This window comes from Gopherus evgoodei, chromosome 14, assembly GCF_007399415.2.
Source record: "Gopherus evgoodei ecotype Sinaloan lineage chromosome 14, rGopEvg1_v1.p, whole genome shotgun sequence".
Classification (NCBI taxonomy): domain Eukaryota; kingdom Metazoa; phylum Chordata; order Testudines; family Testudinidae; genus Gopherus; species Gopherus evgoodei.
The window spans coordinates 21,106,662-21,248,527 of NC_044335.1; the positions used below are offsets into that span (position 1 = coordinate 21,106,662).

At 47.0% G+C, this 141,866-nt stretch overlaps 5 protein-coding genes across 16 annotated transcripts; 4 read left to right on the forward strand and 1 right to left on the reverse strand.

Moving 5' to 3' along the window:
- Positions 1–1,333: 1,333 nt before the first annotated feature.
- Positions 1,334–28,116, reverse strand: SDC4 (syndecan 4). Its single transcript, XM_030533669.1, has 5 exons — positions 27,962–28,116; positions 6,510–6,654; positions 5,232–5,275; positions 4,756–4,945; positions 1,334–4,295 (listed from the first exon to the last, which is right to left on the reverse strand). Exons 1-5 carry the CDS (start codon positions 28,046–28,048, stop codon positions 4,144–4,146), a joined length of 618 nt encoding a protein of 205 aa, XP_030389529.1. The 5' UTR covers positions 28,049–28,116; the 3' UTR covers positions 1,334–4,143.
- Positions 28,117–28,197: 81 nt separating this feature from the next.
- SYS1 (SYS1 golgi trafficking protein) lies at positions 28,198–96,879 on the forward strand. Of its 7 annotated transcripts, XM_030533675.1 has the most exons (6): positions 28,198–28,941; positions 29,052–29,109; positions 33,238–33,330; positions 38,437–38,675; positions 39,549–39,616; positions 41,464–43,195. In XM_030533675.1, exons 4-6 carry the CDS (start codon positions 38,514–38,516, stop codon positions 41,702–41,704), a joined length of 471 nt encoding a protein of 156 aa, XP_030389535.1. In that variant the 5' UTR covers positions 28,198–28,941; positions 29,052–29,109; positions 33,238–33,330; positions 38,437–38,513; the 3' UTR covers positions 41,705–43,195. The 7 variants fall into 7 exon arrangements, 5 of the variants coding, with proteins under 5 accessions (XP_030389535.1, XP_030389537.1, XP_030389538.1 ...); XR_003996555.1 differs by lacking the exons at positions 28,198–28,941; positions 29,052–29,109; positions 33,238–33,330 and adding exons at positions 37,698–37,797; positions 53,776–53,798 and having other exon boundaries at positions 41,464–41,907; XR_003996554.1 differs by lacking the exons at positions 28,198–28,941; positions 29,052–29,109; positions 33,238–33,330 and adding an exon at positions 37,698–37,797 and having other exon boundaries at positions 41,464–41,907; positions 42,664–43,195.
- On the forward strand, positions 39,577–102,107 carry DBNDD2 (dysbindin domain containing 2). 3 transcript variants are annotated; one of them, XM_030533671.1, is made up of 4 exons: positions 39,577–39,616; positions 96,798–96,950; positions 97,228–97,371; positions 98,694–102,107. In XM_030533671.1, the coding sequence occupies exons 1-4, from the start codon at positions 39,604–39,606 to the stop codon at positions 98,894–98,896; spliced, it is 513 nt and encodes a 170-aa protein (XP_030389531.1). In that variant the 5' UTR covers positions 39,577–39,603; the 3' UTR covers positions 98,897–102,107. The 3 variants fall into 3 exon arrangements, with proteins under 3 accessions (XP_030389531.1, XP_030389530.1, XP_030389532.1); XM_030533670.1 differs by lacking the exon at positions 39,577–39,616 and adding an exon at positions 87,059–87,370; XM_030533672.1 differs by lacking the exon at positions 39,577–39,616 and adding an exon at positions 95,248–95,328.
- Positions 102,108–103,864: 1,757 nt separating this feature from the next.
- Positions 103,865–111,210, forward strand: PIGT (phosphatidylinositol glycan anchor biosynthesis class T). The gene is made up of 12 exons (XM_030533357.1): positions 103,865–104,074; positions 104,316–104,493; positions 105,440–105,567; positions 106,434–106,534; positions 106,803–106,889; positions 107,279–107,366; positions 107,465–107,562; positions 107,983–108,148; positions 108,555–108,755; positions 109,530–109,695; positions 109,905–109,988; positions 110,629–111,210. The coding sequence occupies exons 1-12, from the start codon at positions 103,891–103,893 to the stop codon at positions 110,879–110,881; spliced, it is 1,734 nt and encodes a 577-aa protein (XP_030389217.1). The 5' UTR covers positions 103,865–103,890; the 3' UTR covers positions 110,882–111,210.
- A 9,383-nt stretch (positions 111,211–120,593) lies between these two features.
- On the forward strand, positions 120,594–136,823 carry BLCAP (BLCAP apoptosis inducing factor). Of its 4 annotated transcripts, none has more exons than XM_030533473.1 (2): positions 120,594–120,697; positions 135,010–136,823. In XM_030533473.1, exon 2 carries the CDS (start codon positions 135,128–135,130, stop codon positions 135,389–135,391), a length of 264 nt encoding a protein of 87 aa, XP_030389333.1. In that variant the 5' UTR covers positions 120,594–120,697; positions 135,010–135,127; the 3' UTR covers positions 135,392–136,823. The 4 variants fall into 4 exon arrangements, 3 of the variants coding, with proteins under 3 accessions (XP_030389333.1, XP_030389335.1, XP_030389334.1); XM_030533475.1 differs by having other exon boundaries at positions 120,614–120,697; positions 135,016–136,823; XM_030533474.1 differs by lacking the exon at positions 120,594–120,697 and adding an exon at positions 120,929–121,063.
- The last annotated feature ends 5,043 nt before the right edge of the window (positions 136,824–141,866 follow it).

A 141,866-nucleotide genomic window follows, 5' to 3' on the forward strand; every position in this document is an offset into this window, starting at 1 on the left:
GTGCAGCAGATTTATACCACTCATGTGCCAGCAGGTGAAATGATGAAGTTACATCTCATGGGTCAGAGCTGTAGTATAATCAGCCTTTTTTCTAAAGTCTGTTATGCACAGAGTCCCTGTGCTGTAAACTCTGGAGGGCAGCGAATGCTGGAACTGAACAGCTGAGCGATGCTACTTTGCTCAACAAGATGATGTAAATTCAACCCTATGTCTGAGAAAGCCCTTTCCCCAGGAGACTGGGGAAATGGAGCAGGGCCCAGCTTCCTGATGTGGGCAAAAGCCACCAAGCTCCCTTTACAAAACAAGCTTTTGCATTATTATTTGTTTCATTTGTGGGATTACTGTGGTGGGAGTTTTGGAAAGTTCAGGCAATTTCCTCAGCTCAAGAAGAGGAAGTCTGGGCAGAAGAGCTTATTCAGAAAAGTAAATCCACCCACCCCTCATGACTGTAGCAAGAGGCACATGAACATTGAGAACCTAGGAATAAATCAGCCTGTTCCCTCTGCAAACAGCAAGTCCCAGAGGAGTAAAGGTCACACATGATTCAGAGGAGTTGGCTGATATGTTGGCCTTACAGAAGTAGCAGATTGCTCAAGAGCCTAGTAGACAGGACATAACATTAGCAAACAATGAGGAATGAAACAAACATTTCTGCTACAACCACGTAGGAGTCTGAATGTGTGAGCCCCATCCCATTTCCTTAGTGGGCAGAATTGGCAGATGTCTAAGCGCCTGGAGCAGACATTTTGCTTCTAACACCAGCTAGAAGGGAATAAGGGCTTGTCTACACTTATATTTTATAGAGCTCTAACTTGCTGGCTTTGCAGGGGCGGGGGGGGGGGGGAGTGGGGAAATCACCCCTGAGCACAGCAAGTCTGAGCGCTTTAAAGCACCCATGTAGACAGGCTCTGAGAGCTGGGGCTCAGAGCAAATCCCCTCCTGAAGGTGGATGACCAAGAGCATTTATTTATGTGTAGATAACCCTTAGTTGATCTGTAATAAGGTAGAGTGTGAATTTAAAGTGAACTCATTTGGATTAAGCTAATTTGGATTTAAGTGCTCATTCTGGAATGAGAGCATCCACACATGGAGTTAATCAGGAGCAGCTATTTTGGAATATCTCCTCATGTAGACAAGCTATAGATGTGTGGTTTTAAATCTATTCAATTAGCTTGTCAGTAGACTTGCAGGCCTTAAACCCAAATAACCAGTTTTAAACTAATGTGCATCTCCACACATGGATTTAACTAGATTACACACAAATTTGAATCAGGTAAGGCCTAAGTACCAGATATCATTTATGTAAAAACAAAAAAAACAAAAACCACCAAACAAGTTTTAGAAAGTACCAGTTTATTTGATCAAGTATCAGTGGGGAAAAAACCCAAACAAAACAAAAGCAATTACATGAGAGAATCTCTTTCACACATTAAAAAAAAGACAATTCATACTTCATAGGTGGTGCTGTCTGTAGACAAGAGCTGCAAATGGGTCATTTCCATAAACAGAAGAATAAAAAAAAAAAGTAAGTTTCCACATATTAATTCATTCCAGAGCTAGGCCCTGAGACTTGCTTGTCTTTGAATTGAAAGGACGCCGCCCCCCCGCCCCTTTTTTTTTTTTTTTAAAAAAGGGACAACTCCTGCTGGAGACTGTTGCAGGGGTTCTCAAGCTACAGGATCAAGCCTTAGCATGGAGTCCACAGAGGAGACCTCTTCTTTGCTCGATAGCTATGGGGCAAGAGATCCACTTGTCTCCTTTACACCAGTCTAGAATCAGGTGTAACTGCACTGATTTCAGTTAAGTTATACAGGTGCATAACTACAAATGGAAAGAGAATCAGGTCTAAGGTCTACAAAAAGACAGATTTTCCAGGGCCTTCAGAACCAGCATGATTTCAAATAGTCTTATGCAAGATGACATCAAACCATGCTATGGGTTATGTTGTATGCAGTTGCCCCCACTCTCCCCACACTCACAAAAAGCCACCCTACAGTCAGCTATGTTGTAATCTTCATTGTACCTGGAAAGGCAGCGACTCAGCTCTAGCAAATAAGACTGATGCAACAGGACCAAGATAAGTGGGTGTGTTTTATACACACCAATTCTGGAACTAGCAAAACCCTGTAGGACAGGCATGCATCTTCTACTCATTAAAAATGAGTTGTGGAACTGGACCAACTCTGACAGAGGTAGGATCTGCCTAAAATGACACGCTAGAACACCTTTTAAAAAAAATGCAAATAGCTTGAGGAAGTCAGTGTTTCCATAGAGCCACCTTAGCAGGAGACATGATCAAACAATAAGTCTAGATACTGGAAGCCATCCTTCTGAAGGGAAAAGGGAATAAAGGAGACTAGTTCCAAAAAAAACAAACACACCTCTTTAAAAGAATAGCTTAGCTATAAACTGAACAGCAATTTTGCAAGAGAAAAGATAAAAGGTTACTTTTTTTGCACAGTGAGCTTCCAACTTCTGTTTGCATCCCATACCATAAATGGAAGTGTCACTTTGAAATGAGGGGCAAGGGATCTCAGCTCCACCACCTGGCTAGACAGGAGCAAGGCTGGCATTTTCACAACACAGCAACAGTTTCTAATTCATGGAAGTTAATCTGATGGCCACTGCATTCAGGGCACACACAGAGCATTAGTGACCTGGCTAGTTCAGCAACCACTAGCCTGACCCCCAGCTATTATGAACAAAAAACACAAGGAAAATATTACTGCATTCAATATAAAAAAAGACATTGCACAAAGAGTAGCATATAAACTAGACCAATACACCCTCCCTTACACATAGTAAGGCTGCACAAGCCCAAAAACCTCTAGCCTTTTTATTCTTAACATTTGTACACTTTGCTGGAAAAATATATATATATATATATAATATATAGCTCTATAGGACCGATTACAATATATTACAGGCTAAAAAATTCCCCATCTTTCCCTACAACATACTTTAATCATGTATTAAGAATCCAATTTTGCATAGAGAGTAATTCTTGCAGAAGTTATTGCCTTCAGTTTATAATTTAAAAAATTCACAGAATAAAGCTTAAATAGTTTTGACAATCATAAGAGAGATTCATTATATTAGTGTTTTATATATAAAAATGAAAAAACCAAAACATGAGAAGGAACCATAAATAATCCTATAAAAATCAAATCCAAAAAAAGTTATGGAAAATCCCCATAAATATCAATTCCATACAGTAGCTGCTATATAGAAAGAGAAACCTGTAACATACTGTAGTCAATGCTGCTTCAGTTCAGGATATGAATTGTATAAAACACAATATACATCTAGAGAAATGCCCAGCCAAAGGAAACTAAAAGGATTAAAAAAAAAAAAACTTGAATTTTTTTTTTTAAAACTAGATTTAATTTCAGAACCATTTCTACAAACATAAAACATTAGGCTATTTTTCCTACTAAAAAATTATAAAATCCTACATTAAAAGGTAATATTTCTCCACCTGTAAGAGACTTGATACAGGGAAAGGTTAGACTCAGAGCCAAGAGACTTTCCTGATTTTTGTGGATTGTGACCCTACTAAGGGCCAAAAAAGGAAGAGGAAACTTCTCCCTAAGGGCCATTTAGGCCACAATGTTATTTCTCTCATGGGCATCCAGAGCCAGGGGCCCAGCTGCTCCCAGATAAGGCAATGGCACAAATGTAGTGTAAGAGATTTATAGAGAATTATCTATAAAATGCTTTATATGATGTGGCTGTCCTGCAGCAGGCCAAATACTATAGGGGGAAATAGAATAAAAACTTCTACAAAACAAGGCATTTTGGAGAGATGCACACCGGATGCAAACACACACAATTGGCTTCCATACAAGCTACATTATATACACCCTTCACTCAACCAAAACTAAGGAATTTGGCAATCTTTTGCACTCCTCCCCTTTGCACCCCCCTCCCCAATATAGCCATGACAAGGTTCCCCCGAGATGCTTTGCATTTTGTTGTGCCCTTGTTAGTTTTAGCAGGATGGAAGGGTTGCACAGAATTTTTTTTTTTTAAATCACTTTGAAATTAGATCCAAGACAGCATTTATTTGGAGCATCTCAGCTGAGGTCCAAATGCTTTAGCAGTCAGTTTCTCTCCCCAGAGGGGCATAAGGTGCTGGTAGCTTTAAGCATAGAATTCATTTGTTGGGGCTTTCTTGTAGATTGGTTTTTTGCCCAGATCATAACTCCCCTCATCCTTTTTCTTCATGCGATAAACCAACAGGAGGATCAGGAAGACAGCGAACAGCAGCCCCACTGCCCCACCTGCAATAAGAGCTGGAAGAGAGTATGGAATGAATATAGCATTTAGGAGGAAACAGCTACCCTATGAGAAGCTGCCTCACTAGTCATAAACCCATGAAATCTATCCCAGAGTTGCAGCATTTTGGAGCTTTCTACTGGAAGCTTCCATCTTGCTGAGAGTGACATTCAGTCCAAATGGCATCCAGAGATCAGAAGTCACTTTCCACCTAATTTATCCATAATTAAAAACCAGAGTGATAAAAAAAAAGAAGAGTTTCTTCTTATTAAAGCAGGATAGACACTTCCCTAATACTAAGTGCCTCCTAGCTTACTAGAACAAAGCCAGCTGGGTTGTGTGCTTTTGGTCACCATTCTTGCCCTCTAAAGTAGTGGAACAATCATACAACCCCATTTTTGGCATCCTCATTACCCTCTCCTCCCACATCTACAGTGTGGCTAATGAGTCATTAGACTTCGGGGACAGTGATGTTACCTGCAAGAACTTCTGTTCTCTCAAAGAGGCTGCTGTTGGCTGTGCTGGCCATGGAAATCTTGTTGGATGGGTTCATTTCCTCAGGGGGCAAGACTTTATGTGGAGTTAGTTCATTGTCTACCACCTGGTTTTCATCCACATCCTTTGTTCCCTTACCAGTATCTTCAGGGATATAGTTGTCACTCCAGAGCTGAATAAAGCAGAGACAAACCACACCCAGTCACGAACAGCTACAAAACACTTCAAAAACAGGAGAGATAGGGCAGACACCATTTAATGGCAGGCCAGTTGAGGTCATTTAAGAGTTCAGTGCATTGTGAGCACCTTATTGTTCCAGTGGCCTGGATGTGGAAGCCAGCTGCTGCTGGGGGCATGGGAGGAAGAGGAGGAATGGGTTAAGGCGACAAGAGCCTTTCACAGGCAGGCAGGCCAGATACCACACAGAGGGGCTGTTGGGCTCAAACACCACCACCTACCATAGGACTCTCTTCAGTGGTTGAAGTCATGTCATCTTCAGCATCTAGATAACATGCAAACAATACAGAATTAGTTTCCCTTTGCTTCCAGAGTGTTTTCCCAAAGCCCAGGCACACTATAGCAGCACTAGCTGCTATTGTCTAACTAGGGCTCTGCTTTGATTAAAGTTCCCTCTTATCTGTAAGTATTTTTACCAGTTAAACATAATTTTGATTACACAAAGCCGCATGATGCAAGCTCAAGATTGCCTCATTCAGAGGAGAAATCTTCAGCTCCATTAAGTGGCTCTTGCTGCAGGGTACCAAGATTTGCTCAGAAAGCGAATATGCTCTTGTGTGCTATGCTGGCTTCAGGAGGGCACTCTTTTGAACTCCCATCCCTAAGGTACTAACCACCAGATCTGCCTGAACATGACAGGTACTAATTTCAGAGCTTCTTCTTTACCTTTGAGAACACAATGTGCACATAAAAAGGGCAACAAGGAGCTGTTTAAACTAGTTTATGCTAGCAGTTTTGAAAGCCATTAAGAGTTCTCTGAAAACACTGACTTAACAAGCTTTCACTACTACACTGGTTTTAGGGGCAAAGTAGGAAGATTCAGAAATCTTAGGGCTGGAGGAAGAGGAGATTTAACAAACTATTTAAACTTTACAGCCCCTTGGTATTAAGAGGGGGGAAACGATTTAAGTAATGCATTGTCTACCCATTGAAGACAGCATGTAATCTCATTACGGGGGTGAGTTACTTGGATGCCCCTATAGAGAGGGAAGACAGAATGAGTCCCACATCATGGCATGGTGTCCTTTTGCGGTTCCTATCTGTGTACTGCATCTAAGCAAGCCACCATATGGAGGTATTTGATTAGGCTGCTCTGTTGATCCCTCAATTACTTGCTATGCTTAGCTTTACAGACCATGTAGCCCATTACAAGTTCCATTAGAGCAGGGGTTCTCAAACAAGGATCAGGATCCCTCAGGGGGTTGTGAAATTATTACATGGGGGGTGGGGATCACAAACGGTCATCCTCCACCCCAAACCCTGCTTTACTGACAGCATTTATAATGGTGTTAAATATTTTTTTAAGTGTTTAATTATAAGGGGGGTTGCACTCAGACGCTTGCTGAGTGAAAGGGGTCACCAGTAAAAAAAGTCTGAGAGCCACTGCATTAGAGAGCCTATGAGACTCAGGGGACTATGTAGCTTTGCCAGGTCAGAGCTATGAAGATGTAATAGTCAGAGGAAGACTCCAATATAAAGGCTATTTCTTGCCTACATACCATCATCTCCAGAACCAGAAAACCAGTCACTCTCTTCGGTCAAGTCAGGCCTGAGGTCACTGATATCTTCATCATCTGGCAAGGCTCCAGAAGAGAAATAGTCCTCTTCATACCTCTCTGGGTCCATGGTCTCAGTTTCTCTCACCTAAGAATGGAAAACCAGCATTAGACATTATGCAGAAACCCAGACAGTTCTCAGGCTGCCAGCAGCCATCGACAACCAGATCAGTTGAGCCAGCACAGTAATATTTCACCATCTAACTGGTGAAGTTCAATTCAGCCCAGCTAAAAGCATCATCTTTACTAGCTTGAAAAGAGCTGAATTCCCCTAGTTTTCTGAGAGCAGGAACAAAGATCAGCCTGGGTGGGGATTTCCAGAAAGACTGTTCAGAAGGTTCCCATGAAGTGACCAGGGTCTGAATTTACTGAAAACAGCTTTCTGGGCAAGAGCTCATGGCAGAATCCCTTGAGGTAGAAGGGAGGTATAAGTTCAGTGTGATAGGCAGCAGAGTAGTACTGGGACATATACTTAGAGAATCTTACCCAATCTAGCTCTTGACAGAGGCTTGGAATCTCACTGTAGCATTAAAATCTCAAACCCAGTATGTTTAATAACATCATTATTTCATTTCATTTACAATTCAGATAGTTTTAACCTTCATACGATAAAGTGAGATTTGTCAGCTCCCCCTCCCCATCTGTATATTCTGGGGAACATCACAAGATCAAAAGCATTACAAACAGGAACTCATTTGTATAAAGTGTCCCCTCAACAACGTGCACAATTCAAAAAGCAAATTGCTCAACAGTTCCCACTTGAAAATAAAACCATGATACTGGGATCTGACTAACAGTCAGAGATATGTGCATTAGTGTGGCAGTAGCAGCACATTTAAGCCAGTCTGCAGGGCATACAAAGGAGCCCAGCCAAAAAATTGGATTTTAACTGCCTGACAATGGTTTAAAAATCAGAAGCCATTTTTGCTTGTGCCTCTGAAGATTAGGGGGTGAAGGTAGAAAATTTCAGACTATGATTATACAAATTCCCATAACTATTCTGTATAACTCTAGTGACCCTTTAGGGGTCAGTCCAGGCAAGGATTCCATAACTCTGAGATCATGGACTGTCCACACTTCCAAACTGGCAGAAGCCAGTGTTTGCTGTGAAATTCCAGCAGCAATTCACAATTCCACAGCCATTAAGTCATTTGCTTGTTAAGGAATTTAACCCTTTCCTTACAGTTGGAAGTACAATGCAAACTGAATGGACAGCCGCTGCCACTACCACGTTTCACTAGCCTTATTTTGCTAATGATTCCCATTGCAATCACCAGTTCTGCTTCACTACTGATAGAAATGCTGGGAGCACTAATGGGGCTGGTGGCACCTGGCCACTTGTTACAAGCATGGAGATGCAGGATTAAATGGGGGTGGGGACACAATATTGGTTCTCCACCAAAGCAGCTCACCCTCCCTTCCTCCAGATGGTTCCAGTAGCTACCAGATAAGGCAGCATTCCATTTCATCATCAGTGTTAAGTACTCTCAGTGCTTCAAGGCGGGGTGGGGTTGGGGTCAGAAAGCAGCCTGTCTGCTGCCTTGCTCCAGGCATGGTCCCACTGCAATAAGAGGCCTGTGGCATGGCTGTAGCTAGCCCTGTTCAACTTCTGGGCACAGGTTGCAGAGCTAAAAACTAGTATAAATATAGCTATAAAAAAATTTATTACAGGGCCAGATACAAGTGGTCTCTCCACCCACCCCCGCACCAACAATCCACTTCCACATCTGTAGATATTGGGGTTGCCCCAGCCACCAGGCTCTGCTGTCAGGTATGAGAAGCTTCTCCTTATATCCTGAATTTGAGAGGCTAGAACAGTGATGCAATAGCTTTTCAGGCAGCTCTGGTTCATTCCACCTCTTCAGCGTCAAAAGGGACCAGAAAACATTCAACTGAGCATCCTGAAAAACCAAGAAGAGCCTGTTGCTGCCAGACTCCTCATCTCCCATTATGCCCCAACTGAGACAGCTAGAAATACAGCCTGGAACAAACATTCCCAGCATCACTGGTCATTTATAGGACAACTTTTATGCCAACCTTAGTTAGAAAGGAGGCATCTGAAGCTAGCCAAGACACCAGGGATCCCTAAAATGGTACTGCAGCACAGGCCACAGCTGGAATGATGAAGCTGCTGCTCCCATCCCAGACTGTGGATGTTTTATGAAGATACAGAAAGGGTTTGATTCCCATTTGCCACCAGGCCACTATTCAATAACTCAGGGTGTGTCCCCCAGATAGTAGCTTTCATGTAGTACAATGGCAATAGGTGGAGGACGTTTTCCCTTGCAGAGCAGACAAATACTGGCAGGTGTGAGTACTAGGTTACATCTTTGTGTCAGCTTATCCAGACTGTACTCACAACTGGTGAATCACAGCCATCAGGCAGACAGAAAGCAAATGCCTAACAAGGGAGGCTCAAGAGATAACTAGGCTGGATCAGAGCGTCTGAAGGGACTGAGTAACCTGCCTTATGAAATCAAACCAACAATGAATAAGAATGACAGACATTTGCTATTAGTGGGTACTTTGGAATATACCAGGTTCAGATATCACAGGGGCTTATTCATCAAAATACACACTGTGTGTATGAGTGAGTGAGGTCCAATACTAATGAAGTTAATGACTCACAGCAATCAATGAGATTCTATGGAGTGTTTCATTCCGTTGCTCATTTGGCTCTGGGCCCAGGAGAATGTAAGTGGGAAGCTCATGCTCCATCTACAGTAACTTCCTGGAAAACATCCAGACAGCTACATTGGGGGAGGTGAGCAGCAGCAGAGGGACCTACACCTCTACACATTTACCCATAGAAGATCAATTGAAAATTCTTAAGGGTGTGGAGTTGAGATTATTTGAGGTCCTGGGGTGCTGTTGGGCAGCTCATTTACTTCCTGTGTGGGTAAATGTGGTGAAGTTCATTCCATGTTTCTCCCTACACAAACTCAAAACATGCCTGCTTGTTACGTGGGTACCTCCCTGGGGCTAGGTGCAAATCCCACCTTGCAGAGCACTCTTGAATGGAAAGAGTTAACAGGGAAGTGTCTGTGCTCTTTGCAGGGTAGATCTGGAACAGCGACATTCCTCACATACACACCTGCACAGGGCACACAGGAGCAGTTCAGAGAGAGAGAGAGAGAGACCGACCCCAATGGGGTTTGTGGGCTCAGGGAGAGGCACAGTGCAGTGTTATAGTTTCTTTAACGTTGTCTAATAGGGACGTTGCATTTCTAAAGCTGGAGGAAAGTCTCCCTGCTTCTCCATATACATACATACGTACATTCTACAGGCTTCCCGAGGAGGCAGTTTCCAGGTATGCAGACTCCCTCCCAAATGGGAATTTGCAGCCCATGGGGTACAGAGTCAATAACCCAGTGGTCCCCCACAGGTTGAGTAGTACAGGATGCAGCACACAAAACACATTGGTAAAATAGGTTGAGAACCACTTCCCTATTCAAAAGCATCTGGCACTTGCCAAATGTCCTCCACAGCCACATGTGGCATAACACTTTTGGGGCAGTCACCAACTGGAGGCTGGCATCCAATCGAAATGCCTTGTGACCAGTTCTGCCACCTGCTATTACTGTGCTGGAACTGAGTTCAGCCACCCTTATGATGGGAGAATGACTAAATGACTGCACAGCCTCACCTACTTCTGGCAACTGAAGTCAAGCAAATAGAATCCTTTAACTACAGAAGGATGTTGCTTCTGCCGAAGTCCAGCTCCAGGATTTCTTCTGGATGTTAAGCAGCTTTTACCCACAGTGACGTGAGTGCCAAGTAAGATTAACAAACATCATTGGGGGAGGGGAATAGAAGGGACGAGAAAGGGCAGGAGCTTTCCCTGCCTAGCAGTAGCAAAAAGAGGTTTACTTCTTAGCTGCCAGCCAGAGTGCGTGCAGCTATGCACGCACTCTGCCTTTACCTTCACATGCTGCTTCAGTAGGATCCATGCAGCTACTACAAGAATTAGCACATTAGACATGCCAAGATGCACAGGAGGCCCCTACCTCTGTATGGATCATTCATGTAGAAGAAGCCTAAGGCTTCAGGCTGAGAAGCTGGCAGGGCTGGGATACCTGATCCCCTCTCCGGCGGAGGAGTCCAATTTCAGAGTGGCTTTGGCTTGATTTCAGAAACCCAGATCAGCACTAGCTGCTGAAGTCTGCTCACACTGTAGCCCACAAAATTCCCCATCTAACATGTAACTTTCCTCCGCCACTGACTAGTTCTGAGAAGGAAAAACGGTAAACTCTAACCAAGCCCACCTCCTCCAGCCCACACACCACTACCATAGTTTACGTGCCCTTTCACAGGAGCAGAAAACAAGTAACATTCTCTAGGGCAAGGGCATGAAATGCACATGATCAACTTTTAGTGCCGGCCATTGTCTCTGATCAAACACACCAATGTTTGAATTCACTCCATGCTTCTTTGAAGGCTGGTAGAAAGTGAGTTGGACAGTGGTTGCACATGCTGGGTCCCAGGCATCTGAAGTGCAGGGAGCTCTTTATAGCATTTCCAACAACCCAGATAATGGAGCCCTATAATTTGCTTCAGGGTCTCTGTTTCCCAGCACTGTGTACACAAGCCCAGGAGTAAACAGGAGTGAGTTGAAAGTCAAAAGAACATGGACAAAAGAACATGGACTTGGGCCAAATTTGAGAGGGCGGGAAGTGATGAGAGGCAAGTCAGCACTCAGTTAACTATTTGCACCCTGCAAAGACAGAGGTATGGGGAGTGGGTCTGATGGCTCCTTTGCAGATAATCTCATTTACTAATAGTAAAAGAATTCTATTCTTAATTTTAACATCTAGTATCAGAGGGGTAGCTGTGTTAGTCTGGATCTGTAAAAGCAGCAAAGAATCCTGTGGCACCTTATAAACTAACAGACGTTTTGGAGCATGAGCTTTTGTGGGTGAATACCCACTTCGTCAGATGCATGTAGTGGAAATTTCCAGGGGCAGGTATATGTATGCAGGCAAGCTAGAGATAATGAGGTAGTTCAATCAGGGAGGATGAGGCCCTGTTCTAGCAGTTGAGGTGTGAAAACCAAGGGAGGAGAAACTGGTTCTGTAATTGGCAAGCCATTCACAGTCTTTGTTTAATCCTGAACTGATGGTGTCAAATTTGCAGATGAACTGAAGCTCAGCAGTTTCTCTTTGAAGTCTGGTCCTAAAGTTTTTTTGCTGCAGGATGGCCACCTTAAGGTCTGCTATAGTGTGGCCAGGGAGGTTGAAGAGTTCTCCTACAGGTTTTTGTATATTGCCATTTCTAATATCTGATGTGTCCATTTATCCTTTTCCGTAGCGACTGTCCAGTTTGGCCGATGTACATAGCAGAGGGGCATTGCTGGCATATGATGGCGTATATTGCATTGGTGGATGTGCAGGTGAATGAACCCATGATGGTGTGGCTGATCTGGTTAGGTCCTGTGATGGTGTCGCTGGTGTAGATATGTGGGCAGAGTTGGCATCGAGGTTTGTTGCATGGATTGGTTCCTTAGCTAGAGTTACTTTGGTGTGGTGTGCAGTTACTGGTGAGAATATGTTTCAGGTTGACAGGTTGCCTGTGGGCGAGGACTGGCCTGCCACCCAAGGCCTGTGAAAGGAAATCAATAACTCATTTTCATCAGAGCTTCAACAGAATGTGTGTCTCACACATACACATCCATTCATATGACCACTGGAAAGTGACTCCAATCCAACAAGTCCTGCTGCAAGTTTCCCCCTGCTCAGTGAATTTGAGAACAAGTCATACAGGATCAGACTAAGGATCCATCTGGTCCAGTATCCTGTCTGACAAGAGGAAGATGCGCGACGTTCCATACTGGAACAATCATGGACCAGCCTGCCCAGATGGGAAATTTCTTCCCAATCTTGTCAGTAGTTGATTTGTGCTCTGAAGCAGTCACCCTGCTCAGTACAGCCAATTCACAATAGATATCTAATCCTTTTGAATTCTGCTTTGATCTTTGTCTCAATATCTTCTAGCAATAAGTTCCACACTAATGTGCACTGTGAAAATATTTCCTAGTTTTGAATTTGCCACCTTTCAGTTTCATTGAACGCCCCTTTGTTCTTGTGTTACGAGACATGGGGGAAGTTAGAAGTTCCTGATCTACCTGCTCTATACACCATTTTATATGGAGAACCATCTTGTCCCCTCACTAAAGTCCGCAGTCCTGATCTTTTCTGTCTCTTAATGCAACACTGTGTTCCTCTAGTCATTTCCATTGCCATCTCTGAACACTCTGTGCTCTGAGGTTTGAACACTGTACTCCAAGTGAGGGTATATTATGGATTCATATAATGGTATTGAACCTTTTCAGTATTCTTCTCCAGCCAGTTCCTTTCTTCTTGTAGTTCTGCTGCACACGGAGCAGACATTTTCCATTGGAGCTGTCCACAGAGAGGCCTAGGGCTTTTGAACTGTAACCACTCACGGAAAACTACTCACACACAAAACTTAGTTGTAGGGAGGATTGTTGAATCCCCAGTTACCCAGAGAGGCTGGAATGGTTCCGAGAATTTGCTACAGCTTGTCAGGCCAGTGAACATATGGGACTTCCTCCAAGACAGCTCATAGCCTGGAGACCTTCAGCAATTTGTGTACTTGTGGATCTAGGGACTAGCACAGAGTCATTATAGGCCAAAGTATTAGTTGGGAATTCATGATAGAGACAAGAGCCCTTACAACATAGCCGACCTAAAACTCAATCATTTAGTGTGTTTGTTCTTGGCTTCACTTCAGAGGCTTCAATCAGAGTATTTGGAAAGGAGTGGCATGCATTGTTTATCTTATGACACCAGAGCATACTCCCATCCTCCCCAGACACATAATGTCACATGCAGCAGAAGTCATATTACTAAAATGCACATTAGATTTCAAATTAAAGGATTCTCAAAATGGGGCTTACATAATACTGAAGCCAGCCCTAGAGCCTGTACTCTAAGAATGTGTTTAATAGAAGCATGCCTACACAAAAGCCATCACAACTGACACTAATTAGCCCTCTTGCTGGATGTGTCAGCAGAGAGGCCAAGGACCTAGACCATGGGAAGTGAACTGTCAACACCAGATGTAACCCCTCAAGGGCAGGGATGTGTGGCACACTGGTAGAGTACATACATGTCACTTCACTGCTGATGCTTGTGACGTGACTGACTGAAATCTCCATGGCTGTCCTGACATTAGTACTGAATTCACTTAAATACTTCATTTCTGCCCCTTCGCCCTTTGTTCCAGGCCACCAAAGAGTTGCTATTCTTTTATCAGGAAATCCCAGAAATTAAGCCATTGTTGAAGTAATCTTGGCCAAAATGGATCTGTCCTACCATGACACATGGCTGGGATCCAGCTTGTCAAACTAAGTGTAAACCACTGGAAATCTGATGCTGTAATGGAAGTGCTGAGGCCAGCAAGCTGCCTCACATGTGCTAAAAGAGCTGTGAAGACAAGGTAGGCAAAAAAAACCCCAAAACCATGTTCCTAAAAACAAAGGAGCTAAGCCTGGGATAGGCGGGAATTTCCAACCACAGCCCTTTGTTCTATCTGATTTACTTACATGGGACTCCTCTCTACTCCTATCTGTTGGAAGAGATTTTAACTGTGTATTATACTTGTCTTGTTATTTTTAATGTATTTTAATGCTAGAATGCCTTGCTCCCCCCCACTCCACCTTTCCCCTTTATTCCCTTCACTCCAGGTTTTTTTTGACTCTGCTGCTGTATGTGCTGTCTGATTTGCATCATCTGCATGATTTTCCTCCAGTTTCCTTCTCTTTTCCTTAATCTCTTCCTGATAGCCTTGTCTACACTTTCTTACCATAGGTAACAATGGTGGGAGTGTTAGTGTAGACCACTAGAGCTGGTCAGTTTGAATGGATGTAGATAACACCATAGTTAAACTTTAAAATGCAATTGTCTACACGGATGATCTGGGGGCAATGAGGGTAAGTTGTAAGGGGTGGGAGCGACAAAGCAGTGCAGACAGAGCTTAACTCACATGCTTACAAACTGGCACTCGCCTCTGCCCCCCTCCCGCTGTGCCCAGGTTGCCTAGTCTCTCTTGTTGGAAGGGAGGGTAGTAGACAGTTACTTTAACAAGCCCTCAGGAAGAGCCTTCTAGAGAATTCAGGATCTTCAGATACTGAACCACAGACCATTTTAGCATATTTTACAATATCCACCAGACTGCTCTCTCCTAAAGAGATGCTTTGAGTAACATCAGGCTCAAAACACCTCCAAAACAAGAGCTACTTGTTGTTCCCTTCCAGCTTCTCTAACACGGATGCACTGTAGCACCATGGGGTATGCCACCAGCCATCTGCCTCTTTAAAGCACAGACAGACAAGATCCTCCTCTCCCATTAAGAGCTCTGTTAGACACTTCAGAAGCAAGAGTTTCTAGAGACTTCCGTCTTGTGACTGCTTACTACTGTGGAAAAAGTCACATATGACTGAACTCCAACTTTGAGGGCTCCTGCATGCTGCGGTAGTAGAGTTATCCCCATGTTAATGAGCATTTCTGTATGTGGTGAACACAAAGGCCTGGTCTACACTTTAAATTTAGACTGACAGTTACTTTGCTCAGGGGTTCGCAAACTTCACACCTGAGTGCTGTAGCTATGCCAGTCTAGTACCTGCTGTAGATGTAGCCAGGTTGATGAGGGAATGCTTCTGTTGACCTTGCCACTGTTGCTCAGGGGAGTGGGTTACCTATTACGATGGAAAAACCACTTATCACTGTAGAAAACATCTACACTTCAGCATTGTTGCTGTGCCACTGTAGCGCCCAGAGAGTAGACAAGCCCCAAATCTCACCAGCAGAAAGTAGGTTGCTTCTTTTCCTCACTCCAAAACTACTCCTCTTTAGATACATAAACTCCTTAGCAGAGACACTAAAGAAACCTTGTCTATGCCTAGGAGCAGAGCAAACATTTCAATCCAGGTCACATCTTGCATCAGCGTTCATCTGCACTGCAAGTACTGTAACAAATCCACATTAGCTGGCTCACTGTGCCCTCTGATCATCTTTGGTGACTGTTTGCTAGTCAGCTTGCTCCACATTATTCACAGGATAGATGGCCCCTTCTGGCTTTAGTGCCAAGGAAGAGTAATCAAGGTTTCCCTGCACGCGCATGCACTTAAATAGGCTGGAGCCTGCAGAGCCAATTGTGCTAGGCGCTTTCGGAGACAGAAAGTGCCAGTGTGCATTTCCTTCAATATACTTAAAGCAGCAGCAGCTCTCACTAGGCAAAACTACCTTTACACCCAAACTATCACATAACTTCTCAGCTAGGGTGTCCTCGGGTCAACAAACTGCCAAAATAAACCCAGAACTTTAGGTTAGATCCTGAAGCATGTGCTGAATAGGAAGTGGCAAGAGACAGAATGGCAGGCCAGGACTTCTGCAGACAGTTACCGTTTCGGTGGCAATGAGACTGGGGCAAGAACAAGTTTGTAGGCAGGCGTATTCTAGTTATGAGACTGGGAGACTCACTTTCAATTACAGTGCAGTCTTCCTGCATTTCCGCCTCAGGCTCCCTACCAAGAACCTTAGCAGGTGGACAGTGGTAAGAGAATAGAATCACTTGTTATTCCTCCTATACATTCCTATTGTGATGTTTTAAATACCGTGGCAATGAGGGGCTTACCTCCACCCCCACCATCAGCCAACCCTGCAGTGAAAGGATAATCCCACAGCAATATATTATAATTACTAAGCAGAGAAGCAATATATTATAATTACTAAGCAGAGAAGTCAATTTGCCTTCAGCAAGAGGGCTTTACTGTAGCCAGAACCCAAGGAGAGCAAGTTCCAATAGGTAACCAAGAGCTTGCTCTGGATTACATTGTATTCTGAGTTTCATGCTCTCTGGGCTCCGTTAGCTTTTGACCCATGTGCATTTGCCTAACAGAGCCCACATTTAGGGTATGGCTACACTTAGGGTATGTCTACATCTAAAATTTTGCAGCGCTGGTTGTTACAGCTGTATTAGTACAGCTGTATAGGGCCAGCACTGCAGAGTGGCCACACTTACAGCAACCAGCGCTGCAAGTGGTGTTAGATGTGGCCATACTGCAGCGCTGCTGGGCGGCTTCAAGGGGGGTTCGGGGAACGCGAGAGCAAACCGGGGAAGGAGACCAGCTTCGCCGCGGTTTGCTCTCGCGTTCCCCGAACCCCCCTGCAAACCGCAGGGAAGGAGACCTGCTTGCTCGGGGGTTCGGGGAACGCGAGAGCAAACCGCAGGGAAGGAGACCAGCTTCGCCGCGGTTTGCTCTCGCGTTCCCCAAACCCCCCTGCAAACCGCAGGGAAGGAGACCTGCTTGCTCGGGGGTTCGGGGAACGCGAGAGCAAACCGCAGGGAAGGAGACCTGCTTGCACGGAGGTTCGGGGAACGCGAGAGCAAACCGGGGAAGGAGACCAGCTTCGCCGCGGTTTGCTCTCGCGTTCCCCGAACAAGCAGGTCTCCTTCCCTGTGGTTTGCAGGGTGGTTCGGGGAACGCGAGAGCAAACCGCGGCGAAGCTGGTCTCCTTCCCTGAACAAGCAGGTCTCCTTCCCTGCGGTTTGCAGGGTGGTTCGGGGAACGCGAGAGCAAACCGGGGAAGGAGACCAGCTTGATTACCAGAGGCTTCCTCAGGTATGCTGGGATACCTGCTTATTCCACGGAGGTCAAGAAAGGCGCTGGTAAGTGTCTACATTTGATTACCAGCGCTGGATCACCAGCGCTGGATCCTCTACACCCGAGACAAAACGGGAGTACGGCCAGCGCTGCAAACAGGGAGTTGCAGCGCTGGTGATGCCCTGCAGATGTGTACACCTCCTAAGTTGCAGCGCTGTAACCCCCTCACCAGCGCTGCAACTTTGTGATGTAGACAAGCCCTTAGAGCTGCGGAGCGCTGCCGCGGCAGCGCTTTGAAGTGTGAGTGTGGTTGCAGCACCAGCGCTGGGAGAGAGCTCTCCCAGCGCTGCACGTACTCCACCTCCCCGTGGGGATTAGCTTACAGCGCTGGGAGCCGCACTGCTAGCGCTGGGACACTGTTTACACTGGCGCTTTGCAGCACTGTAACTTGCTGTGCTGGGGGGGGGGGGTGTTTTTTCACACCCCTGAGCGAGAAAGTTGCAGCGCTGTAAAGCGCCAGTGTAGCCAAGCCCTTATTTAAGACTAGGTGTGCAAGTCACTTTAAAAAAACCTCCAGAAGATGCAAAGAGGAGGAGAAACAATTGACTGGGAGGGATTTCTTGTTTTAAAATAAATAGTCTGATAATTAGCAAACAGAGCCATAAAAGAGGTTGTACAATTCCCATGACAGATGGGCACATGCAGGGATCTATTTAAAAAGTAAAGGGACTTATTAACTAGCATCATAACCTTTTCTGATGAACCAGCTATAGGTGTTTGGAATCTTAAGTATCTATTGGTTACAAAGTCTAATTTCAGCATCTTCACCACAGGGATCTACTCATGTTTTAAAGAGAGATTCAGTTAAGCAGCTCAAGGAAGGATAAATAAAGCTAGCCACTGACAGCCAGTGTCCAAATTCAGGGTGCGGGTGGGAAGAGTCCATTATGCCTGTTCTCCCAGGGAGGTGAAGGCACAATGGATACTCAACAGGAGAGTATCCTCTTATCAGGGGATTTTCATTCAAACATCAAAGTTTGGTATACAAAAGACCAGAGTCAAAGAATGCAATGTAATTTACCTGTTTTCCAAAGTTTAGTCTTCTTCCCTCACGTGAGGGAAACATATGGAGAACCTTCCTAGAGCATAACTCAATCCCACAAGTTATTTTGCAGGGCTGTTTTTTTTTTTTTAAAAACTTTTACATGTGTATTACATTATTAGCTCATGTGTCTTGCACCTTTATATTCCTTTGTAATAGTGTTAGCGAGATCAGACTTCAAAGAGAATAATGCACACAGCAGAAGTTTGGTGCCTTTCCTAGCTGGCCCAATACAGAACTAAAATGGCCAGACATGCAACTAATCTAGGCTTGTTTGTACAGTTGAGATCCTGATACTGCACCTCAAAAATGTTTCAATTCCCCACAATCTATGCAAGTTTAATCATATCAAGAGACTAGAGATTTAGGTTTGATTTACACTTAGCTATGTTAGTTTAGGAAGGTTTTGCTGGCATAGATGTGATTTTTTTTTTAAATTAACAGTGTAGTTAAACCAAAAAAGCCGTTAAGTGTAGCTAAGAAAGGCGCCACTAAGGTCTTGTCCAGGCCCAGAAAGCTAATGCCCACATCTTAACTATTTCCAGGTACTCTCACTTTCCCAGAATCATGCAAGTCACCTATTAAAGTTAAACATGTTTACAGCACCCCTGCATTCTAGGGCTTGGTTCCCCTGCCCCTCTCCTCCAGAGGAATATTTCAGCTTTACACACACACACCCTCCTTCCTTGACCTCCCATCATCTGCATGGAGGGGAGGGGCAGTGTCTTTCTAAATGCATGGTAGTAATCTAGAAGACCAGAACATTTTATTGTTCACCACTTCTTTGGCTTCTGGAATCCATGGACCTCACAGCACTAACAAGGCATTTAGTTACCAGCATGCAATGACAAGGCATATTAACAGTAGTAATGTTTATACAACAGTTTCTCAGGCTTGGCCTTTAGTTTAGTTAGAATTAGTGCCAAGACAGAGTGTATAAACAGCCTCCTATAAAAGGGGCTTCAGAGCATGAGAGAGAATATTCTGTATCCAGTATGCATTTCAATTTGCAATAAATTTTTCTTATCTTGGAAAAAATCCTCATATAAATGAAGTCTCCCCCACCTACCGCCACAAGTAGAAACACTCTTTTTAAATGGACTCAAATAAAATTGGAATCCTTACCATCTTAAGGAAAAAAGATGCCTATTCTAATGAGACTGGGGACTCCAATCACAGGGCCAAGAGGGCTTGCTGTGCTAACCAAATTCCTAATTCCATAAGGTCAGACAGGGAGAAGAAATCCCATTTAGGAGTTGCAATTTAGCCTTATCAAATTTGAACAATGGTCCATCATTCTAGGTACATCTTCCTCCCACCACACTACATCAAGCCATTGGTCCAATAATTCAGTCTCTAGTCATCAGAAGTAGCCAGAACCTGATGTTATAGACTGAAAACATACTCATAATACAATACATCTGTCCAGCTGGGATAGCCTCAGACACAGGGTGTCTTCACAGCAAAGAAAGAAAGAGGGTGGGGGTTGTTTTGTTAATTAAAGAATTGCTACCTCTCCAGAAAATTCAACTCCTCCTCACACTCCAGAACTGCATCAAGGAAAGTTTGAGTCACTGATTCTCAGAAGAGAAACAAAACTATTACTCAAGTGCTGACAAGAGGTTTACAGAATCACAGCAAACTTCTGCCTTAGCAAAAGCAATTTTCAGACTCCAACAAGCTTCTGTTTTAGAAGTGTGACTTCCACAAGTCCAAGTTAGAAGGCAATCTCTACATTATTAGTAATAAGAAGTTCTGAACACAGGCAGCTGTGGCTTTAATGCTTCAGCAACTCATCTGTATGACAAAGAGACATTAGATTCTACATATGTAACTTAAGCTATGTATTTAACACTAAGACCTTGGCTACACTGGTACTTGACAACACTGCAACTTTCTTGCTCAGGGGTGTGAAAACACACACACCCAAGCGCAGTAAGTTACAGCACTGCAAAGCGCCAGTGTAAACAGTGCCCCAGCAAGCTAATCCCCACGGTTGTACTAGCTCCCATTTCCAGGGGAGGTGGAGTACCTGCAGCGCTGGGAGAGCTCTCTCCCAGTGCCGGCGCTGCGACCACACTTGCACTTCAAAGTGCTGCCGCGGGAGCGCTCCCACGGCAGTGCTGTACGGCTGCAAGTGTAGCCATACCCTACGTGAAAATTCTCACCTACTCTGTCCTAACTGGAAATGGGAGCCTGAAATATTTAATCCAATAAAAAGCCAGGGCGGCTGCATTCAAGTAAGATCTTTTATGGCCCAGCAATGCAGTAACTTACCACATCTAAAGTGTGACATATTTAACACACTGCCCCCATCCCATTCACTATTAATGAACTCAGCCCTGCCTTACCACAACAGCTCCATTCTAGTGCTAATCATTTCATGCATTAATCTAAAGGACCTGCATTCTACCAGGTTTCAGCAAGCAGCCACTCGCTCACTGATAGAAACAGTTTAGAGGGCAGATATACTCACAGCTGGTCTACACAATTTTTGGCTGCTTTCACTATATTGTAGTTAGGGAAGTGTACAACCCTCTATTGTTTGACACAGTTATAGCAGTAGAAGGGTGATGACAGAAAAAAGGTGTACCATCATGTAGCTTATTTCTGTCAGCACCTGTATACAGGTATAACTGTGTCAACATAGGGGATTCTACTTCCCTAACTACAATCCATTGCTAAACCCACATGGTTAAAGTGGTACTCAAAAGGAACAAAAACCTTTTTCAGATCAGCTAGGAGAGCAAGTCTCCTGTAGGGACAGGATAAAGCTAACCAAGTCACACACCTCTACACTGCTGTGAAAATATTTTCCAGTTTGGGGGAGTCCATTATATGCAAGGTTACGCACCAGAGAATTGCCCAGGTGTCAATCACTACACAAAAATGTAATTCATCTCAGTGCGAAACAGGGGCTACTTTGACAGAAGTCACTTATTTTATGGATACTAGCACCCACTATACCACACTATTCCCAGAGATGCAGTTCCAGCCCAAATCACACCAGGCATTTAGTGAGCACCATGTACAGGGCAAAACAAAGATTCTCCCATTTGAGTACTTTACTTATTTTATTTTAAAAAGCAAGAGAGAATCAAACCAACTGAGGATTCAGAGTCAGCCAAGTGGATTCTAGCAGCAAGCGAGATTTCAATAGAGTATTCAGCAGCAATAGAGTTTGCAGTGTGGTAAAAACAGGCTGTGGGAATTCTGCTGAAGTTTGCACTGTGAAGGTAGACACTCACTCTCCTCCCCATTGTTAGGCTTGAAGTCAAGTTAACAAATCTCAGCCTTACAGTTGGGAAGTAGGACAGAAATAGGGCAACACTAGACCCTATGCTGGAACAGCAGGGTGAGACAGCAGTCATATCCTGAAATGGATTCAAATCACGCACATTGGAAGGGCTATTGTCCCCTCTCCCCACCCAAAAAACAGAAGAGTCCATGGTATCCTAGCCATAAACAGTTTTCACAGCTGCTAGACTGGAGGTGGATTTCAGCAGACAAACAGCCCACGTATCTTTGCCAAGCCATTGCCAGCCACCTCAAGAACCTGGTGCACTAGCAGTAATGTGGGAGAAGAACAAGGTAGAGTATTAGGATAATAATAGACTTTAAGGTCAGAAGGGACCTTATGATCATCTAGTCTGACCTCCTGCACAACGCAGGCCACAGAATTTCACCCACCCACTCTTATAATAAACCCCTAACCCAGTGCTTCTCAAGCTATCTGATGTGGGGGACCACCAATTTTTTTTTTCCTGTTGTGCCAGGGACCAGTCCCATATTGTTATCCTATTCAATGCTCTTATGAGGAAACTCGCCATAGACTGGCAGCCGATGGCTCACGGACCGGCACTGGTCTGTGGACCACCACTTTGAGAAGCACCGCCATAGCCTATGTTTGAGCTATTGAAGTCCTCAAATCATGGTTTAAAGACTTCAAGGCACAGAGAATCCTTCAGCAAGTGACCAGTGCCGCATGCTGCAGAGGAAAACACAAAAAAAAAACCAACCCCAGGGCCTCTGCCAATCTGCCCTGGAGGAAAACTCCTTCCCAACCTCAAATATAGCAATCAGCTAAATCCTGAGCATGTGGGCACTACTCACCAGCCAGACACCCAGGAAGGAATTCTCTTTATTAACTCAGATCTCACCCCATCTAACATCCTGCTAATTATTACCCCGCCTGTTACTGAGAATAGTCAAAGATCAATTAATTGCCAAAATTAGGCTATCCCATCATACCATCCCCTCCATAAACCTATTAAGCTTAATCTTGAAGCCAGATGTGTCTTTTGCCCCCACTTCTCCCCTTGGAAGGCTGTTCCAGAACTTCACTCCTCTGATGGTTAGAAACCTTCGTCTAATTTCAAGTCTAAACTTCCTGATGGCCAGTTTATATCCATTTGTTCTTTTCTCCACATTGATACTGAACTCCCTCCCTGGCATTTATCCCTTTGATATATTTACAGAAGGCAATCATATCTCCCCTCAGCCTTCTTTTGGTTAGGCTAAACAAGCCACACTCTTTGAGGGCTTGGCTACACTCACACTTTACAGCACTACAACTGGGGTGTGAAAAAACACCCCCCTGAGCACTGCAAGATACAGCGCTGTGAAGCGTCAGTGTAATCAGGGCAGCAGCGCTGCTGCACGCTACACCCGTAAGGGATATGGTTTACATGCAGCGCTGGGATAGCTCTCTCCCAGCGCTGCTGCTCTGACTACACTCACACTTCAAAGCGCTGCAGCGGCAGCGCTCCCGCAGCAGCGCTTTGAAATTCCAAATGTAGCCATAGTCTTTTCATAAAAGAGGTTTTCCATTCCTCCGATCATCCTAGTAGCCCTTCTCTGTACCTGTTCCATGTTTAACAAGGATGAACTCAAACTGAGAGACCAGAACTACATAATGGGTTTGGAAGACTAATATTAGAATTCTCTAAAAAAGTGAAGAGTTCAGCCCTGGACTGCCTCCCTCTGTTCAGAATGCAAGAGCCCTCTTGACCTCTTTTCAAATAGGGGACTCAGCAAAGTGCTTTATGAAGGGAATTTGTTCCGCTGCTTCCATCATGGAGACTAGTTCATGAGAGAAGTTCCTCTCAGGGACCCATCTTGCCAGTTTCCAAAGGATTTCATTCTCTGGGCCACAAGGAAGGGCTTTGGGGACTCCTGCTTAAAAGCTACTGATGAAGATCTTGTTCTTCGTATTCAGAGTACCGAACTGAGGGACTATACAGATATCACTCCCACGCTATGGGTTGTAACTGATTTGCATATTAGAAACATTTCTGTGAAGTGCTAAAAACTAAAAGCAACTAACTGCCTGTTCTAGTGGTTTTCAACCTTTTCATTTGCAGACCCCTAACAAATTTCAAGTGGTGGTGCAGACCTCTTCGGAAATTCAACCTGTAGTCCAAGGACTCCTACCACAGAAGTCTTAGACTAAACACTAACTGAACAGAATTCAACTGTAAATGCCATGCTGAGCACATGCTGCATTTGATGCACCGTGAAAAGGGCACTAAACTGTGGGCATCTATGGTAATGACACCACTTTTGATGGACCACAGCTTGAAAACCACTAGTCTATTCCCTCCAGTACAGCTGCTAGTTTGAGAAGACACTAAAACGCATTTGATTTAGTGACAAGAGCCCATTTCCTCTTTTTCCTTCAAAACTCTGTTCCAGGTGCATTAGTCTTTGTAATACAGTCTGCTGCTCTATGTCAGACAGGTACTGTTCTGGACAAGTTAAATCACACCCATTCCAGAGCCTGCCCAAGTCAGAAGGTGAAGCACATGGAAAATAAAGTTATATATGCAGATAGCTATATCTTGATTTGATTGGGAGGGACAGATGAGAAACTGGGCAAAGAGCAGAAAGACCAGGCCTCAGGAACTGAAGGTAGAAGGACAAGCCAAACCAGTTTAAACATTAATAATGCTGCATTACTTTTCAAATACCACCATCAACAAAACATCAGCTCAGCCAGTCAGTTGCCCAGTGAGTTCTGCGAAGTGTTAACACTTTTTTGAAGCGTTAGTAATAAAGCAGGCAGGTGTTGCAGTAGAAAAGCAGCACCTACCTACCTGCTTCACTCACACACTCCCCCCCCCCACACACCTCCCATTTAATAAGAGCTTGATTAAAGAGATCGTCTGGATGTTATAAGTGCAGAACTAGTACATGAAATGGTGCCATGATCCAACCTAAAAGGCAGAAGCACAGCACCTCAAAGATTGATCCTACGTATCTAAAACCAATGGAGCTCATAGGACTGTTCTCACATTTAACTATAAGATAATGTTAACATGATCCAGTCCGTTACTTAACATAAACATAGCATAGGAATTATGCCATGGAGTTTCCAGGAATATTTTCAGCCCTTTTACATGTGGTAAGGCTGCCTCAGTCAGAGAAAACCTGGCTGCCGTGAGAGCCACATGGGGCATCACATGCCACTTGAAAGAAGTTAGAGCTTGCTCCAAAGCATTTCTGGTTCTTGCACTGTACAGGCTTTGAGGGACCATCACCATACAGGATCACACAGCCCTCAAGGCCCTGCCCTTACACAAACACAATAGACTCCATGTCCTGTGGAGTCTCAGCAATATGTCTGCACCTTTTCCATATATTGGGTGTACAAAAGTTACAGGCCACATGCTGTGTAATCCAGCATGTTGTATCAACACTACAAAAAGGGACCAACTCCTCCCACATTAACCTAGATGGTGCATCACCAGATACCGCTCCTCTGTGGGGGTTGGCACATTCTACTAAAGCAAACTTGGTGGTGTAAATAAATTCAATATTGCAACACTAGAATACAGCCAAACTAATTAAGCATAGGGCATAATGCTGTATTGCATGTTCTGTAAACTCAGCATAAGAAGTTATAGATACAGCTATGCAGAAGTGTTTTCTTTGGAGGCATCTGAACTCTTTAGGACACAGCCTACCAAATCCACAGCCCATTATATTCCCCAAGCACACTAGGTTGCAATGTTAATTTCATACCAAATGTGGTCAAAGAGCATCCACAAGCTGTACTACTCAAGGAGTTTTTGCCCTGTGCTAGGCTTTGGCTTTAGTTGCCCGGAAGCCCGATGGCAGCCATGACAAGGATTGTGTATCTGATGAATTCACTCAGGCTTGCTGGTCATAAAGTGGGCTGCCAAATGTTAAAGGAGTAGACACTTCATGCATTCTGGCCTGAGAGCTTTCTTGCTAAACCACCAGCAACTTGGATTAGATCTTCAGGGCAGAAACTGAACAAAAAGTAATAAGTAGTGACTTGCCTACAGAGCCTCAGGCTGCAAGTGAAACAATGTGGACAATTAAACCTAGTTTGAGGATATTCTAATCTCTTGCAATTGCCCTAGTCCCAATGCAGTCCCTACTAACCAGAATCAAAGCAGGATGCCTTCTGATCTGAGCACTGACACTTGTTAAAATTAAAAGTTAAAAGCCAGAAACCCCTCTGAGTTACATACAGGCCTGGTGTTTGTACAGGGTCCTGCTTCATTCTGCAAGTTAGAGAGGGTCTAATGCCCATAAAAAGGAGGAGTCCCAGTAGAACTCTTGTACAACTTCTAATTACATTTTACAGCACTCTGTATCTGAGCACCTTACAAGTTCAAAATAGGATAATGTTGAGGTATTTTTTAAAAAAATTCCTTTTCATCCTCCCTCAGACTTTTATCTCCATACATCTTTGCTCTCCAATCCTAATCTATATCCTTGATATAGAAGTTCTCCTCTTCCTCTCCACTTTTTCCCCAGACTCTACCATTGCACCTCAAGCCTAACCTGCAGCATCCCTGTTGCTCACTCCTGAGCCTCAGAGAACTACTGGGGTACAGACAGGCAAGAGGAGCAGGGTCCATCCAAGGGCACAGTAGTCACAGAGGCAGAATCAGAAGGGAAAGGCACAGAGGTAAAGGAGCACAAAAGAAAGAGCATGTATTGTGGTAGATTAGTTATCGAGTGAGCAGAAGGTGAAAGGTTGTAAGGCATGGGACTAATGCTGATAAAACTAAGCCTGCAGGGCAGGAGCATGGGTAAGTTAGTTGGTAAGAAAGTAGGGTCAGCATCAGATGAGGTATCATCTGATGGGAGGAGAAGAGAGGAAGATTTGTGAATAATCAGAAGGAGCTGGATGACCCCATGTTGGCACATAGAGAAGGGAGAGGAAAGGAGTCTCTGACCCAGCAGAGGAAAATAACATGGTAAGGACGGAGAAGAAAACAAGTAACTTGGTTTAGAGAGGCAGTGGGGAGCAGGACAGGAGTTGAGCCTGGGGAGTAAAAGTCAGGTAGACAGGAAAATGGTATCTGGAAGCATAGCAGTGCAAAAGCAAGCAGCAGATCCATTTGAATGGCAAGCCAAGTCGACAGAAATCGGTCCTCAATACATAAACAGTGAGTAGTTCAATATCCATCAAGCCATGCAGCCCTATCAGGGTATTTTCAGATGGAAATCAGCTACTTTCCCTCATCCCACTCCATTCAGCACACAATGCCAGCAAAACTAGGGATAGTTTAAAACCACAAGACAGGGACTGCCTTAGATAGTTCTGCCCCTTCCACCTATCCAGACTTTATGGAAGTGGGGAAAATCATGGCCATATTTATTTCAAAGCCTCCTGCCAAGTAGCATGTTCCCTCCCTGGATAATGGCTACAAATTGGTTCAGGAGCAGGCACAAAATCATGTGGAAAGAAAGGCCTTTCTGTTCTCCCTTGGAAAAACCTAATTTCCTCCTGATGGGAAAAGCCAGGTTTCTGCCACCAGCACATCTGATATTAAGTTAGGTAAGGACAAAGTCTCACAGCATATTTGGGGGAGCTAAACCTGGAGTCCTGGCTCCACAGTTTAAACATTCAGAAAGATGGGGTGGGAGGGAGGGGAAGGAGAATAGGGCGTCTGAGCGCTCGGAAAGCCTGCATAACACTTCTCTTAACAAGGCGGGCTATAATCCATTACTCCCCCCAGAAGAGGCGTTAGATCTAGTTCGAGATCATGAGGCGAGGGTGGAATTGGAGCAATGCTGCTCTTACCCCAGCTAGAGTATGGGTGCGGGAGCCCTTTGGTGAAGGAAACTCAGCCGCTTATCTGGGCTTCCCCTCAGCAGCCGGGTAGTCTCAGCAGGGGAAATCGGGGATTGGCACACGGTAAAGGAAAACCCCAGCTGCGGGGCGCGCCGTAGGAGGGGGAGTTCAGCAGGTCCCGGCGACGGGAGGCGATTGCCGCAGAGCCGGGGTTTGGGGCAGCCTTACTCAGACCCAGCTAGGAGGGCTGGGCACTATTTGCGCCATGGGCTGATACTGGCGCCCGGGGGCATGAAACAACGTCCGGGCAAGGGCTGTCGCTGTCCGCCCCCGGACGGGGAGGCCTCCTGCCCCACCCACGCACCCCGCCAGCAAGGGACGGAGACGGGAAGAGACTCCTAGCAGGGCTGTCCCGCTTGGGGCCGTGGCGCGGCCGCTCCCCAGCCCCTCCCTGGCGCCGGGCCGTGGGGGCCCATCCGAGTCACGGCGAGCCCGGCCCGACCCCGGTAGCCTGCAAAGTGGGAGTCCGGCCCGAGCCCGCCCCCAAGCGCTGCCCCCCCAGCTCAGAGCCCCGCAGCCCGGACACCCCGCGGTGCGGGCGGACGGGCACTTACCGACTCGGCGGAGACAGCGCTGGCGGCTACCAGGAGGAGCAGAGCGGCGCAGAGCGCCCCAGGGTGCCTGGCTGCCAGCAGCTGCATGGTGCTCGGGTCGCGATAGTGAACCAGGCGGCTGTGGCAACACGATCAAACGGCTTGAACGAACCCCACGGCCACGCTTCTTATAGGCGGCCCGGCCCCGCCCCGGGGGGAGGCGGAGCCGCTGGCTCAAATCGGGAGGGGAATGCCCGGAGCTGCTGGGAGTGTGGGACGTGCTGCTCTCCTAGTCCCGTAAGCGAGGAAGAGGCACGTCTAGGCTGTGCGTAACCACCCACCCGGCAGCCCCCTCTTGCTCCTATACAACCTCCCTCCCCAAGCTCCTGGGGCTCAACACCACCCTGTTCCCCTCCCCAAGCTCCTGGGGCCTGACACCACTCTGCCCCCCTCCTTCATCTAACAGCGCCCTCCCCAATCTCCTGTGCCCAACACCATCCTGCCCCCCCCCAACAGCACCCTCCCTAACCTCCTGGGACCCCACATCACCCTGTTCCCCTCCCAGCAACCTGCTCCCCAAGCTCCTGGAGCCCAACACTACTCTACCCCCCCTTCACCTAACATTCCCCTCCCACAACCTTCTGGGGCCCTGTTTTCCCCTCCATCTAACAGCTCCCTTCCCAGGTCCACTGTATTCCACTCCCTCACCATGCCCTACATTTCACCACCACTTTACATCCCCTTTCTAAATGCCACCATGTGCAACTTTAATACTTCACCTTCACCCTTGAAGGCTCTGGCCATCCCCTTAGGCCCTGCTTCCTGAACTCCTCTGACATTCCCACCATCCCCCTTTCACCCCCAACCCAGCCCTGTACCACCTTCCCATACACCCCCACCCTCTTACACCAGTAAAAACTTTATGAATATGTAGGAAGAGAGGGAAACAGTAAGTCAGATTTTGGGCCATGCTACCTCGGCTGTCTCTCTTAAAAATCAAGGTATGAGAGAGAAACCAGCATATGAAAATACTATTCTAATTATGATTTTTCTATATATTTATAACTATAGGATTTTTTTAAAACAATCTTCCTGTTGTCCTCCCCTCCAGATTTGCCTTTTCTGCCCAACTTCTCTGGGTCTCTCCTGTGGATTCTAAATCCTTCTAGGTAAGGCCTGGCTGTATTTCTGGGTGTTATATGATGCTTATCATACTGTTGGCTGTTAATAAATAATAGATTATTGCAAAAGAGGCTAATGGGAATTAATGTTAACAAGAGTAAAAAAGAAAGATATTTTAAATTAAAATAAAGATGGTTGTATTTTAAGGGTACCAAAAATGTTCTGTTGGTTATTCTACTAAAACAAGCAGGGCACATGTTTTATGACAGTAATGAGGCCCTGATGCTGTAATTTGATTAATGCACTTGGACCCCTATGCCTGTGAGGAGCCCTGTTGATTTCAATAAGACACCACTCCAACATAAGGGTCTGCCACAAGGATTTAATTACAGGATTCAGGCCAGTATCTGAATCCAGAACAACATTAAAATCAATACAAACCATGATGACAATGTTTTTCCAGCATTTAAAACTAAGCTGTGAAGGCAGGTGATGTTTCCATGGCAAGTTTTCATCATCAGGCAATCTTTATGCAAAATAACTTCCAGGAAAATCTATTTTGCCCCTGAATACTGACTGCAACTACAAGACTTTTTAACACTGCACTTAGATACTACGGTGCCTAGATACAATATCTTTGATAAACATGGAAATAATCTGTTACTCATGTATGATAGGAGCAAACATTTTAATTTTTTTTCTGGAAGCTTCACATTAAGGCACTTAAAATCTATATCTGTTTTTGATTAATGCAATAGAATTTTAAGGACTATTTCCAGATTTTGTCAGATAGTTAAAAGCAACAAAAGTGTTTCAAAAAGAGAAGGAGTACTTGTGGCACCTAAGAGACTAACAAATTTATTTGAGCATAAGCTTTCGTGGGCTACAGCCCACTTCATTGGACCCACAGAATGGAACACATAATGAGGAGAGATATATACATACAGAGAACATGAAAAGGTGAGAGTTGCCCAACCAACTCTAAGAGGCTAATTAATTAAGACGAACTATTGTCAGCAGGCGAAAAAAAACTTTTGTAGTGATAATCAAGATAAAAGCAGCAATGAGTCCTGTGGCACCTTATAGACGAAGTGGGTATTCACTCGTGAAAGCTCATGCTCCAATATGTCTGTTTGTCTATAAGGTGCCACAGGGCTCTTTGCTGCTTTTACAGATCCAGACTAACACAGCTACCCCTCTGATACTTGATAATCCAGATAGTACATTTAAGACAGTTTGACAAGAAGCTGTGAGGATACTTAACATGGGGGGAAATAGATTCAATGTGTGTAATGGCTCAGCCATTCCCAGTCTCTATTTAAGCCTAAATTGATAGTATCTAGTTTGCAAACTAGATACTATTTCAGCAGTTTCTCGTTGGAGTCTGTTTCTGAAACTTTTCTGTTGCAAAATTGCCACCTTTAAATCTTACTGAATAGCCAGAGAGGTTGAAGTATTATCCTACTGGTTTTTGACTGTTATGATTCCTGATGTCAGATTTGTGTCTGTCTATTCTTTTGCGTAGAGACTGTCGGGCTTGGACGATGTACATGGCAGAGGGGCATTGCTGGCAAATGATGGCATGTATCACATTGATAGATGTGCAGGTGAATGAGCCCCCGATGGTGTGGCTGATGTGATTAGGTCCTATGATGGAGTCACTTGGATATGTGGACAGAGTTGGCATCAGGCTTTGTGGCAAGGATAAGTTTCTGTGTTAGTGTTTTTGTTCTGTGGTGTTAATATCTGGGACAGGCAGCAATTTGATCCTGATCCTGCTATGACTCTCATGCAAGTGTAGGGCTCTGCTTTCATGGAGCTCATTGCAGGATTGGGGTTTTAAGTAGCTTTTGTTTTTAATATTTTAAGCTGCAACAAATATTGCCATAAATAAGTGGAATCCATAAAAGAACATGAGTAAGTAATGTAGGTCCAAAATGTAGGTTTTGTAACTTTTACACAACCTGACAGGAATACAAATGTATGTTACATTTGATGAAAAAATGAAAATAATTTTCTGTTTACATTTAAAATTGCCACTGCTGTTTTTGGAAACTGGGAGATTACATCACTGTGTTCCTGAATGAGAACCTGAAAGCAAAACTGCGTGGTCCATTTTCTGTGTCTAATCAGAGGCAAATTGCCATTACACCTGGTAAAAAGAAAGACTTTTTTAAACATTTCAATTTTAATTAACTCAAGGTATTAGCAACACAAGTAAGGGAATTTGTTTATGCTTTTTAAACTGACAAAGTCCCTTTAAATAAGAACCTCATCTCTTTGTAACCAAAATGATAAAATCTTGGCTCAGGCTCAGTCAGAAATATAGTGGGAAATGAGACTTGCCTCTAATGTGTTTTCCAACCTTTAGAGTAAATTTGCATAAATCCAGTAATGACAGACTTCCTGATCACATTTTGTAGATTCTCTCTAGTCTTTTGGAGATGTAAGTTTTCTCTCTACTGTCACAAAAAGAAATTACATGGTAGGAAATACAGCCCTAAAAATCTTAATATTGTGCTGTGAATTCATGACACAGAATTGCTTGGTTCATTTTGCACTTCTAATGTCCCCTTTCAAAATGTTTATATTTTACTCTCACTAAAACAGTGCAGGAGAAATCTTATGTACATGACAATGAGAGCAACAGGATAAAATGGGCAGAGAGAATGAGTAATTGACATTTTTACTGCAGAAATCTACTACCATCAAATGGCATAAAAAGTCACATCTCAGTGTTGTGACTTGATCAAACTTGTGAATTATGACATTTTTAATTTATACGTCAGCACTTGTACAATGTAACATTACAGCTTTCAAAGAAACTGCACAAAAGTCAACGTGGCTCAGTCTCTGCTGTTCCAGTCCCATTGCTTAATAATAATTCACTGTTCATTAAATCTTAAAATCAAACCATAACTGAGTTTAAAAAAAAAACAAAAAACCTCAAAGTTAATTCACTTATAACTGAATCTGTGACAAAAACATCCAGGAGGAGGAACTATGATTCCAGATCAATTTTAGTTCTAAATCCACATTTTTCTTTTGTCATATATAAAGCACAGACTTTATCATCTTCAGGAGGCCATGCAGAAAGCCAACAAAGACTAACTTCTAGTCAAATCCATCATAGTTCCTACTGGACTGGCCAGGAAAAGACAACTTCCAGCCAAGACTTGCTAAGCACAGTTTCTATGGTCAGATTTTTAAAACAGCACAGGCCTGGATTTTGAAGTAGTCAGAACCTATTACTGAGTATTTTCAAAAAACCTCACACCTAACATGCATTCAGCATGCTGAGCTCTTTTGAAAATCTGACCATTTGCTTTGGTGCCTAAATGGGAGCTGAGCATTTCACAAAATCTGGCCTCTGTTGTGGATACTGAGCTTTTTAAGTCTACCCTTTACTTTCTCCCTGCCAAGACCACCTTAGTGGTCTATTACTAGCTGCTTGTCCAGGGGGTGGTGAGTCTCAGCAGTGACCAGTTCAGCTAGTGAGGCTTCCATCACCTGGTAAAACATGGCTAGTGTATGTGTAGGCTAATAGGTCAGAGTATTAGACAGTGAGCCATTACTAGGGAAACAATATTATCTCATGTAGCCATTTCTTATAAAAAGAATCACTAGCTAACTAGGAAATTCTTAGTCCACGCTAGTGATAGAGAAATGACTCTGAGGAGTGCCGGTGACCCTGGATAATCTCCACTGAAACCCATTCTCAGGGCATCTTATGTGTCCTGGGCACATTGCCACTTCTTCTCACATTTGCTGCTCTTTATGACCCAGGGTATAACCATAAAACTCGCTGCTGTTTAGGAAAATAAAGGATTTTGATTCAGGAGAAAATAGCTTTTCTATTAAAAGGGTGAAAATAATTGTCTCCCATCGGAAAGTGATAGTGTTTCTATGTGGCCTCATCCCCCAACCCACATTCCCTGAAAGCTGCCTCCTCCTCTAGCTGGGGCTAAGAGAAAGAAAGACTATTTAAAATGTATTGTTAATTACCCCCCAATTTCTGCTTTTGAAGCTCACATTAGTCTTCTCTGTGGGCTTGTCCACCTCATCCTTCCTTAAAATCCTGGGGGCAGACTAGGTGCACATTTCCCCATCTGTTCCTTGACATTTTCTCCAAGTATGTGAGGAGGATAACTCACTGTTATCTTCTCTCAACACAGAATGAGAATGAGCAACCGTCTGAAGTCTGTGCTCTTCTGCTTCTGAGGTGACTGCTGCTTGGTTGGCTCCTTCAACCACTGTCCAGTAGCCGTGTAAGTGGAAATCTTGTGATTTATCAGGTATTCAAATTCTGTAATTCTCAGAAATGTCAGAATCACATGGTTTTGATGATCACAAGCTGAGTCAGAGTGCTGGTTGCTAAGAGTTCTAGATGGGTTTCTATAGTGGATTGATGGGAGATTATTATTGTACAAGCATTTCTAAAGTCACCACTACCATAGTATTTGAGTGCTTCATTTTGTACGTAAAAACTGCATAAACAAAGGGAAAGTCAGTCTGTAAAAACTGAAAACAAAACTAAGAAGTGGAAGTTAAAGTCTAGCCGATGGCTTTCGGTTCCCACTCGCAGCAGAGCTAAAAACTGGAAACTAATGTGTACAAAGTACTAGAAGAGGCAGTGCTTTGGCTTGCAATTCTCTGTGATATGCAAGCAGCAGAGAAACTATGTGTGCCTCCCTGCCAGGATCTGGGACTTTCCCACACTCATTTTGTAAGGTCTAGAAATTACATCAGAATCAAGCTATACGGAGGGCACTTAGCCAAGTTTTTGAAAATGGTGCAGCCATAAAGAGCTTCCTCTTTCTTGCACAAGCCCTTTTGAGGGAGGAAGGAAGCAGCTGGCTTCAGAGGGCAGCAACTTGTCAAGAGCTGAGCTTGCATCATTGCAGTGACGTCACCCAGAATGGGGAAGGAAAGGCAAGCATCAAAACTACACAAGGAACTTCCCAGCTGGGTCACTGGGAAAAACCAAGTGTCATGGGAGAATCTGCCAGAGAGAATGAAACTTAACTTCTTATTGCCAGGAACATTCCCCCTGCTCTCTAGTACCTTCTCACACCACAAAGACCTGGCTATTCTTCATCCTCCTCCATCTCACATGGACCTACAATTCCTGTGTTACCTCCTACATCCCGCAAAAACGGGGGATTCTTCCCCTCCCCTGTCCCACAGAGAACCTGAAGTGTCTCCATCATCTCAGTGTTGGGCATTAGCTAATGAACTAACTACTCATGGTCCACAGGAAATGAACAAATAGTGACAGAGAGGATAATTGAACTATTGAATTATTTGTACGTAAAGCATCCAGGTTTCCTATTGGCCTGACAGCTCAATACATTATTTAAATAAATATCACACTATTCAGGAAGAGGACAAATCAAAAACCATGGAAAAAACTAGGTCACTCACCTGACTAGAGAAAAACAAATTCTAACTTAACTGGAGAATTTCCCATCTAGAGTAAATCAACATGTGCAGTAACCTTCCCTAGGAAAATCCAGTATTCCATACTGCTTGGTACACTCTCTCTCATGAGGCTCCTGGTTTTAAGTCCTTGTTGAAGACCCATTTCTGCTGCAATGCCCATGGGGAATCTAATGGACAAATACTATCTAGTCCAAGGTGCAGTCAAGCAGTAACTAGACCTATGTATATGTTGCACCCCTGTCTGTTCTTTTGTCATACTTTAGAGTGAAAGGTACTTGAGCAGGAATTGTGACTTATTTCTGTGTAGAAAGTTCCTATTTGTAGTACCTACTGGTACTGCCCACTTCTTGGGCACTACCAGCAATAAATAATAATAATGAAAAGCCAGGAAGCTTCAAGTAACTGCTATATATCTCCATTTAACATTTCACAGTAAATCCAATATAAATTCTTAAAGATCATATTTACCCAAACATTGAGGATAGCGAGGGTATGGGAGGAAGCTGCCAGGTCCCCTCAATCATCATATCGAGGGCAGCGACTACCCACGTCTGATCACAGTGTCCAAATGAATTTTTGGAATGTGGAAGATGATCAAAAAAAGTTTCAAGAATCAAACCCCAGAATGGAGAGGGTTAGACTAGGATCTTAACGATAATGGGAACAATATTCTAAACCAGAATATAGCATTTACCTTCTCACATGGATTGGCTCAACACGATTAACTGGTGGAGGGGATGGCATCAGTACAGAGCATGATGGAATACTATGTCATCCAAGACAGCTCTGAGTATTGTAGATCACAAATCCAGCACAAAATCAAGATTTGACATTAAAATGTGTGCAGTACCCCTCCTCAGTTTGGTTATATTGGGCCATTCAGATCAGCATGGAATTCTACATCTATAGTCCCTCAAGATATCTAAATCATTACATGATATAGGTATATATGTACACATGCACAGTATTTGCCAGTCACCTTTAAGGAAAACCTGCTTTACTAAAACCAAACTAGCAAATACATAACAAAAGATAACTACCACCTAGTGACTACACGGCAGTAGTGCACCAAGACAAATGGCTCCATAGCTCTCTGGTCAGAAATTCAGCCCCAAGTTATAAGCAAACATTTCTGGAAAACAGAATTGTTTAAAATGTCTAAAGTGAGGAAAATTCCCGCATTTCCTTGGGAAACTGTTCCACGGTCTGATACATCTCATTGACAGAAGATTTCCCTGAAATTCAGCCTCAATTTTCCCTTTCTTAATTCCATGTTATTAATCTTAGTTATAATCCAGAGTAACACATGGAACAGTTTCTCTCCCTTATTGTTTTTCCCCTCAGATCTTGCAGACAGTTATTTTGTCACCATGTCCCATCTGCCTCTCGTTAGCCCTCCAACTCTCTGATCATTTTGGTTGCGGTTCTTCAAATGACCTCCAGTTTGTCTATATCTCTGGTAACAAGGTGACCAGAACTGAATCAACTGTCCAGGTGTAGTATTCCATCAGTGAGGAGAGGAGCTGCCTTGTCCACATTGACTTGTCACAGAATGCCTCTGTGAATGCATACAAAAACTGCACACAAAAACTGGACTGCCCTTTTTAACTTGTATTTATATCTAACTTGCTGTCCATTATCATCCTGACTTGGTACCGTACCATCTTTTGATTAAAAAATATGATACAAAATTAATGGATTCACACATTAAATGCACACATTAAATGGATTCAAAACTGGCTAAATTATAGGTTTCAAAATGTAATTGTAAATGGGGAATCATCAAGTAGCTGTGTTTCTAGTATGGTCCCGCAGGGATCAGTTTGTGGCTATGTGCTATTTAACATTTTTATCACTGACCTAGAACAAAACATAAAACCATCTCTGAAAAAGTTGGCATATGACACAAAAATTGGGGGAGTGGTAAATAACGAAGAGGACAGGTTGCTGATACAGAGCAATCTGGAGCACTTGCCACAAACAGAAAATATGTGTCTTAATATGGATAAATGTAAATATATACATCTAGGAACAAAGAATGTAGGCCATACTTAGAGGATGGAAGATTCTATCTTGGGAAGCAGTGATTCTGAAAAAAGATTTGGGAATTGTGATAGATAATCAACTGAACATGAGCTCCCTATAGTCAAAAGGATTAATGCGATCCTTGATTGCATAAAAAGGGGACTCTTAAGTAGGCATAGAGAGGTTATTTTACCTCTGCATTTGGCACTGGTACTACCACTGCTAGAATACTGGGTCCAGTTCTGGTGCCCACAGTTCAAGAAGGATGTTGATAAACTGGAGAGGGTTCAGAAAAAAGCCTCAAGAATAATTAAAGGATTAGAAAATGTGCCCAATAGTGATAGACTCAAGGAGCTCAATCTAGTTAGTTTAACAGAGATGGTCAAGGGGTGATTTGATCACAGTCTGTAAGTACCTACATGGGAAACAAATATTTAATAATGGGTTCTTCAGTCTGGCAGGAAAAGGTACAACAAGTTGTAATGGCTAGAAGTTGAAGCTAGACAAAATAAGACTGAGCATAAAGATAATTTTTTATCAATGAGAGTAATTAACCAGTGGGACAATTTACCAAGCATTGTGGTGGATTCTCCATCACTGACAATCACTCCATCACAGTGGGCCCATCTATGAACCCGTTGGTTTACCAAGGCTGCTAACTTGTAGATCATCATTGATTTGACCCTAATCATGTTAGCAGTGAGGTCTTTCCCCATTGATTCTACCCCTCAGTACCACATTCTGATCCTGTGGCACCTTCACAGGGTCAAAGGTCAGGGCATCACTATGACACCCTTGTTAGCAGCACCTGGGCTAGGCAGGTGAGGTCAGAAGAGCATCATTCTCCTGCAGAGTGTCAAAGTGAGCCCAGACCTGACAGGCAGCCGGGGTCAGAGGTCACACCACCGTGTCCAGCGAAGCCGCACTGGAGTCAGAGTTCACAAGGACACGCCTCATTTTGTGCACAGCCCTGACGAGGTCAGAGGTCACCGGTCTCCCGACCCCTTGAAAGGGCGCCGAGCGCTGTACGTTGCTGCCCATGCGCAGAGGGTGCCTGGTCGGAGAGGCTTCTCTAGGCCCGAGTGTCGTCTCCGTGGTATTTCCGGAAATCCGGTCCCGGTGATGCTGCTCTAGGCATCCGGCGCCATTTCTATGGTAACTGGCTGAGATGTTGGTGCCGCTCTAGGCGAGCGTTGCGGACTCTGTGGTCCGCGCTGTTAAGTCGCGGCGGGCCTGGCTGTGAGGTGGCCGTTACTGTCTCGTCCCGGGTGAGCCAGAGCGCCGCGCGGGGCGGAGGCGGGCGACTTTGTCCGGGTGGGGTTGGGTCGGGAATCGGAAGCTGACGGCTGCGGCTCGTGAGTGCGGTGGGAGATTAGGGTGGGGGGGTCGTGAGCTGAGTGAGACGCTGGGGGGGCGGGGTTCGGGAGATGCAGGGGGGAGGGGAAGAGACGCTCTGGGGGGGCGGGGTTCGGGAGATGCTGGGGGGAGGGGAAGAGACGCTCTGGGGGGGGAGGGGTTCGGGAGATGCTGGGGGGAGGGGAAGAGACGCTCTGGGGGGGCGGGGTTCGGGAGATGCTGGGGGGAGGGGAAGAGATGCTGGGGGGAGGAGGGCGAGAGCGAGGGTTCAGGAGCTGAGGGAGATGTAGGGGGGAGGGGAGCGGAGGAGATGCTCGTGTGGGGGGGGGTGCAGGAGGAAGATTTAGTGAGCTGAGGGAGGGGAGGAGATGCTCCAGGTGGGTTGTGGAGGTTGGAGGAGGAGGGGATTGTGAACAGCTGGTGGGAGATGGGCTGACTCCATGTAATAGTGGAGACCCCTTGGGGCTGGGCTCAGATGGATGACCATTTGACAGGGCCCAGGAGGTGAGCTGGATGCTGTTGTTGGCATTACCCCTGCCCTTCTTTTCCAGGTGCTGAGGAAATCGCCCAGTGTCTCCTTTCAGGGCAGACACATCTTTCCCCTGGTTGTGTGAGAGCTGCCTTGGGAATGGCAGGACAGTTCCGTAGCTATGTCTGGGACCCTGTCCTCATTCTGACGCAGATTGTCCTCATGCAGGCAGTCTATTACAGCTCCTTGGGGCTCTGGCTAGCTCTGGTTGACAGCCTGGTGCAGAATAGCCCTTCTCTTGACCAGATTTTCAATTATGAGGTAAGATGCTTTTCCTTCGCTAGAGCATAGAGAAGGTCTCTCAAATTCAGAGAATAAAACACTGCAGTCTAACATGGTCACTGGCACACTCAGAAATGCGGAGACTTCAGACCACATTGGATCTTGAGTCTCCAGCACCACTGAGCACAGAATTAGGGTGATTCCACAAGGGAGATCTGGGTTCAGTCTAATAAATTCATACATGAAAATATTTAGTTATTGATTGTGGCTTCAGACCTAATCTTCTGGCAGTACCATTGCTAGAAAGAGAACCACTGCAATCCATGCAGCTTTTTTGTTTGCAGTGCGCACACTGACAGTTCTGCCACAACTCAAACCTCCCGTGCTCTGAGTGCTCCAGAAGAGTCAGTATCTCAGAGTGCAACTGAGATTCTACGTTTAGTTACCACATACAACAATCATGGGAATTCTCATGAGAGATCCCTGCTCTGAAACCTGAAGAGAGCTGTGTTGCAGAAGATCTAATCTTATCGTTTTTGTTCTCCAGACTCTCTCTAGATACAGGGCCAAACTCAGCCCTGGAGTAAGTTTACTGAAGTCAGTGCAGTTCCATCCAGGGTGAATTTCTCCCTTGTGTGCTCTGACACACAAGCCCTAAAATTCCCAGATGCCCAAGTAGGGTTGACTTGTAAATACAAACCCACAATTTAGGAAAAGCAAACATTTTTGTTGCTGCTATTTTTGGCTTTTTTGTTGTTGTTTTTTCTAAAATCTAGTAATATTAGTTTGTCAGCTTTGTAGGAGCAAATAGAATGGAACTGGGCCACTGGGAAGAGCCTGAGTTGAGTAGAGTCCTAGCTGAACCAATTTCTAACTTATTTCAGTGTCTTTCTTCTTTATAACCCTATATAGATCTTGGGATTCTCTACCCCACCTGGAAGACTTTCCATGATTGCTTTCATCCTCAATGCACTCACCTGGTAAGTCAGCTCTCCAGTGATCAGATGTGAGATTTTTGAGCTTCTGTTTATCCATACTGGGATTGGATATCTTCTCTCTGGGATTAGCCATCGTTGCCTTTAAATTAGAATTTAAACCTGTGATCTTAGCATGTGCTAGCTAACACCTTGTAAAAGGCTACTGACTGTATACAAGACATACTACCTTTAACACAGTGGGGAACCTAGGCTGTAACTTAACCAGTTTAGCACATGTTAAAGTCTACCCTGCTGCACTGTCTATGCTAGACTTTTCAAATATATTAGTACACATTAGCTAACATGCTAACAATACAGCTTTTTACCCTACTCTTGATGAGGCTCGTGCTGTGCTGATGATAGGAATGTGGACTGGGTTCAGAAATAGCCGAAGCCTTTTACTGTGCCCAGAATGTTATGTCTGAGTCTGGTGAACCTTGCAGACTCTGTGGGAAATTGTGTTTATTGCAGTGTGAAGGGAAATGATGTGAGTGCCTCTGTTGCATGTCCACAGTGTGAGCCTGAGGTTTTGTAAGTTAAATTTGTCCCAGTGAGAGAGCCTATTTTTATTATTTATTTGTTCATAGCACTTGCAGCATGCTAGGTATCCCACACTTACAAAGATTACAGAGCCACAAGTTCCTGGCTTGAAGAGCTTTCAGGCTAATGGTAGACATGATGCAACAAGTGAAAGCTACAAACAATAGGTTGTGAAATAGAAGGATGGGCTATAGACGAAAACTGTAAAAAACAGATCACACATTTATGCACGTATTGTATCCCAAATTCCCTACATCCCAATTTACTAAAATGCTCTTCTAGGGCAAAGTGTCCCCTTAGGACAGTCATCTTCTCCATAGCCTTCCTTGCCATCCAACCTCTCTCTGTTCTTTCTTCATATGTCAGTCCCAGGCACGTCATTCTGTGAAGAGTTTTCCATCTCCCTGGAACAATTGCCGTCTTTCTTCAGCACAACTTTCCTATCCCTCTGCATTGGTCCTGCTCTTGAAAGCTATTCCTGTTCCCTGCCCCTTTGCCAAGCTGTCCAAGCAGACAGCTGGTCTGTGTCTGATTATGTCTTGTGTGCTAGAACTAGCCCATAGTAGCAAGGATCTTGCCCCAGGAGGCGCCAGCCAGGCAGTCATTTGGGCCTGGTGATTCGAGTGTCTCCTTGATCCTTCTTCTGTTTTAGGTGCGGATGTGTGCACTAAGGTCACTTGAACTATGTTGTTGCAGAACAAACGTATCTTGTTCTTGTTGGCTGAAATCTGAGAATTCCCTCCATTTATCAGTAATGACTCCTGAATGGGACAGTTGGCAATTAGGAGGTCTAAGCACAGGACTGGGAATGAGGAACTCCTGAGTTCTAGTCTTAACTGTGATGCTGATTCTTCTGAACCCTTAAGAAATCATTTAACCTCACTTCCTCAGTTTCCCCATCTTTTAGCTGGGGATAAAATCTGCACCTGAGGGATTTTTGTGGAAATTAATTAATATTTGTAAATGATTGTTTGTTTATTTATAAAATGCTAAAAAGGTGCAAAGTATTTAGTCTCAGCCAATGGCCAAAGATTGCAGAGACAAGGCAGAAAGCCAGCCAGGAATTTTTAAACTAAAAGCTTATTCCTCTGCCATCACATAATTAAAATGCTACAAGCTGCTTAAGTTTTACTGCAGGAACATTGGGCAAGGTCAGAATAGTCCTGGATACAGAACAGTTAAGGTTTATTTTTAATGGGTAAATAATCAGTACAGATAATTCCTGATGGCTGCTGCTAGATCCCTCCCTCTCAGGCCACTGCAGTTTACATATAGTTCCAGTTACATCTGTCTCTCCTTTCTTCTTGCAGTGCTTTGGGCTTGTTGTACTTTATCCGGCGAGGAAAGCAGTGTTTGGATTTCACAGTCACAGTTCATTTTTTCCATCTGCTGGGTTGCTGGATTTATAATGCACACTTTCCCACAGCTCTAACGTGGTGGCTAGTGCATGTTGTGTGCACGGCACTCATGGCTGTGATTGGGGAGTATCTCTGTATGAGAACAGAACTCAAAGAAATCCCATTGAATTCAGTCCCCAAGTCCAGCGTATAAACTTGTTCTGGGGATGCACTGCATCAGGCCAACGTTTCCAACACCTCGGCAGTGACACAAGACAGTGCCAGAAAACTTCAGTAAAGAAGCACAGCGGGTCTGTTTGGACTTTTTTAGATCTTGGTGGCTGCATGAATGTGAAGATCTCTGCTGTTGCCATTAAGACAGTGAACAAAGCAGAAGTTTTATTCTAATAACACAAGGTATTTAATATGACTATTCTATGTGAGTGCTTTCACTATTAATTCGAGTGATACGGACCAGGGAAAAATCAGGCAACAAAACCTAGAACATGAGAAGCAACTGGAATTTAACCCATGTGCGAGGTCTTTGGAGCACATGTTGGAGCTGGGATGATCAAACCTTCGGGGAGAAACGCACAATGATGGACTAGGAGCTGCTTGTTACACCTTTTTCCTTTGGTTGGTTTTTGTTTTAAAATCAAGGAGCTAAACTGATCTAGGATTTAAAAGAATTGTGTTTGTCTCAGTCACCAGTTGTGAACCTATAAGGCCTGTAGGCTCATATGGGCTTCGTTATTGTTCCTGTGTTTAGTTCCTAGAGCAGATGTAAGGCAACAGATGTTGCTGGATTGAAGACACTTTTTTTTTTAAACAAAATAGGAAAAATGGTATTAAGTTGCCTTCAATGTGTTACAATTCTCCTGGTGAGCTGAGCACTTTGAGCTATGTAATGAATATCCACATCATGGCAATGGAGTAAGGTCTGGCCAGAAAGGAACACCAGTGGTCACTTCCTAGGGTTTGTAAAACTTTCCACTATGAATGTTAAACACCACAAGCCAGAAATCCAAGAGCCAGTGAAAATCAACCAGCTTATTCTCAGCTTGCATGGAGGGTTGGCCATAACGTTCACCAAACATTAAACTGTAGGTTGAGTTGGTTGAGGGGAGCTTTCGGCTGTCTGTTACAAGTACCATTTCATCATTCCCACTCTAGTAACCTGCGTCTTCCTACCAATCATCAAATTCCAATACTTACTCCTGCCTGAAGGCTGCCACCAAAGACTGTTTTCCAAAATTGGTAGGTGTTTCTTGCTGCAGGACTGTTGTTTGTCTCTTACGCTGTTAACGAGATGGTGCCTTTGACTGATAGGCAATTTAAATAGAACGTCCTTTCTCATAAGCCACTGACTCCAGTATTCCCAATGAAAGGAGTAGGCCAAATGGTTTTCTAGGGTCCTATATCCCAAATGGTCAGACTTACCTCTAGTTGTGTAGTTTCCTCTAAGGGATGTTAAGTCTGTGCTGTCTGTGTGCCATTCTAAATTGGGGGCAAACTAGGATTTTAACATTGAAATTCCTTTTTTCTTGTATGGCTTGCTGCTGCCAATCTCTTTCCTTTGTACATTAATATTAGTGAACGTTATTAGTTTGAATAAATTATATTTGCTAAATTAATGTACAGTTTGTAAAGAATTGGAATTGGTGGCATGATTTGACACAGAATTTGATAAACTCCCTCTAAAGTGGGTCTGATTATTTTGTTGTGTTAATTTCAAAGCTAAATTGCAACTGTTCATCTCATATGTTCATATATACTGTTTTAATCCCGGGTAAAATATTTATTTGAAACTCACCTGAGGTATTACGGAGGAGAGAGAATTTCTTTGTACTATCAGTGAACAGAATGCTGCTTCTTTCATGAGCAGATAACAATGGCATTCTGAGGGCTGCTGTCTCTTGATTTTCATCTGTCCTTTGTGAGTGGGGACACTGTGAGACTTGAGCCTATCCTATTGGACCTTTGATTGAGTGCTGTCTGGAGAAGACCAACTGTTTCAGTTTAAGCACAATTCTGCAAAACTGTATTTTTCTCCTCACTACTTTGGGGGTATAAGGAGGGGAAGCATTTGTACAATGACAGGGTCCTAGTTCCCTCAGAGTTCAGTTGCTCCCTCCTGCTCCAATAAAGTCAGAATCTTCTTCTGTTGGCATCACAAGCCTTTCCAAATAACTTCATTCTGATTTAGGAAACCAAGAATCTGTTTCCATTAAATGACCCTAGGAAAGAAAGGAGGAAGGGAATATGCAAAACAGTTGTGGCACTGCAGTATTTCCCTAGGGCGTAGTTTAGGCAGTTTTTTCCTAAATAGAGCAAAGAGCTCTTTAGAAGGCCTTTTCCTGCTGTTTACAGTGCAACACTGCGGTAGCCAACCAGCCTTAATCCCCCTTGTTCTGTTTTGCCTAGGCCAAAATTCTACTCCTTCCAGGTCTGTTTAGGGATGCGTCTCTTCCTTTACGCATGTTCAGTCTAGCCAAAAACTCAAAAGGTAATAACAAAATGTTTAAGTACATCAGAAGCAGGAAGCCTGCTGAACAACCAGTGGGGCTCTCGGACGATTGAGATACAAAAGGAGCACTTAAAGATGATAAAGTCATTGCGGAGAAACTAAATGGATTCTTTGCTTCAGTCTTCACAGCTAAGGATGTGAGGGAGATTCCCAAACCTGAGTTTGCTTTTGTAGGTGACAAATCTGCGGAATTGTCACAGACTGAGGTGTCACTAGAGGAGATTTTGGAATTAATTGATAAACTTAACAGTAACAAGCCAGATGGCATTCACCCAAGAGTTCTGAAAGAACTCAGATGTGAAGTTGCGGAACTATAAACTATGGTTTGTAACCTGTCCTTTAAATCAGCTTCTGTACCCAGTGACTGGAAGATGATTAATGTAACGCTAATATTTTTAAAGGGTTCTAGAGGTGATCCCGGCAATTACAAACCAGTAAGTCTAACGTCAGTACCGGGCAAATTAGTTGAAACAATAGTAAAGAATAAAATTCAGACATATAGAAGAATGTAAATTGTTGGGCAAAAGTCAACATGGTTTCTGTAAAGGGAAATAGTGTCTTATTAATCTAATAGAGTTCTTTGAAGGGGTCAACAAACATGTGGAAAAAGGGGATCCAGTGGACATAGTATACTTAGATTTCCAGAAAGCCTTTGACAGTGTCCTTCACTAAAGGCTCTTACGTAAATTAAGTTGTCATGGGATAAGAGGGAAGGTCCTTTCAGGGTTGAGAACTGGTTAAAAGGCAGGGAACAAAGGGTAGGAATAAATAGTAAATTCTCAGAATGGAGAGAGGTAACAAGTGGTGTCCCCTAAGGGTCAGTCCTAGAACCAATCCTATTCAACTTATTCATAAATGATCTGGAGAAAGGGGTAAAAAGTGAGATGGCAAAGTTTGCAGATAATACTAAACTGCTCAAGATAGTTAAGACCAAAGCAGACTGTGAAGAACTTCAAAAAGATATCACAAAACTAAGTGATTGGGCAACAAAATGGCAAATGAAATTTAATGTGGATAAATGTAAAGTAATGCACATCGGAAGAAATAATCCCAACTATACACACAATATGATGGGGGCTAATTTAGCTACAATGAATCAGGGAAAAGATCTTTAGTCATCGTGGATATTTCTGTGAAGATGTCCACACAGTGTGCAGTGGTGGTCAAAAAAGCAAACAGGATGTTAGGAATCATTAAAAAGGGGATAGAAAATAAGATGGAGAGTATCTTATTACCCTTATATAAATCCATGGTATGCCCACATCTTGAATACTGCATACAGCTGTTGTCTCCTCATCTCGAAAAAGATATACTGGTATTAGAAAAGGTTCAGAGAAGGGCAACTAAAATGATTAGGGGTTTGGAACAGGTCCCATATGAGGAGAGATTAAAGAGGCTTGGACTTTTCAGCTTGGAAAAGAGGAGACTAAGGGGGGATATGATAGAGGTATATAAAATCATGAGTGATGAAGAGAAAGTAAATAAGGAAAAGTTATTTACTTGTTCCCATAATACAAGAACTAGGGGCCACCACATGAAATTAATGGGCAGCAGGCTTAAAACAAATAAAAGGAAGTTCTTCACACAGCACACAGTCAACTTGTGGACCTCTGTGCCTGAGAAGGTTATGAAGGCTAGGACTATAACAGCGTTTAAAAGAGAACTGGATTAATTCATGGAGGTTAAGTCCATTAATAGATATTAGCCAGGAGGGGTAAGGAAGGGTGTCCCTAGCCTCTGTTTGTCAGAGGGTGAAGATGGATGGCAGGAGGGAGATCACTTGATCATTGCCTGTTGTGTTCACTCCCTCTGAGGCACCTGGCATTGGCCACTGTTGGCAGACAGGATACTGGGCTAGATGGACCTTTGATCTGACCCAGTGTGGCCATTCTTATGTAATCCTTAGTGTGAATTACCATTTCTTCCAGGAGGTGGCACTGTTTCCTCTCCTAGAAAGAAAGGTAAGTGCCCAGATGCAGATTGGAACAGACAATGCTGTAGCCTTGGGTTGTCAAACTTTTTAGTGTAGATAACATATGTAGAGAGATTATCTTCCAGCCACCTGCCTTCTCATTCACAGTAGGATGAATTTCCCTGCTATACCTTCCAGATGTGATGACATCATAACACTGTGCTTGCTTACAGGGAAAACTAATATCAGAACAATATGTAATAGCTAAAAATATATCTCCTATTGCAGTTTAGCAGCAGAAAATAAGAAATGCTAGCACTGTGACCATTTGGTCTGAAGACCACCAGCAACTGCTGAAGGGACCACACTTTGGGAAGCTTTGCTGTAGCCTTATTAAACACCATCACTGTGGGCTCAACTGACCTGGCATATCTTCAGAACAATTCTAATCCCTTTTGCAGGGGTTTCAGGGCTGAAGCATGTAACCAGAATGATCTGTTACAATTTCTTCCAGTGTACATTATCCCATACAGTTTATAAAGAGCCTGCTGCATATATGTAATCCCAACTTCAGCAGTAATCTCATGAAACCATAGCTATTAGTTCAGATCTAGGACGAATAAACTATCCTTCCACTTTTGCAATATTGGTAATTTGGGATATTCCACATCCAAGTGAACCTCTAGATGAAAGGCTGTTTGTGATATTCAACCTTTAATGTCTCCTTTCTGTCAGTACTAGTGTGAGGGAAGGCTGAGTCCCATATGCAGAAAGAACTGCAGGGTCTTGTAGGTCTGATCAGTGGGTCAGTAACACGCTGCCAGGAGTGACTTCACAGTGGCTCTCAATCACGTTTTTAAGGGTGGATCTTCTTGAGGAAAATATCAGAGCCTCCTTGATTAGTTAGATACAAGGGAGAAGCAATGGAGGGTTGTAGTAGTCCCACTCATTAAAGAGGACAGAGCTGCTGGCTACAGATACATATTTGTGAGACCACCTGATCTAAGTGTTACTGTTACGTTTCCCATTCTTGTTCTTATTTGGAAACAGAACCACTTATCTCTCAATGGACTAGACCAGCGATTCTCAAATTGTGGGTTGGGACTCCAAAATGGGTCAGGACCCCATTTTAATAGGATTACCAGGGCCAGAGTTAGACTTGCTGGGGCCCAGAACTAAAGCTGAAGCCTGGGCCCCAGAAGCCAAAACTCGAGGGCTTCAGCCTGGGGCAGTGAGGCTTGGGCTCTGCCTTCCTCTCCCCGGGGGTGTATGTGCATCATGTAGTAATTTTTGTTGTCAGAAGGGGATTGCAGTGCAATGAAGTTTGAGAACCGCTGGACTCTAGACCATGCTGCATTGGCATGAAATGATGTAATGTGGGATTTGAAATACGTTTGTTGACAGGTCTGGATTCTTTGCCTCTGAGGGCTTGAATTTATACCATATGTCGATGCCTTTTTGTAGGAAAATTCAGTGCCTACCTGTCCTTGGTTGAAGGGGGGCAGAGTCTTTTTAAACCAAAAATTGAGTTGGAAACGCTGAGACCCTCCACTCCCATGTCATAAAGCCTAATTTTCACTTGCACATAGTTGATGAATTCTCAGCAGTTATTTGGCTTTGGAACTTTTACAGTTCTACACCAGAGCAATGGCAGATGGTCTATTTCTTAATGAACCTTTTCTTTAGTACATTGGAGCTGAGGGGTTTTGCTCCCAGGGAGATTTTCTCCAACACCTGCTCCCTTTCTGGGAGTTGCGGTAGTGTCAGCAAACTGGATATTTTCACCCAGGGTCTGTAAGGTTTGGCAGGAAGTAGGCTTGGCAGAGAGTCCTAATCATTAAGACATATTTCCGTCTTCTAGAACTGTTTAAAAGCTTGAAAGTTTAAACAAAGGGGAAGATACCAATCTGTTAAAGCAGCTAAGAAGAGAGAGCCTGTTAAGGCATTAGATAATTGTCTACTCTAAACCATACTATTGCTTCCTTTAAAGCAGAATTAAATAGGTGTGGCCACAAAGCAGCCTCTGCCTTGGCCATTAGCAGTGTCCAGCTACTCCAGCTTTCCCCCGCAGGAGAATGTGTAGGGAATGGGCAGGGACACTGATAGTGGGGAGAGGAGAGAATGGAATGAAGCCACAGCATGTACTGCATTTTATATCAGAGCAGAAAGTAGAACCAAGCTGAGTATGGAGTTGAGACTAGTTAAATCTAAATCCTATAATGCTCTTTGTTAACCGCTTCACCTACCAGCTACCATTGTGCCCAATGCCAGAGATGTTTGTCTCTCTGAAATACATATGCCACCCTTAAGAGAGTGCTATTAATGTCTTCCTCATCAGCAAAATCTCTGAATGCCCCATCTGAAAGTGGAGTTTAAATACCTGCTGCCCCTCCCCTGAGCTGTTTCAGATTTCTTGGGAGCTGCCACTTCATTAATGTTGTAGAGGACTCCCTCCTTGCTGACAATGAGAGCAGGGTTGCTTAGCAGTGCTGTGGAGAGCAGGGTGGTAAATAGTAACTAGGGTAGCAAGCAGAGTGCAAGATGTTACACAGGAAGGAACTTGACTTGTTAAGGGTGGCATTAATGGACCTCGTGTTTGCAGTGTCAGCAGAAAGACCAAAAGATGTTCCCTGCTGAAGGAGAAGCTTGCGTATGTGCCTGTAATATACTTGGCTAAATCCCAAGGGCTAGCAGTGTCTCACTTACTGGCCCACTCAAATCATTGTTCACACTTTAAAGCATGTTCCCAGATTTGCAAATGTTGTTAGAACCTTTATACCTATTGTTTCTAATTCATACATGCTGGTTTGAACCAATCTGTGGATGTGAGAGAGATTAACAGTAAACACAGGCTCTTCGTTTAGGATAACTAATAGTTTCTTCCCTATTGTGGTAATGGGAATCCTCAGAGCTGTGCAACTCATCCATACTGTGTGATGCTAGATGCTGCTTCCCTCTATTCAAAATGGCCATTGAACAGGGCACTCACTCCATGAGTGTCATAATAAAAGTATATACAATTTATGCTACAGAGAAAGTAGAGCAGGAACTTCTGTTCTCCCTGTCTCATAACACAAAAACAAGGGGACCTTTAATACCATTAAATGATGGAAAATTAAAAACTGATCAAAGGAAAGATATTTTCACTCAGCGCATAATTAAACTGTGGAACTCATTGCCACAGGAAGTTGATGAGACCAAGTAAATCACAAGATTCAAAAAAAGATTGGAGTAATATTAATGACAAGAGCATCCCAAGTTGCTATACTTAAAGCTAACAAACACTTTGGGAAGGATATAAAGTTATATATTTAGGTCTTAAACCAGTCTCCAACTATTAGGGATCAGGATGAGACCTTCAATGGGCACAGATTATCCCACATCTGCCTACTTCAGATTTCTTGTACCTTCCTCTGGAGCCTGTCAAGGGATAGGTTACCGCACTAGATAGACCATGGGTCTGATCCATTCTGGAAATTCCTGTTCTCTTTGAAGTGCTGTAATAGGTGTGAAAGAGCATACCTGCATTGATGCAGATTATTGTCTTAGACCTCCTTGCATGCCCAGGTAGGGCCTCTAGGGCCCAGGAGATAGTTCTTAGTGCCGTGGAATTGAAAGGGCACAGTTAAGTCACTGCTTTCAACTGCCAAATAGTACAATTGAGTTTTGCAACATATCTTGAAATCACTTGCAAGAGTCTCTTGGTATTGCAAATATATTAAATGGCAGTGCTGAAGCCGTGACATGAACAACTGTCTGGGCTGCACAGGAAGAGACAGAGTGACTGTGCTATAGACCAAGAAAGCAGGACAAATGATTTCCAATTTGACAGGTGTAGGTTATACACCAGACATTTGGTTTTTTTGAATTACACAGTCAGTCACAGTGCTGCTCACAGGTGTTTCCTGGGATACTTTTGCTTTAAAAGAGTTATTAGAAATCTTTAATTTGCCACTAGCCCAACTCTCTCCCTTTTCCCCATTATGTTTTTCCCTCTTGTTTCCTTATGAAAGGGATTTACAAACAACACAAGAATCACTCAGGTAGCCAAGTACATCTCACAAGAAACAGACATCCGAGATTGTTCTGCAAGGGGAGTCTTCACCATCCCCAAAGGGGAGGATTCTACTAGCAACATGACAAGGAATCCTTCCTGCCTTTAACAGGTTCAGTATATTCTCCCTGCACTTCAAAAACACCACCAGTAATTGCTTCCTCCCACCCATCACCACTGAAAAAAGGTGGAGCATTTGTCTGGCAGAAACAGGCAGCTGAATAAACAGATTCACTTCCAGTGACTATAGATAGAGTGCAAAAGAACCTAGTGTTTAGCACTAATCCTGAATTTCTCCTCAGTCCTTTGATCCTCAGGCTACAGCCTCCAGCACTCTGCACCATCAGTCAGAGCTGTGAGTGCACTTGCAGCTGGACAATGTCACGTTAAAGCAAGTGCTGAGTTTATGATTAATCATGTAAGTTACTTAGAGACAGTGCAAGCAAGGAGATGCTGCTGAGCTCTTCTGAGGCTCGCAGACCTGGAATAATAAAATCAAATGTTCATCCAGCACCATACACAGGATTTCTCAAAGGTTTGGAAATACTACACTTCTGATCATAACTATACTGATAATACGTCTTCATTCCAATACTTTCAGAGCTGCTCCATTTACAAATTAAGCCAAGTAACCATCAGAGAGATGCTTAAAACAACAAAATTTGAAACATTTGTCAAGCTGAAGCTCTGGGAGCTGTTGGGACTGCAGAGATCAAACAAGCTGCCTTGGAATTTGATTTTTCTAGATTCCTTTTTCAAAGTCTCCCAGATACTTGCTGCCTCCTTCTGGCATTCCCAAAGAGCAGTCGTGGCGCACATGTGAAATTCATCCCAATACCTGTAGCCGAGGGAAGAATGGAGGCTGTTAGTTCATTTAAAATGCTACGGAGCAGAAAGATCCAAGAAAAAACCTTTCTCCTCACTGGAAACTCTCAATTCAATTGGCCCCACATTTACATTTGGGGCACTTATTTGGCACATGATGGCTATGTGGTCAGCATTGTATAATGCCTCAAGATAGAGAGTCTTAGTCCTGCATTGCTTACACTTTAAGGCCCCAATCCTGCAATGAGCTCCTCTCGTGAGAACTCCTATACCTCCTTGAGTTCAGTTGGGTTTTGCACAGGCTTATGGCTCTAGAGGATGCACTGAGAGGAGGGCAAGACCAGAGCCTTAAAGAGAGGCAGAAGCCAGATGCACTGGGAAATCTAAGGGAGACTGACTCAGTGGTGGGTTTTGTTAGTAGAATCATAGGGTTAGAAGGGACCACAAGGGTCGTCTAGTCCAACCCCTTGCCAAAATGCAGGATTTGTTGGGTTTGAATCATCCAAGACAGATGGTTACCCAGTCTCCTTTTGAAAACCTCCAGTGAAGGAGCTTTCACAACCTCCTTAGGCAGTCTGCTCCATTGTCCTACTGTTCTTACGGAAGTTTAGTTTTCTACTTCCATGCTCTGGCATCATTAATCCCCCTTTGTGGGTCTCACAGAGTTCATTTGCTAAAAACTAAACCCCCAAACCTCTTGAAGTGTTTCTACAATTTTTTTGAAAGCCAATTAAATCCATTGTTTTTCATAAACTGATATCCCCCTTCAGTGCTTGGAATTCCAACTCTGAGTCCCTGACCGTGAAACAGGTTAAGAGCAAATGTTTAACTGACTTCCTTGCTCTTCTTTGACCAAGCTGAATGATGGGCTTGGGCACAACGTAATCACAGACTGGGGGTAAGGACACTGGCTCTTGAAAACAATGTCAGTTTTCTAATCCAGTGTCTATACAGAATGAAGGAAGAGTCTATATTATTTTTTTATGTGCTTCGGTTTATTTGCTTGCTATCATGCCTGAGTGGAAGGAGTTAAATCAAAGGAGGCTGTTAATGAGGTGTGTGTGGGGGGGAAGAAACAGGAAATGAAACAATGACAAAAATAAGATATGCCAGAGAGAATACCAAGGGTCCTGGATAAAACTATGGAGAATTTGGAGAATGCCTCTGCCAGGCTCCAACTAGACAAACAAAATTTATTCTTCTTAGCCTGAACCTAGAATCAAAGGGGATTCTAAAGCCTTAAAACCGTGGCCTAGGGAAGAAGGAGGGGTGAGCAGGCAGTAGTGGCTGGAGAGGAATCTCTGACAGGGAGAGACAGAGGATGTTCAGGGACTGTCGCTTCCAACGCTGGAGCAGGGAGGTCTGGGCTGAGTGAAACTTACCCAATACTGGCAAGGAAAGAAGGAAGGTTAGTTAAGACCCATATGGGCCTTTTGTTATTTTACCCCTTCTCTCTGCATACTGTGTGCCTTTGGTGAATGCATAATGCTGTTTTTGAGTCACTTTAATTGGCTGCTGTTATGGGCCTCTGGAGGAAAAGGGTTTACAGGGCCCTGATACAGCCGACATGTCAACACAGTTGGGAAACGGGGGCTCCCACCCAGAGATCCAGCCCAAGAGTGGTTGGACTGTGGGGTTTCACCTTTGGAGAGAGGTGCAGGAAGCCAAGTCTGTCATCTGAAGGATGCCCTCAAGAGGAACTGAAAGGGGTCCGAAGTGCATTTTGCCCTGTAACCGTGACAGTGTCATTTGTAGATAGGGTTGCCAAGTGTCTAATCGCACAAACCCAAACACTCTTGCCCCACCCCCTGCCCTGCCCGAAGGCCCCACCCCTGTCACACCCTTCTGTGAGACCCCACCCCCTCTCACTTCAGCTCCCCTCCCTCTGTCACTCACTGTCCCCCACCCTCACTCACTTTCACCAGGCTGGGGCAAGGGGTTGGGGTGCGGGCTCTGGACTAGGGAGTGGGGCCGAGAGGTTTGGATGCAGGAGGGGGCTCCGGGCTGAGCCTGGGGGGCAGGGGGTTGGGGTGTGGGAGGGGGTGAGGGATGCAGGCTGTGGGAGGGATTTTCAATGCAGGAGGCGGCTCAGGGCTGGGCCAGGACATTGAGGTTCTGGAGGGGGTGAGGGGTGCGGCTGTGGGAGGAAATTTGGGTGCATGAGGAGGCTCAGGGCTGGGACAGGGGCTTGGGGTGTGGGAGAAGGTGCGGGATGTGGGCTGTAGGAGGGAGTTTGGGTGCAAGAGGGGGCTGGAGCAGGAGGTTGGGGTTCAGGAGGAGGTTCGGGGGGCAGGCTCTAGCCAGCTGGCACTTACCTCAGGTGGCTCCTGGAAGTGGCGGCATGTCTGAGAGCGGCTCCTAGATTCAGGGGCAGCTCTGCACAGCATGCGCTGCCCCTGCCTGCAGGCACCGTCCCCGCAGTTCCCATTGCCCGCAGTTCCCCATTCATGGCCAGTGGGAGCAGTGGAGCTGGTGCTTGGGGTAGGGGCAGCATGCAGAGATCCCCTGGCCACACCTCCATCTAAGAGTCGCTGCTGGACATGCTGGTCGCTTCTGGGAGTGGCACGGAGCCAGGGCAGGTAGGGAGCCTGCCTTAGCCCTGCTCTGCTGCTGGACTTTTAGCGGTCTGAAATCTCCCGGATTGGTTTCAGTAGCCTCTGGGAGATCAAGCCCGATTCTGGGATACTCCCGGCCCAACCTGGAGGGTTGGCAACCCTATTTGTAGAAGAGGTGAAGAGAATTTTTCATAACACATGGGGCCCAATTCTCAGTTATTCTTTATGCCTCTTGGACCACATAAAGGAGTAGGGGAATGCCCCCCTGAGAAAACCCTCTGTGCAAAGAGCCTCCCTGGCCAGCACGCTGGATCTATACGGCCCTGCACCAGGTCACTGAAGGTAAATAGGTACATCTACAGTCTCTTGAGCTATTAGACTGACAGTGAATTCTCCTCTGTCATCTTACTAGGTTTGCTGGCCATATTCTTCATGGAGGGACACATCTAGATGTCCCATCTCAATCTGGGAGATTGAGCAGACCATCTGGCTGGGGTCAGCACCCCAAGCATGAGAAGACATCTTTTTACTTTTGTCCAAATCTTCCTTTCCTGGAGATGACACTATTTCTTCTTGAAGTATGGACATTAGTGCTTTTCTTTTTTAATAGGATTTATGTCAGAACACCAGCTGCATAGAGTTCATTAAATAGAGCCAGTGTGGCAGAATAAATGTCCTGAGATCATAATGAGAAACATTGGTGCCAACCATGATAAGGTCTTGTGTTCGTTAGGGAGCTACAGTCAGGACCCTACAGCAGCTGAACTGGGAAACACAGCTTGGTCAGGTAGGGGTTAAAAATGATCTCCCTCTTCAGGCAAAAGATTAAGGGGGGCAGAGGAGAGAGAATGTCAACTTTTAGTGGTGGTTCTACTTTCAGCTGGGTGATCACAATTCCCATAATCCTTCACTCTTCACAGCCTCCATCTGTTCAGCCAGACAGGCTATGATCAAATGACTTGTCAGTGTTGAACTCTAGAGAAATACTGCACAAGCAGAACTGAACAACAAATGCTGCTGATTTCATACTAGACTGCCTTCCAAGGCATCAATTATTCTGATCTCCATATCTGTCACTGACCTGTGTATCTCACTCCTGGAGAGAACATGCCACAAGAGGGGCTTGAGAAAACCACCCTACATTAGCTGAATTGTAGATGGCATAGGGAGAGTTAAGGGTTAAAGGCCAATAACTGCCCAAGATATTCCTTGGCAGGAAAGGGGATCGTTACTTTTCTCCTTCAATCACAATAGCCCTGGTTGTCTTGCAGGGTTGGCAATTCACCAGGACCTACACAAGGACCTCTGCTAGCATGGTCAAGATTCCGGTGCTACGTAGCACCGTCTGCAGTTCCAGTGTTTTACTAATTTTCTGTATTTGTTTTCAGCCACTCTAGTGCCCTGTAGCTTCCTGGAAAATCAGGCTTTATTGCAATTGGAGCAGAAATCAGTTGTTTCTTTAGAAATTAAACAAACTTTGTTTTTTAAAAACACTGAAAAGCTGTTTAGTAAAGCAGACAAATACATTGTTCCCATCCACAAAAAGGGCAGTGGTATGATATGCTGTTGTGTGCTGCCAGGAAGAGATACATGCTACGATTCACAGTATGATAGACGGACTCTTCTGAAAGCCCCTTTAAAGGAACCTGGCCATTTTCTACCGCTAGCAAAGATGCCATTTGTCTTCCGTTCCCAATTCAAATCAGAATCTCTGCCCAGCATTATCAGTCCAGGAAGCTTTTCATTCTAATCCCTTTCTAATCTTGCTGAAATTTCTAATTTGTACATGGGATTTGCCATTAATTTTTTTTAAAATGGAAAATGTACATTTTCTATTATCAAAATTAAATAGTTTATTTAATGCCAGGTGGACCCAACACAAAACATTTTGGTTTGTTGAAATAAATTGAAACATTTCATTGTGGGTCAGTTTGATGTTAATCTGTGTCTGTTTGAGTTGCCGTGGTACCTCATGGGAGTTGCAGTTCAGGTGCTTCATGTCCCTTGTCTTCTCTATGGGCTGGGCTCCCTGGCTGGACAAGATCTCCTATGATTAAGGCTACGTGTCTGTCACAAAGGTCATGGAAGTCATGGATTCAGTGACTTTCTGTGACTTCTGCAGCAGCTGATGCTGGCTCACGGGCTGCCTGGCTGGTCAGCCCCTGGGCCAGCTGCAGCAGTTTGGGTGTGTGGGAGGGGGGTCCGAGCTGGGGCAGGGGATTGAGGTGTGGGGCGTTGCTTACCTGGTGGGGGTCCTGGCTCCCACCAGCATGTCACTAATTCCTAGGCCGAGGGGCCGAGGGCTCCGCATGCTGCCCCCGCCCACAGGCGCTGCCCCCGAAGCTCTCATTGGTTGCAATTCCCAGCCAATGGGAGCTGCACAGCTGGCACTTGTGGCGGAAACAGCACATGGAACCCCCTAGCAGCTGCAAGGACATGCGCAGCCAGGTAGGGAGCCTGCAAGCCCCGCCAACCCTCACCCACCCCCCTGCACCAGCTGGGGTCCTGGACACCCCCCTGACCCAGCATGCGCAGCACCCCTGGGATGCCCTCCCAAAGCACCATGGCCTCCCAGCCCAAGTTTTAGTTCGGGGTATATAGTAAAAGTCGTGGACAGGTCACGGGCTGTGAATTTTTGTTTATTGTCAATGACCTGTCCATGACTTTTACTAAAAATACCTGTGACTAAAATGTAGCCTCACCTATGAAGCATCAGTTCAGGACAAAAGCAAGTATAAAATATTGGAATTTTCCATGGCATTGAAATTCTGATTTGTGACCAGCTTTACTAGCTTGGGCCTGATGTTTCTCCTCTTTACAGCTGGTCTACATTAGAAAAGATGCGCTGGTTCAACTAGATTAACTAGACTAATTGTAAATCAAAGTGTACAAACCTCCAATGGTGAGTGTGTGTCTACATTAAAGCTCTGCACCAGTTTAAGTAGACCAATCTAAAATTGGTCTAGCTAAACCGGTGCAGCGCTACTAACATGGGAAATGTATGAATTTCAGATTTGGTTCACACTACAGACCTGGGAAAGTTCATGTGTGCAATGGTGATGGGGAAGATCCACCAGAAAACAAGAGCACCTAGGTCAGGTTTACATTACAGCATACACCTGGGAGTAAGCGCAGGGTCACATCACACCTGGTAGCTGTGTCAGGTTATATTATTGAGTACAGCTGGAGATTGTGGAGGGAGGGTTACTCCAAAGATCCCCTAGGAAAACAGAAAGGCAGCTTTTCCTCCAGGGCACCTATTCTCTGGAACTCCAATCTGTCCTCTGAACCAACCTAGTAAGGTAACAGTTTAACAAAGGTCTTTCCTCCTTTCTAATCCATTGGGAGGCCCAATGTTAGATTTCAGGACATTCCTATGAAGTGGTTAACGCCAACAGAAACAGGCATGCACAGCTCTCACTGATCAGCTGAAGAGGATGGGTTTTGTGGAGGAGCACTACTCACTCAATCCAGGGAGAACTCCCCTCTACTTTTAGCCTAGAGGAAGCTCTGTTCACCCTACTCCACTCCCTGCACAGCCTCTCCACTTACTTCCACCTCCTGTTCCCCATTTCTATGTCCTTTGTTACCTTGGTTATAAGGCAGCAGCCCTATCCCAGAAAAAGACCTTGCTGACAACTGAATTCACTAAACAGAGACCCCACCTGCTATGAAGCTGCAGATACACACACAAATAATCAGCTCCGGGATTGCATTACTTCCTTTAGAGCTAGCTTAAATGATCCATAACCCCATGCTGAGTTGCCTTGGCAATATCATCTCCCTCCTCTGTGCTTCAGGTACACCTTCTGTAAATGAGATAGTGACTCTTCTCTGCATGGGGGAATGGAGTGGGGTGTAAAGCTAGAGGGTCAGGGTTTGGGAAGCACTCAGATCCCGGGGTAGATGGTGATAGAAAGAAGCAATCTGTACCCCTTTCTAAGCAATGCTCCCCTTTGCTCCACACAACAACAGTGAGGTTGACTTCTGTCCACCTGGGACAAATGGATCCTGCACTCACTGTCAGGGATCCTGCAGAGTGCTGGCAGGAATCTCCACTGGTGCTGGAATTCTGTTGTGTTCTCCTTTCCAACCGCTTGGGCTGGTGGGCTCAGCTTGGTCCCGGTATCTTTCTTCCCTGGCAAATGGTTGCCTGTTGCATCTCATTCCTGTTCCCATGCAGGGCTAGGAATTCATTTCCATTTTCAGCAGCCCCATCAATCCCACCACTTGTCTCTTTCACTAACCCCTAACTCTGAGGTGTAAGAGCAATGCCTTTATTTGGATCCTGCCTGTCATTTCCACCCCTCCCCCTTCTCTCTGATTCCTCATTAGTTCAGATGCTTTTACTCTTTAGGCTTGAAGGTTTACACCTCCCCAGTGCATCTGTCTTTCCCTTGATTGCTTTCTGCATCTCCTTGTTCCCTCCCTTGGCCTTTTCACTCCTGTGGATTCATTGCTGGGGATGCTCAGAACCCTCAGCCATCTTCATTTATCTCTGCCAGCTTTTCATTTCTTCCCCTTGTCTCCCTTCCCTCACTTGCTTTAGCTCATTCCCTTTTAATCAGACCTTTCCCTCAACACGCTCTGTGGTGAACTCTAGCAGCTTTACTATTTTACCCCCTTCCTTGCTTTCCCGTTGGTCCTGATTGGGTCATCACCCCAGTAGCTGAATGGATCCTCCACCTTTTGAACTCAGCTGTGAAGCTCACCTGCTCACTTGGGGGCCTGAAATTAATGGACTTTCACCAGGGATGAACTGGGCCCTGACCCTGCAGCAAGGACCCTTGAGTTCAGCTTGCTTTTAGGCTGCTGACACCTGATTAAATGCAGTTTGCAGTCTGGCTCCAACTACTATTGTGTGCTTAGTCCTTGGCAGGGTCTAGCCTGGGAGGGTTTTCTTGACACCTTTCTTGCTATGGGTAAGAGATTGTGTCTTCTGCAGGCCTAAAGGCTAGAGCCATGCTTAGTGGGGGGGAGTTATCTCCATCTCCACCTACACTAGCTGAGTGCAAGAGTCATCTTCTCCACCGATCTCCTGAGGACAGGAAAGAGTCATTATCAGGGATTGGCAAACAGTAGCCTCTGTCCCAGCTCCTGCCTGAGGTGGGAAGCAGGAAGGTGAGAAGAGCCTGGCTTATATTTGAAAGAAATCTATTTTTGTCAGAGAAAGCAGCCAAAGGCAGGTGGGGGCCTGGGAGGCTGAGTGGAAGAGGAGGTTAGAGCATGGTATCCCAGAGGGGTGGATTACCTAAATCCTCAGGAACCCTACGCTGTTGATAAAAATACACAATAATAATAATAATAATAATAATACCCCAAACTAGTCTGAATGGGTTGCATCCTTAGCTTTGATTGTGGCTCCTTGGAGGGTTTGCTGACTCCCTGCTCTGCAGGCTTTGTGGTGCCCTACTGTCTCGGCCTGCATGAGACTGTGTGTGAGAAGGTATGTCTGCCTGGGTATGTGTGTTCTGCATCTCAGGAGGTTGGGGTGAGCATGGCAGTGTGCGCATTTGCCATGTGTTCGTAGGGAAGAAGGGCCAGAGCTGGGGGGTTGCTACTCACCCGCAAACAGTGTGAAGCCCCTGCACCTCATCCCTGTCGTCCTCCTCGTAGCTGGCCATGTTTTCCCCCAGTTTTAAGATGCAGTCAGAGAAGCCTTGGTAAATGTTTTCACATTTAGTTTCTGAAGCCAGTGACCTGACCAAATACCCTATAAACCAAAAAGGGGGGTTATGTAACAGTGTAGCAACCTAGCTCTGAGTCATCCCAGTAGGGTCACCTCCCATAGGCTTCCCCAAAACTTCTCGCATGGGCTATGGGAAAAAAGCCCATGTTCTCTGAAGGGCTGCATACATGTAAACACCTGCATAAACCGGAGGGCAAACTGGGTGAGCTCATGGCAGCTATTTCATGGGTGCTGTCAGCTTGTGCTTCAGTCTCCGCTTAAAACAAGCACTCTTGAGCCCTCATCACTGGAAAGAAACTTGTATCAACACGTGAATCAAATGTAACCAATGCAGTGGCACGTGTCTGGGTTTGCAAGCAGCCTGCAATAATAGCTCTGAAAAGGGGAACTGCTCATATTCATTGTGATGGGACTTTAGCAGTGAATCCTAACGATGATTTAAATAGCAATGTTGTTAACTCCTTCTCCCTCTTTTTTCTTCAGCAGTGAATCATATTAGGAAGTTTGGCATAAGCTACACAGCAACATGTCATTTTAGTGCTTTAGGTGGTCAGGGCTTGGTTTGTAGGAAGAGCTAGGGAGATTACCCTCTCCTACACAGACACCGTTCCATTCCTGGAATAAATATGAAAAAAAGGAATCATTAACATTCTCTATTCTGCTGGGAAGAGGAGAAATGCACTTTAGCCCTTAGTAAACAGGGTTTCTTCTTAAAAATCAGTGGACTCAATGATGACACAAAGTGGGGACCTGTTCCTATTCCAGCCCTCAATGAATCCCATTCTGCCCAAAGGGGAATAGCAAGAAGAATGGCCAAGAATTCAAATCTGCACTGCCCCTTTTATTGATCCCTTTGGGATGGTTCCCAAGCCCTCTGTGCCCAGGATTTCAGGAGGAAGATTTCTCGTGGATGACTGCTGAGATAAAGTTTGCAGATGACACAGAAACTGCAGCTGTGGTAAATAATAAAGAGGACAGGTCACTAATGCAAAACAATCTAGATCGCTTGGTAAAATGAGCACAAGCAAACACTATGCATGTGAATATCGCTAAAGGTAAACGTGTTCATCTAGGAACAAAGAATGTAGGTCATACTTACAGGATAAAGGACTCTATCATGGGAAGTTGGGACTGAAAAATATTTGGGGGGTTGTGGTGGATAACCAGCTGTACATGAGCTCCCAGGGTGATGCTGTGGTCAAAAGGACTAATGCAATCCTTGGATGCATAAGAGTACAGAGTTATTTTACTGTTGTTTCAGACACTGGTGTGACTGCTGCTGGAACACTAAGTCTAGGTCTGGGGTCTGCGATTCAAGATGAATGTTGATAAATTGGAGAGGGGTCAGAGAAGAGCCAGGAGAATGATTAAAGGATTAGAAAACCTGCCTTATAGCGACAGACTCTCAAGGAGCCCAATCTGTTAGCTTAACAAAGAGAAGACTAAAGCGTGACTCGCTTAGTCTATAAGCACTGATATGAAGACCAAATATTTAATAATGGGCTCTTCAGTCTACCAGAAAAAGGTCTAACAGGATCCAATGTTGTAGCTAGACCAATTCAGACAGGAAATAAGGCACACTTTCAACAGTGAGAGTAACTAACCATTGGAACCATTTACCAAGGTATGCCTGTGCTGTATTCTCCATCCCTGACCATTTTTAATTGATTGGATGTTTTCCTAAAAGCTCTGCCCTGGGACCTACTTAGGGGAAGTTCTCCAGTCTGTGCTCTACAAGAGGTCAGATGATGGAATCAATTCTGAAGCACTTGGAGGAGAGGAAAGTGATCAGGAACAGTCAGCATGGATTCACCAAGGGCAAGTCATGCCTGACTAACCTAATTGCTTTCTATGAGGAGATAACTGGCTCTGTGGATGAGAGGAAAGCAGTGGATGTGTTATTCCTTGACTTTAGCAAAGCTTTCGATATGGTCTCCCACAGCATTCTGCCAGCAAGTTAAAAAGTATGGGCTGAATGATTGGACTATAAGGTGGATAGAAAGCAGGCTAGATCGTTGGGCTCAACGGGTAGTGATCAAAGGCTCCATGTCTAGTTGGCAGCCGGTTTCAAGCGGAGTGCCCCAAGGGTCTGACCTGGGGCCGGTTTTGTTCAATATCTTCATTAATGATCTGGAGGATGGCTGGACTGCACCCTCATCGAGTTTGCAGATGACACTAAGCTGTCAGCCACTGCCACCCACTAACTCCCCCAGCGGGAAGGCCCCAGGGAGCTTCCTGCCCACTCTGCTCCCCTGCCCAGCATGGGCTCGGGGTTGAGCTGGGAAGGGCCATCGGCTGCCTCCGGAGGTTGGGTGCGTCACACCAAAGGATCAGCCCCGGAAAGCTGCAGCCCGGCCTGGCGGATGTAACTCGCGGTGCCCGCTGCGGGCCACACGCCCCCCCCCCTTCCCTTCCCAGGAGCAAGCCGAGAGAAAAGCCGCCCCCGGGGGCCGCCTAAAGGCTCCGGGCTCGTAGCGCGCCGCGGCAGCCCCGCAGCTCAGCGCCAGGGGGCGCCACCACCGACTGCGCTGGGGTGACCCCGCCGGGGCGGTGCTGCCTCCCAGCGGGACTCTGCCCTATTGCTGAGGGGCCGGTCCCTGCCTGGCTCCCCCGTGTCTCCTGCGGGACCGGACCGCCCGGGCTGCCCGTTCCTTACCCAGCGTGAGGAGCAGCAGCGCCGTACCCAGCCTCCGGCCCATCGCCTCCTCCGGCGGCTCCGCTCCTCAGGGGCTCCCGCGCGGCTCCGTGCCCGGGATCTGCAGCAGCCCCCCGCTGCAAGGGGAGTTCATGGTCCTGGCAACTCCTCGATCGCTCTTCCCGCTTGCCCGAGCAGCGCCCGGCTCCAGCTGCCTCAAGCCCTTTGCATTTCCCGGGGGTTCCCCCCCTGGCCGCTCAGTCCCTGCTGTGTGATGCCCCGTCCCCCAGGGCAGCTTCCAGGGGGCTGGGGAACCCCGCGGGGAGTCCCCTTCCTTGATCCTGCAGAGCTGGGCGGCTCAGGCAGCTGGAGAATTCAGCTCCTTCTCCTCCCCCAGCTCCCTGCCCCTCCTAGCCCCGTCATCCCCACACCTGTCTCCCGATGGAGAGAAATAGCCAGAGCCCGTGTGAGCTCTGAGCTCAAGGGATGGGGGTGGGGGGAGGAAATACTGGGGGTATTAACAGTCCCATGCACATTCACCCCCCCAGAATCGATCCCGGGTGCAGCGCAGGTGGAACTGGCTTGTTGCAGGTTCTGTAAGAGTGGGACTTTGTATCAGAAGACCCTGGGAAGTGCATTAGCAGGTGGATTAGTTCCCAGCCTTGGGCGTTCTTAATAGCCCTCCGCAGATTGATGTGGCCCCTCCTGGCGTCTCCAGCAGGCGGCACGTTGGGCTCTGGCTTCCAGAGGAAGGGCAGCAGGAAACTTTTCTAAAGCAGCACCGGGAGCCAGTTAAGAATGGTCCAGAGGAGAGACTCAGGAGAAAGGTATTGAATATAGGGGTCTTCTGTGGTCATGCTGCTTGGTACTCAGGTACATGCCCTTACAACCTAGTGTAAGGTGTAACCTGGTGTACAAACGCCTGGTGGCACACAGAAACACCCCCCATGTACACACACACTCACACTCCCTTACAAACATAGGGATCCCATCACACACACACACCCCTCCCAAACACACAAACACCTCAGTCACCCACACCCACACCCACCCTGCTTCTCCCTCCCATGCACCCTCCCCCTCATGTCCACAGGTGGGCACATGGGGGCTTCATGCAGACTGTGGAAGGAATTTTTCTAGCCACCAGCTATTCTAGGACAGGAGAAGAGGAGCTCCCTGTAAACGTGTAAAACCACTTCTTTCCTCCTTCAAATCCTTCCTTAAAACTCTCATTTGCCCTGACGCTTACAACATATTTGACGACAGTTAGGCTGCTGGTGTGCTGAGACCACTGCCTGCCATGCTGACCAATTTTGTAGATCTCATTGTTGGTACTGCCCTGTCTGTCCGTATCCATCTGATGGCTCTCATTTTAGTCTTGTGTTGTAAGCTCTTTGGGGCAGGGACTTTTTGTACTGTGCTTGTACAGCTCCAAGCACAATGGGATTCTGGCCCACATTTGTGGCTCCAAGGTGTACTGCAATACAAATAAATAGTAACAGTAATAATTGTGAACTGAAGAAATCAGAACACTCAGCAGCAGCAGGGAACTGCCATGTGACATTCTCACTTAAGTATACTGGGCAGCAAAGCAGAGGTAGGGAAGGGAGCTAAAGGGAGCAGCAGTGACTGAAACATGGAGATGGCAAGGGGTATAGGAGACTAAGGACATGATCCAAAGGAAATCGACTGACTTCAACACACTTCAGGTCAGGCCCTCATAGTAAAACCATCCTAGCTGATAACCTGATCTGGAATGACAGATGGATGCAAGGGATCAAACTCCAAACACACTGTGTGACCCAGCCTGTGCAGGCAATGCCCACTCCAGCCTCACACACCTGAGGTGTCTTCTCTTTTTTCCTTAGGCTTGGCCACTCTTAGGTAACTTACCACACCAACTGAATTGAATTGCAATGTAAAATCCTAGTGCCACCTGCTGGCCTCTTCTCATAGGTTTAATGGGGAAAGGGATTAGAAAGTTGAGGAAATTCAAGTGCCCCTTTTCTGTGGAGATTGTCGCTGTTTTAAAAGCCTCTGCAAATGTTTATGTAAAACAAAACAAATGGCAGTGGGTCTGCACTCATAAGCAACCTGCGGTAACAAACCTCTGCCTTGATGCCAGTAGCATAGGCTAGGCAGCTGTGACCACTGTTTAACATGCTGACTAGTATTGTTGCATTGTTTCCTTGGGCTCACTCTGTTTATCACATCCACCTGTTGTCTCTTGTTTTAAAGTTAGGTTCTAAACTCTTTGGGCAGGGACCACCTCTTTGTTCTTTGTTTGTACTATGCCTACCACAGTGAGGCCCTGATCTATGGCTGGGTCCCCCAGGAGTTACCTCAATACAAACAAACACATCGATAATAATTAATAATAAACAAGTGTATGCAGGTCAGCCCTTATAAGCAACCCTACAATAACAAATTGTTTATGTATTTATTTGTTAAGGATGATTCTTTAGCCCCACATCCTTTATACACACATAATCATTCATAATGAATTCATAATTCTCAATGATCTTTCAGGGTCCAGGTGATTTTTTTCCTGGAGGTCCCAATCCTGCAAACACTTATGCACATGCTCAACCTTATGCACTGTAAGTAGTTCCATTAATTGAATTAATTAATTGAAGTAAGTAAGGTTAAGCACTTGTGTAAGTCTTTGCAGGATCAAGGCTGTAGATGTTATCACAGAAATAAATCTGCCCATAGTTGTTTCCATCACTCTAATCTGTGTGTGTTGGGGGATTATACACCATTTTGTATAGCTTGGGCCTGATTCTGCATCTGCTCTTGCTTACATTAGGCTCCATTGATGTGAGTGAGGGTCACTTTTCATTTACACTGGTGGTAATGAGGGCAGAATCTAACCTTTGCCTAGACAAGCTCTTTCTTGCCCACTTTGACATCACTTCATGGTCTGGGAGTGTCACAGTTCAGCCTGTGTGACATCACATTGCTGTGACCAGTGTCAAGGCCTTCTGGAAGTGGGAGGTGAGCACAATATTGTAGTGTTTTCTATTCCCTCCTGGATCTGTGGATTAGGGAAAATGAAAGCTCTTCGACCAAGGATGTCCCAGGAAATGCCCTTCCTCCTGACCCAGATATATGAACCCTTCGTGGAAGGAGATCAAAAAAATGACCTTTTGCTAGGACTGTTGGTTTAGGAGACGGAACTCATTTGCTGGTAAACTATTGAGCTCCTCTTTGGGTTTCATTTAAAGGTAGCATACTGACCTAAATCCATCCCTGAAATAATGCCATTGACTTTAGTGGAGTTACAAAGTTACAAGGGGGATTAAAGTTACCTGTTATAGCGAGTAGAAGTTCAAGTGACTGCTTTGACACCCCGCACACACACTTGGTAAGGCAACTCCCATCTTTTCATATGCTATGTATTTATACCTTCCTACTGTATTTTCCACTCCATGCATCTGATGAAGTGGGTTTTAGCCCACAAAAGCTTATGTCCACATAGATTTGTTAGTCTCTAAGGTGCCACAAGGACTCCTCGTTGTTTTTGCTGATACAGACTAACAAGGCTACCGCTCTGAAACCTGTCCACAAGCAGAGTGTCCATTCCAGCCCACTCTTCAGAGATCGGCATTGCTGCCAATGCAAGGGAGGTGGAAACTACACCTTTGGCCACCTTTGCCAAACTCAATCCAATCGGCTCCCACTTTGACAAATGATAGAAACACATTTTGTGTCTGAAGGATGCAGATTATTCCCTTTATTTGTAGAATTATGGATCAGTGCATCACTCATCTTATCTTTCTCTTGAAACCTCGTCTCAGTCTCTGCCCAGCTCAGAACATCTGCAAGCTCTGAAAGGAAAACAAACATCGGTGCTGTTTCTCTAGAGAGAAGTATCATCGAGTGCAGTGACTGGGGCTTTTCTAGGCTTAAACACCAACCCACAGCGAGAGGGTAGCTGCTTATCCACCTTGGAATCTGCATGTTTCATGCTGGGACAGAGCTAATGTGGATGAGAATTATAGCTGGCATAATCCTATTAGTGTCGATGGGAATTATGAGACTTCATCAAAGGGGGGAAGGTCCTGTTAATGTGGGGTGACCTCCTCCCTGGGGAGGGAATGTGTTCTGTTAGGGGCAATGTGTTACTCACAATCAAGGAGAGCAGGCTTCGAATATGAGCTCTACATGGCAGGGATTGTCTACTAGACTGGCAAAGTGCCCTGCGTACGAATGGTTCTGTATAATGAATACTCAGTGAAGAATAGGCCCAACTGGTGACCTGGATCAGGCACTGCCATTATTGGGAATAACCTCAGCAAAGAATTCAAGGAGACACCTACAAGCTTTGCGCTGGATTAACCCAATTTGCCCTGCCCCGTCTGTGCTGAGTGGCGGAGACAAGAGTGTCTAGCTATGGAAGGAAAACAGGAAAGTATTAAAAGTGGCCTTGGGGCACAGCTCTTGCTTGTATTGCTAGCATGGCTGGGTTCAAACCCCCTCACACCATGGCTAGGGGGTGTATGAAAATTCTAGGTGCTTCGATACAGTGGAGAGGAGTGGGGTATAAGAACCTAGGACCCCATGCTAGTCCAGCTGCCCCTTATCATGCTGCTACATAGATAATTCCAGGTTAGGTGTCTCATTCAATCTCCAGCTTCCCACGGCCAGCAAGGACTAGGAATCATGGTAGTGCATAGGCAGCAAGATGGGGGGAAGCACCTCAACTGTCTCTGCAGTGACTCCCTCTGGCCATTGACAGGATTAAGAAGGATCCAGCCTGGCTAGGGGAGAGAAAGTCGCAGTGACTCAATGCCTAGGAGAGAACGTTACAGGGGAATGCCAGAGATGTTCTCTTCAGTCAAAAGCCAGTGTCCGAAAGCTTACAGGGAGCAGACACTGTCACTCCTGGTATTGGATGGTGAGAATGTGCTCCAGAGTCTCGCCACATGACCGAGTGCAGCAGGGTTTGATCCATCGCTGGGTTGCTGGTCTACAGAGCACTTTGGGAGCTGGGACGTGGAGCCGCTTGGGCAGGCCTTCGAACCGGCAGTTCTGATGAAGATCAGGAGGCTGGGTTTCCAAGGGCAGCTCAAGGTTACTCTGCACAGCTGCAACATTTGTATCCATGTCCTCAGCATCGGTGACAGGACTAGCAACAGCATCTGCTTGAGGCTTGTCTGGGTCCTTGGAGGAGACATTTGTCCTAAAACAAAATCCAAAATGAAACATGCTTGTTTTCCATTCCAGCCATCTGCAGATTTCAAAACAGCTTGTAAAACAGTCCTCCTAACCCAGCTCTCCTGGAACTGGCCACAGAGACGACCCTTTTGACTGAGCCTGCAACCCACAGGGAATGGTAATGATCATTCTGGCAATTAGGCACAAGAGTGAGAGAAGCCAAAAGGAAACACGCAGGGGCCATTCACACAAGAGACACCCTCCTCCTCAATACAAAAAGGAAGAGGAGGAACTGTCTGAGTAGCTCAGAGACAGAGGTCTGGGTGCAAGCATTGAAAAGGAGCTACTGCGAAGAAAGAAGGATGTGGTCCTGCTAGATGACTTGTAGTGAGGGACCTGGCTACTTTGGTGTGTTGCCTCTCAAGTGCCTGGACAAAGGGCTGAGGTGAGAACAATGACATGAGTGAAAGGAAAACAATGTTTTAGAGATGATCACAGTGATCCGGGCTGTGACTGCCCTCACATACCTCCATTATTTCAAATGCGTGGCATTTTCATCATGCTTTCTATGTTCAGAGCACTGGACAGAAATTAACTAATTAATCTGGCTCACAGCACCCCATGAGGCCGGGAGGGAACTCATATTATCCTCCTTTCTCAGACAGGGATACTGAGACAGAGAGGTGAAGTGACTAGAAAATTGAATGGTAGGACTGGAAGGAACCTCGAAAGATCATCTAGTCCAGTTCCCTGCACTCATGGCAGGACTAAGTATTATCTAGACCAGGGGTTCTCCACCTTTTTCTTTCTGAGGCCCTCCCATCATGCTATAAAACCTCCATGGCCCACCTACTGATGAGTAGCCACTGATTTTCTGCATATAAAAGCCAGAGCCGGTGTTAGGAAGCAGCAAACAGCAATTGCTTGGGGCCCCATACCACAGGAAGCCCCATGAAGCTAAGCTGCTCAGGCTTCAGTTTCAGCCCCGGTTAGTGGGTCTCAGGGCCTCAGGCTTTAGCCGCATGCAGTGGGGCTTCTGCTTTCTGTCCTGGGCCCCAGTGAGTCTGATGCTGGCCCTGCTTGAAACCTGCTCGCAGCCCCGTAGGGGACCCAGATCACTGGTTGAGAACCACTGATTTAGACCATCCCTGAAAGGTGTGTTTGTCTAACCTGCTCTTATAAATCTCCAATGATAAAGATTCCACAGCCTCCTTAGGCAAGTTATTCCAGTGTTTAACCACCCTGACAGTTAGGAAGTTTTTCCTAATGTCGAGCCTAAACCACCCTTGCTGCAATTTAAGCCTGTTGCTTCTTGTCCTATCCTCAGAGGTTAAGGAGAACAATTTTTCTCCCTCCTCTTTGTAACAACCGTTTATGTACTTGAAAACTGTTATCTTTGTTCCCTCTCAGTCTTCTCTTCTCCAGACTAAACAAACCCAATTTTTTCAGTCTTGTCTCACAGGTCATGTTTTCTAGACCTTTACTCATTTTTGTTGCTCTTGTCTGGACTTTCTCTAATTTGTCCACATCTTTTCTGACATGTGGCGCACAGAACTGGACACAATACTCCAGTTGAGGCCTAATCAGTGTGAAGTAGAGCAGAAGAATTAGTTTTGGGGTCTTGCTTACAACACGCCTGCTAATACATCCCAGAATGAAATTTGCTTTTTTTGAAACACTGTTGACTCATATTTAGCTTGTGATCCACTATGACCCCCAGATCCCTTTACACAGTACTCCTTCCTAGGCAGTCACTTCCCATTTTGTATACTGATTGTTCCTTCCTACGTGGAGTACTTTGCATTTGTCTCTATTGAATTTCATCCTATTTACTTCAGACCATTTCTCCAGTTTGTCCAGCTCATTGTGTTTCTGAATGCCTGATTAAGAAGGGGAAATAGCCCAAGGCCACCCTCTGAGTCAGTGGCAGAGCCAGGATTAGAACTCGGGACAGTCTGACTCCCAGCCTCTTCCCGACTGTCATTTCATTCTGCTTCAACAATTGTACCTCCCTTCTCCACTGCCCAGCTCTCCGGACTCCAGCCAGCCTGTGCAGAATGGGCTGCTGCTGCTGCCCTTGCCAAGCATACAAAGCACAAGTGCATCTCTCTCATCTCCAGACAGCTCTCTTGCCCCGGGGTCATTACAGGATACAGCTCAAAATTGCCGCCTTTGATTAGAAATCTCTCTATTCCACTTACTGTAGGTCACATCTCCTCTAGTACCTTCCCTGATCGCTCCAGCCCTCCGGCACTAGCCTCTTGGAGAAATCTGGGCATGACACCATTTCCCCCTTTCTAAATCAGGCATTCGGAAGCAGAAATCAGATTGTTTGCGGCCTCATGGAATCATGGCTGAGAGGTGGCCTAAAATATTCCGAATGAGCTAATTTTACCATCTGCCACCTTTCACTTCCCCTTCTTTCCCCCGTGTCCCCAGTCACACTTCCTGGCCCAGCCTGCAAAGACTCCCCATCCTACAATGTACTCACACAAAGCTCACCATCATGTAACTATCCTCAGGTTCATATATTGTGCCCATTAGACAGAGTTACAGGGAAGCAAAAAGCCAGGGATTCCGTTATACAGGGACTCACCCCGAGGGCACAGCAGCGACGTTGGGAGGCCCCTGGAATGCCAGTGACTTCCAGTAGCTGACAGCTAATGCACGTAGCCTGAGGATCCTGTGATCAGCGTTCTTCAGCAGCTTCAGCAGCGACAGCTTCTTGAGTATCTATCAGATCGGGTACAGTGGGAATGAAAGGCTGAAATACTTTATTGTCTTCCCTGATCTCATGAGGTTATCACAGCCAGAGAAGGAAGCAGAAGCTACAGGCCAGTCACATCCTTTCCAGCCCCTTGAGCCAGCGTGTCAGACAGATCCCCAGTTGTGCATCTCTTCTGGGCCCTTGGCCCATAGAAGAAAGAGACACTCAGATGTTGACATGCACACCATTGTCCTCCCTTTAAATTCCGGCCAAGAACCAGGGAGAGTTCGAGATGAACAGACACACAACTACTGGAAGAGTCCATGCGCTGCAGCTCAGCCTGCAGAGGGGTAGGGAACAAGGCTCCTGACATGCACAGATCCCACACTACCATGCAGTTTTACAGTGTCTATTGCCTCGTAAGGAGGGTAACACCTATCTCTCAGGGGCTGGTACATGTAAAAAAACAGGGTGGCCTCTTACTGTCTTTAGATGGTTCTTCTCTTGTTCCATGTCGCTCAGCTGACATGTTCCAGTCTCCACATCTTCAGTCTGTGAAAGGGAAAGACCAGGCACAGTTGAGGCAATAGATTTAAAACTAGAGTGGACAAAGCACTAGCAAATGCATTGTAGGGGACAATTCTGCCCTGTCCTCTGGGGATGCCAGTGTCTAGATGGTGCCTGATCAGTCTTTTTCTTATCTCTAATGTCTCTGGGCCTATGAGTCAGTGCAACATTTAAAAGGCCACTGCTGGATAACCCTAGTATGTGTGCAGCATCGCTTTAGACTTCTTTAAATCCATGGCCTTGCTGGGACTTTCCCTACTGCACGTGTTTGTTATTGCTTTCATGGTTGAGCCCCACCAAGGTGCTCAGCATTATACAGAACATGTAGGAAAACCAGGTCTCAGCCCCAAAGGTCTTACAGTCTACATCATTCCAGTCTAAGGGCAAATTCTCTCTTCCCCCACCCCACCTATTCAATCCCTTTGCCAGTTTCAAAGAGGTTGAGAGAGAAGGATCACTACAACTCATCACAGGGTCCGAAGAAGGACTGACTGTACCTGGTGAACGAGGGCTTTCTTCTTCCCTGGGGCCTTCATTGTCATTCAGGGATAGTTCTGTAAGGGCTTTGATGAGAGGTTCTGTGGCAGACAGGCAAGATATCTGAGAGGTACCTGGGAGCTCCCTCTCTCTGAAATGCCACTGGTCCTCCTTAGGGTCTGAGGGCTTGGGGTGATGTCAATTCAGACAGAGGCTGTGACCTCATTTATCTGTGACACCAGAAACCACATGTCAATATTGAGGGTGATAGGGTGTACTGGGGAGTTGCAGATGGGGTGGGAGAGAGGAATAAAGGGAAGGGTGTAACATCAGTAGTGAGGGGTTCTATCTCCCCCAGATAGGACAGTTTCCAATTTAACATAGGAAACCCAGAAGTGAAGCAGCACAGCAAACGTTCAGGGCAGGGGACTGGCAGCCAGAACTCCTGGAGTCCACTCCCAATCTGCCATCAGCTCAGTGGGTGACCTTGAGAAAGTCAGTCTGTGCCTTAGTTTCCTCATCCATAAAATGAGAACAGTCCTGAGGCTGTGGAGCTTTGTTAATTAATGTTTATAAAGCAGCTGAGATTCTGAGATGAAAGGGACTGTAGCAGTGCAAATTTAATTATTATTAAGAATAAATAAATAACTACCAGGAGCTCTCATGATTCCTGGCACAATACCTGGGGCTCTGGGTATTGCTGTAGGGGCGGAGGGGTGGCCTCATGGTGAGAAAAGGTGGGGAAATATGAAAGGAACCGGCTTTGGATTTATTACATACAGAATGTTTCTGGTGGCCTCTGTCCTGAGCCCGCATTTCTGATACTAATAATTCATAGTAAAAATGAATAGATATGAGGGAAGGGAAGTAAAAGTGGGTATAACAGGGCAATCTGCCCCTTTAATAATCCAGGAGGGAGTGGGACAAAGAGTACCGACCCTGTCCCAGAGAGAAGCCCAGGAGGCAGGTGCTGGGACTCAGCTGACCAGCATTTCATAATAGGCCCACACTCTTAGCCAGACAATATAAAGGAGAACTCAAGCCATAGAGAAGGGGGCAGTCAGGACTGAGATATTTTCTTTAGTAACCAGAGCTGGCTGGTTGGCCTCAAGGAGCCCCCAGGGGTTGGAAAGGATCATCCCTCGTAGCTACTGAAGCTCAGAGGACTCCAATCAATGGTGACCAGGCTGATGTTTGTGTTAATTTTTTGCACACCTTCTTTCTTTCTGAAGGTGATATGAACAGGGCTCTGAAGAAAGGAGCAGAAACTAACCCAGGTGTGTCTGATTGTGTCTCGTCAGCTGATGACTAGGGCCACCAGCGTAGAGTGGGTCTAAAGTGAGAGGCAAGTTCACAGACCTGAGTATTGTGACTTGTAAGCCTACTGCCACCAGAGTGGGGCATTCTGAGCTTACAGAGCTCCTGGCCTGATTTCTTTGTGTATATAGAGCAGTGATACTCACATCTCGGTCGTTCAGGAGCTAAATTACCCAAAAGAGCCACAATAGTGTGAATTCATTGTTTCATTTACTATAGTACTATTCATATTTAAACAGTATGATGGGAAATTGTGTGTGTGTGTGTGTACACACACACACACACAAATAAGTTAATAACTTAGTCCAAGTTGATAACTTAATTGGTTAATAACATAGTAGAAGCATTCTGACTGGTTAATAACTGTGTGTTTTAATGTCATGTGTTGCAAAGAGCCTCAGGAGACACATTAAAGAGCTACTTGTTCTCATGAGCTGCAGTCTGAGTATTACTGATATAGAGTGTAGATGACTTTAGCTGTAATGTTGTGGCTTGACCTTAACCAGCACCAGCTACCTGGAGTGAGTATGTATCTGACACAGGGAGCTCAAAGTCCAGTAGAGACTGGTGAGGAACTGCCCTATAGACCTCTTCCCACAGCTCCGGTGTGAGCACACATGGAATATAATGTCCAGTTCTATCAGTACTTGATAGAAGGGCATTCAGGGGCTGGAGGGGCTGATTTCTGGGAGAAGTAAAAAGAGCTAAACAAACAGCAGGAGTGGGATGATTTGGTGTCATACACAGGGGGTGCACCTGAGATGAGTGGGATGAAATTCAGAAAAGGAGAGTGCAGTGTGAATATCAGAGGCAAACTTCCTGACAAGGGGAATGATTAGAGCAGCGGTTCTCAGCCCCTGTGAAGCTACATTCATAGAATATCAGGGTTGGAAGGGACCTCAGGAGGTCATCTAGTCCAATCCCTTGCTCAAAGCAGGACCAATCGCCAACTAAATCATCCCAGCCAGGGCTTTGTCAAGCCTGACCTTAAAAACCTCTAAGGAAGGAGATTCCATCACCTCACTAGGTAACCCAGTCCAGTGCTTCACCACCCTCCTAGTGAAAAAGCTTTTTTCGAATATCCAACCTAAACTTCCCCCACTGCAACTTGAGACCATTACTCCATGTTCTGTCATCTGGTACCTCTGAGAACAATCTAGATCCATCCTCTACCCCTTTCATGTAGTTGAAAGCAGCTATCAAATCTCCCCTCATTCTTCTCTTCTGCATACTAAATAATCCTAGTCCCCTCAGCCTCTCCTCATAAGTCATGTGCTCCAGCCCCCTAATCATTTTTTATGCCCTCTGCTGGACTCTCCAATTTTTCCACATTCTTCTTGTAGTGTGGGGCCCAAAACTGGACACAATACTCCAGATGAGGCCTCATCAATGCCGAATAGTGGGGAATGATCATGTCCCCCGATCTGCTGGCAATGCCCCTACTTATACAGCCCAAAATGTCGTTAGCCTTCTTGGCAACAAGAGCGCACTGTTGACTCGTATGCAGCTTCTCGTCCACTGTAACCCCTGGATCCTTTTCTGCAGAACTACTGCCTAGCCACTCAGTCCCTAGTCTGCAGGGACGGCTCCAGGTACCAGCACGCCAAGCATGTGCCTGGGGCAGGAAGCCACAGGGAGCGCTCTGCCAGTCGCCACGAGGGCGGCAAGCAGGTTGCCTTTGGCGGCATGCCTGCGGAGGGTCCGCTGGTCCCGTGGCTTCAGTGGACCTTCCGCAGGCTGCCACCGAATCCGCAGGACTGGGGACCTCCCACAGGCAAGCCGCCGAAGGCAGCCTGCGTGCCGTGCTTGGGGCGGCAAAATACCCAGAGCCGCCCCTTCTAGTCTGTACAGGTCTGTCGCATCTTACGCACATTTAGCATGCACTATTTCAGCTTTATGCAGTTGGCAAAAACAAAAACAAAAAAAAGAGAAAAATAACAGTTTTAATACTGTACCTGTAATGCGGGCGATTCCACCTGCCATTCAACTCAATGTAATTTTGACTATACGCGGTTTCCGCTTTACACGCTAACCACGGAACGGAACCCGTGCGTAAGATGAGACTTGCCTGTACATTGCTCAGGCTTTGGCTGCAGACCCATGTGGCTGGGCTCAGGGCCCTGGACTTCAGCCCCATGCAGTGGGACTTCATCTTTCTGCCATGGGCCCCAGCGAGTCTAATGTTGGCCCTGCTTGGTGACCCTCCTGAAACCTGCTCGTGGGCCCCCAGGGGGCCCTGGACTCCTGGTTGAGAACCACTGCATTAGAGCAGCTACCAGAGCAAAGGCTGTGAGTCGCATCATTTGGGGCATTTAACAATGGACTATCAAATCTACTGGCAGAGAACAATCTTGCAGCTTCCCCCACCCCAGGAAAGACGAGAGAAAATAGGCCTTCTCCATCTCCAGTTTGTACAAATATCAAATCAGTGCCCAGAAAGCAGGCAGGTGAAATCAAGCCTGGGATGCAAAGAACATGAGGGGAAGGAGGGAAACCTGCCAAAGACAGAGAGCACACAGGGCTGGAAAGCTGAAACTGCGCATGCCTTTCAGTAGATTGATCTCTGAGAGGCCTGGTCCACACTACAGCGTTAAATCGATTTAACACTGTACCCGTCCACACTACAAGGCACTTAAAATCGATTTTAAGGGGTCTTAAAATCGATTTCTGTACTCCTGCTCAACGAGAGGAGTAACCCTAAAATCAATATTACTATATCGATTTAGGGTTAGTGTGGACGGAAATTGAAGTTATTGGTCCCATTCTTTTACTGAGCTACCCAGAGTGCACCGCTCCGGAAATCGATGGTAGCCTGGGACCATGGACGCACACCACCAAAGTAATGTGCCCTAGTGTGGACGCATAAAATCGATTTTATAAAACCTGTTTTATAAAATCGATTTTATTAATTTCGATTTTACTCTGTAGTGTGGCTGTGGCCAGAGAGTGGAGCTGCCCCAGCGGGGCTGGAAACGCAGCCAGTGGTCAAATATACAGTACAAGGAGAGTGCTAGTGTCTCTTTTTAATACCAGGATGCCTAGGTGAACAAAGATTGGTACTATTGCTATTGTCCCTGTTACTTTTGGGGATGGTGGACCTGTGTCTGTGTGCCTGCAATGCTCCTGGGGTGAAGGCACTGTTGTAGGTGTACATGGGTGTGAGCGTGTATTGACCTATTTGTGTATATGCATGTGTTTTAAACTGGGTATATATATCCAGCAATGCATCTGCATCCATATCAGCATATTAGTAGCATGTCTCTGTGTGTAAAACACTGCTGTATTCAGAAGTGCTTTACCAGTGTGTATGTGTATGTTTGTGTGTGTGCATGCCCCGGGGGGCCGCGTGCTGGTTGCTGTGAGGGTGGCAGGCAGATGACTTTTGGCAGCACAGCTGCCGCAGCTTGTTCAGAACAAAACAAAAAAAAATTAGAAATCTCAAAATCCTCCATGAAATGGAATTTCTGTTCTCTGTAGAGCTCTACCCGCAAGCCAAAGTGTCTTTTGCTCTGGTGGCCATATTCCTCACTGTCAGGGCCGGCTCCAGGCCCCAGCACACCAAGCGCGTGCTTGGGACCGCATGCCGCGGGGGGCGCTCTGCCAGTTGCTGGGAGGGCAGCAGACGGCTCCGGTGGACCTCCTGCAGGTGTGCCTGCAGAGGGTCCGCTGGTCACGCGGCTCCGGTGGAGCATCTGCAGGCACGCCTGTGGGAGATCCATCAGAGCCACGGGACCAGCAGACCCTCTGGAGGGATGCCTGCGGGAGGTCCACCGCAGCCGCTGGACCGGCAAGCAGCAGAGCGCCCCCTGCGGCATGCCGCCGTGCTCGGGGCGGTGAAATGGCTAGAGCCAGCCCTGCTCATTGTTTGGACCCCAAATAAAGCAGCTGGTCAGACTAATAGAAAACAAAGTTCTCACAAGGGTAAAAACATTTCCCTTTCTCCACTTCACACCCACCGGGGGCAGATGTTAACTGTGGAGTGTGAGATGGTTCCTTGGAGGAGATGCATGAGACAGCATTTCAGGGGCAGTTGAGATGCCTAGTTCAATGACTTTCTGTTAGCTGAGTCTCCAGGTCTCAAAACATCTATGCTCTAGGCACATTGTGCTGACAGCAGAAGAGAGGAGGGAGACAGTAAAGATGCTACTTCCTGCTATGAACCTCTTCCTCAGTTCTGGTAAACACTAACTAGGCCAGTGATGTATTTGTGCAGTGATCATCACCTGCCCCAAGACAGGAGCTACCTGTTCTGAAACTTCAGCAGGTGACTTGCATTGGGGTTTGAACAGGGCAGGGTGGTGCATCCATCTAATGAAGCAACATAAATGGTAGACAGCCTAATTTACCCATTGTATAACCTCCCATCACATCACTGACAGTGCCTCAGAAGCTGCGTTAATGGACCTGGAATCATCCACCATCTCCAGCCCTGCCATTATCTCTGTGCTTCTCCTCCAAGCTTCCCAGCTCCATGTGAGACATGTTCACTTCACAGCAGCCACATTGCTTCAATCCTGGACCAAAATCTCCCTTTTAAGGTGTCAAAGTTAGAATCAGGACTCACAATTTGTCAGACCACTCTGTTTATTAGCACAGCGCTTCGCCAATAACATTCAAAATATGTGAGTGGCCATGCAAGGCCCAAACAGTTTTATTTATACAGATAAAAGAGCGGGAAGTAGACAAAGGGACAAAGAAAGCAAAACAGTAAAATTTACCTGGGGGACAGCATGCATATCCTAATTCCTTACTAACTGTTATTGATCTAAGGCTAATACTTCACCAATTGCCCTTAAATGGTGCAATTGTTCTATGTTAATGTCTGTATTCCTGACACCTGGATTGCAACATTCCAACAATTTTGCCTTAAGGTACAGACAACATTTCTTTAATCCTTTTTATTTTTACAATATAATTCATTCTACTTTCACAATCCCTCCTTTTGGTCAGGCGTATGCCATGACCAACCATTACTGGGTTTCACAAATTAACTGTTCCTTATCTCTTTGTTCATCAGTGATATTTAAAATTATTATATTAGCACTCTGTTTTGGGGCAGTCATCTGGGTGACACAATTCTGGATACAACAGGAGATTAACTGAAAGCATACAAAAATCACTAAGATTCCAAATAGGATAGTTAGGGCTCCCTGAAACAACCAGTTTCCTATGCCAGAGAAATTGAACAGGTTACTTAGCCACTTCCATAAAGAACTTGGCTCTTCAGGAGGAAGATATGCGATTTGTTCTAAGTGGCTAGCGCAATCTATTACCTCATTGGTATTGTCAGATATAAACACACAACATTCTTTCCCAATGAGAGCACAGGTCCCTCCTTTGGCCGCCAGCACTATGTCTAATGCTTCATGGTTTTGGAGGGCCACCTGTCGGATTACCCCTGTTTCATTGGCCAGGGTTTTTAAACTTTTTCCGGTTTTATTTGCCATTATTTCAACCACTGCTTGTAACCTTAAGAGTATTTTTGCGTGGTGTATTACTCTCTCAAGTGGGATAAAGGAAGTGCCAATGGCCTCTTTCCAAGTTAAGGGGCTTATGTTATGTATATACCATTGAGCATCTGGTAAGTCCCTTCTTTTTCACCTGAAATTACGGAGGCGTTCTCGTGGGAGGGACTCTAGTACTCGGAATTGTGGGAAGAGTTGGGCGGGATAACAGATACCTGACCAGTTAACTGGTAATACAGTATAAGATTTGGTTCCACAAACCCAATGATGGCCTATTAAGGCTGGGAAGGGTTGATTGCATCCATTTGTTACATAGGTATCTGCAAATGAATAATATCCTCCAAAGGGCACAGGGTAATCCTCCTTATGAGGAGTGGTAGTGTTTGTATGGCATTGGAAGATTGTATTATTTTTACTAAGATTACTGTAGGGGGAACATGAGATTGATTTTTCTGTTTGATTCTAGGTTGAGAAAAAAATTATATCCCCCATACCCAGCTCGCCACTCTTTAGTTTTGTTTGAATAATCCCATACACCATTTGCCACAATATGCTGAAGGCAACGGCTTTTTCCCAGATCCAGCCCTGTCCCATTACACACCCAACACCAATGACCTTTTCCCCCCAACACACTTATCCATTTAGATTCATTTATTCCCACTGCTTCCCAAGTGTCATTGCTGTTCCATGTTTTGTTAAATGGACGAGGTCCTCCAGTAAGGTCTGGGGAATTCAGTGGGATAGCCAGGACAGGAACACCAGCTTGAGAGTGGGCTGGGATGTGGCTGCAGAACCAGCATTTAGAAATATTAAGGGTCTGAGCTATCCACACTTGTTGCTGGATAAAAGAATTGTCATTGTGGGCTTCCCAGATCTTAAGATACTAGCAGCCCAGGAACAGGCGCCACCAGAGGTGCATGTTGGAGGCAAGGCCCTTCTGGTTCTGACAACCTCAACTGAGGGAACCGCAGTCGCGGTTTTATGTCCACTAGGCAGCAGGCGCTAGGCTCACTACTGCTGCTTCTTGGGCCTTGCTTTAGGTTGTCGTCTGCTTCTGGCAACCCTTACGAGAGAGTAGATTGTAAGGTATTGCAGGCTGTTTCTCTACGTCTTCTTCTGGAGTTAAAACTGACTCTACGCAGTCCTGAGGTGTTGAATGGTTTGCCGGGGAGGGTGTCTTCTTACACTGTGAAGCATGTATCCACGCTGCGATGCCAGATAGCTTAACAGTTGTCTGGGTAGTAAGCAGTACCTGATGAGGACCCTTCCTCCGAGGTTCCAAGGCGTGTTTTCGATGGTGATGCTGTACGTAGACCCAGTCACCTGGTTCAAGGTTGTGGCAGGCGTCAGAGGTGGGTTCTGTCGGCCAGGCGGCTTGAACCTGTGAATGGAAGTGACTTACAGCTTGCATTAATCCCTTGCAATATTGAAGGAGAGTACTGTGAGTCAAGTTCAAGTCTGGGACTGGAGTAATGGTAGCCACAGTTCGCATAGGGCGTCCCATAACGATTTCAAAAGGACTCAGTTTATGCCTTTGGGATGGAGTGGATCGCATTTCCATACGGGCTAGTGGTAAAGCTGCTGACCAGCTTAACCCTGTGGAGTCACAAATTTTAGCAAGTTTATTCTTAAGTACACCATTTCGCCTTTCCACAGCACCTGCACTTTGTGGATGGTAGGGACAGTGCAGCAGGTGTGTGACATGTAAGATACGATCCAGGTGTTGAACAATTTGTCCGGTAAAGTGTGTACCCCGGTCACTGGAAAGAGTGGCAGGAATTCCCTTGGCAGGCATAATATGGTTTAACAAACATTTAGCAACGGACAGTGAGTCAGCCTTGCAACAAGGAAAGGCTTCAATCCAACCAGAAAATAAACATACCATAACCAAAATAAATTCAAATCGTTGACACTTAGGCATTTGTACAAAATCAAGTTGCCAATGCAAGAAGGGTGCTTGGGGCAAGCCCCGGAATCCCTGAGCCACTTTTACAGGTTTACCAATATTGTGGCTTTGGCAAGTGGTGCAGGCGGCACAGTGGCGGGCTGCAAAAGAGCTGAAATGAGGAGCCCACCATCCCACCTTAGTTAGAGCAGAGACCATTCCCTCCTTTCTGACATGCGAAACACCGTGTAGCAGGGTGGCCAGCGATGGGTAGAATGAAAAGGGGGCTACAAAGGTACCAGTGGGCGAACGCCAAAGGGAATCAGGATGTAGAGAGCAACCCTGGGCAACCCAGGAGTCTTTTTCAGTTTCTGGGGCAGAGTCCTGGAGCAGGGTGAGGTCAGTGAGGGACGGCGGTGGTATAGAAACAGAGAGAGAACCTAGAAATGCATCTGGGGAAGGTTTTATGGCAGCAGCATGTTTAGCAGAGGTATCAGCAAATGCGTTACCCTTAGCAACATCAGTGTCTGCCATGAAGTGGCCAGGGCACTTAACAATAGCCAGGGCAGAGGGAAGTAAAACTGCATACAGGAGAGCAGCGATATATGGGCCGTTTTTAATAGGGGTACCGGCAGATGTAAGGAAACCCCGAGCTTGCCAGAGGGTACCAAAGTCATGTACAACGCCAAAAGCGTAGCGGGAGTCAGTGTAAATGGTGGCAGAGCGTCCCTCCGCCGAAAAGCAGGCATGGGTGAGGGCAACTAATTCAGCAACTTGCGTTGAGGTTACAGAAGGTAAAGGCGCAGCTTCTAGGGTTTCAGAGAGTGACACTACAGCATATCCTGCAAGGAGACGACCTTTGTTATCTCGAAAACAGGAACCATCAGTAAAAAAAACAAGGTCAGAGTTAGGGAGAGGGACATCAGAAAGGTCAGAGTGCGGGACGGTGATAGCAGAGACAGTTGCAAGGCAGTCGTGAGGATCACCGTCATTAGACAAAGGAAGGGACCCTGGGAGAGGAGAAAACCAAGGTATGTGACAGAGGTTTGACAGAGCTGTAGTTTAGAGCGAGAAGCCTTGTGACCTTTGTTTGCTAGGGCAGTAAGGAGCACTAAAGAATCAGTTTCTGAGGCAGATAACGAGGGGGAACAGAGGAGCAGATCATCTACATATTGGAATAGAGTGGACCCAGATGGGAAAACAAGGTCAGCTAGGTCTCGAGCTAATGCCTGGGAGAAGTAAGATGGACTTTCCATATACCCCTGGGGGAGCGTAGTCCATGTATATTGCTGTCCCTTGTAGGAAAAGGCAAAGAGATACTGGGAGTCAGGGTGAACCGGAGCAGAAAAGAAAGCAGAACACAAATCAACAACAGTAAAATGAGTTGCAGCAGGTGGGAAAGAAGCCAGGATCGTTGCTGGGTTTGGGACAACAGGAAAAGCCGGTATGACAATACGATTAATGGCTCGAAGGTCCTGAACAAATCGCCAAGATTTGCCATCAGCTCTTTGAATGGGGAGGATAGGAGTGTTACAGGGACTGGAACAGGGAACAATAATGCCTTGCTCCTGCAGGGCAGTTATGACCGGAGCAATGCCAGCCTCTGCCTCAGGGTTTAAAGGTTACTGGGATAGGCGAGGCAGGGGTTTGGAAGAGTCAACAGTAATGCAGACAGGATCAGTATTTAAGTGGCCCACCTCAGAGGGATGGGTTGGCCACAGAGAGGATGGGACCTGTGAAATTAGATGCTCAAGGGATGGGACCAGTGGGCAACAAGGGACCGGAGTAGAAAAGGACGTTTCAGACTGCAGGGAGGCTACAGAATCACTTAGGGAAGACTGGGGAATTTGTAAATAGACCCCATCCGGGGAACAGTATATGGTGCAGCCAAGCTTACATAACAGATCCCGACCCAAAAGGTTTACCGGAGTGGAATCAGAGAGAAGGAAGGCATGATCTGCAGAAAGGGGACCAACCTGGACCGGTAGAGGTTTTGAAAGGGGATAAGGGGTTGGGACTCCCGTAATGCCCACAGCGGACACGGTTTTTCCAGAGCGGGGAACCTCAGGCAGGTCGGTAGTACGAACTGCAGAGAGCAAAGCTCCCGTATTAACAAGGAAAGGGAGAGAAAGATAATTGATAGTTAACACACACTCACCTGTGGGAGTGAGAGGTAGTAAAGGGGCTAAAATTTCCTGAGGTTCCCCGATGTCCCGTCATTGTTGTGGGGCAAAGTAAGGCTGGGGGCTGACTGGCTGTGCTGGCAGGGGGTTTAACTGGTTGTTCACAGAGTTACCAGGCCGGCTTGGACACTCATTTTTCCAATGTCCCAGCTGTTTACAGTAATTACAAACATCCCCATAACCTGAAAATCCAGTTCCCTGTCCCCTCCCACAACCATGTCCCTGTCCCTGGTATTTTCCCCGTCCCCAGTACTGTTTGCCCTGCCCTGAATAATGCTGTATTTGCAAGGCCATTAACTGCTGAGCTGATTGTTCTTCCTTTCCTTTTAAAGTACGTTGGCCGTGCTCTGCCACTTTGCAATTTGTCCATGGTTTCGATCTCCCATCCAACACTTATTCGTTTTAGCAGATTGCCAACAGCAGGCAGGAGGCCATTAACAAATACACTAGCCAGGGCACCCTGTCCATTTGTATCTGGTTGCTGTCCATTTGTACAATGTTGCAGAAAAATGTCAGTTAGCCGGGTGCGATAGTCGCACGGGTTTTCTCCCTGTCATTGCTTACAGCCATTTATGGCCGTTCAGTTGGTTTTAGGAGTCCATACCCGAGGGATGGCTTCAAATAGATTTTTAGCTCGTTCCTTACACTTTTTTCGGTATTCAGCATTAGGACCAGTGTCTGGTAAAGTAGAGTGGCTCGCTGCTGACCGCCAGTCTGCTGCTGTGAGCCATTTTTCATGCTCACTAGGGGCTGTTACAAATAGCTTGCACAGCTGCAGGAGGTCTGCCTCAGAGGGTTTATAGGTATAACACACTAACAAAAATTTATCTGCAAATTTGGTAGGATTTTCTCGGGGCTTTGGAAAGCCTTTTATAATTGAAAGGAGCTCAGTATGAGTTCAGGGTTTATAGCTCCAAGTGGGACTCCCGTCCTGGCCCTCAGTATGCAGGATTCGGAGGGGAGCCTGAATATTTATAAGGCCCAAGCGTGAGCTTTTACGAGGCAGAGTGTGTCCAGAGGAATGGGCCTCGGCAGTACCGGATGATCCGGATGGGTCTGAACTGGAGATTTCTGGGAATTGTTCCTGAGCTGAGAAATCTGGTGACTGTTGTTCCTGAGCTGGGGGCGTGGATGGCTGTCTATTGATTCGACGCAAGTTAGCTAGGCCAATTAATGCGTTTTTTTCATCTTCGTCCCCGGAGTCTAGCAAGGGTTTTTTTTCGTCTTTTCCCACCCCGAGACAGGAGTATGAAGGAGGGTCTGCTTGGAGAACAGGGTAAAGGGGAGCGCTCAGTCTAGTGGTGGGAGTGGAGGTTTCCAATAAAGCTTTTAACTTATCATTTGAATCTTTGAGAGAGGCGAGTTTCGATTCTGTCCATCTACGATTTGCCTCTTCCCACCATTGCATGAAACAATCGACCTCTCCTTTTGCCAATTTAGTTTTAGATTGGCCAAGTTTGTCTTTTAAGATGTCTACTCGATCCTTGTCCCAAGATCCTAACAGTGGCCACTGAGTTTTGGGATCTCCCTGAGTTAGCCTAGGCCATTTTTCCAGAAACTTACAGGAGTCCAGACCCTTCCTAAAATACATAAAATGAGCCGGAGTTCCTTTAGGGAACTGCCCCGGCTTAGACGTTTGGTTACCCATACAGGAGGACTTCACACAACAATCACACAAGAAGGAAATTAGTGTTCTTCAGAGCAATGCCCAGTGCAACACACAAAAGGAACCCACAGGCTACTGCCTCAATCGCCCTTGCTTTCACACTAAGAGTTTTACCCAAGGTGCGGTGCGGCTGTGATTGTGCAGATTTCACTCACTCAGACCGCCGGGACAGGAACCCCTTGGTCGGCTGATCTCCAGACAGAGACGGCACCCAGACTCAAACACTCCACAGGGAGGACGGATAGACACAGAGACAGGACAGTCCCCAGTCCGGACAAAACACAGAAATAATTACCTGACCAGATTTCTGATGTCAGATCCCGGGATCCCTACCAGAACAGAGTGGGAACCAACAGGTTCGATGGCGTAGACTTCGCTGTGGTCGTGCACCTTTCCTTCCAGTGGAGGACCGCTTGGGCCAAGTGCCCAGGTGCCGGCTGCCACAGTCGTCCTACAAAAACGGTCAGGAATCACACAGCCCCAGTGAAGACGGTTGCCATCTTGGTGGAACCTCCAAATTGTCAAAGTTAGAATCAGGACTCACAATTTGTCAGACCACTCTGTTTATTAGTGCAGTGCTCCGCCAATAACATTCAGAATATGTGAGTGGCCATGCAAGGCCCAAACAATTTTATTTATACAGATAAAAGAGTGGGAAGTAGACAAAGGGACAAAGAAAGCAAAACAGTAAAATTTACCTGGGGCACAGCATGCATATCCTAATTCCTTACTAACTGTTATTGATCTAAGGCTAATACTTCACCAATTGCCCTTAAATGGTGCAATTGTTCTATGTTACTGTCTGTATTCCTGACACCTGGATTGCAACATTCCAACAATTTTGCTTAAAGGTACAGACAACATTTCTTTAATCCTTTTATTTTTACAATATAATTCATTCTACTTTCACAAAGGGATCTGCAAAATTTCAGGGATCAGAGATGGCATTTCAGCCTGGATGGGCTGCACACTCTGGCTGAACTGTAATTTGTTAGGAAAGAAACCCTGCCCTGTCCATGGCAAAAAGCCAATTTCCTCCTTTATTCCTGCAATTTACTGAACAAATCAAGCCACATCTCATGTACAGCCTCTTACGCAGGGTGCTTGCAAAGAATAAGATCTATTTTCACTGCTTTATGATTCAGTGCCTGGCTGGGGCTTGTTCACCTTTCACTTGGCAGCTGATTTATTCTGTAATCTTCCCACCCCATCCAAGTGGCCAGGGACCCGAGTAACCTCCTGTTTTCTGCAAACCTATAATAGAAAAAAGAAACCAGAGCAGGAAATGCAGGAGGAACAAATCATGTTGCGTTTTATTCTGACAGAGTGCTCAGATTACCAGCTTGCCTCAGGAGCTCTGGCAGGAACTGAACTTTGTGCCATGGTGATGAAAGAGCCATTCCCCCGCCACTCCCCCCACAGGTTTGCAATGGAGTCTTGCAGCTGACCTGTGACTATGATGTCATCTCAGTAATTCTGGCCACTAGTTACTACGATGACCTGGAGAGAGACAGTTCAATTCAAGGAGACTTGATTGGCCCCACAAGTGATGCCAGTGTAAAGAAAAGAGCCAGGCCCTTCAGGTACCTGTCAGAGAGAAATAAGATTCAACCTGGGCAGGGCTACATGCTGTTGACCCCTTGTGTCCATTTGCCAGCAGTGTCCATTCCTGACGGATTGCTGTGTAGCGCGATTCCATCTCTGCCTCTCTCCTTTCTCCCCAGGCCAGGCAGTCATGGCCAAGAGCAGGGGGGACCAGGTTGGAACTTGCAGGGCTGTTTTACATTAAGTTAATTTGAGTAAAACTGATACTCAACAGGCAGTGGGGCCCTATTATAAAATGCCAGGATGCTTCAATGTATTCTACATGCAGAGGGCGATGTTGCTTAATTCTAAGAATTAAGATACTCTGCATGGAAACAGTAAAGAGTGAAACAGCAGAGGGGTGCATGTTTGCTGTGTTGTTGTTTATTATTTGCCAGATTATGCCTCTCCTATTCCCACTGAGTAGTATCTTAGTCTTCAGTTAGCTCTATTTAATATCAAAGGGACTATTCAGACTAAGGGAATACTCACTGTGAATAAGGGTGGCAGTATCTGACCTTAAATTATGGTGCCAATTTAGAAAAAGAGACGTACTATAGCAGAGATCTGGGCTGATGCTCTAGCCCTGGCCTGTAGCTCCCATAGCTGAGAGTGTATATCAGGGAGGTCAGAAAGGAAGGTGTGGGACAGGAATTTGAGGAAGTAATACTACTGGATAAAGCCACTCATAATATTGATAGGGGCAGTGCAGGAGGTTTCTTTACATTACCAATGTATCTCAATGCAGATCTGCAGTGGCCCTGTTGTTCTAATCTTGAGCCCCTCACAAACACTCTGCTGGGACCCCATAATACTGACCTGCAGTCCCTCTGCTCTTCCAGTCCTGGGCTCCTACCAATGCTCTTTAATCCTGACCCCAGGCTATGGACAGAAACAGTCATGTGGAACTCTGGGGTGGGTTTTGGATGTGGATAAATAATCACATGGGCTAAACTGAAACCCCAGAATTAATTTAACTTACATCAGATGGAATCAGGGGCATCAGATCTGCACAAATAAACCTCTGTGCATGAGCTGTGAATCATCTCCCTCCCTCAAACCAGCCTCCTAGCATAGCAGGTTAACTACCAGTGGTGGCAGGGGACTTCAGTTACAACCACCAGGTACAGGGGCCAAAGTCAGCAGGGCAGCAAAGCAACAGTGTCCAAGTTGGGACCAACTGATGCAAACAAGTCCAACCTCTTCACTTGTCTGGTAATGTGGTGATGCAAACCCTCTGAGGCAGTGGGCTGGGTGGGACTGACAATGGTTGCAGAAAACTCCCTTTCTGGCTGTTTCATGCAGAGGATGGGGAGTAAATCATGTTCTGAGTTGTGAATTCTGGCTGTGATCAGATCCTGTCTGCCCAGAGCAGGGACTGGCACTAGGGAGGGACTGAGTCACTCTGTGGAGACAGAGGAAGGAAATAAAGGGCCTGCCTCTGAGAGCTCTGCCATTGACTCCACTAGGAGCAGAATCAAGCCCAGCATGTTTCCATGATAGTCAAAGAGCTAATGATGAAAACATGCTGGATATGAGGCTGACAGAGGCCTCTAAGGGAATCTGTGTACTGGAGAAACAGGGAATCAGTTATGATAAGAATGGAGTCTGCAGCCCATTGCCTGCTCAATGATCATATGTGCAGTGCATATAGAGAAGCATCAGACATTAATTATTAATATTAGGCAGGGGGAGGCGGTTTTCCAGATGCACCAGTTCCTGCATTCTGTATATGCGAGCTCTCTCCACAGCAATTGCAGCCTGTTGCACTGTGATGGAGGGAAGCTGATATCCCACCCTCATGCCGCTTCTGCCGTAAGTGCCGCACGGATGCTGGCTTTTCCCAGCTGGTGTCACTTTTTTGGCTCCCTTTACCGGCAGGCCTCAGGCTGCAGTGCTGAGCTGCAGCCCCAGCTCCATGCTGCAGCCCAAGGAGGGGTGAGAAAAGGGACCTGACTTGCTTCCCCTGGGTCTCCCAGGCAGGTCACCTCTCCTCCCCAGCTCCTGGTGCTCTGGTTCACGGTGCCCCCTTACTGCAGGGTTCCCCAGTGCCCACCAGAGCCACTCATCTCAGGGTAACACTGTGCTCCTAGCCAGACCCCGTCCTGTGCAAACAGGGCCAGCGCTGCAATGCCTGGAAGGGGGCTGAATCTGGGGTTGCAGGGTCAGTGCTGAGAAGCTCGCCCCAGACTCGCCCGTTCCAACCGAGTGCAGGCTGCTCTCTTGGGTCCCGCCTGCACCTGCTTCCCAGCCGCCCTAACGGGGACCTCAGCATCTCCTCCTCCCTTTCCCGCCCCGCTGCCCCTGCGCCCTCGCAGGCAGCCCCCACCTCCCAGGCTCCAGCGCTTGGCGTTGGTACAGCCGGCGGGAGCCCGGAGCCCGTGCGAGCTGCAATCACCCCCCTCCCCCGGATCATGCAGTTGGTACAGTCTGCCGAGCCCCAGCCAGCCCGGCCCGGGAGGCAGCCCCAGTTGCACGCTCGGCCGGGCCAGCCCCGCTGGAGCGCTGCCTGCCCTGCCTGGAGGGATTATTGTGCACCGGGCTGCAGCGCCCCTGCACCCGCCCAGCCCCGAGCGCGCCCTGGGCTGCCTGCAGCAGACAGCGCCCGCCTGCCCGTCCGCTGCTGGCCATGTCCGGACCCGGAGCTCACAGCCAGAGCAGGAGGCTGCCCTGTAAGTCCCGTCTCGGGAAGGCTGGTGCGGGGGTGGGTATTTGGCCGGTGGCTTCCCAGCGAGGGTCCCCCCCCCCCGGCTCGGTGTGGGGGAATCACCCTGCCGCTGACTGTCCGGGAGTAGGCATGGAGGGACATGTGCAGGACCGAGCAGGAGGCGCCCCCCGGTGAAATCTCTGCTCCAATGCGACCCACAGCAGGGACCCTCCCTGGCCCGGACAGTGCCCCAGTGTTGAGACCGAGGGCGCGCTCCTGATGCCCGCTACACTGAGCGGGGCTTGGAGCAACCCCCTGTATCCCAGCTGCATCCCCGGCACAGTCACAGCCGGAGGCCAGTGCCCGCTCACCCACGCACACAGACAGCGGCTGCCTCCTGCCTGGGCAGCCTCCCGCAGGAGGGGGGCACACTGCTGACTCTGCAGCTCTTTCGTGGGCCCAGCTCAGGGGGACTTAGAGTGGGCAGGGTCGCCATGGGTCACAGTCCTGGCAAAAAAGAATTAAAACTGAGTCGGCTCACTAAGGGTGAAAGCGCTGCCCTACCAATGCATGAACATTTATTGCAGCTGGGATTGTCATTACCACCACCACCACCCTTATTTTCCCAAGCCACTTAAAACACTGAGTTTAGGGATTCACAATGATCTTGCAGTGGTCAACAGCCCAGCACAATCCTGACTATTGTACAGAAACCGGCTGATTCACCCCCGTCCCCAAAGTGTCATATATCATGGGCACAGGCACTGGCCGTCACCCATGACTCACACACACTTCCCATCTGTTTCACACAACTTTCACCTACACACCCACTTGCTCCTTCTCTCACACACTTAAATTGCACGCCCAATCGGCCACACCTGGGTCAGCCTTGCGCTGTGTACATCTCTCTCAGCCAAATATTTGCTCTGTAAATTTACAGTTAAACGAGCAATTACTGCTCAGCCAGAGTTTAGTCTAGATGCCTCCCTGTGTTCTGTCTGTGTCGGTCCCCTCTGTGTGTGTGTTTGACTGTGTGTACATGTACACAAAGGTACTGACTGACAGAGGGAGTTGTGGTTTTGTCTGTGTGGAAGTGCTAACCCAGTGGTGCTCTGCTCCCCCATGCCTTGCCCCTGGCACACGACTCTCTGAACTCTTTCCTTTTTTAGTGAATTCTTTAGCTCTAGCTCATCCTCCGAAGCTGCTGCCAGGCCCCGGCTGGAGCAGCATAGACTTCACAGGCAGCAGCCACAAACTGCTGTGAATAGGCACCAGGCAGAGCACCCCACACCAATGGTCCCATGGACACGACAGCCCTCTCCTCCCACAGGCATAGCTCTTCTCTGTCCTTCTCCAGACAATTCAGCCATACAACCCATACACCAGTGCCCTCCCACATACACCCTATAGTGCCCTTCCGCCAGCGCCTTCCCACATCCCTCCATACACCCCACAAAACCCGCCCACCAGCTCTTCTCCACCTCCCCCAGTCCCCAAGCAGTGCACCTCTCCACCCCACCAGGCAGAAGCTCCCTCACCAAATCCCTCAGCTCTACAATCCCTATTTCTTGGCCGCTCACCTCTGCACAGCCACCAACCCCCCGCCTCCAGCTCGCAGTCACCATGCACCAGCCTCCCCTGAAGTCTCTTGTCTCCTACACCCCATGGTGATTGTCGCCTCCATCCTTTCAGGTCCTATTGTAATATCATTAGTAGTTCTACATGCTGAGATCCCCAGGCAGTCACATCTCAAGCTGCTGGGTAGTAGGGAGGGCTTGTCCTATCCTGGCATGGATAGCCCGGTGTCCTCCGCTGGGGGCATTCCTTTTGGTGGGGGTGCAGGCTGCTTTCCTGTGAAGCATCTGGCACTGGCCTTTGCCAGAAGCCGGGCCCAGGGTTGGCTGGGATGTTGTCTGATCCGGAACAGCAAAACTCTCCCTGTCACCTGCGGAACCTAAGGACAGGAGCAAACCCCTGAAGCAGCAAGTGTTTTGGATAGAGAAGCTCCATGGAGCTGAGCAGACAGTGAATCAGTGAAGGACTCTGAACAGCCAGGCCAGCTCCAGGCAAAGCTGGGGAGGAGAAACGGGGTGGTATCCCAGCTCCTTTAATGAGCCTCTCAGCAGGACTTGGAAAAGCTCCAGTTTGTGGGGCAGAACATGGAGTGGAGGCTTGCCTGTCCATGCAGCCTGCAGCAGAGAGCCTCCCAGCCTGGGTCAACAGACGCAGACTAGCAGGGCTCACCCGAGTGCTCTAAAAATAGCAGTGTGGGCAGTGATTTGAAGTTGTGGCTTGTGCTGGAGCTCGGACTGTGAAGACCACCCCCATCCTTAGGCTTCAGAGCCCAAGCTCCAGTCCATACTGCAACTTCACAGCGCTGTCTACACTGCTATTGTTGGAGCACTAGTGCAGGCTCCTGCAGCCCGAATCTGTTGACCTGGGCTGGGAGGTTTGCTGCCATAGGCTATATAGATATCCCCTGTGTGGCTAGTTATCTCCCAACCTCCTCTCATCCTCCCAAATGCTCTCCTGGCTTATCCTGTTCAGGGTTCTATGTCAAGTGAATCAGGCCCTGTAAATAGCAGTGTCTTGTGACGCGGCCTCTGCTGGGGAGAGAGCTCTGGGCTGTGGGGATATTTTTAGTGTGGAGTCACGGAGGAGTTGAGGATTGGCTGGAAAAATACTGAATACCGTTCATGAAGAATCCTTGTCAGAAACCAGGATCACAAGGTGCCACCTCCTCACCCCACTGACACTCTCGCTCTCCGCCCTCCTGTTTTTTCCTGCTCTGTCTCTGCTAAAAACACTTCCCTCCCTCTCTCCCTCCTGTGCACTCCCTCTCACCCAGCAGGCTTGGGTTTAAGTTTTTCCTTTTTGCTGTGATACAAGGCCAGATGCGGAATCTGAACGGGAGGCTGTGCAGAGAGTTTGTACAGGAGCATTCAGTAGGTTCCAGGCATCCAGTTTATGGTCCGCTCATCGCCCCAGGCGTCTTCTAGGTCATTCCAAGGGTTCTGCTCCAGCTGCCTCTCCCAGAGACTGAAGGAAGTTGCAAATTCTTAGGGTGGCTTTACCCTTTATCCTGCAATGTTCTTGCTGAGCGGGGCTGAGACTGGAGTAGCTGTGAGCTCCCCCCACAGTCACTTCCCCGACCTGTTCCCTGTAATGCCGCCTTCTGGCAGGGGTTGTGTGTTCACCTCTATAGACAGGGCTCAAATCAAAGGGAGCCCAGGGTAGTGTGATTTCCTCCACCACTAGTGTGAAGAGGGTCAGTGTGTCCCTGTTCCGATTCACAGGGCCTGGGAGGATGCTTTTGAGGGAATGCCCAGTCATGGCATGGCCAGATCAGGTGTGAAGCTGTGCTCCTTGGAGTTGCTCCCTAGAGAACTGATCCACACCCTGCAGAATGTGCTCTCTTCCCTCATTTATACTCTGTTAACCTCCCCTTTCCCCCTGACCTTGCCCCATTCATGGCTTACTCTGTTTCTTTAATCTCTTGGGGAGTTTTCAAGGGATTTAAAGAGACATCAATTAAAGAAAACCCTCTCCCCATCTTCTCTTGTATTGTGCCTCCTTTAACAAGCCCCCCTTCATCTGGTGCACAGAGTGGGATTTGTACTAGGATCCGGCAGGACAAGGGGAAATGACAAACGTGCCACTTCCAGTGGAAACACGGCCAGACAAGCTGCCGTGTGCTCAGTGCTCAGCCCAAGAAATCAATGAAAAGATCTCACTGTGTCCCAAAGAATCCATTCAGCCATATCGCCCCCAGGGCTCATGTCACCCTCAGTTGCTGGGAACTACCCAAAGCCAATGCTCGGCATTGTTCCCTGCTGGTGTGGAATAGCTGGGACCTCTTTGTGGCTGGTACTCCTGCACCATTCACTATTATGCTTCCTGCAGGAAGATGGGGAATAGAGGAACTATGAGCACCTTCCATGTCTGGCCTTTCTGCATTCACTCTACAGAGTCTCATGCTGAGAGACAGAGAATCCCAGCTGTGCAACCCAGCCATCATATCTGCCCTGTTTCTTTCAGTACCTCTTGCTAAGGCAGGGTGGCACTGGAGTCTCTGGAGCCAGAACACCTCCCCGGCTCCTTACATTGCTTCCTGCTGCTGGGAGAGGCTGGAACCGAAGAAGCTGTGCAATGGCAGTAGAAGGAAATCCCCATATCTGTTTCCTTCCCACGGGCCTGTGGTAAACTGGCACCTCTCCTTTCAGTCCCCACACTTGCATTCAGGTCCAATTCTTCTATAGGCTTTGGTGTCTAATGAGCAGCAAGAGCCGGAAGGATTTGAAGGCAGCAGGGAGCCTGGTGCCATTTCACGCTCTTGGGAAGTGACAGGCTGACGTGTTGGGGGGTCAGTGATCCAGGGAAGGCAGTGCTGTGTCCGAGCTGTGATTGTGCATAAGCTTCAGCCCATTGGTTGAGTGCCTTGTAAAAAGACCACCAGCAGGTATTTAAACCTCAGAATGAATTCCCTGCAGCGCACAGGAGCTGCATTGTGTGAGTGTGTGTCACTTGCTGGGAACATGCCATCCTGATGAGACAATCACAGGGACTGACAGCGAGGAGAATGTGACCATCAGTCACACGGCGAAGGGCAGAGACAGGGAATGTTACTCTCTTTTATTTCCTCCATGGCGGGTATTTAGCTGCAAATACATGAGCAGAGCTCTTGGCCTCCTAGAGTGCTTGAGATACAGGAACAGAGCGAGGGGGAGGGGAGAGAGGGAGCTGAGATGAGGAAGTGGGAAAAAGGCTCCATCTCAGTTTCTCACTGCAGTCATCAGTCGCTCCGCTGCACATCTTGCTTGATGCCTGCCTCAGTTACATAATGGTATTTCAGTGCCGGCTACTCAACTGGCTAATAGAAGCTCACCAAGGAATTTACAGACAAGTTAGCTAATAAATCCAGGCACATCTTCTCCATTGAGGCTCTAGCACAACTCTTGAGTGAGAGTAACATACCAGCAGCAACTGTTAGTGTACCAACCCATGCCACCTCTCTGCATCTCCTCCTGGATGCCTGGAACAGCCCATGGCTGTAATTATTATGTCTTGGGAGAGAGATGTACATGTGCATTAACGGTGTAGAAAATTGCGAACTCTTAGGATGGCCTTACCCTTTATCCTGCAATGTTCTTGAGAGAGGGCCTGAGACTGGAATAGCTGTGTGTTCCCCTTTCCCCCCTGCATACAGACAGTGTCTCCTCCTGGCAGAGGTTGGGAGCTCATCTCTACAGACAGGGCTCATATCAAAGGGAACCGAGGGCACTGTGCTTTCCTCCAACGCTAGAGTGACTGGGGTCAGGGTGTTCCTGTTTCCACTGTGTCCTCTGTTCCAGTGGAATAGGTGCACCGAGTAGATCACATGGTCTTGTTGCTCTACTGGAAAGTGAAGTTGTAATATATTGGCTACTGGGCCACCAAACGGCAGTATTATTAATCTGTTAGGTTTATATTGATATTGCAATAGTATCTAGGGACCCTGACAGAGGACAGGCCCTGCTGTGCTAGGTGCTGTACAAACACATAGTAAGAGTTACGCTGTGGTTGTAGAAGCCAGCCTGTGGTTGTGGACGCTGTTGATGCCAAGGATATGGGGAAAGAGGGACCTTGGGAAGGAGTGTGAGGTGCAAGAACTTCAAGATCACCTTCTCCAAAGTGTTCCCAGCTCTCAGGGATTTCACTAAAACAGCTTAACGCCCCCAGTACCTGAACCTTGGCTTCTCTGCACTACTTTTTTGCTGGCCACTTTCCCTGGGAAAATTGTGAAAAGCCACTGGATGGTCCAGCCTGTTAGCCATGGATTCCAACAATGCTACAGCTGCAGCTTTCCTGGAGCCGTGAGAAGCTGGTGACTTGCCCTGGTGGGAAAGCACAATAGGGCAGGCTCCATGCAGCTGGGCTTTGTCATTAGTAAGGCTAAGATTTTATCATGGTTATTTTTCGTAAAAGTCACGGACAGGTCATGGGCAATAAACAGAAATTCACAAGAGCTGGTGACCTGTCCGTGACATTACTAAAAATAACCTGGGGGCAGGGCTATGTAGTGGGGAAGAATGGAGTCCCACGGCAGAGGGGATGGTCAGGCCAAGCCCCCCGCCAGCGGGCCACAGCTCCAGGACAGGCGTGTGTGGCCCTGGCTGCAGCTTCCACCAAGCCTCAGCCGCAGCTGGGGGTGGCGCACGGCCATGGAAACTGCGAGGGGGATATACTGCCCCCAGTGCAGCTGCTGGGCAGGGGCACACAGCCTCGGCTGCAGCACCTGCCAAGCCTGGAACGCCCCAGGGTTTGGGTGCGCGGCCCTGGATGCAGCCCCCGCCAAGCCCAGGACACTGCAGGGCTAGGGTGCGTGGCTCCATCTGCAGCCCTCACCTCACTGGGACATTGTGAGGCTGGGGAGTGCACCTGGCTGGGACACTGGGACACTGTGGGGCTGGGGAGTGCACCCTGACTGAAGCTCCTGGCGGAAGCTGTGGGGCTGAGGCTGCAGGGTCCTGGGTCCTGCCAGCCCCAATTTCAGGGCAGGGGCGCACAATCCCGCCTCTGCCTCCTGAAGCCCTACATGTCATGGAGGTGCAGGGAAGTCATGGAATCCATGACTGCTGTGGCCTCCATGATTAAATCATTAGCTACCCTGCATGAGCTGCCAAAGGGGCCCAGAGTTACCTCAATGCTAATTGCCGGAGACACAATCCTCCAGGGTTAACCTGTTCTTTGTGCAGCCCAGAGCTTTGTAATTAGACCACATCAGTCTCCTCCCTGCCTCTGCGCCATAGCTGTTCCCTCAGCCCTTCTCTGCCTCCCAGACTTTCTCTGACACAGCTCTGGAGTTGCTGATGGATTAGCGGGTATGTGTGGGAGTGAAGGGGTGGGGGGGCTTGGCTTCTGTGTGGCCCTGCACCAGGATAAGGAGGAAAATGAGCTCCTGGCCAGTGCAGCAGCAGATGGTGAGACCAGCAAGGAAAGTAAAATGGGCTTAATCTCGATATGTTGTTAAGGTGCTTTCAACGTGGAGTTTAGTCTCTTGGCAAAGCGTGTGAGATCCTGGCTGCATAGGCACCTCGCCAGCCCAGCCCTTGGCAATGGACAAGGAGACAGACAGCAGCAGGGGCTGGCACTGAACTCTCTGGCTGCAGTAAGTGGAGAGGCCTAGACCTGGGCTGGGCATCTTGGAACCAGAACTTATGCCAGGTGGGTTGGAGCGTGGAAATGGACCCAGCAGTAATGGGACAAGCAGAACCAGAAATGAATACAGAACCCCGGGGGAAATGTGCAGGTCACCAGGAGCTATAAGTCACACAGCATTGGCAGCTGATTCCTGTTCGGTATATTTCAGATGCAGGAGCTTAGTCCTGAGGGATTTCCCTGGGGCAGATGTCTGGAGGGGGGTGTTTAGTTTTGAAGGGTTTCCCTGCAGCAGGTGTGGGAGGGGAAGGGGTGAAGATTAGTCCTGAGGGGTTTCCCTGGGGCAGATGTCTGATGGGGAAGAAGTTTAGCCTTAAGAGGTTTCCCTATGGCAGGTATTGAGAGGGGGGGAATTTAGCCCTGCTAAGTGTCCCTGGGGCACGTGTCTGAGCAGGGAGTTTAGTCCTGAGGGGTCTCCCTGGGGCAAGTGCTGGTGGGGGAGGGAAGAAGTTGTTTGTCTCCTCTGGGGTCCTATGTTATAACATTCTGGTCTTGATACAGACACAGCCCCCATCCAGCCAGGGTGGGGATCCCAGGCAACTGCTGCCCTTTGCTGGGATCCCCTCCTGCCCCCGCTTCCAGCAGCAAGAGGTGGGTTTGGTGAGTGCTGGGATGGGGACAGGCTAGGATGTTTGTTTGGTTTCCTTGGTTTCTTCCCTGCCGGCTGGGTTGTCACATTTTCCTTGCCTGGGCAAGAGCAGCAGAGACGAATCCTGGAATAAGACTCCAGTCTGGAAGCATCCAGGCAGCTGCTGGAATAAACCAGCAAGGCCCAGTTCCTCAAAGGTATTTAGGCTCCTAAATTCCATTGAACTCAAACAGCTGAGTGGATCTGGGCCCAGGAAACCAACTGGCTCAGCTAGAAGGGCTGCAGGTTCTTTGCTCCTCTGGTTTCCTAAAGCAGGAGGGACAGAGACAGGCCCTGCTGTGCTTAGGCGGAACTGGCCCTCCACAACCTTGTTCCCTGAGGAGGGCTCAGCCCTCTTCCCTCAGTGGCTCCTCATTGCTCTTGGGAGCAGAGTTAAACCATGGGCGGGATGAAAGGAATGCAGATACAAAGATCCAGGCTGGCTGTGTGTGAAGCGGGGTGGTGCGAATGGAGGAGCTTGTTTGTGTGTGCGTGTGGGGGGGAGACTGGGATTATAGACTGGGGTGGAGTGTTTGTAGGCAGGCGTGAGGGTGTTAATGCCGTTTTATGACTGTCATATTTCCCAGTCCAGTATCCCTGGCACTCAGGGTCAGTTCCTGTTCCTGGGAGAGTTTCCGCTGTGTTAATATTCAAAGGCAACTCTCTGATTAAGGCAGCAGGAAAACCAGTGTGTGACAGGCTGGAGCTGAGACTACCCCATATCACGTACACCCGAGCACTCTGGTTTCACAGTCCTGAACAGTCAACATCTGGGCTGCCATGTTTCCTTTCTCCCACGCAAGGATGGAGTGTCATCTAGTGCAGGGGTTCTCAAACTTCATTGTACTGCAACCCCTTTCTAGACACAAAATTACTACATGACCCCGGGGGTGGAGGGCTGGAGCCTGAGCCCTGCTGCCCCGGGTGGTGGAAGAGAGGGTGTTGGAGCCTGAGCCCCACTGCTCTGCGGGGGAAAGACAGGGGGCCAGACCCCAAGCCCTGGGTCCCAGCAAATCTAATGCTGGCCCTGGCGACCCCATTAAAATGGGGTTGCGACCCACTTTGGGTCCTGACCCACAGTTTGAGAACTGCTGGTTAGTGGTTAGAGCAGAGGCCTGTGAGTCAGGAGGACCTGGTTCTATTCATGGCTCTGATACTGGGCGACCCTGGGCAAGTCACATCTGCTTTCTGTACCTCAGTTTCCCTCTCTGGAAATTGGGGATAACAGGACACTAATCTCCTCTCACGGAGGGGGTGAGAGTTAAAGTTTGTAGAGCGCTTTGAGAACCCTGGAAGAAAGGTGGGGAAGCCCAAAGTATGAGATGGTCATTGCAGCTGTGGACACCAGACTGGGCTATATCACAGGAGCAGAGTCAGTAGCAGTGGCCCCCAGCTCAGATTGCACTGCTGGAGCAAGCTCCATGGCCTGTAATACCTCTTCCATTGCTACCAAATCACAATGCACCCCCATTGATAACGTAGAGCAAGAGAGCAATACCTATCCTGCAGGACACTGATAGACAGAATAGGGTGGACTTATGCAGCCGTTCTTGGCCTTGGCTGATGTCCCATGCCCCATCTGACTGCATTTAGCCTGTGCCTGATCTTCTACCTTGTTCCTCTACAGCTGACATGGAGCATGGGCAGCGGGGACTGGAGCCAGAGCAGATGCAGCAGCAGCTCAAATTACGTGACAGGCAGAAGTTCTTTGAGGAGGTTTTCCAGCATGATGTGGATTTCTTCTTCCCCATGTCCCACCTGCAGATAGAGCACAGGAGACGTAAGTGCCGGGGGCGTTAGGGGGAGGCATCTGTCACACACAGAATGGGATGGAAGGCACTGCGGAGGGGGTGACCTGTTATTTATAGAGCCCTGAACAGGCCATAAAGATAAGGGCCCTGAACAGCTCACACTATAAACAAGCCAGCAGGCTAGTCCCATAAGCTGGCCTCCCATGGCATCGTCTTCTCAGTGCTGTCGGTCCAGGGCTAAGAGGTTCTCATCTGACTGGCACTAGTGATGGGCCCTCCCTGGTTTTCTGGCCCGTGTCTCTGCAGCTCCGCTGGGCAGCATTTCCTCCATGGAGGTGAATGTGGATATGCTGGAGCAGATGGAGATGATGGACCTTTCTGACCAGGACACCATGGACGTGTTTCTCAGCTGCGGGACAGAGGATAACAATGTTGCCGGTCTCCTGCCAGGTACGTACACAACCCTCCCTGTTAGCTCCCCGCTGTCCCCCCAACCTTCACGCCAGCTGGTCAGTTCCTCGATCCAGTCCAAGCCCTGCTGTGACTCTCAACAAACTTGGGGCTTTGGCCTGTGGGGTTGGAAAAGTTCACATCAGCACGGCTCCGCTGGTACAACTCCATTGGCGATGTAAGCAGTGGAGGCTGCCGTGCAGAAAGGGCACAGGCATTTTCAGCATCACATCATCTAATCTTAGGGAAGGATACTCTTGTACAAAAACCTGTCCCCTGCCTGCACTACAGCCACCATTGCTGGGAGCAGAGAATTATGGATCCAAGTTTTCCAGGGCTGATGTGCACTCGGAGCTCTTTAAGGTTTGTGGGACTGAATTCTTGTCCCCCAAAACTGCTCTAGAGCAGCCACTGTCCCATCATACCCTGCCACACTCCTCCCCACACTCACTCTCCCCTGGGCCCTGATTGCCCATGCTGAGCTCTCTGCACAAAGTGTGAGGGTGCCAAGACCTTGACTGTCTTGCATTGAGCTCCCTGTTGGGGGCGGTGTCAGCACCACAGTGGCCTCAGGCTGGGCTCCTCGCATGAGGAGTGGGGAGCCAGGCAGGTTACCCTGTGTTGAGCTCATTGTCTGGGGAGGAGGACCCCAATGGGAGAGGAGGAGGCATTGGGAGCCTGATCACCCCATTCTGCACTCGTTGCAGTGACTCGGAGAATGAGTCACTCTGAGAATGAGTCAAGCCATTTAGCAGCAGATTCTCCTCTGTTCCAGTTAAACAGCCTCACACAAGAAGGCCCCAAGCTGGAATTTTACGGAAAGCTCCACTGCCAAAAATGGGGAAGGAATGTGAGGCACATGCCCTGCTGCCAAAGTCTGGGACTGGGGACGGAGACCCGGCTCCGGCAGCAGCCTGGCTCGTGCTGGGGATCAAAGTTGGGCTAAGGGATCGGTAGCTCAGCAGCTCAGTCCTGCTTATGGCCAGTTCATGTCTTTCTGCTCATGGACAGTAAGAATTTTGAGCTCAGTGACTCCCACCCAAATCCCTCCTATCCCCCACCTCTCCTGACAGGGATAGTTCCGGCCCACTTCCTCATCTCCTTTCCTCCTAAAGGGCCTGGAAACACTGTGTACCCAAGTCGCTGCCCCTGCTGAAATGGCGCTCTGCACATGTGTAGCCCCTGCTGTGGGATGGGAAAGGGATGAAGGCACAGCCTGCCTGCGGAGGGGTATGGTGGAGGTGAAGGGGGCTGGGCACAAGGCCTGCAAAGATGCTAGCATGTGGGTTTCTTCTGCTAATCTTGCCTCTCTCCTTGGGCAGAGCCCAGCCACTACCAGGAGGAAATCACCCTGCAAGTGCCCAATGCAGCCAAGATCAAATCTCGGATCTCGTCTACATCCTCCGTCTCCACAGACCTGAACAGCCTGGACACCAGCGAGGAGGGGGCCGAGACCCCCGTGGTGCAGTCGGATGACGACGAGCCCCACGAGGACAGCCCTGAAGTGCAGGCGGCCAGAAGCTAGCAGCAGGCTCCCTTCTCTCTCCTCATGCACCCTCCGCATGGACCTGCCAGCATGAGAGGAAGGAAGGCTGCTGGTTGTTTGACTGTTGCTCAGTACAACCCAAGCCGTCTAGAGACGGCTTCCCCCAGCATGTTCTTCAGTCAGCCAGGAGAGTGGTGCAGAAACAGAGGGGTAGTGTAGTGCTTCAGAAATTAACTCTTCAGGCTTTGCTACTAACACTCCTGCTTCACTGATCTGAACAGCTACATGAGCCATGGCCTCAGCTGTGCCCATTTCTGGCAAGGCCTCCCTGCAGGACCGACAGCCCCCCCAGTCCCAGTGGGGACCCTCCCCCCTTCTAGGCAAATGTGTAACAAGACTCTACAGAGAAATTACACTCCTGTCAAATAAGCGTAGGGATGGTGTGTGTTATTGGAGAACCATGAATGCCTGGTGGTTGGTGGGGATGAGGTGCTGGCCTAGGAAGTGGCTGCAGAAGGAGGAAGAGGAGAGTCAGGCTTAAGGCAGGGGATGAAGCATTTACAGCCATACTACCAAGGACAAGACCTCAGTAGCAGTTGAGCCAAAGTTTCCCAGTTGCCGGAGAACCAGGGAAGCCAGCCCAATCCAGTGGCCATTCCTCTGGCCAACATAAATACAAGTGGTATAGTCCTCATTACCTACCGCTGAGGAGAACTATGGGGGTTAATGGGGCAAATCACCAACCCATCCCAATAATAATACTGAGCACTTCTATGGTGCTTTGCATTTTCAAAGGGCTTTGATTGCACTTGTGCTTACAGAGGAGATAGCCTGAGACCGCAGTGAGACTGTACTGATTCCCACACTAAACCCGCAGGGCTGGTGGGCGTGGGAGCACTGTGATCTGTAACATGACCCCATGAGTGTGTTCATGCAATTCCCCATGAATTGTGTGCCCCTTCTAGCAACAGCAGAGTAGCCCCCTCAGCACAGCAGAATACCCAGCATGGCTGTTGGAGCACTAGCTAGCTGTGTTACAAGGACAGATTGTCACTTTGACTCCTCCTTGCTGGCTATTTGTCTTGCCCTCTTCCTACTCTTGGGAATGAGGATAGCCACACCCAGATCTGGCTGCATCACCATTTTAGGGAGGCGTGCTACTGCCATCAGCTGTTCTAATACAGGAAAACTTTGGCCACAAGGAAACTGTAACAGGAAAAACAAAGTCATTGCCATGACAAAAATGGAGCATCTTCAAGGAGAGGAGTCTGGTATATAAATAACAGAGGCTGGGTATTGCTTTAGATCCAGGCCATTTCCCAGGGAGCATTCAGAGCTGCATAGTAGCTAGACACATACTAGTAGACACTGGTGGACCCTGGCTGCACCATTTAGCATCCCAAGTACCATCAAACAAAAAGCCAGGTGCAGATGAGTCACATTGTGTCCACTATACTGCCTCATAAAGCACTTTCCAGAGAAAGAGGTTAAAAGGAAAAGAAAGGTCTGAAAAGAGGAAGTGACTCAGCAGATTGGCAACTCCCGAGAGACTTGGGCAGCACAAATATAGTCCTAGCAATCAGCTAAACCCCTGGAAAAATCCAAGAATTGAATGACCATTGCTGAGCAAGGACTGCCCCCAGGACCCTGATTTCAGAGCTGGTTTGCAGCAGTCTGTGGACAGAGTGGTGCAGGGAGTCTCCTAAGCCCAGAGAATGTGTGTCAAAACATTCTCCAGCCAGACCTGTTGTGCAGCATCTGCAGCTCCCATCCAATCTCCTAGACCTGGAGTCCCTCACATTCTCTTATAAAGTCCTAGCACGGAGCTCATGTGTCTAGATTCCATATGGGCTTCTGAGCAAGCACTTGTTCCTACAAGTTGGGGAGCACTCTGGCCCTGATCTAGAGAAGCATAAACATTTAAGCAGGTGGCTAGCCAATTGAAGTTAATGGGCTTACTCACAAGCATGTGTTTAACCTTAAGCATGTGTTTCACTACATAAGAGCTAGTGTGCTCTGCCTGTTGCAGGATCAAGCCCTAAATGAGCTAGCTGAACTTCTCCTGCACTCCCATCAATTCTTAGGGAGGGAGCATCTCCAACATCGGAGACTTGTCTCTGAACATTTTGTGTGGATCATAGTAGTCATTATTAAGGCTATGTTTTAGTCATGGGTATTTTTAGTAAAAGTCATGGACAGGTCATGGGCAGTAAACAAAAATTCACAGCCTGTGACCTGTCCATGTATATCCCTAACTAAAACATGGGTGGAGGGCTGTGGGTGCTCTGGGGGAGGCGGTCTGGGGGCACCATGGGTGCTGGGGGAGGTGGCCCACTTGTGCTTGGGGGGGGGCAGCAATGCACAGCCCGGGATCCCTGCAGGTACTGGGATGGGGGGTTAGTGGGGCTGGCAGGCTCCCTACTCAACTCTGCATGTCCCTGCTGCTCCTAGGTGGCAGAGGGGCCAGGTTGCTCCACGGGCTGCTCCTGCCACAAGCACTGGCTGCGCAGCTCCCGTTGGCTGCGGTTCCCAGCCAATGGGAGCTGCAAGGGCAGGGTCTGCGGGCAGCGCGTGGAGCCCCCTGGCTCTTCCATCACCTAGAAGCTGCAGGGCCATGCCAGAGGGAGCCAGGAAGCATCCCGACCCCAAGGTAACACCCCCCGGTCCTCCCAATGCCTGTCCCTAGCCCTGAGCCCCCTCCCACACACCCAAACTGCTGCTGCTGGCCCAGGGGCTGCTGCAGACGTCACGGAGATCACAGAAAGTCATGGAATTCGTGACTGCCGTGACAGACTTGCAGCCTCATTCATTATCTTTATTCATTTGGGAACTCTGGAATTCAGCGTACGCCCCAGACATTGGAGATGGCAGAAATGATACAAGTTTGGACTGGTATTTTAGGAATGATTTTTTACATACACATCTACCCACAGCACTTTGTCTTGGCTGCTTGTCTGGCTGAGATACAAATTGATGTGAGTAGCTTTTATATATAGTTAAGGATAATCAGGGCAGGACTGGGGGTCTCTTGCACGACTAGCTCTTTGCACTGTGTCTACCCTATAATGTAAGATCCTGTTCTTTGGCATATGTTAAAGCTTTGCTGAAAGGCTGCACCGTGCTCCGGTAGGCAGGTCAGACTATTCTTAGTGAGATGCTAAACCTGCCCTGTGTTGTATAATCCATTAACTCTGAGAAGATTGTAATGTAGTCATGGTAGTTAATGGTTCAATAAAATTTCAGGTTCAAATGTGTGTCATGTCTGCCCTCTAGTGGGGAATGTAATTAGACATTAAAAATGAGTGCTTGGATTAAACATGATTGGCTTACACACAGCCCCTGTGGAAAATAAGAAAATGTTCTCGCAGAGTAGGTCTGGTGAGATGTTGTTTCACACTGGCACAGACAGCAAAAACGAGCCGGGACTTGTGAAGTGCAACAAACTCAACATCCCAGCTCCACAAGAAATTAAATAACTGCCAACAAGCTCGATAACCAAGCCCTTCAAACAAGGGAAAGTTTGCCAGGGTCAGAATCTGCTTTATCACTCCATCTGTTCAATGCTGAGGGAAGTGGTCAGGCCTGCTGTCATCCATACTGACAGCTCCAGAATCCAGATTTTCAACAGACCTCAAAACCCAGGAACACGGTGCTTGGAGGATATTCATTAGACAAGTAATCCCAGTGTTAAACCACAGATATACTGGCCACAGCAGCAAGCAGTAGAATATTAGACAGCAAGTGACAAAGGCCCTAAAAACCCAAACACACTTCTAGAACTGGAATTTCCATGCCATAAGGTTAATGTAGAAAAAATTTATAAAAAAGCAAGGCAAAGTGGAGAGATCAGTACACCCTGCCCCTAGTAATAGACTCTGGCATCTGCACTCAGTTACTGACACAGCTTTCAGACATGCTTAGGTGGATGTATATCGAGATATATATTAAGGTAAACATGTCTATGGAATATAAACCTTCCTGCTTCACAGCATACACCATTATTAGCTTTCAGTATTAGAAAGCAACTTCCTCTTTGGGCAAATTACTACATAACTGTCTATTGTGTGTTTTTAGCATCTGCTAAAGTATCTACAGAGACAAGCCACTGGTTTAGATGGACCCTAGTTGGAACTGATATAATTCCTCTGTTCACAGAAAATACTCATTTTCCCAGGATAATCCATGTTCTATCACCGTGAAAAGCAGATCTTGACTTCTATCTCCCCCATCCTCCAAAAAAATATCCATAGCTAAGAAAGGTGACAACTCCACAGAACTGGGACAGGCCAGAGAATTTGTCCTTGCAGTTAGGCAATGGGGTAAGGCCTTCACCTCTAGGGTACAAGTTCCAGTGTGACTCTAGCTTAGGGGTACTAGCTTGCAGGGGGGCATGGACTAGGATAAGGAGCATTTTGCACCTAAGGCACTGCATCAGATCCAGTCCAGTCCCAGAGCAGGCTGGAAGGTGACCCAAAAGGCCCTCCTCTGTCGCTGCTCCATGGCCTGCGTGAGGCCACTTGGTGGGTCCCGCTCCTGTCAGTTCTCGCTGGGCCCGCGTCCCATTGCAAGCAGCACTAACAGGGCTCCCCGGCCCCAAGGGCTGATCAGGCCAGAGCGGGGACTCCCCGCTGCGGAGAGCGGGGTGCAGATCCGGGGCTGCCCGCAGCGACGGGACCAGAGCTCCCAGCGACCCCCCGTGTAGGGGGGCTGTGAAAGGGACGAGCCACGTGGGTCCAAGTCCTGGCGCGAGAGGCCAAGCCCAGGGGGTGCGGCTGCGCGCGCCCCGGGACAGGCACGTGTGTCCCGCTCGTGCCCCCCGCGGCCCCGCCAGACCCCGCCACGCGCCGCGGGGAACTCAGGGTCACCGCGGCAACGGGGACGCTGCCGGTGCGGGGCTGAACTAAGGCCCCGCCCCGCTTCTGCGTGCAGTCCCCAGCAACCCTCTCCCCCCGCCCTTCCCGGCGGAGTCTCGACGGTCGGTGCCGGAAGTGCTTCCCCATTGGGTGAGCGGGCCGGAAGCGGAAGTGTGAAGCATGGCGGGGGCTGTAGCTGCGGTGCTGGGGCTCTCGCTGCTGCTGGGCTCGACGGGCGGCTCGACGGGCCCGCCCCGGGACAGCCTGCGGGAGGAGCTGCTGCTCAGCCCGCTGCCTTCCGGGGACCTCGCCGCCACCTTCCAGTTCCGGGCCCGCTGGGACTCGGAGCTGCACCGGGAGGGAGGTGAGGGGCGGGCTGGTAACCTGGGTGTGGGGCGGGGTTCTGGGCTGCGGGGAGCTGGTCCGTTACCGCCCTGCCTCAGTGCCGGGGCCGGGGCTGTGCTGCGCCAGGGAGCCGTGAGGCAGGGCGAACGGAGGGCTGAGGCTCGGTTCAGGGCTGCCGGGCGCTGGGTGGGACGGGACGGCTGGGCACACGACCTCCTGGACTCACCCTGCACGTGCGCCGCTCACTCTGCTCCCGGCAGTCTCTCACTACAGGCTCTTCCCCAAGGCGCTGGGTCAGCTCATCTCCAAGTTCTTGGTTCGAGAGCTGCACCTGTCCCTCACTCAGGGCTTCTGGCGAACACGGACCTGGGGACAACCCTACTTGCAAGCCCCAGCCGGGGCTGAGCTCTGGGTCTGGTTCCAGGACTCTGTCACCGAGTAAGTGTCTCGGGTGGTACCACAGTAACCATTCTAAAAGAAAGTTACAGCTGGAGGCAATGCCCAAGCTTCACCCACCCAATGGCGTGGCATTGGCCACTTCCCATCAGTCCAAGGGCCACACCTGACTGATTCCCAATGGACTATATTGAAGTTACTCACATTTTTAATACTGATTGGTAGCCTCTAAATATTGTGGTGTGATTAATGTACTGGCATAAATGGGCATGCTTGGCTATTATGGCAATGAGGGCATAGAAATACCTATAAATAAACTGCATTGCATCTATTTATCTCATTGTTGAATTTGACCCAAGGTCCCAACATATAGTTCTCTGTCATCTGCTGTCACCTGTAGTCTGGCTGTTAGCTGCACTATAGGTTGGGCTACAGTGTGGTCTCCCTTGGGTTAGAGAACTGCACTCACAAGGGAGAATTTGTAATGTTCTAGATGTCTTTAAGAAAATGCGGAATAAGTTGCTATTCATTCTAAGGGTGCCAGGATCTGGCCCTGTGTTTGCAATGTATTGTGCACATCTGTGATGTTCTGTAAAGAATATTTGTATTCACTGTTGGAGCAAGTGTAATTATTTTGTGGGCTGTATGTTGACAAGATTCCATTTCTCCTCTTTCCACCCCAACCATGATACCTTTTGTAGTCTTTGTGTGCTGTGAAATATCATCTCTAGCTTACTTTCATGGACCTCCTTCCAGTGTCACTGCTCAATATCCTCATTTCTTTCTGGCTGTCTCCAAAGCCCTTGTTTTATTGTTGTCTGGTTAAGGCTTCAGTAGTAATATTAACACATTTATTAACAGTGCTCTCTTTGCCATGATCTATTCATTTATCAAATACACTATATAAATTTTTAATTTCAAACAGACCCATATAGATTTGGGAGAGAGACAGTTGTGTAACTTGTTGCCTCTTATATTTTTCGTTCAGTGTTGACAGAGCCTGGAAAGAACTTAGTAACATCCTCTCAGGGATATTCTGTGCCTCTCTGAACTTCATTGATTCCACCAACACCGTCACTCCAACTGCATCATTCAAACCTCTGGGTTTGGCCAATGGTGAGACAGGACCTGTATGAAAGGGCTGGCTTTGCTCTGTGGGGGATGCTTATTGATTGTTGATGGTTCACTTCACTGTTGCAGTGGTACTGAGGGCAAGGTTTGGATGCAGGCCCTGGGAGAACTCTTGGTTATGCTAACATTCTAAGGGTAGGTCTTCTAAGTGAATTTGGAAGTGGAGAGGTATCAGACAGCTCTAGAAACTGAAACCACCTGTGTCCACAGGACATATACAGCATGGGCAGCAGCTATGCTAGATTCACCCCCACCAGGGTCTCATTCCTCACCTGAAGGGACCACTTTTAGGGGAAAGGGGGGAATTTAGGTACTCCGGCTCATTCGGTCCTCTTCCCCTTTTCTGAGACTGCTGACAAGGGGGTCAGTTAGTGCCAGTTGTGGTGATTATTGTGATTCAGATACCTGCAGACTAGGAACTGAACTGAAATGTCAAACTAACTTCATACAGGCAGCTGGAAGCAGCTTCTAGTCCCCACCAAACTCAGCTCGATTTGAACCAGTGACCTAAAGGCGCTTTGATAAGAACCTGAATAGAATAACTTCCGTACCTCAAGTTATTCATGCCCCTCTGTGGCAAAGAACAGTAGAAAGTAATGATGACTGGAAGCTTGCAGGCTATTCATCCAGGAACTAAACCAGAGGGTTTTTTCCTATATGTTGGAGATACACACAGCTGTCCCCTCAGATCCACTGTTTGATGAAGTGGCCCCACAGTGGTCTCCTCCCTTTTCCACAGAGCTCATGGAATTCTAGACCCCTTCAAAGACTGATCAGCTTTGAGAAATGTTGCTTTGGTGCATGTGGACAGACTAACACCAGGTGACTAACCCTCCACTCCCCCATCGCAGTTACAGATCACCATCTCCTGAGATATGCCGTCTTGCCCCGGGAGGTCGTGTGTACTGAGAACCTCACTCCTTGGAAAAAGCTGCTGCCATGTGGTTCAAAGGTGAGGGCAAATCCCAGGCTTTCCACTGCCTGATCAGGTCATCGCCAGAGTCTTTGGAGCTAGGTTCCCAAAGAGCAAATGTTACTGCATCGCTATAACTCCCATTGGAGTCTTGCTCCCATCTCAGCAGGAGCAGGTGGAGCTGGAATACTTGGTGAGAGGTGAAGCCTCTGCTGGGCTCTTTGAAAGTTTGAGGCACTTGATAGCTTGGTGGTGGTTACATATGTAGCTGTTGATTGAATAATGTTTTCTCCTTCACTGTCTGCAGGCTGGTCTTGCTGTGTTGCTGAAGGCTGAACGTTTGTTCCACACCAGTTACCACTCCCAGGCAGTGCATATCCGTCCCATCTGCAGGGTGAGCCCCACTAGTGTCCAAAAGCTGGGAGTAGTGTGCATTTCTGGACAAGCTGATAAGACCCTTGATGCTTCAGGAATGAACATATAGACGGAACACTAGGAAACATTTCCTAATCATTTGGGTTGGTAAACTATACCAGACAAAGCCCTGGAGAATACACTGTAGGGAACAGCTCTGCCCTGGCCCTTGTGAAATAGGCTGATTAGAACCTAATCCACCCACATTTAAGTGATATGTTGTCCTTCTCCACTCTTATGAGTCCCATCTGGGCCCTGCAGTGTGTCTAATGACCCTGTTATAACCCCATCTCCCTCTTGTGATGAGTCTTGCCTTTCTGGAAGGTGGGTTTGTGTTGAATACAGTCTCTGGTTTGTCTTGTCCTCCAGGATGCTTCATGTCTGAGTGTCTCCTGGGAGCTTAGACAGACCCTCACCGTGGTCTTTGACACCTTCTCCATTGGTCAAGGAAAGAGAGGTAACTGGAATAACCTACAGTATGTTGTGTTCTCTGGGTGCACTGAGACTCATTTGCTCGCATCCTGGCTGACCGCTCTGTGTGTCTGTCTTCTCCAGACTGGTCCCTTTTCAAGATGTTCTCACGCACTGTCACTGAAGCTTGTCCTCTTGTGTCTGAGAGCAAAATCTATGTTGATATTTCCAGTAAGACCCAGGTAACACTTCCTGTTCATTGTCTTGCCTAGTACCATGACACAGCAACCTGTTAGAAGGAATTTGGATTCCCTGCAGCATTGTCTGCTGTCTCCAATTGCACCAGAGTGCGGAGATGGAACTGCCCTGCCGTGCCGTCACCCAGAGCTCCCTGTGGGGATGAGATTCTTGATGAAAGGATTCCTGTTGTGAGTTGAGTGGATGTGTCTGTAGAAAGAGTAAAATTACTATAGTACTGTCCAGAAATGGAGATGCTACAGTAGTGTTATGGAAGGTCCTGAGCTGGCCCTGTGCCGGGGGAGCGTTCCTAGACAGAGTACGGGCCAGTCATTTCTATGCCGTGGAATGCTAAGGACCGCCTTTCTGTCTACTGGTTAATGCAAGAGTTGCCTTTCCTCCTGTGTGCTCTGCTACATTCTCAGGAGAACGAACTGCTGGAGGTGACCCCACTTCCACTGTCTGTGCATGAAGCATCTGTCCAAGGAGACAGGAGAACTTATGCAGTCTACGACTTACTGAGCCCCTCACTCTTTAATGTGTCTCGCAGCCTCAACGTGCAGCTGAAATGGAAACGGCCCCAGGACAGCTGTGAGTGACTAATGGCTTCATTTTACCTGCACAGTGCATGACTCCAGCTCCCCCCACCCAACCAGTTCTTAATATGGCAGCCTGGGATGGGGATACTCAGACTCCTGCTGCTGTTAGTCACTTTGTGAGAAAGAGGAGAGGACAGCATGCTTCTTGCTGGGGAGAGACACATAGCAGCAACATTCAGGAGACCCTTCCTCCATCCCACTCTGTGCTGGGGTGTGAGGCAGAAACTGCCCCTTGCCTCCTTTTCTGCTCCATGCGAGATGGGAGGCAGTAGGAGCCATGTGAAAGGGAAGTGCCCCCGGCCTCTCACCTCCTTGCTGGATGAATAACAGTATTCTTGTGTTCAGAGTTACAGCTGGGCTTTGGTGTTACTAGCTCCTATTTGATTTCCCTGTTGCAGTGGATCTGTCAACACCTGTGCTCCATGCTCAGCGCTATGTGAGTGGATATGGCCTGCAGACAGGAGAAATCAGCACCCTGATTTATAACACCCACCCATACCGGGCTTTCCCTGTGATATTACTGGAGACTGTACCCTGGTACCTGAGACTCTATGTTCACACTTTGGTCATCACCACCAAGGGAAAGGAAAACAAACCAAGTAAGGAATACTCACTGTACAGATTCCCCTGGCCCCAGGGTCTCATTCCAGCGACTGATCAGTCCATGCCCAGTCACCAGGGGTTCAGTGTGAGCTCCTTGTACACTGTGCTATTGTAGAAAGCTAACTTCAGAAACGCTCTCAAGTTTAGCACTAACAGCAGCATCTGCTCAGGAGAGTTCTGGGGATGGAAAAACAGAACTGGGGAGTCTGAGCAGAGCTGTGTGTTCAGGAAACTTGTTGTATTAGTTCAGTTAAAGCCATGATCTCATGAGCATTACACTTCAAGAGTAAGGGGGTTGGGTTGATAATGGACACACACAGAACAATCTGTATGTGGGCGTTCCATTATCCTCCATAGGGATGTGTAGCAGGGGTGGGTGAGACCTTCTTTTACAGTGGTGTCTGATAGATGGGGTGAGGCATCCTGGGTATTCATAACAGAGCCTCTCTGACATGAGAATTGTGTTTATCTTTGTGTGTTGTTTTGGGTTAGTGAGAACTGGTCAACTTGAGCATCTTTTGCTTTTTAACGTTGTTCCTGTGAATTACATGCCAAGCCCTGACTGTCCAGAACAGAGCATAGCACAGTCCCTGCCCTGAGTAGCGCATGCTCTAAGTGGGGAGAGCAGAAGCCATAGGGAAAGGTTGTATGAGGTGGGTGTAATCCTGTGCCCTCTCTTGTAGGGGAGGGTGGAGGCAACAGTATCGCTCAGTGCAGTCTTAGTGGGGAAAGTTCCCAGCAGGGTGACATGTGACTGTCTTTGGTGGTAGGTTATATCCACTACCAGCCGGCTCAGGACCGAAGGCGGCCCCATCTGCTGGAAATGCTGATCCAGCTCCCAGCAAACTCTGTCACCAAGATCACCATCCAGTTCGAGAGAGCCTTGCTGAAGTGGACAGAGTATACCCCAGACCCCAATCACGGCTTTTATGTGAGGTAAAGCCATGTGCCCCTGCTTTGGGGTAACTTACATACTGTGGGCCAGGCTTCTGCGGGGCTTTCCCTTTCTAGACCTGTCATGGGTTCTGGGCCCAATGCCGCACTTAACACTTGGCTCCTGGTGTGTGTGTTGTTTGCCATTTGTTTTCTAGCATGACTGAAGACTGCAACTTTCAGATTCTCTGTTGCTGTTTTTGTCTCCTTAGTCCATCTGTCCTGAGTGCCCTGGTGCCAAGTGTCATAGCAATGAAGGCAGAGGATGCAGAGCAGAGTCCTCTCTTCACTTCGCTGTGAGTGCACCTTGTCTCCGGCCATTGGGGAAAGGGAGGGGTTGTTTCTGTTGGGCTGGAATTCCTAGGCACTTGCTGCACATGGATCTCACACCTGGTAGGTGCTAATGTACATGTGTCAGCACTCAGTTCCCTGTAGAGTTACTCAGTAGTCTTCTTAGTGACATGTTCAGAATCTGAGACACAAACTCCACCCCTTAGGAGCCCGTGTGAGGGGAATGGTCAGTTCCTGGAGTGGGAGGAAGGAGAAGGCCACATACAACCATCTGTGTGTGTTTGTTTGAACCTGTGGCTGCCCTGCATGAGACCAATGTGAGCCTGCAGAGTGGCTTCCCCTGTAGGCCCTGCACTTGGTGTGGGATAGTGCCCAAATGAACTATTCCTCCTGTGTGTGCTTTTCCCTTGGGTGCTGTCGGCCTCTCCCAAGGGGGCTCAGGTTCATGGTGGGCCTTTAGAGACACCTGCCTGGTCATCTCTGATGCTGGCTGGAGAGAAGGGCCCAGGTTCTGAGCAGGGTGTAGCAAGTGCACCTTTGGGGTGACTGTCAGAGCAGGTGGGCAACATTACTTACCATTGCACTAGGAAGGATCCTACTGGAATGTTTTGCATGGAGTGATGTTCCCCCTGCTTCCGTCTCCAGATTTCCTTCTTCCGATGGCTCCAGCTACTTTGTGCGTCTCTACACGGAGCCATTGCTGGTGAACTTGCCAACACCTGACTTCAGCATGCCATATAACGTCATCTGCCTGACCTGCACTGTGGTGGCCGTGTGCTATGGCTCCTTCTACAACCTGTTGACCAGAACCTTCCATGTGGAAGAGCCAAGCAGGGGAGGCCTGGCCAAGCGACTGGCCAACATCATCCGCAAAGTCAGAGGGGTTCCACCCCTCTGAGAGAATCCAATGCAGTGGGCATATAATGTGGGCTTCTATGGGAGGGCTACAGCCAGGGCTTGCAGGGAGATTGTGAGAGGACAGGAAAACATTGCTGCCTTATCTCCTGCCGCCTCATGTACCTCTGTCTCTTGGAGCCCTTGAAGCCAAGATGGCAGGGATAACTTCCACCAGTTAAGAGCCTGCTGGGAATTGTAGTCCCAAAGCTCCATGATCACAGGGAAGTGCAGAGCCAAGTGATCAGGAAAGAGGCGCGATAGTCCTGCTCTGGGGAGGGGTAATTTATGTTCTGTAAAAAGGTACCAGAAATAAATCTGAGCTATTTTGTAGGCCTGTGCTGTTCTTTTGTTGTAGCTGAAAGGTGGGGGGTTCCAGCTTCTTCTGTCCCCTGGTTTAGCCTCCCATGTCAGCCCTGCCCTGTAGGGACAGTTGTTCTCACTCCTGGCTCCTTTCCTGGGCCAGCTGTGGAGCTGGGCATCTTGGTTAAGTACCCTCTTACCCCCTTGTCTGGAAATGTTCCACTTCAGTGGCAGATCTGTTTTGGTTGCCCTGGCAACACCATAAATGAACAGTTGTCCACCGTTCTTGGTAGTGACATTGCAGGAGTAGGTCAGCATAAGAGTTGCACGGGCTGGAGTAAGCAAGGAACTCTGAGTTCAGCTGGAGAGTGAACATGGAGTGTGGAGACAAAACTGAAGGATTGCACAGGATTGAGCAGAGCACTGATCCTATCTACTCCAGTATCTCACCACCTCCCATTTTGAACCAGGCCACGGGTATGTCCTGCATGCAGCAGTGGTCAGTGCCTGTCGGTGAGACTTCAGGAGAAGCTAACAATTCTCCATCGTGGCCCTTGCCGATGGGGCAATGCTGCACATAGATATCCAAGTCTCACCTGACCCCTGCCTGGATCAGTTTATGTTCTGAAGTAGATTTAATTACATTTCACTTAGCATGAGGAACTGCAGTGAGGTGGGGGTCTCTGTTCCCCAGGGGCTGAAAGATTTGGCAGAAGGGCAGATCTCCCAGGGTTCTCTCTCTAGGGAGGGCATGAGGAGCAAATGGGTGCAAAGGTACAATGATCTGATTTGTGCACAGACAGCTCATGAACGTGTGAATGCAGATGTGTGCATCTTCCAGTTTTTGGCGTTCGTTATTCAAGGCAGAGAACTGAAAAAACTTTTCCAAATACTACTTTGAAGTTTTCCATATGTTTTCTTGGAGGTTGGACTCAATTCTTTGGTGTTCGCTTGCCAGGAGTATGATAACTGCTCTGGATGTTGCTAAAACTGAATTTTAATGGAATCTTGGAGAATATTTGTGGAAAGAAAATATAAGTGTAATTGTGATTACCCTAGATCCTGATTCCAAGAGTCGCCCTCATCCAGTTGGAACAGAAATGTATCACTTGCATGTACAGACCAAAATGTATTCATAGAAAGAGGCCAAAGTTATGAATGATTCATTTAGCTCTGAGCAGGTACTGATTGGCCACATGAGGTTGGTTTTTTGGGGGGAGGGGGACTGGGTCACTTTCAGCAGCCTGCACTGGGCTGGAAACTTTCCTCTATCAGGATGAAGCTATTACTGTTACCTTTGTAGCTCTGTAGTATATAATTGTCAGAGGACTTGGATGTAGAATTATAGAAATCCCTTGGCAACACTGCCCTACAGGAGCCATCTTCGGGGCTGAGCTGGCAAAATTCTGAAGACAGAACAAAGAAGGGCATTAAATAGAGAAGCACCAGCCACCACCCCTCACAGCCCAACATGACCACAAGTCCTACACTCTTCTGCTCTGGTCTGGGGTTTGTGGCACCTTCTCCGCATGCTGCAACAAGAATAGCAGGTGTGTGGCTTGAGCCTTGGCCTTGCTTCGAGGTTTAGCCAGAAGCTGTTTACAGCCTCTTCTTCCTGGGAATATTCTCTCCTGCAGCTGCTGTAGTGATGCTAAACAGACACTGAGGAGAGGAACCCTGCTGTAGTTGGAGCCAGGGCCATGGAAAATGCACAGCTCCTAAGTGGCAGAGCAAATAGGAGCTGGGAGTGGTGGATGGGTGGCATCATCGTACACTGAAGAGAACCAAACTTGGAGGCTGATGATTTCTTCCTGCCCACAGTGACACAAAGTTGACCTGCCAGGGCCCCACATCCATGTTTCCTTTTTCATTATAAATCCGGTTTAGTAACATGGCCCCACTGGTGCAGTGAGGGAAAACGATCAGGATTTCAGAGTACCGAGGAGTCATCTGGAGCAAGAGCCGTCTACACAACGTCTTTGCTACGCCGCAGGATGCTAGGCTGGCCTCATCTAGGCAGCTCTGAGTAATGGACCAGTCACAACATCACACTATAAATGCACCTAGACAGGATCTGCATCTCCCCAGCCCAGATCTGGGATCGGTGTCCTTAGCAGGGCTCCATGAGCCTTGCCCGGTTCCTCAGGAGCTACTCCCTATATCTCAGTTATTGCCAGGAAGATGTGTTTTTAATCTGTTAAAAGATATTATATCCTTGCCAACTGCTTATCCCTTAAGAGGAACAAAAGAACAGCTGCACAGTGTCGGCCTTGAGCGCCATCTCCTCCAATATGCTGTTTCCCAGTGGCCAGAACTAGCTGCTCTAGAGAAATAAACTCTACTGTGGGCAATAATTTCTTCCCAACTCTGAGCAATTGGATGCATGAGGATTCAGATCCCTTATCTTTGTTGCCCTCTCTAGTGTAAGTGAGGATGCTCTCATTATCTATGGGTCTGATCCTTTTTTGTATCCTTGAGATCTTGTGGCAATGAGTTCCATGGATTAAATATGGGGGAGAGGGGGAGAGGAGATAGGTTGCTTCGTTTCTTTAACTGTCCTCTTGCAAAATTGGAAAATAAATAGGAGCACCTCCTGACCTTGTCACTTGTATTGTCCTCTGTGATGTTCCCTTTCCAAACTAAACAATCTCAGTCTCTTCTGTCTCTCTGTGAAGTCTCTGCAGGCCTCTAGACATTTTTGTACCTGTGTCAGAATTCCCTTTATTTCTATTATTTCTGATTTCTAGAAATGGGCTGACCAGAACTGAACCCAGTATCCCAGGTGAGGGTGAACCACTACTAACCTAACTGTAGTATGATTCTCAATCTCATCCTTTTTATCCCTTAACAGTTGGCTTGCTTTTTTTTAGTTGCTCATTGAGCAGAGTTCTTCACTGAATGAAATCCAGCTCAGTTTTCTGAGTGATGCTTAATTTTAGATCCCAGCAAAGTATACGAGTGGCTCAAATTATTTCTTGTAGCGTGCATCGCTTTGCATTTGTTAGCAATTGTTCTCATCAAATAATAGTGCCATCTAGACTTCCTACCTCCTTGCTTACTCTCTTTTCTAGATCATAATAATGGTCCTAATGCAGATCCTTGGGCACTCTGCTATTGCCCATCTGCTATATTGAAAACTGGCCATTTATCCCTACTCTGTTCTCTATTACTTAGTTTTTAATCCATGACCATATTTTGCCTGTCTTCCGTGACTACCTAATATCCTTAATAGGTTTTTGTGCGGGACTGTCAAAGGCTCCTTGAATGCCCAAATAAACTACTCCAACCTGTTCTCCTATATCCACTATTTTGTGATTATGCTTAAAAGATTATAGCAGATTGGAGAGTCACAGTTTTTTCTGGCAGTAGCAGTACTGAACAAACTCTTGTGCAATTAAAGAGACACAAGCCATGTGGCTCACCTTTTGTTCCAGATATGCAGCATCCTCTCAGCCTCTCTTTTTCTCTTTGTTTTTAAAAAGTAATACTGACCCTAGAGAGAGTAATTAGTAGCAAACAGTACATTTTGTTTTGAAACCTGTTTGCTATATAGTGGCAGGTTTGAGACCAGGCAAAGCCTCTTCAATGCTACTCACTACACTGCGGGTAGCATCTCTCTGGATTGTGTACATCTACCTTAAATAACAGATTGTGTGCATTTCCCCTAAATTCAGCCTCCTGCCTCAGTGGCTTCCCCCATTTCTACAGAATCACTGCAGATGGGTGAGAGAACATTACCAAGATTTCTTCACTGCTTCCATCCAAATGAAACCCAGCAGCAGGACCACAAGGTCTGAAAGTGTCAGTGTTTCAACACTCGAATACTCATGGATCTCATGAGATTCCAGATTCACCCAGCTTCTGCTTCTCCACCTCATTTAGTTAAGGCACCTTGCAAACTAAACATGAAAACCTACCAAGTCCAGACTAAAATGCAGCAGTGCACCTTGTTGCTATTTTTCTTCCCATCAAAGAAAACCCTGCTTGCCCTAGGCTACTGAATAAGGAGAATTTTACAAGACCCAGCTGAGATGTTTCACATTTAAATGCTGGTGTCATCACTAGTCTAGAAGCATCATCCCACTTAATGCAGAAAAATCATTAGTTACCCACAACCGTAGTTTCATTCCACTTTTCTCTCCCAAGTTTTAACTGCATCTATTTCTGCAGTGGCTCATTACAGCCACAAGGTGTCCCCAAAGCACTAAACTAGGAAGCTGAGACAGTAAGATTTTGTTGTGTTTCCAGGACTATGTCCTTGGGTACCCCTTTTGTGGCATGCGCACATGACAGTGACGGAACAATTTTTGAGCAAGGTGTTGAGAGCCATTGAACCAAACTGTAAACCCTGTATGGGATGGAAACCACTTCAAGCGAGGGGGTGCTGCAGCACTCCCTACACTTCTAGTTCCAGCACCTATGACAGTAACTAGCAGCTATCTACAATAAAAGTGATGAAGGTGGCTAAATCGGGCACAGGGAAATTATTGGAAGCAGATATTTGCAAAGACTAGTTTGCTGATTAAATCTAACCTGCAAAGATGCAGAATAATGCAAAAGATAGGTAAAGGGACGTGACCATCCAGTTTAGAACTGAAAAACCTGAAAGATTTTAAAATTCTAACACAACCACACAGCCGTAATTGTGTCCTTTATGACAATCATGCTACCTTACCTACACCTAACAGTATTGTCACTTTCTTTATGCCCATCACAATTCCAGATCAGGGCCCCTCTTAATGCAGTCCTATAGGACTCTCTATGCAGCAGTTTAACACAAGGATTGTCAACTCTTGGAGCCAGGGACTGTCTCTTTATTTGGCTTTGTACAGTACCCAGCACCCCAGGGTTCAGGAGTAATTGCAGCTGCTTGGCAGACATCATGCAGGGCACATGGAGCTGCCTCTCCTCTTTGTTTTAGCCACACAGTCACCATTCAAATGGCTAACAACTAGAGCTGTGCAGCGAACGGAATGCTGTTGTGTGAAGGATTTTGAAATTTTAAAGGTTTCAGAGTAGCAGCTGTGTTAGACTGTATCCGCAAAAAGAACAGGAGTACTTGTGGCACCTTAGAGACTGACAAATTTATTTCAGCATAAGCTTTTGTGGGCTACAGCTCACTTCTTCGGATGCATAGAATGGAACTCACAGACAGGAGATATTTATACATATAGAGAGCATGAAAAGGTGAAAGTATGCATACCAACTTGAGTCTAATCAATTAAGATGAGCTATCCTCAGCAGGAGAAAAAAAACCTTTGAAGTGATAATTGAGATGACCCATAGAAGGTGTGAGGAGAAAGTTCTCCTTCAAAGGTTTTTTTTCTCCTGTTGACGATAGCTCATCTTAATTGATTAGACTCTTCAAGTTGGTATGCATACTTTCACCTTTTCATGCTCTCTGTATGTATAAATATCTCCTGTCTGTGTGTTCCATTGTATGCATCCGAAGAAGTGAGCTGTAGCCCACGAAAGCTTATGCTGAAAAAAATTTGTCAGTCCTTAAGGTGCCACAAGTACTCCTGTTCTTTTTGTGAAATTTTAAAATTCGTTTTCATTCTGATTCAAACTGTTCAGGTTTCATTCGATAATTCCCTGAAAATTGCCCCCAAACTCCATTTCATTTTGGATTGATCAAACTGCTTCATTTTGATTTTGATTTGCTATTAGTATCTTCTTTGTCCTCCTGCACCCTCAGGTGCCTAGGCATCCACCAGTTTCTGCCATTTATTTCAGACTTGTGCTGGTCTGTTCAGGCTTCTGAGTGTCATGTGATGAATTTGGGTTCTGTGTTATGGTTCTCTAGGTTGCCCTCATTCTCTAGGTGGTGTCCATATTATTGCTTCCCATGAAAGTCATGGTGGTAGCATCCCAAAGTGTGTCCTAAACAAGTCCATTGTTGTCGTCTTACTCCACTCCCACAAGAGCGAGAGTACATCCTTAGGGGGCAGAGTTAAGGTTGTGTTGTGTGTAAATCAGCAGCTTAAGGGAGCACTTCCTGCGTTTGGTGAGCCTGGGGCTTGCTTTTTCTTGTCACACTATCATCCCTTCTGGGGAGACCTTACCTGAACATTTCCTGGTTTGCTACAGTTTGAGTGTGGGGCTCTGAAGTCCCATGGTTCAGAAGGGGTAGAGAGGAGGCGGCCATATTGTACCACTGCAATCATTTTTGTGCCACCTCAGTGAAGTTGTCAATGAATTCAGGCTGGTAGAGGGCAGGGGTTTCACACCCACTCACCTATGTATCATCTATGCAAGCACAGGTGGGCAGATGTTACAGATGAACACACACATTCACCATCTGACATGCTGCTTTGCAACATGGAAGCAGAGCCATGGCACAGTTTAGGGTATTGTTTGTAACCCATTAGTGAGCATGTGTTATAGGCTCTAGGTTACATGAGCATTAGGGGGCTGGTGCACATGCCCCATACCCTAGGCTGTGGGTGGGCACAAATAGTCTGTAGGGGGCCATAAGGATTCTTGATCCCTACCTTTTTTTCAGCACTGTTTCAAACACGCGTTTCTCCTGACTGTCTCATTTCTGGCAGCCATTGCTGGGAGTGATGGAGCCAGTTCAGGTTTGTGGAGTTCCCCAGCCTTGCACAGACCCAGCAGAGTACTACCTACTTTGCCATTAGTTCCACCAACAGAGCTAAGGAGGATTCATGGTGGGGCTTGTGATGTTAGCGCTGACAACAGCATGGCTCCTACTGGGATAAGAGACCCACGTACGAGACAATAATAGAATATGTCATTGTGCATGGCACCACAGTAGCACAGCTGTAATTAAACTGACATTGCCAATCCATACGGCAGGTAGTTATCAGAGGTCTCAGGTATGTAAACACAGACATCCTTGCTTTGTGCTGACACTGAACAGCAGGTGCACAGACATTGACGGGGGAGGCTGGATCATGTGCCTCCAGTGCTTCTGTTTGGAGCGGGGAACCACATTAGAACATTGGCAATCTACCAGTGAAACAGAGCTTCGTGCTCCAAAGTCCTCTGTGTCCTTTCACCCCTGAGTCTCCCTACGCGGGGTATTTGGGCCCTATCTATACTACAGCTCTGACCTCATCAGCAGTACATGGTTATCTGACAGAGACATCAGCACTCTAACATGGAGGTTTGTTTGCAGTGTCACTAAGACAGCATAGTTATGAGTTGGTATCAGGAAATTGTACTACAGTCAGATCATATTAGAATTATGACTTGTATTACAGAAGCTCCTAACAGCCCTGCTATGCTCACAGCATGCACACAAGTGTTAGGACCCACGCCCCCCTCCTTTCCTGGAAGGTTGCAATCTAACACTACTTTATTTCTAAGACTCCAGAACTCTTTCCCACAACAACGAGAAAACAGGCTGCTTCCTAAGGCAGAGAGGCACCACTCACCCCACCTTGCTCCAGATCACACACTTCACAACAGAGCCCCCCTGCCTGCAAGCAGGGCCAGAAAACCCCTTAAAACTTAAAGTGAGAGCCTGTAATTGTAACACAGTTTTCATTACACTACAGGCCCCAACTGAGATCAGGACCCAATGTGCTAGGCACTGCACATACACGTAGTCCCTGCCCCAGGGCGCATACGCTCTAAATATCTGAGACACACAAAAGGGTAGGGCAAAGGAAGTATTATTACCACCCTTTATGGATAACTGATAAACAGGAAGATCAAGTGATTGCCCAAAGGTGAACAGGAACTCCATGTGGTATTAGGGCTGACTTTAAGGTCTGAGCTTCCTAGACAGAGAGTCTGGGTAGGGCACTGTGAAGTTCTTGTTGTTATGCAACTCCTGTGCATAGCAGAAAGTGCTACCATGCTGATTTGATACTGTTTGACCCCCGCTTTGCACAGGTGTCAATGAAGTCACAAGGTGCAATGTAGGGGATAGGAACATAGGGCTGCAGAGAGCCTGAAAGAGCAATTGAAAGCACAATGGCTGACCCTGAAAGAAACCTGAAGAGAGGTTTTTGGGTCAGGTATGCAGGCGAAAAGAGTGCCCTGGGTGCTGTGAACAAAAGAAGCTGTTTCCTTCTATTTGATTCCTTCTGCATTCAGAGACACAGGACTTTGTACATTCTTTGTACATAGACAAAACTGCGTCCAAGAAAATACATCACTGTCACCAATTTCTCCTTCTAATTGGAAAAACCTACAAGCACCCCTTTTCCCGGGTTGTTGGCTAGTTATTCAGGTCAAAAGAGGCAACACTGGTTTTTCCCAGTGTGATCAGACATGAGTGGCACATTGCAGTCATGTTACAATGGAGGCTGCTACACAGAATGAGGTATACATGAAGAAACAACATGTCCACTACAGTACAAAGGCACAGGCAGCCTATAATTTTGGAAAAAATAGCAATGTGTTCTCTACCTCTCCCTGCTATCCACATTATATGATGTTTCTCCACCAGAGACAGATGACAAACCAGCCACATGGCTCCAGTTGCTACCTAGCTCTGGAGATGGGCCAAAAGCATTAAAACTGAAGTGCAAGGGTGTTTGGAGCTAGTGTTTCCATTTTATCTGCTATGGAGATAAAGATATAAGATAGTTATAATGACTTCTAAGTCAGTTTAATGAATTGGGGGGCCTGATTCACGATTTTTGAATATTTGAAATTGTCAACAGTCTGGTTGGTGTAAATTGGTGTGCCTTCATTAAAGTCAATTAAGTTATGCCAATTTGCATCAACTGAGAATTTATCTCCATATCTGTTATGCATGCAATGATAGTTGGAGCTCATGTTTCTGGCTATAAACTGTTTTGGATTTTCCCTCAGTATATACTGCATTGCACGAGTGGTATGATGAATTGTGTGTATGGTAGAGGGATGGGGAGAGATCGTGTATGAGAGGTTTTCCAAAGCCTGGAGATGCCCGCAGGCAGGGGAAGATGCTCCAGTGGGGCTGACCCAGTATTAGCCACCAACACCGCAGGCACAATTGCATGCTCCATCGCAGGGCTTGTATGAGGGCAGCCTGTGGCCTCCAGCTTTCCAAAATCGGATCTTTAATATCCCTAGAGAAATGTGTTTATTAGAGAGCTATTCAGTTAACATGGCCACTTGAATACCATAGCAGTCTCCCCACCCCTGGGGGAGGCCAGCCTGCTGTGCCTCCCCGCTCCACACCCCGGAGCGGGCTCCAGCGATCTCTGCAGCAACCCCGGGCCACAGCACGCTGCGTATCCACGAGACTGGAATCTCCAGGCGGCCTCAGCCGGGGCTGTCGATGGCGGTGCCTGATCAAAATACGCCCAGACCATCTACGAGGGGCCAGGTTTCCCCGGGGAGCGCTGAGGAGGAGTAAGGGAGTGCGCTAACTATTGGGGGGCCGGGCTACCGGGGTGACACGGTGCGGGATAGAGACAGGCAGTGGGAAGGGCAGCCCCAAAGGAGACCCTTCGCGACTCGGGCAGAGAGCAGCTAGCTGGGGACCTGCGGGAGTGGCGGGCGCAGCGACAGCGGGACGGTCCAGGCGCGGAGAGCGCCATGGCGGAGTGCGCAGGTAACGGAAGCTTCTGAGGTCTGGGGCCTCAGGGGGCCTCTCGTAGCGCCAGAGCGGCCCGCCGGCGGCAGGGTCCCCGCTCCTGGCTGCGGGGGGGCCTGCGGCCCGCCGGGCAGGGGTCCCGAGGCGCGGCCCCCGTCACCCGCCCCGCCCCGCCCCGCCGTACGGGCAGCGTGGCTCGCGCTCGGCTCTCCCTAGCCTCGAGGGCTGTGGTGGCCTCTGGAGCCCGGGCTCGGCGGTGTCTCCCTGGCCTTGGGCTCGCCCGTGGTGTTTAAGGGCGGGCGGGGGCAGGTTCCTGTTTTCTGCGGAGACCCAAGTGCGGGGCCACGTTAGAGGCTTTCCCCAGAAGCAGCGTGGAAAGCGCAGGTGGGGCCCACAGCTGGGCGAGGGGCTGGTGTACGTGGAGAACACGGCAACGTGCCCTGGCATAGGCAAGTCAGTGCGGAGTGAGGGGCTCGGAGTGAGGCCTCTGTTGCCATTGCTTTGCTGCTCCATTTGTCTGGTTTCTCCGGACAGAAATACTTTGGATCATCTGTCCTCTAGTTCAGAGGCGGGCAAGCTGCGGCCCACCTCTCCTCAGCGCCTGGCCCGGGAGGCTCGCCCCCGGCCCCTCTCGCGCAGCCTTATCTCGCCCCACGGCCGGTGCACTGCTCTGGGCGGTGGGGCTGCGAGTTCCTGGGGCAGCGAAGCTGGAGAGCCGCGGCCTGACCCGGAGCGCTCTGCTGCACGGTGGCGTGGTTGGCTCCAGCCGGGCGGCGCGGCTCTCTGTCCTGCTGCTCTGGATGGTGCGGCTGTAGCGCTGCCAGCCACCGATGCTCCAGGCAGCGCGGTAAGGGGCTGGATAGAGGGCCGGGGAGTCCAGGGTGGTGGTTAGGGGTCGGGGCGGTCAGAGGGCGGGGAACAGGGGAGTTGAATGGGGGCAGGGGTTCCTGCGGGGTGGGCAGTCATGAAGAAGAGAGGGGGTTGCATGGAGGTGTGGGTGGCAGTCAGAGGCAGGGGTTCCGGGGGTGATCGGGGACAGGGAGAATGGATGGGGCAGGGGTCCTGGGGAGGCAGTCAGGAAAGAAGGGGGGTTGGATGGGGTGGTGGGAGATCCGGGGGCTGTCAGGGGATGGGGGAGTCAGGGGGTGGGGGATGGGTGCTGGGCCATGCCTGTCTATTTGGGGAGGCACAGCCTCCCCCAACTGGCCCTCCTTACAATTTTGGCAACAGGATGTGGCCCTCAGGCGAAAAAGTTTGCCTGCCCCTGATATAGTTCTTTTCTGATCTCCTTCATGTCCTTTGTGTTTGTAGATCTCCCTTCTTCCAGTTCTTGGCTTTCTATGATTTTTAACTTAAAAAAAAAAAGTGCCCAGCTCTCCTCATAAAAACTAGTCTGGTCTAAATTTGACAGTCACAGTCAGCATTAGCTCTGTTTCCTGTTTATATATTACATCCATTTCCTTTGCTGGTGCTGGACCATGCTTGTAAGTTGGCTGCAGTTTAGGGTGGTAAGGCAGTGCTGGTATGGCCCTCTGCACTGAACAGATACGTAGAAAAATGTGTTTAAATGGTAACAGGCATATAAATCACTTTAGTGGCTGTTGTGTTAATCCTGCTGCTTAGATGCAAGCATAGATGGATGACATGACAAATGATTAACTGCAGCTGTTTTGATGACTACTTTGGTTTGATCTTTCTTCTTAAGATTGTGATAGGGAGACAATATTGTCACTTGAAGATCAATGGTGGGTTAATTATTTGCAAGGTAGTTCAGTGGCTCTCAAACAAATATATATAATTTTTAGTAGAGCAATGATTATCTGTAATTTACCATGAAAAAAATAAAATGCATTTGCTCTTCTTTGCTGTCATTCTCTTCTACATAGCTCAGTCTTCTCTCTCTCCTTTCAGTGTCAGGCAGATAGCATGAAGTGCCAATCTTAAGAACATAAGAATGGCCATACTGGGTCAAACCAATGATCCATCTAGTTCAGTGTTCTGTATTTTGATGGTGGCTAGTGTCAGATGCTTCAGAGGGAGTGAACAGAACAGGGCAATTTCAAGTCATCCATCCTTTGTCATCCAGTCTCAACTTCTGGCACTTGGGGGTTTAGGGACCTCTGGAGCATGGGGTTGTGTCCCTGACCATCTTGGCTAGATGGACCTATTCTCCATGAACTTCTCTAATTCTTTTTGGAACCCAGTTATGCTTTTGGTCTTCACAACATCCCATGGCAATGAGTTCCGCATGTTGACATTGTGTGAAAAAGTACTTCTTCATGTTTGTTTTAAGCCTGCTGCCTATGTGTTTTGTCAGGTGATCTCTAGGTCTTACGTTATGTGAAGGGGTAAATAATACTTCCCTATTCACTTTCTTCACACCATTCATGATTTTATAGACTTCTATCAAAACCCCCGCTCCCCGTCATCTTTTTTCTAAGATTTATAGTCCCAGTCTTTTTAATCTCTCCTCTTATAAAAGCTGTTCCATACCCCTGATCATTTTTGTTGCCTTTCTCTGCACCTTTCCCACTTCTAATATATCTTTTTTGAAATGGGATGATTAGAACTGCAGGCAGTATTCAAAATTGGGCATACCATGAGTTTACATAGTGACAACATTATATTTTCTGTCTTATTATCTATCCCTTTCCTAATGGTTCCTAACATTCTGTTAGCTTGTTTGACTGCCACTGTGCACTGAGTGGACATTTTCAGAGAACTATGCATGATGACTCTAAGATCTTTCTTGAGTGATAACAGCTAATTTAGATCCCATTATTTTTTATGTATAGTTGGGATTATTTTATCCAATGTGCATTTCTTTGTATTTATTAATAGTGAATTTCATCTGCCATTTTGTCACTCAGTTTTGTAAGATCCCTTTATAACTCTTTGCAGTCAGCTTTGGATTTAACTGTCTTGAGACTTTTGTGTCATTTGCATATATCGCCACCTCTCTGTTTGTCCCCTGTTCCAGATTATTTATGAATATGTTGAACAACGCAGGTCCCTGTACAGATCTTTGGGGGATCCTGCTATTTACCCTTCTCCGTTTGTGAAAACTGACAACTTAGTACCATTCTTTTTTTCAACCAACTAGTGTTCCATGAAAGAACCTTTCCTCTTATTCCATGACATCTTAGGGCATGGCCACACTTGCAGATATAGAGCGCTGTGAGTTAAACCTGCCTTCGGAGAGCACAGGAGGGAAAGCGCTGTGATTTGTCCACACTGACAGCTGTTTGTGCATTGGCATGGCCACATTTGCAGCACTTGCAGTGGCATTGGGAGCAGTGCATTATGGGCAGCTATCCCAGCATGCAAGTGACTGCCAATGTGATATATGCCATCATGTGCCAGCAATGCCTCTCTGCTATGTACATTGGCCAAACTGGACAGTCTCTACGCAAAAAAAAAAGATGGACACAAATCTGACATCAGGAATCATAACATTCAAAAACCAGTAGGAGAACACTTCAGCCTCTCTGATCACTCAGTAACAGACTTAAAGTTTTGCAGTTTTGCAACAAAAAAGCTTAAAAACAGACTCCAACAAGAAACTGCTGAACTAGAATTAATTTTCAAACTAGATACCATTAACTTGGGCTTGACTGGAGACAGAGACTGGCTGGGTCATTACACAAAGTGAATCTATTTCCCCATGTTAAGTATCCTCACACCTTCTTGTCAACTGTCAGAATGGTTTCAGAGCAGCAGCCGTGTTAGTCTGTATCTGCAAAAAGAAAAGGAGTACTTGTGACACCTTAGAGATGAACAAAGTTTTTTTTTCTCCTGCTGATAATAGCTCATCTTAATTAATTAGCCTCTTAGAGTTAGTATGGCAACTTCCACCTTTTCATGTTCTCTGTATGTATATATATCTTCTTACTATACGTTCCATTCCATACATCTGATGAAGTGGGCTGTAGCCCACAAAAGCTTATGCTCAAATAAATTTGTTAGTCTCTAAGGTGCCACAAATACTCCTGTTCTTTAGGGCACTTCCATCAGCCGGAATAAGGCTGTAGTGTAGACACTGACAGAATTTGCTCTAGACACCTCGTGCCTCTAAATTCCAGGGAGACATTTGTGTTTCTGAAAAGCTGAATAGTTGACCATCTTCTTGGTGGTACGTGAGTAAGCTCTTGCTATAAAGTCTTTTAGCTGCCAAACTGGGTGGCAGCTTGACTTGCATGCTGGGACGGAACGATTCATAAATCACCTAAGTTTTGCCTTCCCTCTGGACCAACACCTGCTTAACAGCAACCCTAATGAGGGCTGAATAAGATTACCACTGAGCACTTCTCTGGGTGTGTAGTGGGGATAATCAGAGCTGACTTTCACTAGTTAGGGGTAAGTAGAGCCGTAAGGTAATTGGGAGTGGCACACTCTCTCTGCAGAAGAGAGGGGATATAAAATGGGTATCCATGGCCTAATATATAGGGACTATAGCTTAATGAATACCTTACAACTAAAGTTATGATGAATTAAGCCTTTTCGCTTTGTAAACTATCCAGGAACAGATCACAAGCTCCTTAGATGTTTGTTCTAGTAACTTTTTGAATACTTAATTGCAAATACTTAAAATTAGAATAGTGCTGGTTACTTGTGACTGGTTAACTAATTCATAATGTTTTTGTTCCCTGACTGTGCAAGTACTTATGCATGTGAATCTTAAAATTGTTCCTGTTAAGTTAGACCTTGGTGGTTTCAATAACTGAATCATAGAAACATAGAGTTGGAAGGCACCTCAAGAAGTCAAGTGCATCTCTCTGCGCTGTGGCAGGACCAACTAAATCTAGACCAACCCTCATAGGTGTTTGTATCATGTGCGCAGCCCTCCTCACTGTCCGCCATCTCTGACAGAAGCACGGAGCGTGCACAACTCTGCACTATCATAAGTGTTGCAAGCACAGGACATGTGATCCTCTGGTATTTGCAGAGCTGTAAGAGTAATTGAATCAGCGGGGAACGTGACAGTTTCTTGGAGGATAGGCTGCTGTGGGATATAGCAAGAACCAATTCAGAGTTGTTGGTGCCATTTACAGAGCAGCTGAAGATGGTGGAGTGATACTTCTGGATCTGAGAAACAATTACTGACTGATGGAATTGCATCATAATGCAGACGTGGGGAAAGGAGCAGTGGCTGCAGAACTTTCGGATGTGCAAGGCCACATTCCTGGATCTGTATGCCACGCTCGCCCCAGCTCTCCAGCACAGGACACTGAAGTGAGAGCTGCACTGACAGAGAAGAAGCAAGTGCTGATCGCATTGTGGAAACTTGCACCGCCAGATTGGTATCGATCAATGAGAAATCATTTTGGAGTTGGAAAATCCACTATGGGGGCCGTTGTCCTGCAGATGTTCAGGGCCATTAATCATCTCTTGCTACACAGGACTGTGACTCTTGGCAATGTGCAGAACTCATTGGATGGATTTGCAGCATTGCAGTGATAGATGGCACACACATCCCTATTTTGGTACCAGACCACTTTTCCGCAGAGTGCATAACTGTGCTCCCTTCCTGTGGTTATGCAAGCATTGGTGGGTCACAAAGGATGCTTCATCGACATCAGTGTTGGCTGGTCAGGGAAGGTGCATGACATTCACATCTTTAAGAACACAGGACTGTTCAGAAAGCTGCAAGGAAGGACTTTCTTTCTCAACTGGCAGATTACCATAGGCGATGATGAAATGCCAATAGTGATCCTAGTGGACTCAGCCTACCTCTTGTTCCCCTGGCTCATGAAGCCATACACTGGCCACCTTGACAGCATCAAGGAGAGATTTAACTACTGGCTCAGCAGGTGCAGAATGACAGTCGAATGTGCTTTGATAGATTGAAGGGATGTTGGTATTTACCCTCAAGATTGGATTTCAGTGAGAAAAATATCCCAGTGGTTATAGGTAGGACCCTACCAAATTCACGGCTGTGAAGAATGTGTCACAGACCGTAAAATCTAGTCTTCCCCTGTGAAATCTGGGGAGTATATGTGCTTTTACCCTATACTACACAGATTTCACGGGAGAGACCAGCATTTTTCAAATTGGGAGTTCTGACCCAAAAGGGAGTTGCAAGGAGGGTCACAAGGTTACTTTAGGGGGGTCTGCAACTCCTTTTTGGGTTAGGACCCCTACAATTACACCTTGACATTTCAGATTTAAATAGCTCAAATCATGAAATGTATGTGTTTTTAAAATCCTATGACCATAAAATTAACCAAAATGGACCGTGAATTTGGTAGGGCCTAGTTATAGCTGCCTAGTGTGCTGGATAATGTGGGAAGCAAAGGGGGAAAAGTTGTGGCTGGGGCAAAGGGTAGAGGTGAAGTAGCTGTCTGCAGTGTTTGAGCAGCCAGATACAGTTGAGGGAGGCTTTGAAAGAGCTTTTAAACAGCAACCCAAATAATGTATTGTGGTGTACTGTGCTCTACCTGGCCCTGCTGTTTTGGGGCCTGTTAAGAATTGTGTGATGCGTAGTGTACATCTATGACTATACCACTGTCAGTGCACCTAAGAATTTTGCAGTGCTTGCTGTATATTTGATATTAAACTGTTTGCCACTGATCCTGAGAGTGGTTACACTATACAGTAACAAGTAGGCGGTTTCAGAACTGCTTGGCACTCTGCAGCATATGTTTGTGAACTAATAAAGATGTATTATTTTCCAGTAATTCCAAGAATTTTATTCAGTAATAGAACCAGTACAAAGAAAAGTCTGTGCAATTTAAAAGCAAATACCGTTCTGTTCCATTAATTTATTAACAAGGGGAAGAACATTCATGTCCATTTTACATCCACGTACAGCAATTGTGGCATTCACAGATCAGTATTTGTGAAGCTGTGGTGGTCCTTTAATGTCACCTGGGTAGAGTGTTAGGGTTAGGGATGTGGCCCCTGAAAAAACATGGTATGTAGGGGTGTGGGGGTGTGTGCGCATACTCTGTAATGAAGTTCTCCATCGTCTGCAAGAGGTCGAGGGGAGGGGGGGGTTCCAGGATTGTTGAACCTGTAGGTCCACAAGAGTCTGCAGCATCTGTTTGCTGCCAGTGAAGCCCCATTATGTCCTAGTGCATCTCCCTCTCCTTTTCCTGCTGGGACTTCTGGGCCTCTCTCTTGTCCACTCTTTCCTTCTCTGGGCTATCAGCAGTGTTCACCTTCCAGGCTCTCTGCTCATGGTGTGATGCAGCACTGGCTTGGAGAATCTCACTGAACATGTCTTCTTTTTCCTCCATAGCTGGCTTAGGTGTTCAGTGGGTGTGTAGGGGAAACCCCTCAAGGCTGCAATGGCAGCAGCTGCAGATAAAACACACAGAGTATAGTTGCAATGGAAAGTGAAAGCTAGGATTCAGAACTCTTTCCTTGTTCCCGCAAAGTTTTAAACAAGACAGGTATATTGACGCTTCTGCTTTGGAGTGCTTGGGCAAGCCACTGCTCCCAGGACCGGACATGGTGAGTATGGCCCTCCAGGGGTGAGGAAAATGAGGAGGCAAATGCTTGGTTGTATGAAACTATGAGTATAGGGTATTGGTACTGAATATTAGTACCATATTCCACAGGCAGTGATGATTTTAGCTGATATCTCACTCCTGAAGGTAGCAAAGGCACAGAAAGAACAGCTGCTGGTGGTGTTCCAAAGCTGCGCAGGCCTGTATGCTGCTAGGTTGTGTGCTGCATTGGTGCCTGCTGAAGTTAGCACTGACTAGTATGGGAAAAGTGTCCTACAATAGAGGAAGAAATAAGGCTGCCATCCTAGAAATGATTGGGAGAGGATTGCATGGTTCCTCCATGGAAGTTTCATTGAGATTTCTCAGGAGGATTCAAGGGACATTTCTGTACATAAACAAAATGCTTCGCATAGCCCCCCCCACCCTTACCTAACTTTACAGGGGAATGAAAAACAGATAACAGTGCTGCTACTTCTTTTTACCACTACCTCTTCTAGTATGAGTAAATTAATGAAGTGTCAGTAGCTGTGTCCTGTTAAATTGAGGGTGCCACCACTGTAATTTACACACTCACAAGAGGTTCCTTCCCCTGCATCAGGCTTGCCCATTCTCTACTGACCCGAATTCAGTGGAGTCTTAAACAGATCCTGTCTTGTGGCGTAGCTGGACCCCCATGTTGCATGTCCCTCATCGTCCTTGCTGCTCATACCAGGGCCTCATGGTTTGGGCTCCCTCGAAGTATCCATGGTGGTGTGCAGGGTGATGGTGGGAATCTGCCAAATATGGCTTGTAGCTCTTTGTGAAAATGGCAGGTCTGCAGATCAGCACCAGATTGACTGTTGGCCTCACTAGCCTTCTGCTATGCCTGATGTAGTTCGTTCCCTTTCATGAAGCACTGCTGCTGGTCCCTGTTGTACCCCTTCTCCTGCATCCCCTGAGCACTCTGCACGTAGATGTCTACGTTTCTACAGTTGGTCTGTAGCTGTTCTTGCAAAGCTCCTTCTCCCCACAAGCCCAGGATATCCAATATCTGCTGTCTACTTCAAGCAGGAGTGCACCTGGAGCATGTAGCCAGCCTGGTCAGCTGTGGAGTTTTATGCAATAATGGAGAGCTGCTAGGTGTGCTCGCCAACTGGAAGAATCAAGAAAAGGCTCTTCCAAAATTTGCAGGACTTTAAAGGCGAAGAGTGGCCTTCTGGTCTCCATGTCTTGCGGGCAGTGGAGTTCACAGTTGTGACCAGAGCAGTCAGTGTCAGTCATTTGTGAGACTGCTGAAGGACTGTTAGGGTCCATATAAGTAAAGCAGTGTCTATACTTGCACTGAGTGGACCTCAGTACACTGATCATGGCTCCACGCCCCTTAGGGAGTTGGTGATACTATGTTGCTGTAATAGGACACTTACATCAGTAGGAGACATATTTTAAATGTAGACACATGCACAGCAAGGTTGATGCAAGGTGGCTTATGTTGACCCAACTTTGTAGTGTAGACCAGGCCTTAATCTTGTTTGTTGTGAATTAAGCCCATTACTACTTGTCCTATCTCCTGTGGATATGGAGAACAGTTGATCACCATCCTTTTATAACAACCCTTAATATATTTGAAGGTTATCAGGTGCTCTCTCAGCTTTCTTTTCTCAAGGCTAAACATGCTCAGTTTTTTAAACCTTTTCTTATAGGTCAGGTTTTCTGGACCTTTCATCATTTTTTTGCTCTCCTCTGGACTCACCCAATTGGTCCTCCTTCCTAAAGTATGGCGCCCATAATTGGACACAGAACTCAGCTGAGGCCTCACCAGTGCTGAGAAGAGAGAAACAATGACCTCCTGTGTTTTCCACGCAACACTCCTGTTAGTGAACCCCAGAATATTAGCTTTTTTCTCAGCTGCATCCCATTCATACTCAGTTTGTGATCTACTAGAACCCCCAGATCCTTTTCAGCAGTACATTTAGCCTCTTGTTCCCATTTTGTAGTTGTGCATTTGATGTTTTTTCTTCCTAAGTGTAGGACTGTGCACTTGTCATTATTTAATTTAATCTTGTTGATTTGAGACCAATTCTCCAGTTTTTAAAGGTCATTCTTCAAAATGCTTGCAACTCCTCCCATCTTGGTGTCATCTGCAAATTTGATAAGTGTACTCTCCACTCAATCATCCATGTCATTAGTGAAAGTACTGAGTGATACTGGACCTGGGACATACCCCCTGGGTCCCCACTAGATACATCTTCCAAATTTGACAGAGAACCATTGATAAGTACCCTTCGAGTATGGTTTTTCATCTAGTTGTGATCCACCTTACAGTTATTTCATGTAGACCACATTTCCCCTGTTTGCTTATGAGACTGTCATGTATTACTGTCAAAACCCTTACAAAAATCAAGATATATCACATCTACTACTTCTCCCAATCCACCAGGCCAGTTACCTTGTCAAAGAAGGCAATTAGATTAATTTGGGAATAATTTGTTCTTAATAAATCCATGCTGGGTATTCCCATAGCCCTATTATCCTCTTGGTGCTTAAATGTTGTTCATGGGAACAAGTGGAAAGGATGTGAGCATGATTGGCCTGGATTCACTAATGAGCATGAGCGGCTGTCTGTGGAAAACCATTTGTATTTGCTTAGCTCTGATGTAGTGGGTGGCTCAGACCCTGAGGGTATTGCAAGAATTCTAGAGTAGGAGACTCCAATGCACTGCCTGGAGATCACAGAAAGGAACAGTGAATTACTGAGTGCAATGAGAATGTCAGTTTTTTGTACGCTGTCTGACTCAGGGGTCTAAGTTAGTGGTGCTAACAGCTGTGATGGATTCAGAGGAGTCACTGTTCCTGGAATGACTAACAAGTGTGGCTGACAAACCAGATGAGAGTGAGTATAAGGACTGCAATCTGTAAAGATGCCAGTGCACATCTTAGCCGAGGAATCAATGAAAGATGAGTCAGAGGTGAATGAGATCAGTAGGTTTGGAAGAAGCAGAATGCCATTGTGAGACGGGGAAGCACAGACAATGAAATGCTGCTGTATCATATTTAATAACTTGCTGTCAGTACCTGATAATCTACTAGAGCAGATAACTTGTAGTTTCCTAGAGGAAAAAGAGAAAATCAGGTGGGGATTCGGTGTGCTTGCTGTGTCCCTGCCTCAGACTATTGCTCAGGAGTCTAGGCAGAAGTGGATACTTTAAAAGTACTCTTGTAACTTAGATAAGAAATTGTGTGTCAAAGACCACAAACAAAATAAATATTTCACCATTTAGTAAAAGAAAGGTGATGTGGCTAAGATGACTGGAGTCTCCATGGGACATTCTCATAGCTTTGTTGGACTTGGGTGGACGGGGGAAAAAGAGGTGGAAAAGAGTCCTTGTTACTGTTTAACAGCTGATCCTTAAAGGGCCCAACGGCTGTACCATGTAATTCAGTACACTGCAGTCCATTGGTGGAAATAGTGATTTTTCTGTATACTTTATATCAGGGGTCGGCAGCCTTTCAGAAGTGGTGTGCTGAGTCTTCATTTATTCACTCTAATTTAAGGTTTTGCATGCCAGTAATACATTTTAACATTTTTAGAAGGCCTCTTTCTATAAGTCTATATTATATAACTAAACTATTGTATGTAAAGTAAATAAGATTTTTAAAATGTTTAAGAAGCTTCATTTAAAATTAAATTAAAATGGCAGAGCCCCCTGGACCCGAGCAGTGTGAGTGCCACTGAAAATCAGCTCATGTGCCACATGTTGCCCACCTCTGCTTTATATATTGGTTAAGCTTGTAAAGTGCTTTGGGGGGAACATGGGGACAAAAGTTGCTATATAAGTAACAATAAAATTCATGTTGTGCATGTGATATGGAGCAGTTTAGAAGGATTCAAGGAGAGCTGCAGAGCACTGACTTGTCACAATTGTTTTACTGCCTGCTGTCATACTATATGTTTGAATAGATAGGAATGAAAAGTGAGTGTCTGAGTAGGGAAAAGAGCAGTGACTTAGCTGCTCAACTCCCATGAGAGTGTGCTGCTTGCTCACTTCTATGGGAGTGGACCCTGGGGAGGAACTAACTAATACTTAGCTTCTATAATGATGTTCATCTGAGGATCTCAATATGCTTTACAAAGGTTAATAGCCGTTCTGCACCTCTGTGATATAGGGAAGTATTATCTTATTAACTAACTGTGGCCCATGGACACACAGACTGAAGCAAGAATAAAAACTTGGAGTCCGATTCCTGTTTCTTGTCTGTAACCATTATATATACTGACCTTTAAAACAAATAACTTAGTAACTGTGAGGCCTGAAAATAAGCTCATTAGTTTTACTGATAATGTAACCCCCACCTCCCTACTCTCTGCTGGATGGTACTTTCTCTCCTCTCCACCACACCCTCCCAGGACCAACACCCCATGCTTTCTCCAGAAATACTCCAAAATGCTAGTGATGTGCTGTCTGCCGGGATGGAGATGCTGGGCTGCCTCCTCTTTCATCACTATTAAAATACACCCTCTCGCTGGTGGCATGGGGAGAATGTTGCATATGAGGCTGGAATGTGTTCCCAGCTCTTGCTGGAGGAGAAGGTACTCAAACATGCCTGGGAACTTCTTAATCTTTGTTATGACTTCACTCTCTTTTGACAGGAAACCATTTTCTTTGTGGCTGTGTTTTGGCTTTTTCATGCAGCCCCTTCTTCCCTCTTCATCCCCACTCCCCTAGCCAGGAAATCCCATCCTTCTCTTCTAGTTTTAGCCAAGGGAATGTGTTGTTATCTTCTCAGCTTCTTTGTCCCACTAGCTCCTCTGCAACTACAGTTTCTGTTCCTGCCTGGCTTGGCTCAGCCCTTCTGCTCTCTGACACAAAGAGAACCATGCAGCTTAGTGTCTGAAGGAAGAAGGATCTTTAGGACAAGCCATTATAAACCAAGAATGTGTTTGCTCTGCATGGTCACTAGGACCCCTGGCACTTCTCTAAGAGGAGAGGCTTGCCCTGTTGTCCTTGGGCACATGTTTGTTTCCCTTGCCCTTTTGTGCCTTGGCTGCCTGCCATCCCCTTCAGCTGAGCTGTATAAATGTAATTATGAAGCACTGTGGGATGAAAGGTGCTGTATAAATGTAAACTGTTCTCATTAGCCCTTGTTGAGAGAGCTGCTGCCTGTGCCTTCGTTTTTCCCTTTACCATCACCACCACCACACTTTTGTGTGTATTGTCAACAAGGTACTAACAAGGAGTCAGAACCAGGACTAGTACCTAATCCTACCATTGACTTGCTATGTGATCTTGGGTAAGTGTCAAAATCTTCTCTCAATCCATTTCCCCATCTGTAAATTGAAAATATATCCTCCTCTCTAAAGTACTTCGAGATCCTCGGATGACAAATGCTATCTGCAGCTAAGTATTCTAGCTTGAGCTGCTTAGATTGCTCCCTGTGGCTGCTGCAGATCTGTTAAAGGGAGCAGTGCAACTTAGTATTCTGGTTGGCCACCCTGTCCATTCAGATGCCTTCTCAAAACGTGCTGCTTTCACATGGTTTTATTATGATAATCCAGCGAAGGAAATCCCATGTTTATGTATAAACACTGTCTTTTTGAGATTGTCCTATATCTGATCCATCAGTGTATTTTGTCTGATCTGAATGTCTGTCTGGTTTAAATTGTAAATCCTTCAGGCAGAGACAGTCTTTCTCATTGTAGTGTAGTGTGCATGCTGTCGTCATTCAGAGTTTAGCTACACATGGCTTGAATTTCATATTGCATGACTGGGATCTCTGCTGTCAGAATGCTGCATTAGAAGATGCGTACTATGTTTGGGGCTAGGGGACTTTTTAATGGGCCGTGTGTGTGGAGAGGAGATGGTACATCGATGGGCTCAAGATATGAGGTTTTTCAGCAATATGTCTAAATGCCATAAAGGCATCTTTCTCTGACTTCCGCCCCAGCTTTCCCTCTTCTAAGATCTTAAGTTGCTGAGGAAAACTGAGTTTCACTGTTGCTTTGTACCTCCTCCCCAAGGGCTTTCTTTGCAGTACCTGCATCTGTGTGAAATTGACTCTGGGTTTGCAGCTGCTGAGGAAAGGAATGATAAGCAGGACTGCAAAGCAGACTCGGTAAAATTCTCCCACTTTAGGTGCAGGCAGGAAAGCACGAAGCAACCTGGCAAAGGAGAGATTCCCACGATCCCATCCTCCGTTCAGATGTGAAGATCTCATCAATCATCACAGTCCCTCTCACATGCTATCAGCCTTATGCTGAACCACTTTTCCAGCTGTGCCTAATAAACAGATGTGACTTTCCCTTTGGAAGCAAAATTAGGTTCTGTTCCTTGTCTTCCATTTCTTCCCACGCAACCACTCTGTGGTGGTCTTTGTAAAGTGCACTTGCTGACACCACCTTCCAAATCTCTTTGGACAGTTTGAGCTGAGCATGCACATTAGTAGGAAAACCAGCCACTCTAGTCTTTCCCCATGGAATCCTTTGCTTTCCCTCTAGCCTCCTACACTGCGCGAAGGGACTGGGTTTTTTTACTACTTTGTTAGAATTTGAGCCAATGACACAAATAACAGCTGGCCTTTGGGAAAGAAAAGCACTGACCAGGAAGTTAGACCAAATCCATCTCCTTGTCAATGCAGGCTTGCCCCCCATTGTATATTTTTTAATGTATTATCTAGTGTTATGTACTAGTTGATTGTATTTTCACCATTTCCCCGGGAGACTATAGTGCAGCCTCAGATCTTGGTGTGAGGAACTCCTAATACTAAACCATGTTAAAACAATGCCGTGATTGTTAGTGTACAGTAAATTGGGAACAAATAAGTGACTTGGTGTATAAGGAGAATTGGTGTTGGCCTCTCTAGCACATTACCCTAATCCTGACTGTTTTTCTTTTTCTTTTAAAGCTTTAGCTTCACGTTACAGAACAGTGTTGGGAATCCTGCTCACCTGAGAAGCTGCAGGAAAAAGTTCTAGGAGTGCTTCTAATTGCTGCTGTCCCTGGGTCCCTGCCTGCCAGTCACTATGTACTGCCTTCAGTGGTTATTGCCTGTCCTCCTCATTCCTAAACCCCTCAACCCAGCTTTGTGGTTCAGTCACTCAATGTTCATGGGCTTCTATCTGCTGAGTTTCCTCCTGGAGCGGAAGCCATGCACAATCTGTGCCTTGGTCTTCCTGGCAGCCTTGTTCCTCATCTGCTACAGCTGCTGGGGGAACTGCTTCTTGTATCACTGCAGTGGCTCCCAGCTACCTGAGTCTGCTCTTGATCCCAGCATAGTCGGTACCTAAAAGTACCTCCAGCTTGCTGACAGCTCTGGGTTTGCTTTTAAAGAGGGAGGGTTGGGTGAGGTCGGGGGCGCGGCGAGGGAGGGCTTGTTAGGCATGTGACTGAAGTACAAGCAGCCTGTTTTCTATAATGTGTGTGGACTACAGCGGCAAATTCCTGACCAGCCCTCCCACTTTGCCTATGAAATTTGATGTCAGTTGTTTACTGTGTGAATTCTGGCACTGCTACCTGCTTTTAGAAGCAGAAGAGTTATATGTTTTCCCTTCTCTTATTTCTGGGAATGGGCACTGGCCCTCCCCTCTGAGAAGTGGTGGAAGAAGGACCTATCCAGCTATTGCCTGCTGGTCATCTGTGTTTGTCTCTCAGTTGTCTGTATGAGGCCACAGCTGTCTCTGTGGGAGCCTTGGGCCCACCAATTCTGCTGAAGCAGTTGGAAGATTCTTCATGTTGCTGTTTTCGGGGGAGCTAGTCTTCATTGCACTGCTGTTCAAGGGGATTTTCAACAGTTAACAGATACACTCAGCTGAAAGCTGCTGGAGCCAGAGAGTGCTGAGTCGTCATCTCCTGCTCATTATGCCAAATTGAAAAATGTGCACTGCCCAAGTGCTTTCTGAACTACTTGCATTCTCCCAAATCATAACTGAAAAAACTTTGAGTTGTCATGATGCTGCTTTTGAAGCGCTTCTCACAGGCATCAAAGCCTGCCTCCCTCTCTGCTGGATTTCCAGTTGACAGAGGTCTTGACTCTTTGGATACAAAGCATGCTCTGCTGTGGTGTTTGGGGTTTTAATTTCACTGTTAGTTGAAAACTGTCAGCATTCCTAGCTGGAATGAAGAGGTGAGAGCAGGGAGGGAGGATTCAAAGTTTTTAGTAAGCATGATGTAGGGTGGTTCAAAATAGCAAATGGTTGTATCTATTTAACTGACAGTGTTTGCAGGCCGGGACTATCTGTGCATTTTCTTTTGTCCCAAGCAAACCAGCTGCTGGTAATGTGCAATGGAGGGAGGGAGCAATAAATGGCTAGTGAGCAGTCCTGAGATCTCTATTCTCTCCTGGCAGGCTGGTTTTGGGGAGCCAAGGGAGGTTTCCCTAGTGGCACTTGCTGTACATCTTTCTTTCTTGCTCATCTTTTCCAATGCATAGCAGCAGCTCCCAGAGGGAATGGTGTTCCTTGCTGTTGCAAATGTTTGCTTGTGAGAAACTTAACCAGTTCTTGAAATACACTGGGTCTATAAACTTTCAAGGTTATGTTCCTGTCTGCCATCCATTTGTCTCCACACAAGCTTCTCCTACTGGAGAGCAGCATAGATGGTTGCTGCTCTCTCAAGGGAGGTTAAAACTAAAACCAGCTGTGAAACTTCCAGAGCATTGTATTATTTGTTCACTGCACAGCTGTTCACAATGTTCAATAAAGCTTTATAAACTTTGGTCTATGGACTTGTGCCAGTTGTGATGCATTCACTACCCCTGGACAAAGGCATTTGGATGAGTAATGTTTTCTGACCTTTTCTGCCCCACTCCACATTCTGTTCCCAGAACAAGCTGCAGCAAAACCTCCAAGAAAGTGGTTCAGGAATGTTTGTCCTGTAGCACACAGCTCCCCGAATACTGATGCTTTCCACTGATTATTTAATGTTGATTCAGGTTGTAAGGTTTAAACTGCCTTACACGTGGCTTTGGGACCTCATCCAACTTGCAGCCCTGAACTGTGTGTGTGTTTGCTTTGACCTGCCCTTAGAGCTTGAAATCTAATACTCAGCATATGGGCACACTAGCAAAAGTGAGACCTGAAATTGCTGACATGTAGCACCACTGGTGGAAGTGAAGAGAGGGCTCTGGTGCCTTCACTTGAAGGGTTTGATGACAAGTAGATGCAATGCCTGAAACCTTGCCTGAGTACTTCCTGCATCATGGCTTCCATAGCTGTTACCACCACTGGAACTGTGCTGGTGTAAATTGATAAATGCCAATTTTGTCAATGTAGACTCAAGGTCAGTCCAGCACTGTGGAGGCAACACAGCTTCCAGCAAGAGTGGTCAAAAGTGTGGTGAGTGAGTGTGTCGGCTCTATCCCTTTAAAATATGATCCATTTCCACCACCCGGCTTGTCCAATGGTACAGTGTGGGGCTTTGAGTTATAGAGGTCTGGAGTCATAGGCTACTCTCCCCTATGCCACTATATCGGTGCGGCTGTGTCGCTGCAGCGCATCTGGTGAAGACATGTTCTTCCCATGACATAATTACTCCACCTGAATGAGAGGCGGAGGCTATGTTGGTAGGACAACATAGCTATGATGCTCTCCTGCCGACATAGTGCGATAGAGACACCGCTTTAAGTCTATGTAACATGGCACCCAGGGGGAAGGGTGGCTCTTTTAAACCCAGAGCCAGGTAAGTTACATCTACTTAAGTGGTAGTGTATACAAGCCCATAGCAAAAGCTGAAATGAAACTGACATTTCAAAGCTTCAATCTGTCTTCAGCGCAAAAATCTAAAGGGGATGGCATGAGTGAAAGATCTGGCCTCAGAAATTCTGAAATTAATTACTTGCAAAGCACTGAGACCCCTTTTTCATCAATATAAAGAGTCCACAGAAATTATACTTGCCCAATTTATTAAAAAAAAAAGTCATAAAAGCAAGAGCAAGAACACTGCAGAGGTGAGCGCCTGTCTGAGTAAGGAGACTTGTCTTCCAACTACTTAAGAGTCCACAAGCATGGAAGGGAGACCTTAAAGCTGGTCACACAGCAGAGAGTAATGGACGGAGACAGAAGTCATAATGACTCGGGATAAGGTAAAATAACAGGTGCTCTCAACTGTGTGTTTCAATTCAGGTCAGTAGACTTATGAGCCAAGAGAAGTTCTGTGATCTGTGCCACATGAGCTGTTGGTTTTTACCTAGGTTGCACAGGAAGAGGTGTCCATATCACACATCCTTCACATTTGTTGTTGGCAGCAGTTTCAGCATCAGATGGGACAGGGAGACTGACATACTTTTGCTTCAGCTGGAAGGGATCACCCTTCAGGAAAATCAAAGCAGCTGCAAAGCACCAAGAAGGATTTTGTAAAATTGCTCACCTGCACCTGTCCTGTTACCAGAGGACTGCAGTTCTTGGAACCACCAGTCTAACATCTTTATAGTAATAATAACTTCACATGCATGAAGCTAAGTCGCAAGGCTGCAGCATGGTTATTCTAGCACTACCAATTCAAAGTATCCTGACTAACAAGGTGCCAGGGGTCTCTCTCAGTGGTCAGGTAAAAGAACCCTGCTAAAATCACCTGTTCCATATGGAGATACTCCAAGGGGCATCTGTCCTCTGATTGCAGGACTCTGTTGCAGGGCTGGGCAAACATTTTGGCCTGAGGGCTGCATCCAGTTTCCAAATTTGTATGGAGGGCTGGTTAGGGGAGGCTGTGCCTCCCCAAACAACCAGGTAGGGCCTGGGGCCTGGCTCCTTCCCCCGAGCCCCCATTGTTTCTTGCCCCCTGACGGCCCTGCCCCAGGACTCCAGCCCCATCGCCCTCTCCCCCCCAGACTCCTGCTCCATCCAACCCCCCCCCCAGTTTCATGACAGCCTCTGGACCCCCTGCTGGCCCATCCAATCTCCCCTCTCCTTCCTGATTGCTCCCTGGGACCCTTGCCATCCAACCACCCCTTCTCCCTGTCCCCTGATGCCCCATCCAACCCCCTCTCTCCTTCCTGACTGCCCCCCTGGAACTCCTGCCCCCCCGCTGTTCCCACCCTCTGATTGCCCTGACCCCTATCCCCACACACCCCCCCGATCACCCCAAACTCCCCTGACCTCTATCCAACCCCCCTGCTCCCTGCCCCCTTATCATGCTCCCTGGAGCACCGGTGCTACAGCGGCGCTGCCCAGAGCAACAGGACAGGCAGTCACACCGCACGGCTGGAGCCAGCCATGCCATCGTGCAGCACAGAGCACTGGGTCTGGCCGCAGCGCTGCAGCACCACTTCCCCAGGAACTTGCAGCCCCGCCACCCAGAGCCTTCCTCTGGCAGCTGGGTGAGCTGAGGCTGTGAGGGAGGGGGACGAGCAGGCCAGAGGCCAGGGGGGAGCCTCCCGGGGCAGGGGCTCAGGGGCCGGACAGGAGGGTCCCGTGGGCTGGATGTGGCCCGCTGGTCGTAGTTTGCCAACCTCTGCTCTATCGCATTCTCCTGCAATAATCTTACGCTAGCTAGCTCATGTCTAACTGGCCAAATGAAGACATATCACTGTTGCCACAGGAGCTGTGTTCTGCTCAAACTGAAACCAGTTTCCTCAGTCTCCTTACCCTGTGGTAGTTGAAGTCCAACTCAGCAATGATTCAAGGTCCACCACTTTTATAAAATGTAGAAATTAAAGGATAGGCAGCATTATCTCTGGATTTGGGAACTGGACAGTAATTATACCCTGTCAGTATACTATGGTAGATGTGAGTAAACCTTGACCGGAAACAGGCTTAGTACTAGTGAAACGCCTGCCATTAGGCAGTTATGGTGTGATGCGAATGAAAGCCAGTGCTTTTGCTCTGGAAATAATTATGGCTGTGATTGCATTAGCCCATGTAACTCCTCTTTAAAAAAAATATTTGGATGGTCTTTGCTAACTGGGGTCAGCTTCATTCTGATTGTGACTTAAATATTATGTAAAGTTAGAGCTGTCTCTTGCACTAGACCATGCAACATCTGTGGGGGACAAGATTTGGCCATTGTTTTGCCATAACTCACTGCACAGCTGGTTCACAATAGTTCCTTCTGCTATTGTATTCAAAATCATATGGTGAGAGCTGTGAATTTCTTCATTCCAAGACTAGATCGGACTTGGATCAAATATTTAAAGATGAGGTTCTGCCCATACTGCACTAAAGATGTGTGTGCAGGAGTTGGGGTGATGCTAAATTTACACTTTACCTTGAGCCCCAGCCCAAAGCTGTTTAGTTATATATTCCTCCCTCAGGTACATACAGAGTCCTCATTACAATAATATCTCAGTTCTTTACAGTCTGTGGTGTACTGAGCCTCATCCCGTCCCTGTGAGGGTGTAGGGAAGTACTACCATTTTTTTTACAGGTGGGACACCAAAGCCCAGATCCTCAAAGATATTTAAATACCTAAATATGTGAGGATTTGGGCTTAAGTCAGGATCACCTAGGAAGTCTATAGCACAGCAGAGAATTAAACCTGTGCCTTGAGTCCCACGCTCTAACCGCCAGTCAGACCCTCTTTCCTCACTGTAGAACACCACTGAAGTGCAGCTGTTCAGGGTGGACCGTCTACTAACCAGCCCACACCACTGTATAGAACAGTGGGGCGTGAGCTATGGAGCATACCAGCTCAAACCCCTAAACCGTAGGGTCTTTCCATTCCATACACAGCTGACCAGATCTGTGTGAGCACTCAGCTGAATCCAGTGGCCCTGCTCTAATTTAAGCTGCCTATATGAAACCATTTTATTCAGATGGACAAGCTATTTTCCACATCCCCTTAAGAACTGCTTAGCTGAGAGTGAAAGCCATATGCCAGCGAGAACGGATATGATAGACAAGGTAAGAGTCTCTCTGTGTGTATGTGTGTGTCAGATATTTGTATATATTGTTCATGTACACTCTCCTCTTGCCCCAGTGCCTCTCTCGCCCTCCTCCCCAAACCACACCACTAGGCTAGCCCTGGAGACGTGGATTGTGAGTTTATAGCTGTAGGACCATTCTAACATTGCAGTATACAACTGTGCCACTTTGTGGCACCAAAATTTTTCTTGAATATTTGTATTTTGGAATATTACTCATGTAGCCTTTGATTTTAATTTAAAATGACTTTAGTAATGTATTACAACACTGTGGGTTTGGCTGTGGTTGCTATAGTTTCAGGTTCAGAATGAAAGTCACCTTAGTGCTATTTGCTTCAGTTTTAGAGTCCCTAGGGTCACAAAGACCAAGGATAGTGACCACACAGATTTCACAAATACAAGGTCTAGTCTGTTTTACAAGTTTATTAACATTTCAGTTAAAGTTATGGTTACCCAAGCATAGAGAAATTCTGTGAAGACCTATGCACAAGTTACAAATCTGCTCATACTTACATCCTTAACTGTGTTCTAAAGTCTGATGGCTGCCTTGCCAATTGATCAGCAGGAGAGAGATGGGTCCTGCTGAGGTTTTCCCATAGGGAGCTCAATGTTCCCAGTCTGGATATCCTCTTTTTATAATGTGATTCTGAGTATACCTCATTGCACTGTACGCATGCATCAGTGCTACTCTGCAGTTAGGGCATGTGTAGGAAAGTGTGACTACAGGTATCATGTAAGCAAAAAATTACTCATTAATTTTCATACCACCACCACGAACTTGCAGTATGACCTTGTGTAAGTCACCTAACTTCTTTGTGCCCCAGTTTGCCATTAGCTGTAAAACAGGAATAATTGACTTTACAGGAGCCTTGTCAGGCTTAATTCACCCCTTGGACACCGCCTGGAGT

Excerpts from the sequence above, each read along its gene's own strand:
- BLCAP (XM_030533473.1), top strand. The coding sequence starts at position 135,128 with ATGTACTGCCTTCAGTGGTTATTGCCTGTCCTCCTCATTCCTAAACCC.
- PIGT (XM_030533357.1), top strand. The coding sequence starts at position 103,891 with ATGGCGGGGGCTGTAGCTGCGGTGCTGGGGCTCTCGCTGCTGCTGGGC. Across the intron at positions 106,535-106,802 it reads TGCTGCCATGTGGTTCAAAG|GCTGGTCTTGCTGTGTTGCT; the intron begins GTGAGGGCAAAT and ends CACTGTCTGCAG. Across the intron at positions 109,989-110,628 it reads AGTCCTCTCTTCACTTCGCT|ATTTCCTTCTTCCGATGGCT; the intron begins GTGAGTGCACCT and ends TTCCGTCTCCAG.
- DBNDD2 (XM_030533670.1), top strand. The coding sequence starts at position 87,328 with ATGTCCGGACCCGGAGCTCACAGCCAGAGCAGGAGGCTGCCCT. Across the intron at positions 87,371-96,797 it reads CCAGAGCAGGAGGCTGCCCT|CTGACATGGAGCATGGGCAG; the intron begins GTAAGTCCCGTC and ends GTTCCTCTACAG. Across the intron at positions 97,372-98,693 it reads TGTTGCCGGTCTCCTGCCAG|AGCCCAGCCACTACCAGGAG; the intron begins GTACGTACACAA and ends CTCCTTGGGCAG.
- SDC4 (XM_030533669.1), bottom strand. The coding sequence starts at position 28,048 with ATGCAGCTGCTGGCAGCCAGGCACCCTGGGGCGCTCTGCGCCGCTCTG. Across the intron at positions 4,946-5,231 it reads CCACTGAAGAGAGTCCTATG|CTCTGGAGTGACAACTATAT; the intron begins GTAGGTGGTGGT and ends TGCTTTATTCAG. Across the intron at positions 4,296-4,755 it reads GAGAACAGAAGTTCTTGCAG|CTCTTATTGCAGGTGGGGCA; the intron begins GTAACATCACTG and ends ACTCTCTTCCAG.
- SYS1 (XM_030533675.1), top strand. The coding sequence starts at position 38,514 with ATGGCAGGACAGTTCCGTAGCTATGTCTGGGACCCTGTCCTCATTCTG. Across the intron at positions 38,676-39,548 it reads ACCAGATTTTCAATTATGAG|ATCTTGGGATTCTCTACCCC; the intron begins GTAAGATGCTTT and ends AACCCTATATAG. Across the intron at positions 39,617-41,463 it reads ATCCTCAATGCACTCACCTG|TGCTTTGGGCTTGTTGTACT; the intron begins GTAAGTCAGCTC and ends TTCTTCTTGCAG.